Source organism: Pleurodeles waltl, chromosome 12 (assembly GCF_031143425.1).
Source record: "Pleurodeles waltl isolate 20211129_DDA chromosome 12, aPleWal1.hap1.20221129, whole genome shotgun sequence".
Taxonomy (NCBI): domain Eukaryota; kingdom Metazoa; phylum Chordata; class Amphibia; order Caudata; family Salamandridae; genus Pleurodeles; species Pleurodeles waltl.
In genome coordinates this window covers 32,117,001-32,241,230 of record NC_090451.1, presented here as the reverse complement: position 1 = coordinate 32,241,230, position 124,230 = coordinate 32,117,001, and the positions used below count along the sequence as shown (strand labels likewise).

The following is a 124,230-nucleotide window of genomic DNA, read 5'->3' as shown; positions in this document are numbered from 1 at the left end:
GGCACTCACATACATGCCAACATTTTCAAACTGCAAAGAGGGAGATGGAAACAAAATTGGAAGAATTTATTCCCTTCATTAACAGTAAAAAAAAAAAAAAAAAGCAATTTCATGCGGGAGACGGTAAAACTAAAACCGTTTGTGGCTTAAAATCGGGAGACTCCCGCCTGAATCGTGTCTGTTGGCATGCACGCACTCATTTATTTATTTATGCAGTTGTATATAGCAAGGACCTTATCAATAGGTGTCGGTGCGCTTTACAATAAAGCAAAGAACGTTACAAGAGAAATTGAGAGTAACACAGTAATAGAAAACAAAGAGCCATATTTAAGAGCCCCTAGCGCCGTTCCAACGCCACGTTAGCGTCATTTATTTACGCTAATGTGGCGTTAGAAGGCAAAGAACGCTGCAACATATTTATAAAGTGGCACAATGCATGCATTGCTCCACTTTTTAACCCTTTGCGCTACATTATGCCTGCACCAGGCCTTATGTATGGAAAGGTGGCGTTCACCCGTTAGGGGGGGGGGGGGGGGGCAAAAAATGGTGCAAGGAAATCTAAGAGATTTCCTTGAGTCATTTGTTTCAGCACCTTTAATGCCTGCTTAGAGCAGGCGTTAAAAGGAGGGTTCCATTGTTTATAATGGGCCTCTGGGTGCTTTGCAGGATTAGCGTCAGAATGTTTTACACTAATCCAACAAAGCGCCGGACTTGCGTACATTTTTTTGACGCTAGTCCCCTAACTACCGCCATGGTTCGCCATATTTTAAATATGGTGCACACATGGTGGCATTAGGGGGGCGCTAAGGAGCCCAAGAATAGTGGCGCTGCACTGTGTGCAGCGCCATTTTTCTTAAATATGCTCCACAATGTATAGCTTCTATGTGTTACTCATGACAAGTTACGTATTTACATCGTACCTATTAGTTACAGAGAACATATTTATAGAAATTGTAAAAGAGATACAAGGTTGTACAGAATAATACTACATACTTACATAATTAAATGCAGGATAACTTAAAACAGGACACTTAAATAATGGTGTTATAGCTCATGAGATAGTTAAGTAGCAGTTAGGGTTATGCAAATAAAGGTGGGGGTGAATGCCTAGTATGGATCTTGGCGAGTGGTTTAGGAGCGCTGCATCCCCTTCAATAATGGCACTCTAATATGCCTTTCAGAGACTCTGTCCATGCACAACAATTGGGTGGAAACATACACTCAACTGAACCTGTATAGCTGTACAGCTGCCTGGAATTCTATGGCACTGGTGTGAGACGAATGCCATTGTCTGACGCTACTGTTTACTAACAAGAGAGGGGAACCCACGGTTACTAAGGGACTAGGGTACGATATTTTAGGAATGAACAATGGTCCCACAAGTAGAGAATTTTTGGTCCGATAAAACATAAATGCACAATAGAGTCTGTGTTAAGTTTCGGAATGGAAGGTATGCTGCATTTATTAACCATAAAAAAACAATTAGTGGTAAAAACTAGGCAACAATTATAATGTAAGGATAACAACAGAATATAATCTATCATACAAAATTTGATTAACACTCAGGCATTCAACAAGTGACAAAAGCATATATATACAGTAATAATCACAATGGTTAAGTACCCATACTCATTAGGACTCAGAGAAAATAAGTCAGGGCACTACAGTCGACATTGTAATCCCTTAACACAATGTCAGGATCATCAACTGGACAATAAATGTGCCTAAGGAACGACGGCTACTGCCAAGGTAACCAAAGCCTTCCCTAGATAAGAGATGAAAAGAGAAGAAAGAACAAGAAAAAAGAAGAAAGAAGAGGGAAGAGAGAAGACAGAAGGGAAATAAGTCTTGCATTAGTAACCTGGTAATTGTGTAATCACAGATTAAAAAAACACAAAACAAGAGCTAGAATTCGTGACAAAATGAGAGAAGAGCTCAGGCAAAAAGGTATGTGATGGCCAACGAAGGTGCCCATAAGTGGTAAATTATTCCGCACTGAGCAAAAAACTGTGATCGAAGTGATGTACGCACGAGCCAAAATTGGCATGCAAGAAAAGATTCATCAAAATGCCCAAAGAACCAAAGTTAAAGTCACAACAAGTATCCAGGATCATGGATGTGAGGAATTAGACTGATAAACAATTAAAAGGGATTCAAGGTGGCTACTGTATACATGTCAAATAAAATTTAACATAGGCACCATTGTCTGAAGCTGCCACATTCAATGAATGTATTTGAAATCACAACACTGGAAACCCCAAGTCTAGAAAGGGACTAGGGGTATATATATTTTAAAAGGAAGAAAGGTACTTTAACAAGAACAAATGCAGCTACTAATTGTATATAGAGATACAATGAAATCTATAGAACTTTTCCAAATGGAATGACTTTTATTAATACAAAAAAGGCATTTTAAAAGGTGGCAAAATGAACAAACAGAAAGCCATAAGAAGGGTTGTCAAGCTCAGGCAGGTTGTGGTGACAAGAAAAAAAACAATTAGTTCCTTTTACAATTCAATGAATGTGGCACTGGACCCATACGCAGCCTGCCCATATATACTCTTCTCCCTGGCACCAGACCCAAGTGTGGCCTGCCAACAAGCTTCTGTACCTGGCACCAGATCCATGGGCAGTCTGCCAACACATGCTCTTATGCCTGGTCCTAGATGTGCTGCACGCTGAAACATGCTTCTCTGAGTGGCACCACACCAATGACTGCCTGCCAGCACACGCCTTTCTGCTTGGCACCAGTCTCATTTGCTGCTTGCCAACACATGCTTCTCTGCCTGACACTAAACTCACATGTGGCTTGCTAACACATGCTCTTCTGCCTGGCACCACACCCATGAGCTGCCTGGCAACACACACTCTTCTGCCCAGCACCAGATGTGCTGCAGGCCAGCACATGCTTCTCTGCTTAGCACCAGACCCATTTGTTGCCTGCCAGGACATGCTCTTCTGCCTGGCACCGGGCTCATTTACTGCCTGCCAACACATTCTTCTCTGCCTGGCACAAGACTATGTTGCATAGGCTCTCATTATTCTAATGAGGCTACTGGATTCGGGTGGCAGAATCACCTGAATTGTGGGGAACTGAGTCCAATCCCACACCATGTGACAACTGTCGGCCTAATCCGGGCTTTCCGGCTAACTAGCAACACCTCATCTCTGCCCAAGAGCAGGAATGATTGTGGCAACCGGGTGCATGACAGAATGACTCAGGGGAATTGTGGTTTATCAGATCGCATCCTTTTCTCTCAGTTACATTCGTCTCACCTATTCAAAGACAAACTGAGGCAGAGAATGGTTCAATAAGGTTTAGTCTCTCAGTTACATTAATCTCACGTATGCAAAGGCAGACAGAGGTAGAGAATGGTTCAATAAGGTTTACTGAATTAACTGCATTTTAGTTAAAATGTCATGTATTGCAATAACTAGGATGATAAAACACACTAGAAGCAAAATGATGACAAGGAGAGTGAAACACCAGAACAGTCCCACCATACTGTCACTATGCCTATTATATGTGGTTCCTACCTAAACTATGTTAGAGCATAGCGTTCAAAGCCCTAATCCGCCCTTCAGGTTCCTCCCCTGGGAAGACATCATCCCCCATACCTGAGCAACAAAGCCTGTTGTCTAGAAAGACACCATCCCCACGTGGGCTATGGATCCGGTAGTCTAAGCAAGCAGCTGTAGCGAAGGCAATCAGCAATAAGCATGCAGTCCGCTCATCTGGCTGGATTCTCCCTCTAACATGTGTGGGACAGAGAAGTGTTTTTGTAATAAAACAGCTGATGTTCTGTCCCCACGTAAGGATGAGTATGTTTCTGTGAATGTTGGAGACCCAGTGTACCACTTTGCCGGCAACTCTATCTGGCTGTAGCCCTGAGGAAAGCACAAAGTGAAAAGAATGTCTTGCTAGAAGCGCAATGCTTTCTTAGGTGGAAGAACAACTAGATAAAGAAAATAGAACAGCACCGCAAATGTGGCCTATGCAAGAAAAATAAAACTAAGCAGAATAAAATATAACTCGGCTAAATTGCACAATGGCAGGCCCGGTGGCTAAAATAACATGTCTAAAAACATGGCTAAAATAGCTATGCAATGCCCTCCCCTTGCCGGTTCATAGGCGTTAAAATCCTAAAATGGAAACATAAAAGCGACTAAAACCTATTAATAAAAGCATATACACATGAATGTCAATAATGACAAGTTAAAAGACACTTGAGCATGTGGAATATTGAAAGGGGCACTTGAAAACGTCAGTAGTGACGCAAATAGAACCACATTTAAAAGTCAATGTCATTTTCAAAATTGCCAATTATATCCGGGACAATTGAAGACAGGAAATCTTCCACTTTGGCAGGTGGTAAAATAGCCAAATCGTTGCCAAGGAAAACCTAGGAGCACTCGTTCCAAAGCCTGAGCTCCAGCTGAGGCAGCAGCAGTCCGTGTTGTGCCCAATGTGGAGTCAACAGCTGCACGATCCATGAAGAGCAACTCATAGACAGCTTCCCATAGCAAACGCACCCTCAACGCACATGTCTGCTAATGAGCCCTTGGCGAGAACATCAACAGATCCGCATCCAGTGAAAGTAAGCGCCGCGTAGAAAGACAAACTTTCAGTGCACATTCGAAAAGGCACCAAAGGCATCGAAACACGGGCTGCACACAATCCAAAACTGGTCTGAATGACAGAGACCAGTCGCACTCCAGTTATTCCAGGAGTAGTTCTCTGAAATTCTGCAACATCCGTTCACAACACAGTTGCGCTGGTGGAAGTGCTTTCAGTCCTCCTTGTTGTGAAGGGACAGCCATTGAGAAGGAAAATATCTACAGCAAGATACCACCGATTATAGCCAAAGTAATCAGAAATCCCCCAAATAATTGAGTGTATCTCAGAATGTATTAAGCCAAATGTAGAGGAATAGGTGTGATCAAAACCAGAACCAACAGCCTTAAAGGGACACGTAACCCAGTAGTACTGGATGCGTTAAATATTCGTTCCATGAGTTCACCAAAGTGTCTTGGAAAGTTTGTACCTAAAAGGGACAGATTTATGCAAATGACCTCACACCTGGAAGTGCATAGGTCTCGCACGCAGATGTAAGCGCCACATGTTTTTGAAACAATAAAGCCTTGAGTCTGCTCAACTTGTCAAAATTCACATTTGAAAAAGCAATGTTAGGCTGAATATCTGCTACTTTCCTGTTTTGTGTGGGGGGAAAAAGAACATTCCTGCAACAGGTGACAGTTTGGGAGACCGAAACGACATAATATATTCCGGCTCGCATTCCACAACATCAGTCACTGGTAAGGAGCACATAGCTCTCATTCGAATGCAGGTCTAATCAAGGGGACTGGAACTCCCTTTAGATAGCAAGCTGAGTTCACTGCTGAAGCGTTACACACCCCGTGCAAGGACAGCTGCTTACAAAGCATTGAATGGCTCACAGAAGTCTCGCATTCACTGCCGTTAAGAAAGATCTCATTCATGCCATTTAAACATTTGTATGAAAAAGGAAGCTCCCACACCTCATGGATGTAACTATCTTCTAGTCTTTCATAATCTGCCTACTGGAATGTGTTTCAAGCAGGATGTGAATTGAAGTGTTGAAATAGATTAATAACCCCATGTATCAACCATTCGTGCTGCCTGCTAACACCTGCTCTTCTGACTGGCACAAGACGTGCTGCCTGCCACACATACTTTTTTGCCAGATACCAGACCCATGTCCTGACGGCTAACACATGCTCTTCTGCCTGGCATTTTTCCCATTTCCTTTTTGCCAACACATGCTTCTGTGCGTGGGTGGCTCAAATGCATGTGAGGATTGCCAATACATGCTCTTCTATTTGGCATGAGACCCATATGCCATCCGCCAGCACACGCTTCCCTGCCTGCCACCAATCCTGTGTGCTTTCTCAACACATGGTCTTTCACCTGGCACAGACCCCTGCATGGTCTGAACCACATGTTCTTCTGCCCCATGTTGCATGCTCCACCAACCCTCTCAAATGTAACCTGTGTTCTGGCCCACATGAACAATTTATGAAGATGATAGGAGTGACAGATGATGCCATTAAAAGGTTAATTCTATGTCACTTTGTAGGGGTGAAGTGGATTGGGGAAAGGGAGAAGGGGAGAGCGCACACGATCTTTCTGATGTCACCAGATGCTCTGAAAGATGACTTTTTCATGATGGTACTTCCCTTAATGTACATTTCAGTCCTCAGGTAAGCACAAAGTAACAGCGTTTGTGCATCTCCTGGAGAGGATGATCACATGTGCAGTGGCTGATACTCCGCAGGAGTCACCCAAGCTCCTTCAGCTTATTCTGGGGTAACACTAAATCTCGCTGAAAATCACACTGGATCATGGCAGACCTAAGGACCATCAAAGGGTTTGCACGTGAAAGAGTCCTTCCCAATAACAGAGCAAAGGCAGAACCCTCAGACTAGGTATATTGAATAAAAGTAAGCAATAACTCATCACCATAGATCTCATTGGTAGCTCCAAAGGGACGAACGGCCTGCTCCAAAACCCTGATGTTCAGGGTGTAGGAAAATTAAACATTTTACTAAAGGCACATATCCACTTAAGAAAGGCAGCAACACAAAGGGTGGAAACTAACTGCAAAGTGGTCTAAAGATGAGACGAAGAAAGGGGATCCCTTGCAGCACGCCACTGACGAGTCACCTCCCTAGAGTCCAGCATTGCCCTCAAGAAACAAACACATCCGCAGTGAGGAGGATGCAATGAATGGAGGATGGAGGCTCCAGCCCTGTTGTCTACATAATGAGACACACAAACGAGTTCCTGAAGTACCGTTATAATATTATTGGTCATCGATCATACTAAAGAAGTTTAATTTTACTAATTTGCAGGCCAATCAAGGTACTTGTGTACAATTTTGCAAATTGAAACAGAGGAAAATGATGAACATGGCCTGAGCATCCAATGTACAATCTCATTCCAAGGCTTATATTAATATTGTCCATTAATAAATATTTTCATAAAATTCTGAATTACATAGTATCTTTCAAATATATGGGTGCAAATACTGGTTTGCACAGTGCACAGGGCTGAAAGATGCTTTCATTTGAATAGTTTAACGAGGATTAAAAAAATACAGGCCCTCATTGTAACATTGGTGGTATTTACCGCCTACCGCCTCAGCAACGGCTGCCAAAAGACTGTTGCAGAGGCTACCAGCTGACAGCCGGATTATGACCACAGCCGGATTTCCGCCAGAAGGATGGCGGAAATCCAGCTGTGGCCATGCCGGCGGATGGCGGTAAGGTGGCGCTGCTGCCAGCAGCAGCGCCACGTCAGTAGACCGCTGCAGACCGTATCATGACCCATGATACGGCCTGGCGGTATTCTGCTGGCAGGCACCGCTGCTGGCAGCAGCCCCACGTCCCGTCTCCTGCCGGAGGACCCCCTGACATCAGGTAAGTTGGGTGCTCCGACAGGGGCGAGGGGAAGGGGGTGTTGTGTGTGTGTGTGTGGGGGGTGCGTGTGTATGTCTGTGCATGCGTGCATGCGAGTGTGTGGTGCATGTTGTCTGTGTGTGCGTGTATGGATGTGTGAGTGCGTGTATGTTGTGTTGTGTGTATGCGTGTGTGCATGTATGTATGTCAGTGTGTGTGGATGTGTGTGAATAGATGTATGCATGTGTGGATGAATGTGGGAATGAGTGTGTGTTCGTTGGTGAGTGAAAGTGCGTGTATGTCGTGGGGGGTCTGGAGAGGGAGGGGAGGGTTGGGGGTGAAACCTGGGGAGGAATTCCCTGTCACTGATGGTGCCTACCGCCATGGTTTTCGTGGCGGTAAGGAAGCCACGAAAACCATGGCAGTAGGCGGGGTCATAATCCTGCGGGAGGGCTAGGGGCAGCCGACTGAAGTCTCCAGCCCGGCGGTCGTTACCGCCGTGGTGGACGGTGTGGTAAATTGGCGGTTTGGCTTGAGCCAAACCGCCAATGTCTTAATATGGGGAAAAGCACCGCCAGCCTGTTGGCAGTACTTTTCTCCATTTTACCGCCGTCCCCCGGGGTCATAATGACCCTCACAATATTTTATAGCTCAGTATATGGGGACTCCACAGTGTACTGTCAAAATCTTACTAATCGGTGCAATAGATTAGTCCTAGAGAAATGTGCAATGTTTTCAACCCAAGTAGAAAATTCATTGGGTCTCCATCAGCACAGGGACAAGGTAAGCACAGGTAGGCACCACATAACTTTAGAGTAAACCTGAGAGCCCAGCACCACTGGTCTCCTCCGTCACAGTCACTAAAAGGCCAAGCTCCCCAAGGAGAAAGTCAGATGCATGTCCACACGTCCACCCATTCATGCCATACAAGGATAGAGACTCCTGACTCCGAGCATCACTTGCATCGTGAGGAATGTGAAGGCAGCCCAGTGGGTCTCTTAGCTAGGCCTCAACGCTGGCTACCATGAGCTAGAGGAGCTAAGGTAGAAAACAACATTCATCGTGCACGTTGAACTCCTTTGATATGAATGGCTTATATTTGGAGTTTGTCGGCACAGAGGCTTTTGATAATGTAACGCACCAAATCTTGCTTGACCCCAGCCCCAAGACTGAAAGAGAAAATCATGTGCGACTCCGGGCCGTTCAGCAATGACTTCAAGAAAAAGGTGTTACCACAAACAGAGCTGAATATGAGCTCTTCAAACCAAGCCTGGAGGTTTTTGATTAATTCGTTTAAGTGACTGGCACCAGACTCCACGAAGTGCAGGAAATACATTTGGCACAAGATAACCAGAGAAACAAAAAAAGAGAGAGAAGGGAAGGAAATGAAATGAAAGAAAAGGAGACAGGAAGAGAAAGAGAGAAGGACATTAAGAGGGCTACAGTGTGAGAAAAAGAGACCGAGAGAGAGTAAATCAGTGAGAGAGGGACGGGTGGGAGAGGAAGACTGTGAGGGGTGCTTGTGAGAGAGCCAGACGATGGGAGAAAGTGGGAGAGGGAGAGAAAGCAAGAGAGGGTGAAAAGGTGAGCAGGAGGGGGATGCATCAGAGAAAGATAAAAAGAATAAGAAGTTCAGAGAGAACGGCAAAGTAAGAGAAAGGGAGTGCATAAGAGAGGAAGGAGATGTGTGAGAGAAAGAGAGAAAGAGTGACAGAGGGGGGGAAATGAGCAAGGCTGTGTATTAGACAGACATGTGACAGCAGAGAGTCAATGTGAAAGGGCGAGAGACAGGGAGAGCTTGACAGCTGGAGTGTGAGTGAATGGATGAGAGGAAGCACCTAAGAGGGTATTTGTGAGAGAGTAAGAGGATGGGAGACAGAGAGGGAGAGAAAACAGAAGAGAGACAAAGAGAGAGAGAAGTTCAGAGAGCCTGGGAGAGCATGAGAGGATGAGAGCATGAGGAGATAGGGGTGAGAGCAAGGAGAGAAAGAAAGAGTGTGAGGGCGTGAAAGACAGTAAAGAGGGCGATTGTTAGACCTGAAAGCCTTAGGGTGGTCTCCTCCCAGCTTTTCGCCTGCCTCCCTCCATTTTCTGATCTTGTTTTTGCTGGCTTTAGGAGTCTGCGCACTTTACCACTGCTGACCAGTGCTAAAGTGCTAGTGCTCTCTCCCCTAAGCGTGGTAACGTTGGCTCATACCCAACTGGCATATTTAACTTACCAATTAGTCTCTAGCAAAGTGCACTATATGAGCCCGTGGCCTGTAAATTAAATGCTACTAGTGGCCATGCAGCACTAATTGTGCCACCCACATAAGTAACACCTTTACCTTGTCCCAGGCCTGCCATTTCAAGGCCTTCGTGTGCAGTTATACTGCCACCTTGACTTGGCATTTAAAGCCTTTTGCCAAGCTTTATAGTCCCCTTTCATTACATATAAGTCACCCCTAAAGTAGGCCCTTAGTGGTCCACAGGGTAGGGTGCAGTGTACATAAAAGGCAGGACATGTACTTTTAAGTGAAATTCTCCCAAAGTAGTTTTTCACTATTGTGAAGCCTGCTTCTCTCATAGGTCAGCATTGGGAATTCTTTCATATACTTTTAAGCTGTGATTCCTGATCTGATGGGAGCAGCTACATCATGTTTCATATATTTAGAATGGTAATGACAAATCATCTTTATTGGTAAAGTCAGATTTAACATTACTATTTTAGAAATGCCACTTTTAGAAAGTAGGCATTTCTCTGCTTTACTGTGCTATATGCCTTACAGCCTGTCTCCGATCCCTGTCTGGCCTTTGCTGGTATCAGCTTCCTTGTGCATTCCATCCAGACAACCGTAAACACAGGACACTCAACTGCGCTGCATTCATCTGCAAACTTATGGTTCTTCCTGGGCAGGAAGGGTTGAGGGGCTCTCACTTATACTTCAAAGGGTAGAGGCCTGACCCCACACAATGGATTGATAATCCCCCGCAGATCTCCTGGCAGACTGGACTGGGCTGAAAGGGGAACTGGTGCACTTCTAAACCACTCTTTGAAGTCTCCCCCACTTCAAAGGCACATTTTGAGTATAAGTACTGGGTCTCTGGCACTATCAAATCAGTCACTTCTGGGCCTGGAACTGAATCTTTGTCAGAAGAATTGCTGTGCTGCACAAAGGACTCAACTGGGCTCCTTTTCCACTTGTTGCTTTGCTGCCTGCTGCTTTCTGACCCTGCTGGAAGGACTCTGTCTTCCCACCAGAGTGATCTCCAAGGGCTTGCTCCTGTTCTCCTGCGGTCTCAGGGACATCAAAGACTGCCCACAACTCTCCTGGTGCTGCTAAACTCTGCTCTCTGTAAGTCTCACCTTTGCCTGAGGTGCCCCCTCTAACCTCTGGGCCTCAGAAGTGGGGTTCGCAGCTGAATTGTGTCAATATCAATGCATCCCCGGAGCGCAGCAGAAAAATCGACGCATTGCCAGAGTGCAGCAGAAAAATCAACACGTTACCCCAAGTGTGACAGAGATAGTGGCACATTGTACCTCTGATGATGACACTGCAGCAGCCCGATGACCATGCATCGTGTTTACTTCACGGAGTCTGCCGATAACGCAGTGGCCTGACTGCGTGGAAAATATTGACGCATCGTGCCCTCAGCGTCGCTGCATTGCTCCACCAAAGTTACTGTTTCAGCAGGCCCTGCATGGGTTTTATAACTGGCCTACCGTCAATCGCAGTCCACCTGTATTTTGGATTTGTACTGGTCCCTCGCAACCTCAAGTAACCTTTTGACCGCTAGTGACTTCTAAGCCCTGTTTTCACATTTCATATTTATAAATTCATATCGCGACTTCCACTGGGTGGATTTTTGTTGCTTTGATCTTATTTTAATCAGATAAATATTCTCTATTTACCAAACCGGGGGGGAATGTTTTTGTGGTGTTTTCTACTGTGTTACTGTAGTAGGTATTGCACAAATACATTACACATTGTCTTCTCAGTTAAGCCTGCCTGCTCTGTGCCAAGCTACCCGAGGGTGAGCACAGGATAATTAAGGTTGTGTTGTGACTTACCCAATGCTTAATTTGTAAAGAAAAAAGTGCCGGTGCCCAAAGCCCTAATCTTAAACATGCGGCTGCTGCAATTAAATGTGTGAACACAGAATCCTGAGTGTGTAATCCTGAAGCCATCTCGGCCCTCTTCAATTTATGTAAAGCCACTCCCTGCCCCTTCAGCTCACTCTTGCAGCTTTCTCTCTTTGTGACGTTTTTTTCATTTTTCTCTTCCTCCGTCTTTCCCATATGTGTCTTTTGCTCGCAGCAAATGCTTGAGGCAGAAGAATAAGCCCCTGCCCTAAAAAATAAGTGCCGGTGCTCAGCACCGGAAACAACAAGCACAAATTAAGCACTGGACTTACCCTGACTAGGATTGGGGTCTCTACTTAGACAGCGTGCATACCTCTGCCAACTAGAGACCCAATTTCTAACAGTGATTAAGAAAGAAAACAGCAGAAAGAAACAAAGCTGATAGAGAGTGGGAAAGAGTGAGAGAGGCAGGGAGAGCATGGTAAGGAGATGGGGAGAAGAAAGAGTGACTGGAGAGAGAGGGAGGCTGGACCGCGCATCTCTAACACCACGAAGCGCTGCTCCTTGACACCCAGACGCCTCTGCGCTCTGAGAAGCCAGAGCTCCTTTGGGGGGGGGGGGGGAGGGGTAAGAGCCTGTAGTCCTCCCTGCGACAAACCGCTCTGCAGCTGTGGCCTAAGGCTCATACTTTACCACCCACGCCCCCCCCATCACGGGGAAAGAGGGGGGGGGGGGGGGGGGTGGTAAAGGATCAGAGCAGTTTGTGTTCTCAGACAGCGGGGACCGCCCAGAGATCTGGCATGACTGGTTCTGCTGGAGCAGGGCCAATAATGATTGACATACGAGTACTCCCTAAAGAGAAAGGGAACACAAAACACTGGACTGGAATGTGAGACAGCGTGACTACCAGCAGCTGAGATATGCGTGTATGTATACACATATATAACTCCAGCATTGCCACAGGAGCGAGGAGGAGCTCACAGGGTTAATCTCTCAAGTGCCCCCGGGCTCCTTCCCCCACCCTGGGCTGCCACTGAGCCTCTGCTCTGCACGCTGGATGTACCTTGACCTGTTACCACACTCCTCGGAACAGTGTGCCGCCTCCAGCTGCTGCTGGTCCTGTGGTTAGGGCCCCTGCTCCTGCTGGTCCTGTGGTGAGGGCCCCTGCTCCTCCTGTGCCTGTGAGGGGTCCTGCTGGTCCTGTGAGGGCTCCCCCTGTGCCTGTGGTGAGGGCCCCTGCTACTGCGGTGCCTGTGGTGAGGGCCCCTGCTCCTGCTGTGCCTGTTGTGAGGGCCCCTGCTCCTGCTGTGCCTGTTGTGAGGGCCCCTGCTCCTGCGGTGCCTGTGGTGAGGGCCCCTGCTGTGTCTGTGGTGAGGGCCCCTGCTTCTGCCGTGCCTGTGAGGGCTCCTGCTGGTCCTGTGGTGAGGGCCCCTGCTCCTGCTGGTCCTGTGGTGAGGGCCCCTGCTCCTGCTGTGCCTGTGAGGGCTCCTGCTGGTCCTGTGGTGAGGGCCCCTGCTCCTGCTGTGCCTGTGAGGGCTCCTGCTGGTCCTGTGGTGAGGGCCCCTGCTCCTGCTGTGCCTGTGACGGCTCCTGCAGTGCCTGTGGTGAGGGCCCCTACTCCTGCTGTGCCTGTGGTGAGGGCCCCTACTCCTGCTGTGCCTGTGGTGAGGGCCCCTACTCCGGCTGTGCCTCTGTTGAGGGCCTCTGCGTTGTCTGTGGCCCCTGGCTTGAGCATGAACCTGGCAGTAAAAGGGCTCTGCCTCGCTGCTGTGGGGGGCTTGCTTGCCTTTCTGAGCCGAGACACATTCGACCCAGGTAAGTCACGGTAAGGGGGAGGAGGGGGGTCTCAACAGTGTTATCATGTGCAGCACCAGATGTGCAGATGAGAATCACCAACATTGTTATAGTATGTGAAGATGAGAATCACCAACATTGTTATAGCATGTGCAGATGTGCAGCACTAACACGTTTAAAACGTGCAGATGAGCAGCACCAACATGCTTAGAAGATGCACAGCACCAATATGTTTAGATGTGTAGCACAAACACGTTTAGAAGATGGACAGTACCAACGTCTTTAAAAGATGGAGTTGGCTGCACACAGGTCTTGTGGACAGACTCCAGTTGTGCACCAGGCTGAGCCTGCACCCTGGAGGTGGCTGCACACAGGTCTTGTGGACAGACTCCAGCTGTGCACCAGGCTGAGCCTGCACCCTGGAGGTGGCTGCACATAGAGTCTTGTGCACAGACTCCACCTGTGCACCAGGCTGAGCCTGCACCCTGGAGGTGGCTGCACACGGGTCTTGTGGATAGACTCCAGCTGTGCACCAGGCTGAGCCTGCACCCTGGAGGTGGCTGCACACGGGTCTTGTGGACAGACTCCAGTTGTGCACCAGGCTGAGCCTGCACCCTGGAGGTGGCTGCACACGGGTCTTGTGGACAGACTCCAGTTGTGCACCAGGCTGAGCCTGCACCCTGGAGGTGGCTGCACAAAGGTCTTGTGAGCAGACTCCACCTGTGCACCAGGCTGAGCCTGCACCCTGGAGGTGGCTGCACAAAGGTCTTGTGGACGGACTCCACCTGTGCGCCAGGCTGAGACTACACCCTGAGGTGGCTGCACACGGGTCTTGTGGGCAGACTCCAGCTGTGCACCAGGCTGAGACTACACCCTGATGTGGCTGAACATAGAGTCTTGTGGACAGACTCCACCTGTGCACCAGGCTGAGCCTGCACCCTGAGGTGGTTGCACAAAGGTCTTGTGGACAGACTCCACCTGTGCACCAGGCTTAGCCTGCACACTGAGGTGGCTGCACACGGGTCTTGTGGACGGACTCCACCTGCGCACTGAGATGAGTCAGCACCCTGGAGGTGGCTGCTGTAGGAAAGTACCATCTTGCCTGACATGTTACCCCCATTTTTCACTGTATATATGTTGTTTTAGATGTATGTGTCACTGGGACCCTGCCAGCCAGGGCCCCAGTGCTCATAAGTGTGCCTGAATGTGTTACCTGTGTTATGACTAACTGTCTCACTGAGGCTCTGCTATCCAGAACCTCAGTGGTTATGCTCTCTCATTTCTTTCAAATTGTCACTAACAGGCTAGTGACCAATTTTACCAATTTACATTGGCTTACTGGAACACCCTTATAATTCCCTAGTATATGGTACTGAGGTACCCAGGGTATTGGGGTTCCAAGAGATCCCTATGGGCTGCAGCATTTCTTTAGCCACCCATAGGGAGCTCTGACAATTCTTACACAGGCCTGCCACTGCAGCCTGAGTGAAATAACGTCCACGTTATTTCACAGCCATTTACCACTGCACTTAAGTAACTTATAAGTCACCTATATGTCTAACCTTTACCTGGTAAAGGTTAGGTGCAAAGTTACTTAGTGTGAGGGCACCCTGGCACTAGCCAAGGTGCCCCCACATTGTTCAGGGCAAATTCCCCGGACTTTGTGAGTGCGGGGACACCATTACACACGTGCACTACATATAGGTCACTACCTATATGTAGCTTCACAATGGTAACTCCGAATATGGCCATGTAACTATCCTGGCATAGTTGGCACAATCCCATGATCCCAGTGGTCTGTAGCACAGACCCTGGTACTGCCAAACTGCCTTTTCAGGGGTTTCACTGCAGCTGCTGCCAACCCCTCAGACAGGTTTCTGCCCTCCTGGGGTCCAGCCAGGCTTGTCCCAGGATGGCAGAACAACGGACTTCCTCTGAGAGAGGGTGTTACACCCTCTCCCTTTGGAAAATGGTGTGAAGGCAGGGGAGGAGTAGCCTCCCCCAGCCTCTAGACATGCTTTCATGGGCACACATGGTGCCCATTTCTGCATAAGCCAGTCTACACCGGTTCAGGGACCCCTTAGCCCTGCTCTGGCGCGAAACTGGACAAAGGAAAGGGGAGTGACCACTCCCCTGACCTGCACCTCCCCTGGGAGGTGCCCAGAGCTCCTCCAGTGTGCTCCAGACCTCTGCCATCTTGGAAACAGAGGTGCTGCTGGCACACTGGACTGCTCTGAGTGGCCAATGCCACCAGGTGACGTCAGAGACTCCTTCTGATAGGCTCCTTCAGGTGTTGCTAGCCTATCCTCTCTCCTAGGTAGCCAAACCCTCTTTTCTGGCTATTTAGGGTCTCTGTCTCTGGGGATTCCTTAGATAACGAATGCAAGAGCTCATCCGAGTTCCTCTGCATCTCGCTCTTCACCTTCTGCCAAGGAATCGACTGCTGACCGCGCTGGAAGCCTGCAAAACTGCAACAAAGTAGCAAAGACGACTACTGCAACTCTGTAACGCTGATCCTGCCGCCTTCTCGACTGTTTTCCTGGTGGTGCATGCTGTGGGGGTAGTCTGCCTCCTCTCTGCACTAGAAGCTCCGAAGAAATTTCCCGTGGGTCGACGGATTCGTCCCCCTGCAACCGCAGGCACCAAAGAACTGCATCACCGGTACCTTGGGTCTCCTCTCAGCATGACAAGCGAGGTCCCTTGAATCCAGCAACTCTGTCCAAGTGACTCCCACAGTCCAGTGACTCTTCAGTCCAAGTTTGGTGGAGGTAAGTCCTTGCCTCCCCACGCCAGACTGCATTCTGGGAACCGCGACTTTTGCAGCTACTCCGGCCTCCGTGCACTTCCGGCGGAAATCCTTTGTGCACAGTCCAGCCAGGGTCCACGGCACTCTAACCTGCATTGCACGACTTCCTAAGTTGTCCTCCGGCGACGTGGGACTCCTTTGTGCGACTTCGGGTGAGCACCGTTTCACACATCTTTGTAGTGCCTGTTCCGGCACTTCTACGGCTGCTGCCTTACTGCTGAGAGGGCTCCTTGTCTTGCTCGACGCCCCCTCTGTCCCCAGACGCAATTGGCGACATCCTGGTCCCTCCTGGGCCACAGCAGCATCCAAAAACCCTTACAGCACGATTTGCAGCTAGCAAGGCATGTTGGTGGTCTTTCGGCGGGAAAACACTTCTGCACGACTCTCCACGGCGTGGGGGATCCATCCTCCAAAGGGGAAGTTTCTAGCCCTTGTCGTTCCTGCAGAATCCTCAGCTTCTACTGTCCAGTAGCAGCTTCTTTGCACCCACAGCTGTCATTTCCTGGGCATCTGCCCATCTCCGACTTGCTTGTGACTTTTGGACTTGGTCCCCTTGTTCCACAGGTACCCTCGACTGGAAATCCATCGTTGTTGCATTGCTGGTTTGTGTCTTTCCTGCAGAATTCCCTTATCACGACTTCTATGTCCTTTGGGGAACTTTAGTGCACTTTGCACTCACTTTTCAGGGTCTTGGGGTGGGCTATTTTTCTAACCCTTACTATTTTCTAATAGTCCCAGCGACCCTCTACAAGGTCACATAGGTTTGGGGTCCATTCGTGGTTCGCATTCAACTTTTGGAGTATATGGTTTGTGTTGCCCCTATCCCTATGTGTCCCCATTGCATCCTATTGTAACTATACATTGTTTGCACTGTTTTCTAATACTATTACTGCCTATTTTGGTATTGTGTACATATATCTTGTGTATATTTGCTATCCTCATACTGAGGGTACACTCTGAGATACTTTGGCATATTGTCATAAAAATAAAGTACCTTTATTTTTAGTATATCTTTGTATTGTGTTTTCTTATGATATTGTGCATATGACACTAAGTGGTACTGTAGGAGCTTCACTCGTCTCCTAGTTCAGCCTAAGCTGCTCTGCTAAGCTACCATTATCTATCAGCCTATGCTGCTAGACACCCTATACACTAATAAGGGATAACTGGGCCTGGTGCAAGGTGCAAGTACCCCTTGGTACTCACTACAAGCCAGTCCAGCCTCCTACATTGGTTGTGCAGCGGTGGGATAAGTGCTTTGAGACTACTTACCACTTTTGTCATTGTACTTTTCATAAGAGAAAAATATACAAAACAAGTTCAGTGTATGTACACCTAACCAAAAAGTTTTGCATTTCTTTTCTCACCTCTTTTCTAAAGTGCTGAAAAGTACCTCTAAACTTTCTAAAAGTTCTTAAAAGTTTAAAAAGTTTTTTTCTGTCTTTCTAAAAGTTCTGAAAAACTTTTTCTCTTTTTCTGGCACTTAAACTCTTTCTAAAAATGTCTGGCACAGGCCAAAATGTTGATCTGTCCAAACTTGCATATGATCACCTTAGCTGGAAAGGAGCAAGGAGTCTCTGCATAGAGAGAGGTTTGAGTGTAGGGAAGAATCCTTCCTTGGAATTATTGCTTAGCATGCTTAGAGAACAAGATAAGGCCAAAAGGGCCCCATCTGTTGAAAAAGTAGCTAATGGTTCCCAATCTGATCCAGGGACCCCCCTAGGAAAAGATTCAGGAAAGAAACTTCAGAGCCTGCCCATTACTAGACAGTCTAGCATAGTTGGTACTGAGGTTGAGTCACACCATACAGATAGTGTTGTTTCACATCATAGCAAGAGCATTCATTCTCACCACAGTAGAAGTGATGTTTCTGTTAACCAAGCTGTTAGGGTGCCTTCTGTAAGGGACAGGTCTCCTTCTGTCCATTCTCACCATACTTCTGTTTCAAGGCATGTCCCTCCCACCCACCCTGACGACAGATTGTTAGAAAGGGAGCTCAATAGATTGAGAGTGGAACAAACCAGACTGAAGCTCAAGAAGCAACAGCTGGATTTGGATAGACAGACCTTAGAAGTAGAGAAGGAGAGACAGAAGTTGGGTTTAGAAACCCATGGTGGCAGCAGCAGTATTCCCCATAGTCATCCTGCAAAAGAGCATGATTCCAGGAATCTGCACAAGATAGTTCCCCCTTATAAGGAGGGGGATGACATTAACAAGTGGTTTGCTGCACTTGAGAGGGCCTGTGCTGTACAGGATGTCCCTCAAAGGCAGTGGGCTGCTATCCTATGGCTATCATTTAGTGGAAAAGGTAGGGATAGGCTCGTTACTGTGAAAGAAAGTGAAGCCAATGATTACAAAGTTCTTAAGAATGCACTCCTGGATGGTTATGGCTTAACCACTGAACAATACAGGATAAAGTTCAGAGAGACCAAAAAGGAGTCTTCACAAGAATGGGTTGATTTCATTGACCATTCAGTGAAGGCCTTGGAGGGGTGGTTACATTGCAGTAAAGTTACTGATTATGACAGCCTGTATAACTTGATCCTGAGAGAGCATATTCTTAATAATTGTGTGTCTGATTTGTTGCACCAGTACTTGGTGGACTCTGATCTGACCTCTCCCCAAGAATTGGGAAAGAAGGCAGACAAATGGGTCAGAACAAGGGTGAACAGAAAAGTTCATACAGGGGGTGACAAAGATGGCAACAAGAAGAAGGATGGTAAGTCTTCTGACAAGGGTGGGGACAAATCTAAAAATGAGTCTTCATCAGGCCCACAAAAACACTCTGGTGGGGGTGGGGGGCCCAAATCCTCTTCTAATCAAAACAAAGGAAAAAAACCATGGTGCTATTTATGTAAAATAAAAGGCCATTGGACAACAGATCCCAGTTGTCCAAAGAAAAGCACCAAGCCTCCTACCACTACAACCCCTACTGCTACACCTAGTATCCCTACTAATAGCAGTGGTGGTGGGAGCAAACCTACTAATAGCCAATCCAAGGGAGTAGCTGGGCTCACTTTTGGTCATTTAGTTGGGGTTGGTCTTGTTAGGGAGACCACAGAGGCTGTGTTAGTCTCTGAGGGGGCTATTGATTTAGCCACCTTAGTTGCTTGTCCCCTTAACATGGATAAGTACAAGCAGCTACCCCTAATAAATGGTGTTGAGGTTCAGGCCTACAGGGACACAGGTGCCAGTGTCACAATGGTGATAGAGAAACTGGTCAACCCTGAACAACACCTACTTGGTCACCAGTACCAAGTAACCGATGCTCACAACAACACACTTAGCCACCCCATGGCTGTTGTAAATCTCAACTGGTGGGGGGTTACTGGTCCAAAGAAAGTTGTGGTAGCCTCAGATTTACCTGTAGACTGTCTACTAGGAAATGATTTGGAGACATCAGCTTGGTCAGATGTGGAGTTGGAGGCCCATGCAGCAATGCTGGGCATCCCAGGGCATATTTTTGCTTTAACAAGGGCTCAGGCCAAAAAGCAAAAAGGACAGGGAAGCTTGTATCCTGGAACAATGGACCAAGTGCTCCCTAAAGCTAGGGCTAGTAGAAGTAAAGCACTTCCTACTATCCCTCCCTCTACAGTGGATTCTAATTCTGAGGAAGAAGAATTTCCACCCTGTGCAGAACCTACACCAGAGGAGCTGGAAGCAGACACTGCTGAGCTTTTGGGTGAAGGGGGGCATGCCAGGGAGGAGCTGAGTGTGGCACAGCAAACCTGTCCCACACTAGAGGGTCTAAGACAGCAAGCTGTCAAACAAGCTAATGGGGATGTCAGTGACTCGCACAGAGTTTACTGGGAGGACAACCTCTTGTACACTGAAGCAAGGGATCCTAAACCTGGAACTGCCAGGAGGTTAATGATTCCTCAGGAGTACAGAAAGTTCCTCCTAACTCTAGCCCACGACATTCCCCTGGCTGGACATCTGGGACAAATGAAAACTTGGGACAGACTTGTTCCCTTGTTTCATTGGCCTAGAATGTCTGAGGACACAAAAGAGTTTTGTAAGTCCTGTGAAACCTGTCAAGCCAGTGTCAAGACAGGTGGCACTCCAAAGGCACCCCTTATTCCACTGCCTGTAGTTGGGGTTCCCTTTGAAAGGGTAGGGGTCGACATAGTTGGCCCCCTTGACCCTCCTACTGCTTCAGGCAATAGGTTTATCTTGGTGGCAGTGGACCATGCCACCAGATATCCTGAAGCAATTCCTCTTAGGACCACTACAGCACCTGCAGTGGCAAAGGCCCTCCTGGGAATATTTTCCAGAGTGGGCTTCCCAAAAGAGGTAGTATTAGACAGGGGAAGCAATTTCATGTCTGCCTACTTAAAGGCCATGTGGAAGGAGTTTGGTGTGACTTACAAGTTCACCACACCCTATCATCCACAAACAAATGGACTGGTGGAGAGATTTAACAAAACTCTCAAAGGCATGATTATGGGTCTCCCTGAAAAACTCCGCAGGAGATGGGATATCCTGTTACCATGCCTCCTTTTTGCCTACAGGGAGGTACCCCAGAAAGGAGTGGGCTTCAGCCCCTTTGAACTCCTCTTTGGACACCCTGTTAGGGGTCCACTAACACTTGTCAAGGAGGGTTGGGAATAACCTTTAAAAGCTACAAAGCAAGATATTGTGGATTATGGGCTTGGCCTCAGATCAAGGATGGCTGAGTACATGAAAAAGGCCAGTAAAAACCTCCAGGCCAGCCAAGGGCTCCAGAAGCAATGGCATGACCAGAAGGCTGTTTTGGTTCAGTACCAACCAGGGAAGAAAGTGTGGGTCTTGGAGCCTGTGGCCCCAAGAGCACTCCAAGATAAATGGAGTGGACCCCACACAATTGTTGAGAAAAAGGGTGAAGTCACCTACTTAGTTGACTTAGGCACTGCCAGAAGTCCCCTTAGGGTGCTCCATGTCAATCGCCTGAAACCCTACTATGACAGGGCTGATCTCACCCTGCTCATGGCAACTGATGAGGGACAGGAAGAAGACAGTGATCCTCTATCTGATCTCTTCTCTTCCACAGAACAAGATGCTCTAGTGGAAGGTGTAGTTTTGGCTGATTGTCTTACTGCTGAGCAGAAAGACCATTGCATAAATCTCCTGGGTCAGTTTTCTGAACTCTTCTCTATTGTGCTAGGTACCACTTCTTGGTGTGAGCACACTATAGATACTGGAGACAGCTTGCCTGTCAAAAGTAAGATCTATAGGCAGCCTGACCATGTTAGGGACTGCATAAAGCAAGAGGTGCAGAAAATGTTAGAACTGGGAGTGGTTGAGCACTCTGAAAGTCCATGGGCTTCTCCTGTGGTACTTGTACCAAAACCTCATTCCAAAGATGGAAAGAAGGAAATGCGGTTTTGTGTAGACTACAGAGGTCTCAACCAGGTAACCAAAACGGATGCTCACCCTATACCCAGGACAGATGTGCTCATAGATACACTGGCATCTGCCAAGTATCTAAGCACTTTTGATTTGACTGCAGGGTATTGGCAGATCAATTTATCAGAAGATGCTAAACCTAAAACTGCATTTTCAACCATTGGAGGCCATTACCAATTTACAGTAATGCCTTTTGGATTGAAAAATGCACCTGCCACTTTTCAGAGGTTGGTGAACACAGTCCTGCAAGGGCTGGAAGCTTTTAGTGCAGCATATTTGGACGATATAGCTGTCTTTAGCTCCAGCTGGGATGATCACCTGGTCCACCTATGGAAAGTTTTAGAGGCCCTGCAAAAGGCAGGCCTCACTATCAAGGCTTCGAAGTGCCAGATAGGGCAGGGTAAGGTGGTTTATCTGGGACACCTTGTTGGTGGGGAACAGATTGCACCACTACAGGGGAAAATCCAAACAATTATTGATTGGGTTCCCCCTACTACTCAGACTCAGGTGAGAGCCTTCCTAGGCCTCACTGGGTATTACAGGAGGTTCATTAAGAACTATGGCTCCATTGCAGCCCCTCTTAATGACCTCCCTTCCAAGAAAATGCCTAAAAAGGTATTATGGACAGCAAACTGTCAGAAAGCTTTTGAGGAGCTGAAGCAGGCCATGTGCTCTGCACCAGTCCTGAAAAGCCCTTGTTACTCTAAAAAATTCTATGTCCAAACTGATGCATCTGAATTAGGAGTAGGGGCAGTCCTATCACAACTTAATTCTGAGGGCCAGGATCAACCTGTTGCTTTTATTAGTAGGAGGTTGACCCCTAGAGAAAAGCGTTGGTCTGCCATTGAGAGGGAGGCCTTTGCTGTGGTCTGGGCACTGAAGAAGTTGAGGCCATACCTGTTTGGCACTCACTTCATTGTTCAGACAGACCACAAACCTCTACTTTGGCTAAAACAAATGGAAGGTGAAAATCCTAAATTGTTGAGGTGGTCCATATCCCTACAGGGAATGGACTATATAGTGGAACATAGACCTGGGAGTAGCCACTCCAATGCAGATGGACTCTCCAGATATTTCCACTTAGACAATGAAGACCCATCAGGGAATGACTAGTCTTATTCTCCTTCGTTTGGGGGGGGGGTTGTGCAGGAAAGTAGCATCTTGCCTGGCATGTTACCCCCATTTTTCACTGTATATATGTTGTTTTAGTTGTATGTGTCACTGGGACCCTGCCAGCCAGGGCCCCAGTGCTCATAAGTGTGCCTGAATGTGTTACCTGTGTAGTGACTAACTGTCTCACTGAGGCTCTGCTATCCAGAACCTCAGTGGTTATGCTCTCTCATTTCTTTCAAATTGTCACTAACAGGCTAGTGACCAATTTTACCAATTTACATTGACTTACTGGAACACCCCTATAATTCCCTAGTATATGGTACTGAGGTACCCAGGGTATTGGGGTTCCAGGAGATCCCTATGGGCTACAGCATTTCTTTAGCCACCCATAGGGAGCTCTGACAATTCTTACACAGGCCTGCCACTGCAGCCTGAGTGAAATAACGTCCACGTTATTTCACAGCCATTTACCACTGCACTTAAGGAACCTATAAGTCACCTATATGTCTAACCTTTACCTGGTAAAGGTTAGGTGCAAAGTTACTTAGTGTGAGGGCACCCTGGCACTAGCCAAGGTGCCCCCACATTGTTCAGGGAAAATTCCCCGGACTTTGTGAGTGCGGGGACACCATTACACGCGTGCACTACATATAGGTCACTACCTATATGTAGCTTCACAATGGTAACTCCGAATATGGCCATGTAACATGTCTATGATCATGGAATTGCCCCCTCTATGCCATCCTGGCATAGTTGGCACAATCCCATGATCCCAGTGGTCTGTAGCACAGACCCTGGTACTGCCAAACTGCCTTTCCTGGGGTTTCACTGCAGCTGCTGCTGCTGCCAACCCCTCAGACAGGTTTCTGCCCTCCTGGGGTCCAGCCAGGCTTGGCCCAGGATGGCAGAACAAAGGACTTCCTCTGAGAGAGGGTGTTACACCCTCTCCCTTTGGAAAATGTTGTGAAGGCAGGGGAGGAGTAGCCTCCCCCAGCCTCTGGAAATGCTTTCATGAGCACACATGGTGCCCATTTCTGCATAAGCCAGTCTACACCGGTTCAGGGAGCTCTTAGCCCTGCTCTGGCGCGAAACTGAGACAAAGGAAAGGGGAGTGACCACTCCCCTGACCTGCACCTCCCCTGGGAGGTGTCCAGAGCTCCTCCAGTGTGCTCCAGACCCCTGCCATCTTGGAAACAGAGGTGCTGCTGGCACACTGGACTGCTCTGAGTGGCCAGTGCCACCAGGTGATGTCAGAGACTCCTTCTGATAGGCTCCTTCAGGTGTTGCTAGCCTATCCTCTCTCCTAGGTAGCCAAACCCTCTTTTCTGGCTATTTAGGGTCTCTGTCTCTGGGGATTCCTTAGATAACGAATGCAAGAGCTCATCCGAGTTCCTCTGCATCTCTCTCTTCACCTTCTGCCAAGGAATCGACTGCTGACCGCGCTGGAAGCCTGCAAAACTGCAACAAAGTAGCGAAGACGACTACTGCAACTCTGTAACGCTGATCCTGCCGCCTTCTCGACTGTTTTCCTGGTAGTGCATGCTGTGGGGGTAGTCTGCCTCCTCTCTGCACTAGAAGCTCCGAAGAAATCTCCTGTGGGTCGACGGAATCGTCCCCCTGCAACCGCAGGCACCAAACAACTGCATCACCGGTCCCCTGGATCTCCTCTCAGCACGACGAGCGAGGTCCCTTGAATCCAGCAACTCTGTCCAAGTGACTCCCACAGTCCAGTGACTCTTCAGTCCAAGTTTGGTGGAGGTAAGTCCTTGCCTCCCTACGCCAGACTGCATTGCTGGGAACTGCGACTTTTGCAGCTACTCCGGCCTCCGTGCACTTCCGGCGGAAATCCTTTGTGCACAGTCCAGCCTGGGTCCACGGCACTCTAACCTGCATTGCACGACTTCCTAAGTTGTCCTCCGGCGACGTGGGACTCCTTTGTGCGACTTCAGATGAGCACCGTTTCACGCATCTTCGTAGTGCCTGTTTCGGGCACTTCTGCGGGTGCTGCCTGCTGCTGAGAGGGCTCCTTGTCTTGCTCGATGCCCCCTCTGTCCCCAGACGCAATTGGCGACATCCTGGTCCCTCCTGGGCCACAGCAGCATCCAAAAACCCTAACCGCACGATTTGCAGCTAGCAAGGCTTGTTGGCGGTCTTTCTTCAGGAAAACACTTCTGCACGACTCTCCACGGCGTGGGGGATCCATCCTCCAAAGGGGAAGTCTCTAGCCCCTGTCGTTCCTGCAGAACCTTCAGCTTCTACTGTCCAGTAGCAGCTTCTTTGCACCCACAGCTGGCATTTCCTGGGCATCCGCCCATCTCCGACTTGCTTGTGACTTTTCGACTTGGTCCCCTTGTTCCACAGGTACCCTCGACTGGAAATCCATTGTTGTTGCATTGCTGGTTTGTGTCTTTCCTGCAGAATTCCCCTATCACGACTTCTATGTCCTTTGGGGAACTTTAGTGCACTTTGCACTCACTTTTCAGGGTCTTGGGGTGGGCTATTTTTCTAACCCTTACTATTTTCTAATAGTCCCAGCGACCCTCTACAAGGTCACATAGGTTTGGGGTCCATTCGTGGTTCGCATTCCACTTTTGGAGTATATGGTTTGTGTTGCCCCTATCCCTACATGTCCCCATTGCATCCTATTGTAACTACACATTGTTTGCACTGTTTTCTAATACTATTACTGCATATTTTGGTATTGTGTACATATATCTTGTGTATATTTGCTATCCTCATACTGAGGGTACACTCTGAGATACTTTGGCATATTGTCATAAAAATAAAGTACCTTTATTTTTAGTATATCTGTGTATTGTGTTTTCTTATGATAATGTGCATATGACACTAAGTGGTACTGTAGGAGCTTCACTCGTCTCCTAGTTCAGCCTAAGCTGCTCTGCTAAGCTACCATTATCTATCAGCCTAAGCTGCTAGACACCCTATACACTAATAAGGGATAACTGGGCCTGGTGCAAGGTGTAAGTACCCCTTGGTACTCACTACAAGCCAGTCCAGCCTCCTACACACGCGTCTTGTGGACGGACTCCACCTGTGCACCAGGCTGAGCCTGCACCCTGAGGTGGTTGCACATAGAGTCTTGTGGATGGACTCCACCTGTGCACCAGGCTGAGCTTGCACCCTGAGGTGGTTGCACATAGAGTCTTGTGGATGGACTCCACCTGTGCATCAGGCTGAGCTTGCACCCTGAGGTGGTTGCACATAGAGTCTTGTGGACGGACTCCACCTGTGCACCAGGCTGAGCCTGTACCCTGAGGTGGCTGCACACGGGTCTTGTGGACGGACTCCAGCTGTGCACCAGGCTGAGCCTGCACCCTGAGGTGGCTGTACATGGGTCTTGTGGACGGACTCCAGCTGTGCACCAGACTGGGTTGCACCCTGGAGGTGGCTTCACATGGGTCTTGTGGATGGACTCCACCTGTGCACCAGGATTAGCCTGCACCCTGGAGGTGGCTGCACACGGGTCTTGTGGACGGACTCCACCTGTGCACCAGGCTGAGCCTGCACCCTGAGGTGGCTGCACATAGAGTCTTGTGGACGGACTCCACCTGTGCACCAGGCTGAGCATGCACCCTGAGGTGGTTGCACATAGAGTCTTGTGGATGGAGTCCACCTGTGCACCAGGCTGAGCCTGCACCCTGAGGTGGCTGCACACGGGTCTTGTGGACAGACTCCACCTGTGCACCAGGCTGAGCCTGCACCCTGAGGTGGCTGCACACGGGTCTTGTGGATCGACTCCACCTGTGCACCGGGCTGAGACTGCACCCTGAGGTGGCTGCACACGGGCCTTTTGGATGGACTCCACCTGTGCACCAGGCTGGCCTGCACCCTGAGGTGGTTGCACATAGAGTCTTCTGGGCAGATTTTTTTCTCACATGCACAAGAGGCTGAGGCTGTACTTTGAAGCTCATTGCACTCAGAGGTCATGGGTCAATGCTGATCCACTGAGTATCCATGACTTCGAAAAGTCTTTCGCTCACATCAATAAGAGATATGGAGTAGTGATATCGCCACAGGCAAAAGCTATATATGTATATTTTATGCAATTTAGCTGGCTTGAATGCAGGTCAGTGGCAGACTTGCACCAACTGAGAAGCCTCCCCATGGACTACTTGTAGGAGGCTGGACTGGCTTGTAGTGAGTACCAAGGGGTACTTACACCTTGCACCAGGCCCAGGTATCCCTTATTAGTGTATAGGGTGTCTAGCAGCTTAGGCTGATAGAAAAGGTAGCTTAGCAGAGCAGCTTAGGCTGAACTAGGAGACGAGTGAAGCTCCTACAGTACCACTAGTGTCATATGCACAATATCATAAGAAAACACAATACACAGATATACTAAAAATAAAGGTACTTTATTTTTATGACAATATGCCAAAGTATCTGAGGATAGCAAATATACACAAGATATATGTACACAATACCAAAAATATGCAGTATAGTCTTAGAAAACAGTGCAAACAATGTATAGTTACAATAGGATGCAATGGGGACACATAGGGATAGGGGCAACACAAACCATATACTCCAAAAGTGGAATGCGAACCACGAATGGACCCCAAACCTATGTGACCTTGTAGAGGGTCGCTGGGACTGTAAGAAAACAGTGAGGGTTAGAAAAATAGCCCACCCCAAGACCCTGAAAAGTGAGTGCAAAGTGCACGAAAGTTCCCCAAAGAGCACAGAAGTCGTCGATAGGGGAATTCTGCAGGAAAGACCAAAACCAGCAATGCAACAACAATGGATTTCCAGACGAGGATACCTGTGGAACAAGGGGACCAAGTCCAAAAGTCACGATCAAGTCGAGAGTGGACAGATGCCCAGGAAATGCCAGCTGTGGGTGCAAAGAACCTGCTACTGGACAGTAGAAGCTGAGGTTTCTGCAAGAACGACAAGGGCTAGAAACTTCCCCCTTGGAGGACGGATGTCACACGTCGTGAAGAGTCGTGCAGAAGTGTTTTCCTGCGGAAAGACCATAAACAAGCCTTGCTAGCTGCAAAGCTTGCGGTTAGGGTTTTTGGATGCTGCTGTGGCCCAGGAGGGACCAGGATGTCGCCAATTGCGTGAGGGAACAGAGGGGGCATCCAGCAAGACAAGGAGCCCGCTCAGAAGCAGGCAGCACCCGCAGAAGTGCCAGAACAGGCACTATGAAGTGGAGTGAAACTGTGCTCACCCGAAGTTGCACAAGAGAGTCCCACGCCGCCGGAGGACAACTCAGGAGTTCGTGCAATGCAGGTTAGAGTGCCGTGGACCCAGGCTTGGCTGTGCACAGAGGAAATCTTCGTGGAGTGCACAGGAGCCGGAGTAGCTGCAAAACACGCGGCTCCCAGCAATGCAGTCTGGCGTGGGAGGCAAGGACTTACCTCCACCAAACTTGGACTGAAGAGTCACTGGACTGTGGGAGTCACTTGGACAGAGTTGCTGAGTTCAAGGGACCTCGCTCGTCATGCTGAGAGGAGACCCAGAGGACCGGTGATGCAGTTCTTTGGTGCCTGCGGTTGCAGGGGGACGATACCGTCGACCCAGGGGAGATTTCTTCGGAGCTTCTAGTGCAGAAAGGAGGCAGACTACCCCCACAGCATGCACCACCAGGAAAACAGTCGAGAAGGCGGCTGGATCAGCGTTACAGTGTCGCAGGAGATGTGGTTGCTACTTTGTTGCAGTTTTGCAGGCTTCCAGCGCGGTCAGCAGTCGATTCCTTGGCAGAAGGTGAAGAGAGAGATGCAGAGGAACTCGGATGAGCTCTTGCATTCGTTATCTAAGGAATTCCCCAAAGCAGAGACCCTAAATAGCCAGAAAAGAGGGTTTGGCTACTTAGGAGAGAGGATAGGCTAGCAACACCTGAAGGAGCCTATCAGAAGGAATCTCTGACGTCACCTGCTGGCCCTGGCCACTCAGAGCAGTCCAGTGTGCCAGCAGCACCTCTGTTTCCAAGATGGCAGAGGTCTGGAGCCCACTGGAGGAGCTCTGGGCACCTCCCAGGGGAGGTGCAGGTCAGGGGATTGGTCACTCCCCTTTCCTTTGTCCAGTTTCGCGCCAGAGCAGGGCTGAGGGGTCCCTGAACCGGTGTAGACTGGCTTATGCAGAAATGGGCACCATCTGTGCCCATGAAAGCATTTCCAGAGGCTGGGGGAGGCTACTCCTCCCCAGCCCTGACACCTTTTTCCAAAGGGAGAGGGTGTAACACCCTCTCTCTGAGGAAGTCATTTGTTCTGCCTTCCTGGGCCAAGCCTGGCTGGACCCTAGGAGGGCAGAAACCTGTCTGAGGGGTTGGCAGCAGCAGCAGCTGCAGTGAAACCCCTGAAAAGGCAGTTTGGCAGTACCCGGGTCTGTGCTAGAGACCACTGGGATCATGGGATTGTGCCAACAATGCCAGGATGGCATTGAGGGGGCAATTCCATGATCATAGACATGTTACATGGCCATATTCGGAGTTACCATTGTGAAGCTACACATAGGTAGTGACCTATATGTAGTGCACGCGTGTAATGGTGTCCCCGCACTCACAAAGTCCGGGGAATTGGCCCTGAACAATGTGGGGGCACCTTGGCTAGTGCCAGGGTGCCCACACACTAAGTAACTTAGCACCCAACTATTACCAGGTAAAGGTTAGACATATAGGTGACTTATAAGTTACTTAAGTGCAGTGTAAAATGGCTGTGAAATAACGTGGACGTTATTTCACTCAGGCTGCAGTGGCAGGCCCGTGTAAGAATTGTCAGAGCTCCCTATGGGTGGAAAAAGAAATGCTGCAGCCCATAGGGATCTCCTGGAACCCCAATACCCTGGGTACCTCAGTACCATATACTAGGGAATTATAAGGGTGTTCCAGTATGCCAATGTAAATTGGAGAAATTGGTCACTAGCCTGTTAGTGACAATTTGGAAAGAAATGAGAGAGCATAACCACTGAGGTTCTGATTAGCAGAGCCTCAGTGAGACAGTTAGTCATAACACAGGTAACACATACAGGGCATACTTATGAGCACTGGGGCCCTGGCTGGCAGGGTCCCAGTGACACATACAACTAAAACAACATATGTACAGTGAAATATGGGGGTAACATGCAAGGCAAGATGGTACTTTCCTACACAACCCCCCCCCCAAACTAAGGACAATAAGACTAGCCATGACCTGATGAGTCTTCATTGTCTAAGTGGAAATATCTGGAGAGTCCATCTGCATTGGAGTGGGTACTCCCAGGTCTATGTTCCACTGTATAATCCATTCCCTGTAGGGATATGGACCACCTCAATAATTTAGGGTTTTCACCTTTCATTTGTTTTAGCCAAAGTAGAGGTTTGTGGTCTGTCTGAACAATGAAGTGAGTGCCAAACAGGTATGGCCTCAACTTCTTCAGTGCCCAGACCACAGCAAAGGCCTCCCTCTCTATGGCAGACCAACGCTTTTCTCTAGGGGTCAACCTCCTGCTGATAAAAGCAACAGGTTGATCCTGGCCCTCAGAATTAAGTTGTGATAAGACTGCCCCTGCCCCTAATTCAGATGCATCAGTTTGGACAATGAATTTTTTGGAGTAACAGGGGCTTTTCAGGACAGGTGCAGAGCACATGGCCTGCTTCAGCTCCTCAAAAGCTTTCTGACAGCTAGCTGTCCACAATACCTTTTTAGGCATTTTCTTAGTTGTGAGGTCATTAAGAGGGGCTGCAATGGAGCCATAGTTCTTTATGAACCTCCAGTAAAACCCAGTGAGGCCTAAGAAGGCTCTCACCTGGGTCTGAGTTGTAGGGGGAACACAATCTATAATAGTCTGGATTTTCCCCTGAAGTGGTGCGATCTGTTCTCCACCTACCACGTGTCCCAGATAAACCACTTTCCCCTGCCCTATCTGGCACTTTGAAGCCTTGATAGTGAGGCCGGCCTTTTGCAGGGCCTCCAAAACTTTCCATAGGTGGACCAGGTGATCATCCCAGCTGGAGCTAAAGACAGCTATATCATCTAGATATGCTGCACTAAAAGCTTCCAGCCCTTGCAGGACTGTATTCACCAACCTCTGAAAAGTGGCAGGTGCATTTTCCAATCCAAAAGGCATTACTGTGAATTGGTAATGGCCTCCAATGGTTGAAAATGCAGTTTTTGCTTTAGCATCTTCTGATAATTTGATCTGCCAATACCCTGCAGTCAAATCAAAAGTGCTTAGATACTTGGCAGATGCCAGTGTATCTATTAGCTCATCTGCCCTGGGTATAGGGTGAGCATCAGTTTTGGTTACCTGGTTGAGACCTCTGTAGTCGACACAAAACCGCATTTCCTTCTTTCCTTCCTTGGAATGAGGTTTTGGTACAAGTACCACAGGAGAGGCCCATGGACTTTCAGAGTGCTTAACCACTCCTAGTTCAAGCATTTTCTGCACCTCTTGCTTTATGCAGTCTCTGACATGGTCAGGCTGCCTATAGATCTTACTTTTGACAGGCAAGCCGTCTCCAGTATCTATAGTGTGCTCACACCAAGAAGTGGTACCCGGCACAGTAGAGAAGAGTTCAGAAAACTGACCTAGGAGATTTATGCAGTGGTCTTTCTGCTCAGCAGTAAGACAGTCTGCCAAAACTACACCTTCCACTAGAGCATCTTGTTCTGTGGAAGAGAAGAGATCAGGGAGAGGGTCACTCTCTTCTTCCTGTCCCTCATCTGTTGCCATGAGCAGGGTGAGATCAGCCCTGTCATAGTAGGGTTTCAGGCGATTGACATGGAGCACCCTAAGGGGACTCCTGGCAGTGCCTAAGTCAACTAAGTAGATGACTTCACCCTTCTTCTCAACAATTATGTGGGGTCCACTCCATTTATCTTGGAGTGCTCTTGGGGCCACAGGCTCCAAGACCCACACTTTCTGCCCTGGTTGGTACTGAACCAAAACAGCCTTCTGGTCATGCCATTGCTTTTGGAGCCCTTGGCTGGCCTGAAGGTTTTTACTGGCCTTTTTCATGTACTCAGCCATCCTAGATCTGAGGCCAAGTACATAGTCCACTATGTCTTGCTTTGGAGCTTTTAAAGGTTGTTCCCAACCCTCCTTAACTAGTGTTAGAGGACCTCTCAAAGGGTGTCCAAATAGGAGTTCAAAGGGGCTGAAGCCCACTCCTTTTTGGGGTACCTCCCTGTAAGCAAAAAGGAGGCAAGGTAACAGGATATCCCATCTCCTGCGGAGTTTTTCAGGGAGTCCCATAATCACGCCTTTGAGAGTTTTGTTAAATCTCTCCACTAGTCCCTTTGTTTGTGGATGATAGGGTGTGGTGAACTTGTATGTAACACCACACTCCTTCCACATGGGCTTTAAGTAAGCAGACATGAAATTGCTTCCCCTGTCTGATACCACCTATTTTGGGAAGCCCACCCTGGAAAAGATTCCCAGGAGGGCCTTTGCCACTGCAGAAGCTGTAGTGGTCCTTAGAGGAATTGCTTCAGAATATCTGGTGGCATGGTCCACTACCACCAAGATAAACCTATTGCCTGAAGCAGTAGGAGGGTCAAGAGGGCCAACTATGTCGACCCCTACCCTTTCAAAGGGAACCCCAACCACAGGCAGTGGGATAAGGGGTGCCTTTGGAGTGCCACCTGTCTTGCCACTGGCTTGACAGGTTTCACAGGACTTAAAAAATTATTTTGTGTCCTCTGACATTCTAGGCCAATGAAACAAGGGGACAAGCCTGTCCCAAGTTTTCATTTGCCCCAAATGTCCAGCTAAGGGAATGTCGTGGGCTAGAGTTAGGAGGAACTTTCTGTACTCCTGAGGAATCACCAATCTCCTGGCAGCTCCAGGTTTTGGATCCCTTGCTTCAGTGTAAAAAGGTTGTCCTCCCAGTAAACTCTGTGAGAGTCACTGACATCCCCATTTGCTTGTTTGACAGCTTGCTGCCTTAGACCCTCTAGTGTGGGACAGGTTTGCTGTGCCACACTCAGCTCCTCCCTGGCAGGCCCCCCTTCACCCAAAAGCTCAGCAGTGTCTGCTTCCAGCTCTTCTGGTGTAGGTTCTGCACAGGGTGGAAATTCTTCTTCCTCAGAAGTAGAATCCACTGTAGAGGGAGGGATAGTAGGTAGTGATTTACTTCTACTAGCCCTAGTTTTAGGGAGCACTTGGTCCATTCTTCCAGGATCCAAGTCACCCTGTCCTTTTTGCTTTTTGGCCTGAGCTCTGGTTAAAGCAAAAATATGCCCTGGAATGCTCAGCATTGCTCATGGGCCTCCAACTCCACATCTGACCAAGCTGATGTCTCTAAATCATTCCCTAGTAGACAGTCTACAGGTAAATCTGAGGCAACCACAACTTTCTTTGGACCAGTAACCCCCCCCCCAGTTGAGATTTACAACAGCCATGGGGTGGCTAAGTGTGTTGTTATGAGCATCGGTTACTTAGTACTGGTGACCAAGTAGGTGTTGTTCAGAGTGGACCAGTTTCTCTATTACCATTGTAACACTGGCACCTGTGTGCCTGTAGGCCTGAACCTCAACACCATTTATTAGGGGTAGTTGCTTGTACTTATCCATGTTAAGGGGACAAGCAACTAAGGTGGCTAAATCAATAGCCCCCTCAGAGACTAACACAGCCTCTGTGGTCTCCCTAACAAGACCAACCCCAACTAAGTTACCAAAAGTGAGCCCAGCTACTCCCTTGGATTGGCTATTAGTAGGTTTGCTCCCACCACCACTGCTATTACTAGGGGCACTAGGTGTAGCAGCAGGGGTTGTAGTGGTAGGAGGCTTGGTGCTTTTCTTTGGACAACTGGGATCTGTTGTCCAATGGCCTTTTACTTTACATAAATAGCACCATGGTTTCTTTTCTTTGTTTTGATTTGAAGAGGATTTGGGCCCACCACCCCCACCTGAGTGTTTTTGTTCGCCTGATGAAGACTCATTTTTAGATTTGTCCCCACCCTTGTCAGATGACTTACCATTCTTCTTCTTGCCATCTTTGTCACCCCCTGTATGAACTTTTCTGTTCACCCTTGTTCTGACCCATTTGTCTGCCTTCTTTCCAAATTCTTGGGGAGAGGTCAGATCAGAGTCCACCAAGTACTGGTGCAACAAATCAGACACACAATTATTAAGAATATGCTCTCTCAGGATTAAGTTATACAGGCTTTCATAATCAGTAACTTTACTGCCATGTAACCACCCCTCCAAGGCCTTCACTGAATGGTCAACAAAGTCTACCCAGTCTTGTGAAGACTCCTTTTTGGTTTCTCTGAACTTCATCCTGTACTGCTCAGTGGTTAAGCCATAACCATCTAGGAGTGCATTCTTAAGAACTTTGAAATCATTGGCATCACTTTCTTTTACAGTAAGGAGCCTATCCCTACCCTTTCCACTAAATGATAGCCATAGGATAGAAGCCCACTGCCTTTGAGGGACATCCTGTACAACACAGGCCCTCTCAAGTGCAGCAAACCACTTGTTAATGTCATCCCCCTCCTTATAAGGGGGAACTATCTTATGCAGATTCCTAGAATCATGCTCTCTTGCAGGATGACTATTGGGAATACTGCTGCTGCCACCATGGGTTTCTAACCCAATTTTCTGTCTTTCTCTTTCTATTTCTAAGGACTGCCTATCTAAATCCAGCTGTTGCTTCTTGAGCTTCAGTCTGGATTGTTCCACTCTCAATCTATTGAGCTCCCTTTCTAACACTCTGTCATCAGGGTGGGTGGGTGGGACATGCCTTGAAACAGAAGTATGGTGAGAATGAACAGAAGGAGACCTGTCCCTAACAGATGGCACTCTAACAACCTGGCTAACAGAAACAGCACTTCTACTATGATGAGAAGGAATACTCTTACTGTGATGTGAGGCAAGACTATTACTGTGATGTGACTCTACATCAGTACCAGCTATGCTAGGTGGTCTGCTAATGGGCAGGTTAGGAAGTTTCCCTTCTAAATCTTTTGCTAGGGGTGCCCCAGGGTCAGATTGGGAACCATCAGCTAATTTCTCAACAGAAGTGCCAACTCTGGTCTTATCTTGTTCAATGAGCATATTAACCAACAGTTCTCTACAGGGATTTTTCCCCACCCCTAAACCTCTTTCAATGCAGAGACTCCTTGCTCCTTTCCAGCTAAGGTGATCATAAGCAAGTTTGGACAGATCAACAGTTTGGCCTGTGCCAGACATTTTTAGAAAGTGTTTAGGGGATAGAAAAAGTGAGAAAAAGTTTTTCAGAACTTTTTGAAAGACAGAAAAAAACTTTTAAAACTTTTTAAGAACTTTTTAGAAAGTTTAGAGGTACTTTTCAGCACTTAGAAAAGAAGTGAAAGGAGAAAAGCAAAACTTTTTGGTTAGGTGTACATACACTGAACTTGTTTTGTATATTTTTCTCTTATGAAAAGTACAATGAAAAAAAGTGGTAAGTAGTTGCAAAGTACTTATCCCACCGCTGCACAACCAATGTAGGAGGCTGGACTGGCTTGTAGTGAGTACCAAGGGGTACTTACACCTTGCACCAGGCTCAGGTATCCCTTATTAGTGTATAGGGTGTCTAGCAGTTTAGGCTGATAGATAATGGTAGCTTAGCAGAGCAGCTTAGGCTGAACTAGGAGACGAGTGAAGCTCCTACAGTACCATTAATGTCATATGCACAATATCATAAGAAAACACAATACACAGATATACTAAAAATAAAGGTACTTTATTTTTATGACAATATGCCAAAGTATCTCAGTGAGTACCCTCAGTATGAGGATAGCAAATATACACAAGATATATGCACACAATACCACAAATATGCAGTATAGTAATAGAAAACAGTGCAAACAATGTATAGTTACAATAGGATGCAATGGGGACACATAGGGATAGGGGCAACACAAACCATATACTCCAAAAGTGGAATGCGAACCACGAATGGACCCCAAACCTATGTGACCTTGTAGAGGGTCGCTGGGACTGTAAGAAAACAGTGAGGGTTAGAAAAATAGCCCACCCCAAGACCCTGAAAAGTGAGTGCAAAATGCACTAAAGTTCCCCAAAGAGCACAGAAGTCGTGATAGGGGAATTCTGCAGGAAAGACCAAAACCAGCAATGCAACAACGATGGATTTCCAGACGAGGATACCTGTGGAACAAGGGGACCAAGTACAAAAGTCACGATCAAGTCGAGAGTGGGCAGATGCCCAGGAAATGCCAGCTGTGGGTGCAAAGAAGCTGCTACTGGACAGTAGAAGCTGAGGTTTCTGCAAGAACGACAAGGGCTAGAAACTTCCCCTTTAGAGGACGGATGTCCCACGTCGTGAAGAGTCATGAAGAAGTGTTTTTCTGCGGAAAGACCGTAAAGAAGCCTTGCTAGCTGCAAAGCTCACGGTTAGGGTTTTTGGATGCTGCTGTGGCCCAGGAGGGACCAGGATGTCGCCAATTGCGTGAGGGGACAGAGGGGGCATCCAGCAAGACATGGAGCCCTCTCAGAAGCAGGCAGCACCCGCAGAAGTGCCGGAACAGGCACTACGAAGTGGAGTGAAACGGTGCTCACCCGAAGTTGCACAAGAGAGTCCCACGCCGCCGGAGGACAACTCAGGAGGTCGTGCAATGCAGGTTAGAGTGCCGTGGTTTCAGGCTTGGCTGTGCATAAAGGAAATCTTCGTGGAGTGCACAGGAGCCGGAGTAGCTGCAAAACACGCGGTTCCCAGCAATGCAGTCTGGCGTGGGGAGGCAAGGACTTACCTCCACCAAACTTGGACTGAAGAGTCACTGGACTGTGGGAGTCACTTGGACAGAGTTGCTGAGTTCAAGGGACCTCGCTCGTCATGCTGAGAGGAGACCCAGAGGACCGGTGATGCAGTTCTTTGGTGCCTGCGGTTGCAGGGGGACGATACCGTCGACCCAGGGGAGATTTCTTCGGAGCTTCTAGTGCAGAGAGGAGGCAGACTACCCCCACAGCATGCACCACCAGGAAAACAGTCGAGAAGGCGGCTGGATCAGCGTTACAGTGTCGCAGGAGTTGTGGTTGCTACTTTGTTGCAGTTTTGCAGGCTTCCAGCGCGGTCAGCAGTCGATTCCTTGGCAGAAGGTGAAGAGAGAGATGCAGAGGAACTCGGATGAGCTCTTGCATTCGTTATCTAAGGAATTCCCCAAAGCAGAGACCCTAAATAGCCAGAAAAGAGGGTTTGGCTACTTAGGAGAGAGGATAGGCTAGCAACACCTGAAGGAGCCTATCAGAAGGAATCTCTGACGTCACCTGCTGGCCCTGGCCACTCAGAGCAGTCCAGTGTGCCAGCAGCACCTCTGTTTCCAAGATGGCAGAGGTCTGGAGCCCACTGGAGGAGCTCTGGGCACCTCCCAGGGGAGGTGCAGGTCAGGGGATTGGTCACTCCCCTTTCCTTTGTCCAGTTTCGCGCCAGAGCAGGGCTGAGGGGTCCCTGAACCGGTGTAGACTGGCTTATGCAGAAATGGGCACCATCTGTGCCCATGAAAGCATTTCCAGAGGCTGGGGGAGGCTACTCCTCCCCAGCCCTGACACCTTTTTCCAAAGGGAGAGGGTGTAACACCCTCTCTCTGAGGAAGTCATTTGTTCTGCCTTCCTGGGCCAAGCCTGGCTGGACCCCAGGAGGGCAGAAACCTGTCTGAGGGGTTGGCAGCAGCAGCAGCTGCAGTGAAACCCCTGAAAAGGCAGTTTGGCAGTACCCGGGTCTGTGCTAGAGACCACTGGGATCATGGGATTGTGCCAACAATGCCAGGATGGCATTGAGGGGGCAATTCCATGATCATAGACATGTTACATGGCCATATTCGGAGTTACCATTGTGAAGCTACACATAGGTAGTGACCTATATGTAGTGCACGCGTGTAATGGTGTCCCCGCACTCACAAAGTTCGGGGAATTGGCCCTGAACAATGTGGGGGCACCTTGGCTAGTGCCAGGGTGCCCACACACTAAGTAACTTAGCACCCAACTATTACCAGGTAAACGTTAGACATATAGGTGACTTATAAGTTACTTAAGTGCAGTGTAAAATGGCTGTGAAATAACGTGGCGTTATTTCACTCAGGCTGCAGTGGCAGGCCCGTGTAAGAATTGTCAGAGCTCCCTATGGGTGGAAAAAGAAATGCTGCAGCCCATAGGGATCTCCTGGAACCCCAATACCCTGGGTATCTCAGTACCATATACTAGGGAATTATAAGGGTGTTCCAGTATGCCAATGTAAATTGGAGAAATTGGTCACTAGCCTGTTAGTGACAATTTGGAAAGAAATGAGAGAGCATAACCACTGAGGTTCTGATTAGCAGAGCCTCAGTGAGACAGTTAGTCATAACACAGGTAACACATACAGGGCATACTTATGAGCACTGGGGCCCTGGCTGGCAGGGTCCCAGTGACACATACAAATAAAACAACATATATACAGTGAAATATGGGGGTAACATGCAAGGCAAGATGGTACTTTCCTACACAACCCCCCCCCAAACGAAGGACAATAAGACTAGCCATGACCTGATGAGTCTTCATTGTCTAAGTGGAAATATCTGGAGAGTCCATCTGCATTGGAGTGGGTACTCTCAGGTCTATGTTCCACTGTGTAATCCATTCCCTGTAGGGATATGGACCACCTCAATAATTTAGGGTTTTCACCTTTCATTTGTTTTAGCCAAAGTAGAGGTTTTTGGTCTGTCTGAACAATGAAGTGAGTGCCAAACAGGTATGGCCTCAACTTCTTCAGTGCCCAGACCACAGCAAAGGCCTCCCTCTCTATGGCAGACCAACGCTTTTCTCTAGGGGTCAACCTCCTGCTGATAAAAGCAACAGGTTGATCCTGGCCCTCAGAATTAAGTTGTGATAAGACTGCCCCTGCCCCTAATTCAGATGCATCAGTTTGGACAATGAATTTTTTGGAGTAACAGGGGCTTTTCAGGACAGGTGCAGAGCACATGGCCTGCTTCAGCTCCTCAAAAGCTTTCTGACAGCTAGCTGTCCACAATACCTTTTTAGGCATTTTCTTAGTTGTGAGGTCATTAAGAGGGGCTGCAATGGAGCCATAGTTCTTTATGAACCTCCAGTAAAACCCAGTGAGGCCTAAGAAGGCTCTCACCTGGGTCTGAGTTGTAGGGGGAACACAATCTATAATAGTCTGGATTTTCCCCTGAAGTGGTGCGATCTGTTCTCCACCTACCACGTGTCCCAGATAAACCACTTTCCCCTGCCCTATCTGGCACTTTGAAGCCTTGATAGTGAGGCCGGCCTTTTGCAGGGCCTCCAAAACTTTCCATAGGTGGACCAGGTGATCATCCCAGCTGGAGCTAAAGACAGCTATATCATCTAGATATGCTGCACTAAAAGCTTCCAGCCCTTGCAGGACTGTATTCACCAACCTCTGAAAAGTGGCAGGTGCATTTTCCAATCCAAAAGGCATTACTGTGAATTGGTAATGGCCTCCAATGGTTGAAAATGCAGTTTTTGCTTTAGCATCTTCTGATAATTTGATCTGCCAATACCCTGCAGTCAAATCAAAAGTGCTTAGATACTTGGCAGATGCCAGTGTATCTATTAGCTCATCTGCCCTGGGTATAGGGTGAGCATCAGTTTTGGTTACCTGGTTGAGACCTCTGTAGTCGACACAAAACCGCATTTCCTTCTTTCCTTCCTTGGAATGAGGTTTTGGTACAAGTACCACAGGAGAGGCCCATGGACTTTCAGAGTGCTTAACCACTCCTAGTTCAAGCATTTTCTGCACCTCTTGCTTTATGCAGTCTCTGACATGGTCAGGCTGCCTATAGATCTTACTTTTGACAGGCAAGCTGTCTCCAGTATCTATAGTGTGCTCACACCAAGAAGTGGTACCCGGCACAGTAGAGAAGAGTTCAGAAAACTGACCTAGGAGATTTATGCAGTGGTCTTTCTGCTCAGCAGTAAGACAGTCTGCCAAAACTACACCTTCCACTAGAGCATCTTGTTCTGTGGAAGAGAAGAGATCAGGGAGAGGGTCACTCTCTTCTTCCTGTCCCTCATCTGTTGCCATGAGCAGGGTGAGATCAGCCCTGTCATAGTAGCGTTTCAGGCGATTGACATGGAGCACCCTAAGGGGACTCCTGGCAGTGCCTAAGTCAACTAAGTAGATGACTTCACCCTTCTTCTCAACAATTATGTGGGGTCCACTCCATTTATCTTGGAGTGCTCTTGGGGCCACAGGCTCCAAGACCCACACTTTCTGCCCTGGTTGGTACTGAACCAAAACAGCCTTCTGGTCATGCCATTGCTTTTGGAGCCCTTGGCTGGCCTGAAGGTTTTTACTGGCCTTTTTCATGTACTCAGCCATCCTAGATCTGAGGCCAAGTACATAGTCCACTATGTCTTGCTTTGGAGCTTTTAAAGGTTGTTCCCAACCCTCCTTAACTAGTGTTAGAGGACCTCTCAAAGGGTGTCCAAATAGGAGTTCAAAGGGGCTGAAGCCCACTCCTTTTTGGGGTACCTCCCTGTAAGCAAAAAGGAGGCAAGGTAACAGGATATCCCATCTCCTGCGGAGTTTTTCAGGGAGTCCCATAATCACGCCTTTGAGAGTTTTGTTAAATCTCTCCACTAGTCCCTTTGTTTGTGGATGAAAGGGTGTGGTGAACTTGTATGTAACACCACACTCCTTCCACATGGCCTTTAAGTAAGCAGACATGAAATTGCTTCCCCTGTCTGATACCACCTATTTTGGGAAGCCCACCCTGGAAAAGATTCCCAGGAGGGCCTTTGCCACTGCAGAAGCTGTAGTGGTCCTTAGAGGAATTGCTTCAGAATATCTGGTGGCATGGTCCACTACCACCAAGATAAACCTATTGCCTGAAGCAGTAGGAGGGTCAAGAGGGCCAACTATGTCGACCCCTACCCTTTCAAAGGGAACCCCAACCACAGGCAGTGGGATAAGGGGTGCCTTTGGAGTGCCACCTGTCTTGCCACTGGCTTGACAGGTTTCACAGGACTTAAAAAATTATTTTGTGTCCTCTGACATTCTAGGCCAATGAAACAAGGGGACAAGCCTGTCCCAAGTTTTCATTTGCCCCAAATGTCCAGCTAAGGGAATGTCGTGGGCTAGAGTTAGGAGGAACTTTCTGTACTCCTGAGGAATCACCAATCTCCTGGCAGTTCCAGGTTTTGGATCCCTTGCTTCAGTGTACAAGAGGTTGTCCTCCCAGTAAACTCTGTGAGAGTCACTGACATCCCCATTTGCTTGTTTGACAGCTTGCTGCCTTAGACCCTCTAGTGTGGGACAGGTTTGCTGTGCCACACTCAGCTCCTCCCTGGCAGGCCCCCCTTCACCCAAAAGCTCAGCAGTGTCTGCTTCCAGCTCTTCTGGTGTAGGTTCTGCACAGGGTGGAAATTCTTCTTCCTCAGAAGTAGAATCCACTGTAGAGGGAGGGATAGTAGGTAGTGATTTACTTCTACTAGCCCTAGTTTTAGGGAGCACTTGGTCCATTCTTCCAGGATCCAAGTCACCCTGTCCTTTTTGCTTTTTGGCCTGAGCCCTGGTTAAAGCAAAAATATGCCCTGGAATGCCCAGCATTGCTCATGGGCCTCCAACTCCACATCTGACCAAGCTGATGTCTCTAAATCATTCCCTAGTAGACAGTCTACAGGTAAATCTGAGGCAACCACAACTTTCTTTGGACCAGTAACCCCCCCCCCAGTTGAGATTTACAACAGCCATGGGGTGGCTAAGTGTGTTGTTATGAGCATCGGTTACTTAGTACTGGTGACCAAGTAGGTGTTGTTCAGAGTGGACCAGTTTCTCTATTACCATTGTAACACTGGCACCTGTGTGCCTGTAGGCCTGAACCTCAACACCATTTATTAGGGGTAGTTGCTTGTACTTATCCATGTTAAGGGGACAAGCAACTAAGGTGGCTAAATCAATAGCCCCCTCAGAGACTAACACAGCCTCTGTGGTCTCCCTAACAAGACCAACCCCAACTAAGTTACCAAAAGTGAGCCCAGCTACTCCCTTGGATTGGCTATTAGTAGGTTTGCTCCCACCACCACTGCTATTACTAGGGGCACTAGGTGTAGCAGCAGGGGTTGTAGTGGTAGGAGGCTTGGTGCTTTTCTTTGGACAACTGGGATCTGTTGTCCAATGGCCTTTTACTTTACATAAATAGCACCATGGTTTCTTTTCTTTGTTTTGATTTGAAGAGGATTTGGGCCCACCACCCCCACCTGAGTGTTTTTGTTCGCCTGATGAAGACTCATTTTTAGATTTGTCCCCACCCTTGTCAGATGACTTACCATTCTTCTTCTTGCCATCTTTGTCACCCCCTGTATGAACTTTTCTGTTCACCCTTGTTCTGACCCATTTGTCTGCCTTCTTTCCAAATTCTTGGGGAGAGGTCAGATCAGAGTCCACCAAGTACTGGTGCAACAAATCAGACACACAATTATTAAGAATATGCTCTCTCAGGATTAAGTTATACAGACTTTCATAATCAGTAACTTTACTGCCATGTAACCACCCCTCCAAGGCCTTCACTGAATGGTCAACAAAGTCTACCCAGTCTTGTGAAGACTCCTTTTTGGTTTCTCTGAACTTCATCCTGTACTGCTCAGTGGTTAAGCCATAACCATCTAGGAGTGCATTCTTAAGAACTTTGAAATCATTGGCATCACTTTCTTTTACAGTAAGGAGCCTATCCCTACCCTTTCCACTAAATGATAGCCATAGGATAGCAGCCCACTGCCTTTGAGGGACATCCTGTACAACACAGGCCCTCTCAAGTGCAGCAAACCACTTGTTAATGTCATCCCCCTCCTTATAAGGGGGAACTATCTTATGCAGATTCCTAGAATCATGCTCTCTTGCAGGATGACTATTGGGAATACTGCTGCTGCCACCATGGGTTTCTAACCCAATTTTCTGTCTTTCTCTTTCTATTTCTAAGGACTGCCTATCTAAATCCAGCTGTTGCTTCTTGAGCTTCAGTCTGGATTGTTCCACTCTCAATCTATTGAGCTCCCTTTCTAACACTCTGTCATCAGGGTGGGTGGGTGGGACATGCCTTGAAACAGAAGTATGGTGAGAATGAACAGAAGGAGACCTGTCCCTAACAGATGGCACTCTAACAACCTGGCTAACAGAAACAGCACTTCTACTATGATGAGAAGGAATACTCTTACTGTGATGTGAGGCAAGACTATTACTGTGATGTGACTCTACATCAGTACCAGCTATGCTAGGTGGTCTGCTAATGGGCAGGTTAGGAAGTTTCCCTTCTAAATCTTTTGCTAGGGGTGCCCCAGGGTCAGATTGGGAACCATCAGCTAATTTCTCAACAGAAGTGCCAACTCTGGTCTTATCTTGTTCAATGAGCATATTAACCAACAGTTCTCTACAGGGATTTTTCCCCACCCCTAAACCTCTTTCAATGCAGAGACTCCTTGCTCCTTTCCAGCTAAGGTGATCATAAGCAAGTTTGGACAGATCAACAGTTTGGCCTGTGCCAGACATTTTTAGAAAGTGTTTAGGGGATAGAAAAAGTGAGAAAAAGTTTTTCAGAACTTTTTGAAAGACAGAAAAAAACTTTTAAAACTTTTTAAGAACTTTTTAGAAAGTTTAGAGGTACTTTTCAGCACTTAGAAAAGAAGTGAAAGGAGAAAAGCAAAACTTTTTGGTTAGGTGTACATACACTGAACTTGTTTTGTATATTTTTCTCTTATGAAAAGTACAATGAAAAAAAGTGGTAAGTAGTTGCAAAGTACTTATCCCACCGCTGCACAACCAATATAGGAGGCTGGACTGGCTTGTAGTGAGTACCAAGGGGTACTTACACCTTGCACCAGGCTCAGGTATCCCTTATTAGTGTATAGGGTGTCTAGCAGCTTAGGCTGATAGATAATGGTAGCTTAGCAGAGCAGCTTAGGCTGAACTAGGAGACGAGTGAAGCTCCTACAGTACCATTAATGTCATATGCACAATATCATAAGAAAACACAATACACAGATATACTAAAAATAAAGGTACTTTATTTTTATGACAATATGCCAAAGTATCTCAGTGAGTACCCTCAGTATGAGGATAGCAAATATACACAAGATATATGCACACAATACCACAAATATGCAGTATAGTAATAGAAAACAGTGCAAACAATGTATAGTTACAATAGGATGCGATGGGGACACATAGGGATAGGGGCAACACAAACCATATACTCCAAAAGTGGAATGCGAACCACGAATGGACCCCAAACCTATGTGACCTTGTAGAGGGTCGCTGGGACTGTAAGAAAACAGTGAGGGTTAGAAAAATAGCCCACCCCAAGACCCTGAAAAGTGAGTGCAAAATGCACTAAAGTTCCCCAAAGAGCACAGAAGTCGTGATAGGGGAATTCTGCAGGAAAGACCAAAACCAGCAATGCAACAACAATGGATTTCCAGACGAGGATACCTGTGGAACAAGGGGACCAAGTACAAAAGTCACGATCAAGTCGAGAGTGGGCAGATGCCCAGGAAATGCCAGCTGTGGGTGCAAAGAAGCTGCTACTGGACAGTAGAAGCTGAGGTTTCTGCAAGAACGACAAGGGCTAGAAACTTCCCCTTTAGAGGACGGATGTCCCACGTCGTGAAGAGTCATGAAGAAGTGTTTTTCTGCGGAAAGACCGTAAACAAGCCTTGCTAGCTGCAAAGCTCACGGTTAGGGTTTTTGGATGCTGCTGTGGCCCAGGAGGGACCAGGATGTCGCCAATTGCGTGAGGGGACAGAGGGGGCATCCAGCAAGACAAGGAGCCCTCTCAGAAGCAGGCAGCACCCGCAGAAGTGCCGGAACCGGCACTACGAAGTGGAGTGAAACGGTGCTCACCCGAAGTTGCACAAGAGAGTCCCACGCCGCCGGAGGACAACTCAGGAGGTCGTGCAATGCAGGTTAGAGTGCCGTGGACTCAGGCTTGGCTGTGCATAAAGGAAATCTTCGTGGAGTGCACAGGAGCCGGAGTAGCTGCAAAACACGCGGTTCCCAGCAATGCAGTCTGGCGTGGGGAGGCAAGGACTTACCTCCACCAAACTTGGACTGAAGAGTCACTGGACTGTGGGAGTCACTTGGACAGAGTTGCTGAGTTCAAGGGACCTCGCTCGTCATGCTGAGAGGAGACCCAGAGGACCGGTGATGCAGTTCTTTGGTGCCTGCGGTTGCAGGGGGACGATACCGTCGACCCAGGGGAGATTTCTTCGGAGCTTCTAGTGCAGAGAGGAGGCAGACTACCCCCACAGCATGCACCACCAGGAAAATAGTCGAGAAGGCGGCTGGATCAGCGTTACAGTGTCGCAGGAGTTGTGGTTGCTACTTTGTTGCAGTTTTGCAGGCTTCCAGCGCGGTCAGCAGTCGATTCCTTGGCAGAAGGTGAAGAGAGAGATGCAGAGGAACTCGGATGAGCTCTTGCATTCGTTATCTAAGGAATTCCCCAAAGCAGAGACCCTAAATAGCCAGAAAAGAGGGTTTGGCTACTTAGGAGAGAGGATAGGCTAGCAACACCTGAAGGAGCCTATCAGAAGGAATCTCTGACGTCACCTGCTGGCCCTGGCCACTCAGAGCAGTCCAGTGTGCCAGCAGCACCTCTGTTTCCAAGATGGCAGAGGTCTGGAGCCCACTGGAGGAGCTCTGGGCACCTCCCAGGGGAGGTGCAGGTCAGGGGATTGGTCACTCCCCTTTCCTTTGTCCAGTTTCGCGCCAGAGCAGGGCTGAGGGGTCCCTGAACCGGTGTAGACTGGCTTATGCAGAAATGGGCACCATCTGTGCCCATGAAAGCATTTCCAGAGGCTGGGGGAGGCTACTCCTCCCCAGCCCTGACACCTTTTTCCAAAGGGAGAGGGTGTAACACCCTCTCTCTGAGGAAGTCATTTGTTCTGCCTTCCTGGGCCAAGCCTGGCTGGACCCCAGGAGGGCAGAAACCTGTCTGAGGGGTTGGCAGCAGCAGCAGCTGAAGTGAAACCCCTGAAAAGGCAGTTTGGCAGTACCCGGGTCTGTGCTAGAGACCACTGGGATCATGGGATTGTGCCAACAATGCCAGGATGGCATTGAGGGGGCAATTCCATGATCATAGACATGTTACATGGCCATATTCGGAGTTACCATTGTGAAGCTACACATAGGTAGTGACCTATATGTAGTGCACGCGTGTAATGGTGTCCCCGCACTCACAAAGTCCGGGGAATTGGCCCTGAACAATGTGGGGGCACCTTGGCTAGTGCCAGGGTGCCCACACACTAAGTAACTTAGCACCCAACTATTACCAGGTAAAGGTTAGACATATAGGTGACTTATAAGTTACTTAAGTGCAGTGTAAAATGGCTGTGAAATAACGTGGACGTTATTTCACTCAGGCTGCAGTGGCAGGCCCGTGTAAGAATTGTCAGAGCTCCCTATGGGTGGAAAAAGAAATGCTGCAGCCCATAGGGATCTCCTGGAACCCCAATACCCTGGGTACCTCAGTACCATATACTAGGGAATTATAAGGGTGTTCCAGTATGCCAATGTAAATTGGAGAAATTGGTCACTAGCCTGTTAGTGACAATTTGGAAAGAAATGAGAGAGCATAACCACTGAGGTTCTGATTAGCAGAGCCTCAGTGAGACAGTTAGTCATAACACAGGTAACACATACAGGGCATACTTATGAGCACTGGGGCCCTGGCTGGCAGGGTCCCAGTGACACATACAACTAAAACAACATATATACAGTGAAATATGGGGGTAACATGCAAGGCAAGATGGTACTTTCCTTCACAACCCCCCCCCAAACGAAGGACAATAAGACTAGCCATGACCTGATGAGTCTTCATTGTCTAAGTGGAAATATCTGGAGAGTCCATCTGCATTGGAGTGGGTACTCCCAGGTCTATGTTCCACTGTATAATCCATTCCCTGTAGGGATATGGACCACCTCAATAATTTAGGGTTTTCACCTTTCATTTGTTTTAGCCAAAGTAGAGGTTTGTGGTCTGTCTGAACAATGAAGTGAGTGCCAAACAGGTATGGCCTCAACTTCTTCAGTGCCCAGACCACAGCAAAGGCCTCCCTCTCTATGGCAGACCAACGCTTTTCTCTAGGGGTCAACCTCCTGCTGATAAAAGCAACAGGTTGATCCTGGCCCTCAGAATTAAGTTGTGATAAGACTGCCCCTGCCCCTAATTCAGATGCATCAGTTTGGACAATGAATTTTTTGGAGTAACAGGGGCTTTTCAGGACAGGTGCAGAGCACATGGCCTGCTTCAGCTCCTCAAAAGCTTTCTGACAGCTAGCTGTCCACAATACCTTTTTAGGCATTTTCTTAGTTGTGAGGTCATTAAGAGGGGCTGCAATGGAGCCATAGTTCTTTATGAACCTCCAGTAAAACCCAGTGAGGCCTAAGAAGGCTCTCACCTGGGTCTGAGTTGTAGGGGGAACACAATCTATAATAGTCTGGATTTTCCCCTGAAGTGGTGCGATCTGTTCTCCACCTACCACGTGTCCCAGATAAACCACTTTCCCCTGCCCTATCTGGCACTTTGAAGCCTTGATAGTGAGGCCGGCCTTTTGCAGGGCCTCCAAAACTTTCCATAGGTGGACCAGGTGATCATCCCAGCTGGAGCTAAAGACAGCTATATCATCTAGATATGCTGCACTAAAAGCTTCCAGCCCTTGCAGGACTGTATTCACCAACCTCTGAAAAGTGGCAGGTGCATTTTCCAATCCAAAAGGCATTACTGTGAATTGGTAATGGCCTCCAATGGTTGAAAATGCAGTTTTTGCTTTAGCATCTTCTGATAATTTGATCTGCCAATACCCTGCAGTCAAATCAAAAGTGCTTAGATACTTGGCAGATGCCAGTGTATCTATTAGCTCATCTGCCCTGGGTATAGGGTGAGCATCAGTTTTGGTTACCTGGTTGAGACCTCTGTAGTCGACACAAAACCGCATTTCCTTCTTTCCTTCCTTGGAATGAGGTTTTGGTACAAGTACCACAGGAGAGGCCCATGGACTTTCAGAGTGCTTAACCACTCCTAGTTCAAGCATTTTCTGCACCTCTTGCTTTATGCAGTCTCCGACATGGTCAGGCTGCCTATAGATCTTACTTTTGACAGGCAAGCTGTCTCCAGTATCTATAGTGTGCTCACACCAAGAAGTGGTACCCGGCACAGTAGAGAAGAGTTCAGAAAACTGACCTAGGAGATTTATGCAGTGGTCTTTCTGCTCAGCAGTAAGACAGTCTGCCAAAACTACACCTTCCACTAGAGCATCTTGTTCTGTGGAAGAGAAGAGATCAGGGAGAGGGTCACTCTCTTCTTCCTGTCCCTCATCTGTTGCCATGAGCAGGGTGAGATCAGCCCTGTCATAGTAGGGTTTCAGGCGATTGACATGGAGCACCCTAAGGGGACTCCTGGCAGTGCCTAAGTCAACTAAGTAGATGACTTCACCCTTCTTCTCAACAATTATGTGGGGTCCACTCCATTTATCTTGGAGTGCTCTTGGGGCCACAGGCTCCAAGACCCACACTTTCTGCCCTGGTTGGTACTGAACCAAAACAGCCTTCTGGTCATGCCATTGCTTTTGGAGCCCTTGGCTGGCCTGAAGGTTTTTACTGGCCTTTTTCATGTACTCAGCCATCCTAGATCTGAGGCCAAGTACATAGTCCACTATGTCTTGCTTTGGAGCTTTTAAAGGTTGTTCCCAACCCTCCTTAACTAGTGTTAGAGGACCTCTCAAAGGGTGTCCAAATAGGAGTTCAAAGGGGCTGAAGCCCACTCCTTTTTGGGGTACCTCCCTGTAAGCAAAAAGGAGGCAAGGTAACAGGATATCCCATCTCCTGCGGAGTTTTTCAGGGAGTCCCATAATCACGCCTTTGAGAGTTTTGTTAAATCCCTCCACTAGTCCCTTTGTTTGTGGATGATAGGGTGTGGTGAACTTGTATGTAACACCACACTCCTTCCACATGGCCTTTAAGTAAGCAGACATGAAATTGCTTCCCCTGTCTGATACCACCTATTTTGGGAAGCCCACCCTGGAAAAGATTCCCAGGAGGGCCTTTGCCACTGCAGAAGCTGTAGTGGTCCTTAGAGGAATTGCTTCAGAATATCTGGTGGCATGGTCCACTACCACCAAGATAAACCTATTGCCTGAAGCAGTAGGAGGGTCAAGAGGGCCAACTATGTCGACCCCTACCCTTTCAAAGGGAACCCCAACCACAGGCAGTGGGATAAGGGGTGCCTTTGGAGTGCCACCTGTCTTGCCACTGGCTTGACAGGTTTCTTTTGTGTCCTCTGACATTCTAGGCCAATGAAACAAGGGGACAAGCCTGTCCCAAGTTTTCATTTGCCCCAAATGTCCAGCTAAGGGAATGTCGTGGGCTAGAGTTAGGAGGAACTTTCTGTACTCCTGAGGAATCACCAATCTCCTGGCAGTTCCAGGTTTTGGATCCCTTGCTTCAGTGTACAAGAGGTTGTCCTCCCAGTAAACTCTGTGAGAGTCACTGACATCCCCATTTGCTTGTTTGACAGCTTGCTGCCTTAGACCCTCTAGTGTGGGACAGGTTTGCTGTGCCACACTCAGCTCCTCCCTGGCAGGCCCCCCTTCACCCAAAAGCTCAGCAGTGTCTGCTTCCAGCTCTTCTGGTGTAGGTTCTGCACAGGGTGGAAATTCTTCTTCCTCAGAAGTAGAATCCACTGTAGAGGGAGGGATAGTAGGTAGTGATTTACTTCTACTAGCCCTAGTTTTAGGGAGCACTTGGTCCATTCTTCCAGGATCCAAGTCACCCTGTCCTTTTTGCTTTTTGGCCTGAGCCCTGGTTAAAGCAAAAATATGCCCTGGAATGCCCAGCATTGCTCATGGGCCTCCAACTCCACATCTGACCAAGCTGATGTCTCTAAATCATTCCCTAGTAGACAGTCTACAGGTAAATCTGAGGCAACCACAACTTTCTTTGGACCAGTAAACCCCCCCCCCAGTTGAGATTTACAACAGCCATGGGGTGGCTAAGTGTGTTGTTATGAGCATCGGTTACTTAGTACTGGTGACCAAGTAGGTGTTGTTCAGAGTGGACCAGTTTCTCTATTACCATTGTAACACTGGCACCTGTGTGCCTGTAGGCCTGAACCTCAACACCATTTATTAGGGGTAGTTGCTTGTACTTATCCATGTTAAGGGGACAAGCAACTAAGGTGGCTAAATCAATAGCCCCCTCAGAGACTAACACAGCCTCTGTGGTCTCCCTAACAAGACCAACCCCAACTAAGTTACCAAAAGTGAGCCCAGCTACTCCCTTGGATTGGCTATTAGTAGGTTTGCTCCCACCACCACTGCTATTACTAGGGGCACTAGGTGTAGCAGCAGGGGTTGTAGTGGTAGGAGGCTTGGTGCTTTTCTTTGGACAACTGGGATCTGTTGTCCAATGGCCTTTTACTTTACATAAATAGCACCATGGTTTCTTTTCTTTGTTTTGATTTGAAGAGGATTTGGGCCCACCACCCCCACCTGAGTGTTTTTGTTCGCCTGATGAAGACTCATTTTTAGATTTGTCCCCACCCTTGTCAGATGACTTACCATTCTTCTTCTTGCCATCTTTGTCACCCCCTGTATGAACTTTTCTGTTCACCCTTGTTCTGACCCATTTGTCTGCCTTCTTTCCAAATTCTTGGGGAGAGGTCAGATCAGAGTCCACCAAGTACTGGTGCAACAAATCAGACACACAATTATTAAGAATATGCTCTCTCAGGATTAAGTTATACAGGCTTTCATAATCAGTAACTTTACTGCCATGTAACCACCCCTCCAAGGCCTTCACTGAATGGTCAACAAAGTCTACCCAGTCTTGTGAAGACTCCTTTTTGGTTTCTCTGAACTTCATCCTGTACTGCTCAGTGGTTAAGCCATAACCATCTAGGAGTGCATTCTTAAGAACTTTGAAATCATTGGCATCACTTTCTTTTACAGTAAGGAGCCTATCCCTACCCTTTCCACTAAATGATAGCCATAGGATAGCAGCCCACTGCCTTTGAGGGACATCCTGTACAACACAGGCCCTCTCAAGTGCAGCAAACCACTTGTTAATGTCATCCCCCTCCTTATAAGGGGGAACTATCTTATGCAGATTCCTAGAATCATGCTCTCTTGCAGGATGACTATTGGGAATACTGCTGCTGCCACCATGGGTTTCTAACCCAATTTTCTGTCTTTCTCTTTCTATTTCTAAGGACTGCCTATCTAAATCCAGCTGTTGCTTCTTGAGCTTCAGTCTGGATTGTTCCACTCTCAATCTATTGAGCTCCCTTTCTAACACTCTGTCATCAGGGTGGGTGGGTGGGACATGCCTTGAAACAGAAGTATGGTGAGAATGAACAGAAGGAGACCTGTCCCTAACAGATGGCACTCTAACAACCTGGCTAACAGAAACAGCACTTCTACTATGATGAGAAGGAATACTCTTACTGTGATGTGAGGCAAGACTATTACTGTGATGTGACTCTACATCAGTACCAGCTATGCTAGGTGGTCTGCTAATGGGCAGGTTAGGAAGTTTCCCTTCTAAATCTTTTGCTAGGGGTGCCCCAGGGTCAGATTGGGAACCATCAGCTAATTTCTCAACAGAAGTGCCAACTCTGGTCTTATCTTGTTCAATGAGCATATTAACCAACAGTTCTCTACAGGGATTTTTCCCCACCCCTAAACCTCTTTCAATGCAGAGACTCCTTGCTCCTTTCCAGCTAAGGTGATCATAAGCAAGTTTGGACAGATCAACAGTTTGGCCTGTGCCAGACATTTTTAGAAAGTGTTTAGGGGATAGAAAAAGTGAGAAAACGTTTTTCAGAACTTTTTGAAAGACAGAAAAAAACTTTTAAAACTTTTTAAGAACTTTTTAGAAAGTTTAGAGGTACTTTTCAGCACTTAGAAAAGAAGTGAAAGGAGAAAAGCAAAACTTTTTGGTTAGGTGTACATACACTGAACTTGTTTTGTATATTTTTCTCTTATGAAAAGTACAATGAAAAAAAGTGGTAAGTAGTTGCAAAGTACTTATCCCACCGCTGCACAACCAATGTAGGAGGCTGGACTGGCTTGTAGTGAGTACCAAGGGGTACTTACACCTTGCACCAGGCTCAGGTATCCCTTATTAGTGTATAGGGTGTCTAGCAGCTTAGGCTGATAGATAATGGTAGCTTAGCAGAGCAGCTTAGGCTGAACTAGGAGACGAGTGAAGCTCCTACAGTACCATTAATGTCATATGCACAATATCATAAGAAAACACAATACACAGATATACTAAAAATAAAGGTACTTTATTTTTATGACAATATGCCAAAGTATCTCAGTGAGTACCCTCAGTATGAGGATAGCAAATATACACAAGATATATGCACACAATACCACAAATATGCAGTATAGTAATAGAAAACAGTGCAAACAATGTATAGTTACAATAGGATGCGATGGGCACACATAGGGATAGGGGCAACACAAACCATATACTCCAAAAGTGGAATGCGAACCACGAATGGACCCCAAACCTATGTGACCTTGTAGAGGGTCGCTGGGACTGTAAGAAAACAGTGAGGGTTAGAAAAATAGCCCACCCCAAGACCCTGAAAAGTGAGTGCAACATGCACTAAAGTTCCCCAAAGAGCACAGAAGTCGTGATAGGGGAATTCTGCAGGAAAGACCAAAACCAGCAATGCAACAACAATGGATTTCCAGACGAGGATACCTGTGGAACAAGGGGACCAAGTACAAAAGTCACGATCAAGTCGAGAGTGGGCAGATGCCCAGGAAATGCCAGCTGTGGGTGCAAAGAAGCTGCTACTGGACAGTAGAAGCTGAGGTTTCTGCAAGAACGACAAGGGCTAGAAACTTCCCCTTTAGAGGACGGATGTCCCACGTCGTGAAGAGTCATGAAGAAGTGTTTTTCTGCGGAAAGACCGTAAACAAGCCTTGCTAGCTGCAAAGCTCACATTTAGGGTTTTTGGATGCTGCTGTGGCCCAGGAGGGACCAGGATGTCGCCAATTGCGTGAGGGGACAGAGGGGGCATCCAGCAAGACAAGGAGCCCTCTCAGAAGCAGGCAGCACCCGCAGAAGTGCCGGAACAGGCACTACGAAGTGGTGTGAAACGGTGCTCACCCGAAGTTGCACAAGAGAGTCCCACGCCGCCGGAGGACAACTCAGGAGGTCGTGCAATGCAGGTTAGAGTGCCGTGGACTCAGGCTTGGCTGTGCATAAAGGAAATCTTCGTGGAGTGCACAGGAGCCGGAGTAGCTGCAAAACACGCGGTTCCCAGCAATGCAGTCTGGCGTGGGGAGGCAAGGACTTACCTCCACCAAACTTGGACTGAAGAGTCACTGGACTGTGGGAGTCACTTGGACAGAGTTGCTGAGTTGAAGGGACCTCGCTCGTCATGCTGAGAGGAGACCCAGAGGACCGGTGATGCAGTTCTTTGGTGCCTGCGGTTGCAGGGGGATGATTCCGTCGACCCACGGGAGATTTCTTCGGAGCTTCTAGTGCAGAGAGGAGGCAGACTACCCCCATAGCATGCACCACCAGGAAAACAGTCGAGAAGGCGGCTGGATCAGCGTTACAGTGTCGCAGTAGTCGTCGTTGCTACTTTGTTGCAGTTTTGCAGGCTTCCAGCACGGTCAGCAGTCGATTCCTTGGCAGAAGGTGAAGAGAGATATGCAGAGGAACTCGGGTGAGCTCTTGCCTTCGTTATCTAAGGAATTCCCCAAAGCAGAGACCCTAAATAGCCAGAAAAGAGGGTTTGGCTACTTAGGAGAGAGGATAGGCTAGCAACACCGGAAGGAGCCTATCAGAAGGAATCTCTGACATCACCTGCTGGCCCTGGCTACTCAGAGCAGTCCAGTGTGCCAGCAGCACCTCTGTTTCCAAGATGGCAGAGGTCTGGAGCACACTGGAGGAGCTCTGGGCACCTCCCAGGGGAGGTGCAGGTCAGGGGATTGGTCACTTGTGAGAAGGTAGCCCTTTCTAGCCTTGTTACCCCCACTTTTGGCCTGTTTGTGAGTGTATGTCAGGGTGTTTGTCACTGTTTTCACTGTCTCACTGGGATCCTGATAGCCAGGCCTCAGTGCTCATAGTGAAAACACTATGTTTTCAGTATGTTTGTTATGTGTCACTGGGATCCTGCTGGTCAGGACCCCAGTGCTCATAGGTTTGTGGCCTATATGTATGTGTCACTGGGACCCTGTCACACAGGGCCCCAGTGCTCATAGGTGTGCATGTATATGTTCCCTGTGTGGTGCCTAACTGTCTCACTGAGGCTCTGCTAACCAGAACCTCAGTGGTTATGCTCTCTCATTACTTTCAAATTGTCACTGACAGGCTAGTGACCATTTTTACCAATTTACATTGGCTTACTGGAACACCCTTATAATTCCCTAGTATATGGTACTGAGGTACCCAGGGTATTGGGGTTCCAGGAGATCCCTATGGGCTGCAGCATTTCTTTTGCCACCCATAGGGAGCTCTGAAAATTCTTACACAGGCCTGCCACTGCAGCCTGAGTGAAATAACGTCCACGTTATTTCACAGCCATTTTACACTGCACTTAAGTAACTTATAAGTCACCTATATGTCTAACCTTTACCTGGTAAAGGTTAGGTGCAAAGTTACTTAGTGTGAGGGCACCCTGGCACTAGCCAAGGTGCCCCCACATTGTTCAGAGCCAATTCACTGAACTTTGTGAGTGCGGGGACACCATTACACGCGTGCACTACATATAGGTCACTACCTATATGTAGCTTCACCATGGTAACTCCGAATATGGCCATGTAACATGTCTATGATCATGGAATTGCCCCCTCTATGCCATCCTGGCATTGTTGGTACAATTCCATGATCCCAGTGGTCTGTAGCACAGACCCTGGTACTACCAGACTGCCCTTCCTGGGGTTTCACTGCAGCTGCTGCTGCTGCCAACCCCTCAGACAGGCAGCTGCCCTCCTGGGGTCCAGCCAGGCCTGGCCCAGGATGGCAGAACAAAGAACTTCCTCTGAGAGAGGGTGTGACACCCTCTCCCTTTGGAAAATGGTGTGAAGGCAGGGGAGGAGTAGCCTCCCCCAGCCTCTGGAAATGCTTTGTTGGGCACAGATGTGCCCAATTCTGCATAAGCCAGTCTACACCGGTTCAGGGACCCCTTAGCCCCTGCTCTGGCGCGAAACTGGACAAAGGAAAGGGGAGTGACCACTCCCCTGACCTGCACCTCCCCTGGGAGGTGTCCAGAGCTCCTCCAGTGTGCTCCAGACCTCTGCCATCTTGGAAACAGAGGTGCTGCTGGCACACTGGACTGCTCTGAGTGGCCAGTGCCACCAGGTGACGTCAGAGACTCCTGCTGATAGGCTCCTTCAGGTGTTAGTAGCCTTTCCTCTCTCCTAGGTAGCCAAACCCTCTTTTCTGGCTATTTAGGGTCTCTGTCTCTGGGGAAACTTTAGATAACGAATGCATGAGCTCAGCCGAGTTCCTCTGCATCTCCCTCTTCACCTTCTGATAAGGAATCGACCGCTGACCGCGCTGGAAGCCTGCAAACCTGCAACATAGTAGCAAAGACGACTACTGCAACTCTGTAACGCTGATCCTGCCGCCTTCTCGACTGTTTTCCTGCTTGTGCATGCTGTGGGGGTAGCCTGCCTCCTCTCTGCACCAGAAGCTCCGAAGAAATCTCCCGTGGGTCGACGGAATCTTCCCCCTGCAACCGCAGGCACCAAAAAACTGCATTTCCGGTCCCTTGGGTCTCCTCTCAGCACGACGAGCGAGGTCCCTCGAATCCAGCGACACCGTCCTAGTGACCCCCACAGTCCAGTGACTATTCAGCCCAAGTTTGGTGGAGGTAAGTCCTTGCCTCACCTCGCTGGGCTGCATTGCTGGGAACCGCGACTTTGCAAGCTTCTCCGGCCCCTGTGCACTTCCGGCGGAAATCCTTTGTGCACAGCCAAGCCTGGGTCCACGGCACTCTAACCTGCATTGCACGACTTTCTAAGTTGGTCTCCGGCGACGTGGGACTCCTTTGTGCAACTTCGGCGAGCACCGTTTCACGCATCCCCGTAGTGCCTGTTTCTGGCACTTCTCCGGGTGCTACCTGCTTCAGTGAGGGCTCTTTGTCTTGCTCGACGTCCCTTCTCTCTCCAGGTCCAATTTGCGACCTCCTGGTCCCTCCTGGGCCCCAGCAGCGTCCAAAAACGCCAAACGCACGATTTGCGTGTAGCAAGGCTTGTTGGCGTCCATCCGGCGGGAAAACACTTCTGCACGACTCTCCAAGGCGTGGGGGATCCATCCTCCAAAGGGGAAGTCTCTAGCCCTTGTCGTTCCTGCAGTATTCACAGTTCTTCAGCCTAGTAAGAGCTTCTTTGCACCAACCGCTGGCATTTCTTGGGCATCTGCCCATCTCCGAGTTGCTTGTGACTTTTGGACTTGGTCCCCTTGTTCCACAGGTACCCTCAGTCAGGAATCCATCGTTGTTGCATTGCTGATTTGTGTTTTCCTTGCATTTTCCCTCTAACACGACTATTTTGTCCTTAGGGGAACTTTGGTGCACTTTGCACTCACTTTTCAGGGTCTTGGGGAGGGTTATTTTTCTAACTCTCACTATTTTCTAATAGTCCCAGCGACCCTCTACAAGGTCACATAGGTTTGGGGTCCATTCGTGGTTCACATTCCACTTTTGGAGTATATGGTTTGTGTTGCCCCTATCCCTATGTTTCCCCATTGCATCCTATTGTAACTATACATTGTTTGCACTGTTTTCTAAGACTATACTGCATATTTTTGCTATTGTGTATATATATCTTGTGTATATTTCCTATCCTCTCACTGAGGGTACACTCTAAGATACTTTGGCATATTGTCATAAAAATAAAGTACCTTTATTTTTAGTATAACTGTGTATTGTGTTTTCTTATGATATTGTGCATATGACACTAAGTGGTACTGTAGTAGCTTCACACGTCTCCTAGTTCAGCCTAAGCTGCTCTGCTAAGCTACCATTATCTATCAGCCTAAGCTGCTAGACACCCTATACACTAATAAGGGATAACTGGGCCTGGTGCAAGGTGCAAGTACCCCTTGGTACTCACTACAAGCCAGTCCAGCCTCCTACGTTGGTTGTGCAGTGGTGGGATAAGTGCTTTGAGACTACTTACCACTCTTGTCATTGTACTTTTCATAAGAGAAAAATATACAAAACAAGGTCAGTGTATATACACATAGCCAAAAAGTTTTGCATTTCCTCTTTTCACTCTTTTCTAAGTGCTGAAAAGTACTTCTAAACTTTCAAAAAGTTCTTAAAAGTTTAAAAAGTTTTTTTCTGTCTTTCCAAAAAGTTCTGAAAACTTTTTTCTCTTTTTCTATCACTTTAACTCTCTCTAAAAAATGTCTGGCACAGGAAAAAATGTTGAACTGTCCAAACTTGCATATGATCACCTTAGCTGGAAAGGGGCAAGGAGTCTCTGCATAGAGAGAGGTTTGAGTGTAGGGAAGAATCCTTCCTTAGAACTGTTAATTAATATGCTTAGAGTACAGGATAAGGCCATAAGTGCCCAATCTGTAGAAAAAGTAGCTAATGGTTCTCAATCTGATCCAGGGACTCCCCCAGGAAAAGGTTCAGGAAAGAAACTTCTCAGCCTGCCCATTACTAGACAGTCTAGCATAGTTGGTACAGAGGTTGAATCACATCATACTGATGATGTGCTCTCACATTATGCTGGTAGCCAAGCTGTTAGGGTGCCCCTTGTAAGGGACAGGTCTCCTTCTGTTCATTCCCATCATACCTCTGTATCTAGAAATGTCCCTCCCACCCACCCTGATGACAGATTGTTAGAAAGGGAGCTCAATAGATTGAGAGTGGAACAAACCAGACTGAAGCTCAAGAAGCAACAGCTGGATTTGGATAGACAGTCTTTAGAAATAGAGAGGGAAAGACAGAAGTTGGGTTTAGATACCCATGGTGGCAGCAGCAGTATTCCCCATAGTCATTCTGCAAAAGAGCATGATTCCAGGAATCTGCACAAGATAGTTCCCCCTTATAAGGAGGGGGATGACATTAACAAGTGGTTTGCTGCACTTGAGAGGGCCTGTGCTGTACAGGATGTCCCTCAAAAGCAGTGGGCTGCTATCCTATGGCTATCATTTACTGGAAAAGGTAGGGATAGGCTCCTTACTGTAAAAGAAAATGATGCCAATAATTTCCAAGTTCTTAAGAATGCACTCCTGGATGGTTATGGCTTAACCACTGAACAGTACAGGATAAAGTTCAGAGATACCAAAAAGGAGTCTTCACAAGACTGGGTTGATTTCATTGACCATTCAGTGAAGGCCTTGGAGGGGTGGTTACATGGCAGTAAAGTTACTGATTATGAAAGCCTGTATAACACAATCCTGAGAGAGCATATACTTAATAATTGTGTGTCTGATTTGTTGCACCAGTACCTGGTAGACTCTGATCTGACCTCTCCCCAAGAATTGGGAAAGAAGGCAGACAAATGGGTCAGAACAAGGGTGAACAGAAAAGTTCATACAGGGGGTGACAAAGATGGCAATAAGAAGAAAGATGGTGAAAAATCTCAAGATAAGCATGGGGATAAGGGTAAAACCAAAGATCCCACTTCAAATCTTAAACACTCTTCAGAGGGTGGGGATAAAACAAATTCTTCCTCTTCTTCCCAACCTGCACACATTAAAAAGCCTTGGTGCTTTGTGTGTAAAAATAGAGGCCATAGGCCAGGGGATAAGTCCTGTCCAGGTAAACCCCCTGAGCCTACCACCACTAATACATCAAGCTCTAGTGCCCCTAGCAGTAGTGGTACTAGTGGTGGGACTGCTGGCAACAGTCAAACAAAGGGTGTAGTTGGGTTCACTTATGGGTCCATAGTGGAAACTGATGTCATCAGTCCCAAGACAGTTTCTGTCACACCTAGTGGCATTGGCCTTGCCACACTGGCTGCTTGTCCCCTTACAATGGATAAGTACAGGCAGACAGTTTCAATAAATGGTGTTGAGGCCTTGGCCTACAGGGACACAGGTGCCAGTTTCACTTTGGTGACTGACAACCTAGTACACCCTGATCAACACATCATTGGACAACAGTATAAGATTATTGATGTCCATAACTCCACTAAGTTTCTTCCCTTAGCTATAATTCAGTTTAGTTGGGGTGGAGTTACTGGCCCTAAGCAGGTGGTGGTATCACCTAGCTTACCTGTAGACTGTCTCTTAGGTAATGACCTAGAGGCCTCAGGTTGGGCTGATGTAGAGTTTTATGGCCATGCAGCCATGCTGGGCATCCCTGAGGAATTGTTCCCTCTCATTTCAAGTGAAATGAAAAAGCAAAGGAGAGAAGGCCTGAAAACTCAGGATCCCTCTCCATCAACAGGTAAAAAGGGTATCACAGTATCCCCTAACCACCCTACCATTCAGGATACCATTCCTGTGGTGGGAGAAACCTCTCCTGGGGTGGCACCTGTTCCAAGGGAATCATCAGCTGGCAAAGCTGGACTCCCTGAGGTGGAAGTACCTCTCTGTGGGATAACTAACATTGGTGAGAAAAACAGCACCATTTTAGTTAACATGGAGCATCCCTCCAAACCTCCCAGAGAAACTTTAGTGCAGAAACCCTGCACTACCTCACAACACTTAGGACAGCATCCCTGCCCTAGTGTGGAGCTCATAGGACAGCATCCCTGCCCTGCTCCAACTCAAGAGAAACAGCATCCCTGTTCTCTCTTCCAGCCAAATGGACAAAGTTTTTGCCCAGCTATGGCTTTACTGAGACAGCATCCCTGTCTGGCATTTCCATCATTACAAATAGGTTCAGTGGATAATTCCCACTGCTCTAAACTAAAACTTACTGATAGAAACTCGGAAAATACATCTTCACATTGTTGGTTAGCTAAAAAACTTCAAACAGGGTGGTTTACATCCCCACAGGGAAGTAACCATATAGTGGATGATAAAGGGAGTAACCAGTCTATTGCAGAGCTACTCTCTACTTATCACCACTTAGACAATAAAGTCTCAACTGGCCAAGGTTAGCCTTATTGTCCTTCGTTTGGGGGGGGGTTGTGTGAGAAGGTAGCCCTTTCTAGCCTTGTTACCCCCACTTTTGGCCTGTTTGTGAGTGTATGTCAGGGTGTTTGTCACTGTTTTCACTGTCTCACTGGGATCCTGATAGCCAGGCCTCAGTGCTCATAGTGAAAACACTATGTTTTCAGTATGTTTGTTATGTGTCACTGGGATCCTGCTGGTCAGGACCCCAGTGCTCATAGGTTTGTGGCCTATATGTATGTGTCACTGGGACCCTGTCACACAGGGCCCCAGTGCTCATAGGTGTGCATGTATATGTTCCCTGTGTGGTGCCTAACTGTCTCACTGAGGCTCTGCTAACCAGAACCTCAGTGGTTATGCTCTCTCATTACTTTCAAATTGTCACTGACAGGCTAGTGACCATTTTTACCAATTTACATTGGCTTACTGGAACACCCTTATAATTCCCTAGTATATGGTACTGAGGTACCCAGGGTATTGGGGTTCCAGGAGATCCCTATGGGCTGCAGCATTTCTTTTGCCACCCATAGGGAGCTCTGACAATTCTTACACAGGCCTGCCACTGCAGCCTGAGTGAAATAACGTCCACGTTATTTCACAGCCATTTTACACTGCACTTAAGTAACTTATAAGTCACCTATATGTCTAACCTTTACCTGGTAAAGGTTAGGTGCAAAGTTACTTAGTGTGAGGGCACCCTGGCACTAGCCAAGGTGCCCCCACATTGTTCAGAGCCAATTCACTGAACTTTGTGAGTGCGGGGACACCATTACACGCGTGCACTACATATAGGTCACTACCTATATGTAGCTTCACCATGGTAACTCCGAATATGGCCATGTAACATGTCTATGATCATGGAATTGCCCCCTCTATGCCATCCTGGCATTGTTGGTACAATTCCATGATCCCAGTGGTCTGTAGCACAGACCCTGGTACTACCAGACTGCCCTTCCTGGGGTTTCACTGCAGCTGCTGCTGCTGCCAACCCCTCAGACAGGCAGCTGCCCTCCTGGGGTCCAGCCAGGCCTGGCCCAGGATGGCAGAACAAAGAACTTCCTCTGAGAGAGGGTGTGACACCCTCTCCCTTTGGAAAATGGTGTGAAGGCAGGGGAGGAGTAGCCTCCCCCAGCCTCTGGAAATGCTTTGTTGGGCACAGATGTGCCCAATTCTGCATAAGCCAGTCTACACCGGTTCAGGGACCCCTTAGCCCCTGCTCTGGCGCGAAACTGGACAAAGGAAAGGGGAGTGACCACTCCCCTGACCTGCACCTCCCCTGGGAGGTGTCCAGAGCTCCTCCAGTGTGCTCCAGACCTCTGCCATCTTGGAAACAGAGGTGCTGCTGGCACACTGGACTGCTCTGAGTGGCCAGTGCCACCAGGTGACGTCAGAGACTCCTGCTGATAGGCTCCTTCAGGTGTTAGTAGCCTTTCCTCTCTCCTAGGTAGCCAAACCCTCTTTTCTGGCTATTTAGGGTCTCTGTCTCTGGGGAAACTTTAGATAACGAATGCATGAGCTCAGCCGAGTTCCTCTGCATCTCCCTCTTCACCTTCTGATAAGGAATCGACCGCTGACCGCGCTGGAAGCCTGCAAACCTGCAACATAGTAGCAAAGACGACTACTGCAACTCTGTAACGCTGATCCTGCCGCCTTCTCGACTGTTTTCCTGCTTGTGCATGCTGTGGGGGTAGCCTGCCTCCTCTCTGCACCAGAAGCTCCGAAGAAATCTCCCGTGGGTCGACGGAATCTTCCCCCTGCAACCGCAGGCACCAAAAAACTGCATTTCCGGTCCCTTGGGTCTCCTCTCAGCACGACGAGCGAGGTCCCTCGAATCCAGCGACACCGTCCTAGTGACCCCCACAGTCCAGTGACTATTCAGCCCAAGTTTGGTGGAGGTAAGTCCTTGCCTCACCTCGCTGGGCTGCATTGCTGGGAACCGCGACTTTGCAAGCTTCTCCGGCCCCTGTGCACTTCCGGCGGAAATCCTTTGTGCACAGCCAAGCCTGGGTCCACGGCACTCTAACCTGCATTGCACGACTTTCTAAGTTGGTCTCCGGCGACGTGGGACTCCTTTGTGCAACTTCGGCAAGCACCGTTTCACGCATCCCCGTAGTGCCTGTTTCTGGCACTTCTCCGGGTGCTACCTGCTTCAGTGAGGGCTCTTTGTCTTGCTCGACGTCCCTTCTCTCTCCAGGTCCAATTTGCGACCTCCTGGTCCCTCCTGGGCCCCAGCAGCGTCCAAAAACGCCAAACGCACGATTTGCGTGTAGCAAGGCTTGTTGGCGTCCATCCGGCGGGAAAACACTTCTGCACGACTCTCCAAGGCGTGGGGGATCCATCCTCCAAAGGGGAAGTCTCTAGCCCTTGTCGTTCCTGCAGTATTCACAGTTCTTCAGCCTAGTAAGAGCTTCTTTGCACCAACCGCTGGCATTTCTTGGGCATCTGCCCATCTCCGAGTTGCTTGTGACTTTTGGACTTGGTCCCCTTGTTCCACAGGTACCCTCAGTCAGGAATCCATCGTTGTTGCATTGCTGATTTGTGTTTTCCTTGCATTTTCCCTCTAACACGACTATTTTGTCCTTAGGGGAACTTTGGTGCACTTTGCACTCACTTTTCAGGGTCTTGGGGAGGGTTATTTTTCTAACTCTCACTATTTTCTAATAGTCCCAGCGACCCTCTACAAGGTCACATAGGTTTGGGGTCCATTCGTGGTTCACATTCCACTTTTGGAGTATATGGTTTGTGTTGCCCCTATCCCTATGTTTCCCCATTGCATCCTATTGTAACTATACATTGTTTGCACTGTTTTCTAAGACTATACTGCATATTTTTGCTATTGTGTATATATATCTTGTGTATATTTCCTATCCTCTCACTGAGGGTACACTCTAAGATACTTTGGCATATTGTCATAAAAATAAAGTACCTTTATTTTTAGTATAACTGTGTATTGTGTTTTCTTATGATATTGTGCATATGACACTAAGTGGTACTGTAGTAGCTTCACACGTCTCCTAGTTCAGCCTAAGCTGCTCTGCTAAGCTACCATTATCTATCAGCCTAAGCTGCTAGACACCCTATACACTAATAAGGGATAACTGGGCCTGGTGCAAGGTGCAAGTACCCCTTGGTACTCACTACAAGCCAGTCCAGCCTCCTACATCACTCCCCTTTCCTTTGTCCAGTTTCGCGCCAGAGCAGGGCTGAGGGGTCCCTGAACCGGTGTAGACTGGCTTATGCAGAAATGGGCACCATCTGTGCCCATGAAAACATTTCCAGAGGCTGGAGGAAGCTACTCCTCCCCAGCCCTGACACCTTTTTCCAAAGGGAGAGGGTGTAACACCCTCTCTCTGAGGAAGTCATTTGTTCTGCCTTCCTGGGCCAAGCCTGGCTGGACCCCAGGAGGGCAGAAACCTGTCTGAGGGGTTGGCAGCAGCAGCAGCTGCAGTGAAACCCCTGAAAAGGCAGTTTGGCAGTACCCGGGTCTGTGCTAGAGACCCGTGGGATCATGGGATTGTGCCAACAATGCCAGGATGGCATTGAGGGGGCAATTCCATGATCATAGACATGTTACATGGCCATATTCGGAGTTACCATTGTGAAGCTACACATAGGTAGTGACCTATATGTAGTGCACGCGTGTAATGGTGTCCCCGCACTCACAAAGTCCGGGGAATTGGCCCTGAACAATGTGGGGGCACCTTGGCTAGTGCCAGGGTGCCCACACACTAAGTAACTTAGCACCCAACCTTTACCAGGTAAAGGTTAGACATATAGGTGACTTATAAGTTACTTAAGTGCAGTGTAAAATGGCTGTGAAATAACGTGGACGTTATTTCACTCAGGCTGCAGTGGCAGGCCCGTGTAAGAATTGTCAGAGCTCCCTATGGGTGGCAATAGAAATGCTGCACCCCACAGGGATCTCCTGGAACCCCAATACCCTGGGTACCTTAGTACCATATACTAGGGAATTATAAGGGTGTTCCAGTATGCCAATGTAAATTGGAGAAATTGGTCACTAGCCTGTTAGTGACAATTTGGAAAGAAATGAGAGAGCATAACCACTGAGGTTCTGATTAGCAGAGCCTCAGTGAGACAGTTAGTCATAACACAGGTAACACATACAGGGCACACTTATGAGCACTGGGGCCCTGGCTGGCAGGGTCCCAGTGACACATACAACTAAAAAAACATATATACAGTGAAATATGGAGGTAACATGCAAGGCAAGATGGTACTTTCCTACACAACCCCCCCCCAAACGAAGGACAATAAGACTAGCCATGACCTGATGAGTCTTCATTGTCTAAGTGGAAATATCTGGAGAGTCCATCTGCATTGGAGTGGGTACTCCCAGGTCTATGTTCCACTGTATAATCCATTCCCTGTAGGGATATGGACCACCTCAATAATTTAGGGTTTTCACCTTTCATTTGTTTTAGCCAAAGTAGAGGTTTGTGGTCTGTCTGAACAATGAAGTGAGTGCCAAACAGGTATGGCCTCAACTTCTTCAGTGCCGAGACCACAGCAAAGGCCTCCCTCTCTATGGCAGACCAACGCTTTTCTCTAGGGGTCAACCTCCTGCTGATAAAAGCAACAGGTTGATCCTGGCCCTCAGAATTAAGTTGTGATAAGACTGCCCCTACCCCTAATTCAGATGCATCAGTTTGGACAATGAATTTTTTGGAGTAACAGGGGCTTTTTAGGACAGGTGCAGAGCACATGGCCTGCTTCAGCTCCTCAAAAGCTTTCTGACAGCTAGCTGTCCACAATACCTTTTTAGGCATTTTCTTAGATGTGAGGTCATTAAGAGGGGCTGCAATGGAGCCATAGTTCTTTATGAACCTCCAGTAAAACCCAGTGAGGCCTAAGAAGGCTCTCACCTGGGTCTGAGTTGTAGGGGGAACACAATCTATAATAGTCTGGATTTTCCCCTGAAGTGGTGCGATCTGTTCTCCACCTACCACGTGTCCCAGATAAACCACTTTCCCCTGCCCTATCTGGCACTTTGAAGCCTTGATAGTGAGGCCGGCCTTTTGCAGGGCCTCCAAAACTTTCCATAGGTGGACCAGGTGATTATCCCAGCTGGAGCTAAAGACAGCTATATCATCTAGATATGCTGCACTAAAAGCTTCCAGCCCTTGCAGGACTGTATTCACCAACCTCTGAAAAGTGGCAGGTGCATTTTCCAATCCAAAAGGCATTACTGTGAATTGGTAATGGCCTCCAATGGTTGAAAATGCAGTTTTTGCTTTAGCATCTTCTGATAATTTGATCTGCCAATACCCTGCAGTCAAATCAAAAGTGCTTAGATACTTGGCAGATGCCAGTGTATCTATTAGCTCATCTGCCCTGGGTATAGGGTGAGCATCAGTTTTGGTTACCTGGTTGAGACCTCTGTAGTCGACACAAAACCGCATTTCCTTCTTTCCTTCCTTGGAATGAGGTTTTGGTACAAGTACCACAGGAGAGGCCCATGGACTTTCAGAGTGCTTAACCACTCCTAGTTCAAGCATTTTCTGCACCTCTTGCTTTATGCAGTCTCTGACATGGTCAGGCTGCCTATAGATCTTACTTTTGACAGGCAAGCTGTCTCCAGTATCTATAGTGTGCTCACACCAAGAAGTGGTACCCGGCACAGTAGAGAAGAGTTCAGAAAACTGACCTAGGAGATTTATGCAGTGGTCTTTCTGCTCAGCAGTAAGACAGTCTGCCAAAACTACACCTTCCACTAGAGCATCTTGTTCTGTGGAAGAGAAGAGATCAGGGAGAGGGTCACTCTCTTCTTCCTGTCCCTCATCTGTTGCCATGAGCAGGGTGAGATCAGCCCTGTCATAGTAGGGTTTCAGGCGATTGACATGGAGCACCCTAAGGGGACTCCTGGCAGTGCCTAAGTCAACTAAGTAGATGACTTCACCCTTCTTCTCAACAATTATGTGGGGTCCACTCCATTTATCTTGGAGTGCTCTTGGGGCCACAGGCTCCAAGATCCACACTTTCTGCCCTGGTTGGTACTGAACCAAAACAGCCTTCTGGTCATGCCATTGCTTTTGGAGCCCTTGGCTGGCCTGAAGGTTTTTACTGGCCTTTTTCATGTACTCAGCCATCCTAGATCTGAGGCCAAGTACATAGTCCACTATGTCTTGCTTTGGAGCTTTTAAAGGTTGTTCCCAACCCTCCTTAACTAGTGTTAGAGGACCTCTCAAAGGGTGTCCAAATAGGAGTTCAAAGGGGCTGAAGCCCACTCCTTTTTGGGGTACCTCCCTGTAAGCAAAAAGGAGGCAAGGTAACAGGATATCCCATCTCCTGCGGAGTTTTTCAGGGAGTCCCATAATCACGCCTTTGAGAGTTTTGTTAAATCTCTCCACTAGTCCCTTTGTTTGTGGATGATAGGGTGTGGTGAACTTGTATGTAACACCACACTCCTTCCACATGGCCTTTAGGTAAGCAGACATGAAATTGCTTCCCCTGTCTGATACCACCTATTTTGGGAAGCCCACCCTGGAAAAGATTCCCAGGAGGGCCTTTGCCACTGCAGAAGCTGTAGTGGTCCTTAGAGGAATTGCTTCAGAATATCTGGTGGCATGGTCCACTACCACCAAGATAAACCTATTGCCTGAAGCAGTAGGAGGGTCAAGAGGGCCAACTATGTCGACCCCTACCCTTTCAAAGGGAACCCCAACCACAGGCAGTGGGATAAGGGGTGCCTTTGGAGTGCCACCTGTCTTGCCACTGGCTTGACAGGTTTCACAGGACTTAAAAAATGATTTTGTGTCCTCTGACATTCTAGGCCAATGAAACAAGGGGACAAGCCTGTCCCAAGTTTTCATTTGCCCCAAATGTCCAGCTAAGGGAATGTCGTGGGCTAGAGTTAGGAGGAACTTTCTGTACTCCTGAGGAATCACCAATCTCCTGGCAGTTCCAGGTTTTGGATCCCTTGCTTCAGTGTACAAGAGGTTGTCCTCCCAGTAAACTCTGTGAGAGTCACTGACATCCCCATTTGCTTGTTTGACAGCTTGCTGCCTTACACCCTCTAGTGTGGGACAGGTTTGCTGTGCCACACTCAGCTCCTCCCTGGCAGGCCCCCCTTCACCCAAAAGCTCAGCAGTGTCTGCTTCCAGCTCTTCTGGTGTAGGTTCTGCACAGGGTGGAAATTCTTCTTCCTCAGAAGTAGAATCCACTGTAGAGGGAGGGATAGTAGGTAGTGATTTACTTCTACTAGCCCTAGTTTTAGGGAGCACTTGGTCCATTCTTCCAGGATCCAAGTCACCCTGTCCTTTTTGCTTTTTGGCCTGAGCCCTGGTTAAAGCAAAAATATGCCCTGGAATGCCCAGCATTGCTCATGGGCCTCCAACTCCACATCTGACCAAGCTGATGTCTCTAAATCATTCCCTAGTAGACAGTCTACAGGTAAATCTGAGGCAACCACAACTTTCTTTGGACCAGTAACCCCCCCCCAGTTGAGATTTACAACAGCCATGGGGTGGCTAAGTGTGTTGTTATGAGCATCGGTTACTTAGTACTGGTGACCAAGTAGGTGTTGTTCAGAGTGGACCAGTTTCTCTATTACCATTGTAACACTTTCACCTGTGTGCCTGTAGGCCTGAACCTCAACACCATTTATTAGGGGTAGTTGCTTGTACTTATCCATGTTAAGGGGACAAGCAACTAAGGTGGCTAAATCAATAGCCCCCTCAGAGACTAACACAGCCTCTGTGGTCTCCCTAACAAGACCAACCCCAACTAAGTTACTAAAAGTGAGCCCAGCTACTCCCTTGGATTGGCTATTAGTAGGTTTGCTCCCACCACCACTGCTATTACTAGGGGCACTAGGTGTAGCAGCAGGGGTTGTAGTGGTAGGAGGCTTGGTGCTTTTCTTTGGACAACTGGGATCTGTTGTCCAATGGCCTTTTACTTTACATAAATAGCACCATGGTTTCTTTTCTTTGTTTTGATTTGAAGAGGATTTGGGCCCACCACCCCCACCTGAGTGTTTTTGTGGGCCTGATGAAGACTCATTTTTAGATTTGTCCCCACCCTTGTCAGATGACTTACCATTCTTCTTCTTGCCATCTTTGTCACCCCCTGTATGAACTTTTCTGTTCACCCTTGTTCTGACCCATTTGTCTGCCTTCTTTCCAAATTCTTGGGGAGAGGTCAGATCAGAGTCCACCAAGTACTGGTGCAACAAATCAGACACACAATTATTAAGAATATGCTCTCTCAGGATTAAGTTATACAGACTTTCATAATCAGTAACTTTACTGCCATGTAACCACCCCTCCAAGGCCTTCACTGAATGGTCAACAAAGTCTACCCAGTCTTGTGGAGACTCCTTTTTGGTTTCTCTGAACTTCATCCTGTACTGCTCAGTGGTTAAGCCATAACCATCTAGGAGTGCATTCTTAAGAACTTTGAAATCATTGGCATCACTTTCTTTTACAGTAAGGAGCCTATCCCTACCCTTTCCACTAAATGATAGCCATAGGATAGCAGCCCACTGCCTTTGAGGGACATCCTGTACAACACAGGCCCTCTCAAGTGCAGCAAACCACTTGTTAATGTCATCCCCCTCCTTATAAGGGGGAACTATCTTATGCAGATTCCTAGAATCATGCTCTCTTGCAGGATGACTATTGGGAATACTGCTGCTGCCACCATGGGTTTCTAACCCAATTTTCTGTCTTTCTCTTTCTATTTCTAAGGACTGCCTATCTAAATCCAGCTGTTGCTTCTTGAGCTTCAGTCTGGATTGTTCCACTCTCAATCTATTGAGCTCCCTTTCTAACACTCTGTCATCAGGGTGGGTGGGTGGGACATGCCTTGAAACAGAAGTATGGTGAGAATGAACAGAAGGAGACCTGTCCCTAACAGATGGCACTCTAACAACCTGGCTAACAGAAACAGCACTTCTACTATGATGAGAAGGAATACTCTTACTGTGATGTGAGGCAAGACTATTACTGTGATGTGACTCTACATCAGTACCAGCTATGCTAGGTGGTCTGCTAATGGGCAGGTTAGGAAGTTTCCCTTCTAAATCTTTTGCTAGGGGTGCCCCAGGGTCAGATTGGGAACCATCAGCTAATTTCTCAACAGAAGTGCCAACTCTGGTCTTATCTTGTTCAATGAGCATATTAACCAACAGTTCTCTACAGGGATTTTTCCCCACCCCTAAACCTCTTTCAATGCAGAGACTCCTTGCTCCTTTCCAGCTAAGGTGATCATAAGCAAGTTTGGACAGATCAACAGTTTGGCCTGTGCCAGACATTTTTAGAAAGTGTTTAGGGGATAGAAAAAGTGAGAAAAAGTTTTTCAGAACTTTTTGAAAGACAGAAAAAAACTTTTAAAACTTTTTAAGAACTTTTTAGAAAGTTTAGAGGTACTTTTCAGCACTTAGAAAAGAAGTGAAAGGAGAAAAGCAAAACTTTTTGGTTAGGTGTACATACACTGAACTTGTTTTGTATATTTTTCTCTTATGAAAAGTACAATGAAAAAAAGTGGTAAGTAGTTGCAAAGTACTTATCCCACCGCTGCACAACCAATGTAGGAGGCTGGACCGGCTTGTAGTGAGTACCAAGGGGTACTTACACCTTGCACCAGGCTCAGGTATCCCTTATTAGTGTATAGGGGTGTCTAGCAGCTTAGGCTGATAGAAAATGTAGCTTAGCAGAGCAGCTTAAGCTGAACTAGGAGACGAGTGAAGCTCCTACAGTACCATTAATGTCATATGCACAATATCATAAGAAAACACAATACACAGATATACTAAAAACACACAGTAACTTAATGAAAACACTACAAAATGACACAACACCAGTTTAGAAAAATAGGAAATATTTATCTAGACAAAACAAGACCAAAACGACAAAAATCCAACATACACAAGTCAAGTTATGATTTTTAAAAGGTTTAAAATAAAAAGAGTCTTTAGGTAGTTGTAACAACACACTAGCGCTGCTAGCGTGTAAATGTACCTGGTTTGCGTCAAAAATAACCCCGCACGGGCTGTGCGCGTCGAAAATAACCCTGCACGGTTATATGCGTCGAAAACAACTCGGCACGGCGATGCGCGTCGAAACAGCCAGCCACGCGACGGTCCGAAAGTCCCGCGGCGCAGGTTGCGATCTCTCAGCCTTCGTCAGCGATGCTGCGCGTCGTTTCTCCTGCTCCGGGCGTCGATTCTTCGGTCGCGTTTCCTGCGGCGTCGTTTCTCAGCTGCGGAACCGGCGTCGCGTCGTTTTCTCAGCCGCGATCGGATTCGCGTCGATCTTTTCTCCGCACGGCGCTCGGTGCGTGTATTTTTGTCCTTAGGCTGCCAGCCTCTCCTTTCAGGGTCCCAGGAACTGGAAGGGCACCACAGAGCAGAGTAGGGGTCTCTCCAGAGACTCCAGGTGCTGGCAGGAAGAAGTCTTTGCTATCCCTGAGACTTCAACAACAGGAGGCAAGCTCTACATCAAGCCCTTGGAGATTTCTTCTTCAAGATGGAAGGCACACAAAGTCCAGTCTTTGCCCTCTTACTCTGGCAGAAGCAGCACTGCAGGAAAGCTCCACAAAGCACAGTCACAGGCAGGGCAGCACTTGTTCCTCAGCGATCAGCTCTTCTCCAGGCAGAGGTTCCTCTTGATTCCAGAAGTGTTTCTAAAGTTTGTAAGTTTGGGTGCCCTTCTTATACCCATTTTAGTCTTTGAAGTCACCTTTCTTCAAAGGGGACTCACACCTTCTTGTGAAATCCTGCCTTGCCCAGGCAAGGCCTCAGACACACACCAGGGGGCTGGAGACAGCATTGTCAGAGGCAGGCACAGTCCTTTCAGATGAGAGTGACCACTCCACCCCTCCCTCCTAGCAGAGATGGCTAATCAGGAATGCAGATCACACCCCAGCTCCCTTTGTGTCACTGTCTGGTGTGAGGTGAAAAACAACCCAACTGTCAACTGACCCAGACAGGGAATCCACAAACAAGGCAGAGTCACAGAATGGTTTAAGCAAGAAAATGCTCACTTTCTAAAAGTGGCATTTCCAAACTCACAATCTCAAAATCAACTTTACTAAAAGATGCATTTTTAAATTGTGAGTTCAGGGATCCCAAACTCCACCTGTCCATCTCTTCTCTAGGGGAATCTACACTTTAATCATATTTAAAGGTAGCCCCCATATTATCCTATGAGAGAGACAGACCTTGCAACAGTGAAAACGAAATTGGCAGTATTTCACTGTCAGGACATATAAACCACATTACTATATGTCCTACCTTATCCATACACTGCACCCTGCCCTTGGGGCTACCTAGGGCATACCTTAGGGGTGCCTTACATGTAAGGAAAGGGAAGGTTTAGGCCTGGCAAGTGGGTACACTTGCCAAGTCGAATTTACAGTGTAAGAATACACACACAGACACTGCAGTGGCAGGTCTGAGACATGATTACAGAGCTACTTATGTGGGTGGCACAACCAGTGCTGCAGGCCCACTAGTAGCATTTGATTTACAGGCCCTGGCACCTCTAGTGCACCTTACTAGGGACTTACTAGTAAATCAAATATGCCAATCATGGATAAACCACTTACATACAATTTAAACAGGAGAGCATATGCACTTTAGCACTGGTTAGCAGTGGTAAAGTGCTCAGAGTTGAAAAGCCAACAGCAACATGTCAGAAAAATATAGGAGGCAGGAGGCAAAAAGTCTGGGGATGACCCTGCAAAAGCAAAAGTCCAACACGACCCCCTACCAGCCTAAAGCCAGGGGAGAACAATCAATACCTTGATGTACTTCCCTGATTGGGGCGATAGAACAGGGACCCAGGCCCACAACAGCAGGGGCATGTTCCAGTTCTACGCCTTCCTGACTCCAGTTGGATCCCTCTGTCCATACTCTCAGGGCCCACTAAGCTAACCCATGGGGAACCCTTCTCCACATCTACAGACACCATCTGTGCAACACCTAACTTTACTTTGCTCACAGATGTATTGCAATGGGCAGATAGTACCACCAGGGCCAACACAGTGGTGTTGCCCACTCCACCCCCGGGGTGTGACTCTCGTCCTCCCCCCCCCCAGGGGCAACTCTGTCCACCAGGACAGCAAGCCACAGTGGCCCCAGACAACTGTCAGGGATGAGAGCCCGACCTCAGGCCTCTCTAACCACTGTGACTGTGGAGAGTGGGGGGTGGTAGCCCCAGGTGCCTGGCACCCTTTGACCACTCTCTCTTCCACCAGGTCAGGGATGACAACCTGACCCTGGTCCTCCCCTCTGGGGCTCTGTAACCTCCCTACAGAAGCGGCACCCCCAGAGTCAAAAACTGTCAGGGTGCTTGTAGAAGCAGTCCTGCACAATTCTTCCATCAGTGCAGGGATGTTAACCTGCAACTGATCCTCCAACCTGGGGTCTGTACCTTCAGGTTGGACCAGGGCCAGGGGTGAGGCTTCCCTCCCCCTGCCCTCTCCTCTGGGGTCCTGAACCACCCAACTAGGAGTGGCCCCCCCAGAAGACAACATGGTAGGGGCACTGTTAGCAGTAGCCCCTTCCTCCAGGTCAGGGGGGACACCCTTAACCTGGCCTCCCAATCCAGGGTCTGTACCCACAGACTGGATCACTGCCTGGCAAACCAGGACTTCCTGGGGGGCATACCTACCCCCTACCAGGTCAGAGTTTACCCTCTGAACCTGGTCATCCAACCCAGGGTCACCACCCTGCGGTTGAACCACTGCCTGGCACACCAGGACTTCCTTGGGAGCACACTTACCCCCCATCAGGTCAGAGTTTACCCCCTGAACCTGATCATTCAACCCAGAGTCACCACCCTGCGGTTGAACCATTGCCTGGCACACCAGGACTTCCAGGGGGGCACACTTACCCCCCTCAAGGGACACACTGTCCCGAAGGGCCACACAAGAGTCTGGCTGGCGCAGGTCTCCTGACCTCTGCCCATGTGACAGAGTCTGGATTCCCCCCAGCCCAGAAATGGTCTCACCAAGGTCATTCATGGGGGGCTCTGCTCTCAGAGCTGACCCCTGACCCTCCAGGTTCTCCACTGGGGTCCGCAACCCCCTCTCAACCCTCTGTCTGGACTTCTGCACCCCCTCACTAGGAGTGGTACTGCCAGACACCAGAACTGGTGGGACGCTGGCTACAGCCGCCCCCCCAAGTTCTCCTGACACTGTGGGGTCTCCCTCAACAGATGGCCCTATGGTACAGGCTAGGCTCCCCTCCTGGTGTTCCCGCAGGGAACCCTCCAGGACCTGGGACCGGATCTCGGGCACCTTGGGCCTCAACCCATCCCCATTCCCTCTCCTCTGAGACTGGACATGGGGTCCCTCACCCATCCCACTACACTGGGACCTACCTGGGACACTACAATCCTTCCCTACCTCACCTGGTTGGGAACTACCTAGACCACTCCTCTCAGGAGCACCCCCAAATGCCTCTTCAGACTCTCTGGTACTCACCCAGAAGTCTGCCTCCATTGTAAGCTCCCTGGGGTCAGAGAACTCACACTCCACCTGGTGTTGGCATAGCTCTGGAAAATAAGGACTAGACATATGCTCTCCAGCAATTACATCACTCAGCCCCTCACATGAATTAACCAAAGTACCCTTCACCCAACCATCCAGTGACTCTGCTTTGAAAAAGCACCCCACATCACCCTCCTGAGACTGGTGAGACAGTACCTGACTGTCCCTGACACTCAACCCACACTCTTCTGGGAGGTCTTCACACTCCATAACCAGGACTTCTACCTGGGGGGAACCCCTCTCCCTGTCACTCTCAACTAGAGTCAGTAGAGTGTCCCTCCCACCAGTAGGAATATGACTCCCCATGCCAGTTCCCCAATCCACCTCAGGGACCCTGTGCATCACTGGAGCTACCTCATACCCCTGAACCTCCTGGCGTGTGTTAACTCCCTCCTTCAAGTAGGGCACCACCTCTCTGGGCATGTGTACTTCTGCAGCATCACTGGATATACAATTGTTGCTGCCACCATTCCAGCTGGACTCAGCCCTCATGACTTCCAGCTCTTTCAATTTAAGCTCGTAAGCATAAATCATTTTTTTAATCTCTAAGTCCCTCCTCTTTTCTGCCAGGACTAAGGCTCTCTTCTCCTCGGCCCTCTTAAGCTCTTCCAGATTCCGGATTCGAGCTAGGAGCCTATCATCTCTTTCTGTTCCCTCCTCAGGGCCACTGCCCTCCTCTTTGGAGTAGTCCTCCTCCTCAGAGTAGTTATCCTCCTCAGACTCATTTGGTGGTGTTGCCTGACAACGTTTCAATTCATCCTGAAACAGGGCTGACTCAAGATCCTCCCTTCTGGATTCCTTGTTCACAGCCAGTCCCCTTTCCATGCAGAATGCTTTAAGCTGCCACTTTTTATACATAGATAGGTGCCAGAAATTGACTTCCATTTCTGCAAAGGCTTCACAACCAAAAAACAAAGTCCAAAAATATCATCAATACTTCCAGGAGGACATCAGAGAACAAAAAGCAGAATCACAAGACAAGTAGTATGTGGTCACGTAGTGGTCTGAGATCAAAACAGTAGTGTACACTTATTTACTGTATGTCAAGTACAAATACAAGTCCAAATCCCGTCGCTGCTTCCAATGTTAGAAATGGGGTCTTTGGTTGACAGTCAGGTTACCCCCTGTTCAAGCAAGGACCCTCACTCTAGTTAGGATAAAAGAGAATCACCCTCAGCTAACCCCTGCTTACCCCCTTGGTAGCTTGGCAGAGCAGTAGGCTTAACCTCAGAGTGCTGGGCGTAAAGTATTTGTACCAACACACACAGTAACTTAATGAAAACACTACAAAATGACACAACACCAGTTTAGAAAAATAGGAAATATTTATCTAGACAAAACAAGACCAAAACGACAAAAATCCAACATACACAAGTCAAGTTATGATTTTTAAAAGGTTTAAAATAAAAAGAGTCTTTAGGTAGTTGTAACAACACACTAGCGCTGCTAGCGTGTAAATGTACCTGGTTTGCGTCAAAAATAACCCCGCACGGGCTGTGCGCGTCGAAAATAACCCTGCACGGTTATATGCGTCGAAAACAACTCGGCACGGCGATGCGCGTCGAAACAGCCAGCCACGCGACGGTCCGAAAGTCCCGCGGCGCAGGTTGCGATCTCTCAGCCTTCGTCAGCGATGCTGCGCGTCGTTTCTCCTGCTCCGGGCGTCGATTCTTCGGTCGCGTTTCCTGCGGCGTCGTTTCTCAGCTGCGGAACCGGCGTCGCGTCGTTTTCTCAGCCGCGATCGGATTCGCGTCGATCTTTTCTCCGCACGGCGCTCGGTGCGTGTATTTTTGTCCTTAGGCTGCCAGCCTCTCCTTTCAGGGTCCCAGGAACTGGAAGGGCACCACAGAGCAGAGTAGGGGTCTCTCCAGAGACTCCAGGTGCTGGCAGGAAGAAGTCTTTGCTATCCCTGAGACTTCAACAACAGGAGGCAAGCTCTACATCAAGCCCTTGGAGATTTCTTCTTCAAGATGGAAGGCACACAAAGTCCAGTCTTTGCCCTCTTACTCTGGCAGAAGCAGCACTGCAGGAAAGCTCCACAAAGCACAGTCACAGGCAGGGCAGCACTTGTTCCTCAGCGATCAGCTCTTCTCCAGGCAGAGGTTCCTCTTGATTCCAGAAGTGTTTCTAAAGTTTGTAAGTTTGGGTGCCCTTCTTATACCCATTTTAGTCTTTGAAGTCACCTTTCTTCAAAGGGGACTCACACCTTCTTGTGAAATCCTGCCTTGCCCAGGCAAGGCCTCAGACACACACCAGGGGGCCGGAGACAGCATTGTCAGAGGCAGGCACAGTCCTTTCAGATGAGAGTGACCACTCCACCCCTCCCTCCTAGCAGAGATGGCTAATCAGGAATGCAGATCACACCCCAGCTCCCTTTGTGTCACTGTCTGGTGTGAGGTGAAAAACAACCCAACTGTCAACTGACCCAGACAGGGAATCCACAAACAAGGCAGAGTCACAGAATGGTTTAAGCAAGAAAATGCTCACTTTCTAAAAGTGGCATTTCCAAACTCACAATCTCAAAATCAACTTTACTAAAAGATGCATTTTTAAATTGTGAGTTCAGGGATCCCAAACTCCACCTGTCCATCTCTTCTCTAGGGGAATCTACACTTTAATCATATTTAAAGGTAGCCCCCATATTATCCTATGAGAGAGACAGACCTTGCAACAGTGAAAACGAAATTGGCAGTATTTCACTGTCAGGACATATAAACCACATTACTATATGTCCTACCTTATCCATACACTGCACCCTGCCCTTGGGGCTACCTAGGGCATACCTTAGGGGTGCCTTACATGTAAGGAAAGGGAAGGTTTAGGCCTGGCAAGTGGGTACACTTGCCAAGTCGAATTTACAGTGTAAGAATACACACACAGACACTGCAGTGGCAGGTCTGAGACATGATTACAGAGCTACTTATGTGGGTGGCACAACCAGTGCTGCAGGCCCACTAGTAGCATTTGATTTACAGGCCCTGGCACCTCTAGTGCACCTTACTAGGGACTTACTAGTAAATCAAATATGCCAATCATGGATAAACCACTTACATACAATTTAAACAGGAGAGCATATGCACTTTAGCACTGGTTAGCAGTGGTAAAGTGCTCAGAGTTGAAAAGCCAACAGCAACATGTCAGAAAAATATAGGAGGCAGGAGGCAAAAAGTCTGGGGATGACCCTGCAAAAGCAAAAGTCCAACAGTGATCATAAGCAAGTTTGGACAGATCAACAGTTTGGCCTGTGCCAGACATTTTTAGAAAGTGTTTAGGGGATAGAAAAAGTGAGAAAAAGTTTTTCAGAACTTTTTGAAAGACAGAAAAAAACTTTTAAAACTTTTTAAGAACTTTTTAGAAAGTTTAGAGGTACTTTTCAGCACTTAGAAAAGAAGTGAAAGGAGAAAAGCAAAACTTTTTGGTTAGGTGTACATACACTGAACTTGTTTTGTATATTTTTCTCTTATGAAAAGTACAATGAAAAAAAGTGGTAAGTAGTTGCAAAGTACTTATCCCACCGCTGCACAACCAATGTAGGAGGCTGGACCGGCTTGTAGTGAGTACCAAGGGGTACTTACACCTTGCACCAGGCTCAGGTATCCCTTATTAGTGTATAGGGGTGTCTAGCAGCTTAGGCTGATAGAAAATGTAGCTTAGCAGAGCAGCTTAAGCTGAACTAGGAGACGAGTGAAGCTCCTACAGTACCATTAATGTCATATGCACAATATCATAAGAAAACACAATACACAGATATACTAAAAATAAAGGTACTTTATTTTTATGACAATATGCCAAAGTATCTCAGTGAGTACCCTCAGTATGAGGATAGCAAATATACACAAGATATATGCACACAATACCACAAATATGCAGTATAGTAATAGAAAACAGTGCAAACAATGTATAGTTACAATAGGATGCGATGGGGACACATAGGGATAGGGGCAACACAAACCATATACTCCAAAAGTGGAATGCGAACCACGAATGGACCCCAAACCTATGTGACCTTGTAGAGGGTCGCTGGGACTGTAAGAAAACAGTGAGGGTTAGAAAAATAGCCCACCCCAAGACCCTGAAAAGTGAGTGCAAAATGCACTAAAGTTCCCCAAAGAGCACAGAAGTCGTGATAGGGGAATTCTGCAGGAAAGACCAAAACCAGCAATGCAACAACGATGGATTTCCAGACGAGGATACCTGTGGAACAAGGGGACCAAGTACAAAAGTCACAATCAAGTCGAGAGTGGGCAGATGCCCAGGAAATGCCAGCTGTGGGTGCAAAGAAGCTGCTACTGGACAGTAGAAGCTGAGGTTTCTGCAAGAACGACAAGGGCTAGAAACTTCCCCTTTAGAGGACGGATGTCCCACATCGTGAAGAGTCATGAAGAAGTGTTTTTCTGCGGAAAGACCGTAAACAAGCCTTGCTAGCTGCAAAGCTCACGGTTAGGGTTTTTGGATGCTGCTGTGGCCCAGGAGGGACCAGGATGTCGCCAATTGCGTGAGGGGACAGAGGGGGCATCCAGCAAGACAAGGAGCCCTCTCAGAAGCAGGCAGCACCCGCAGAAGTGCCGGAACAGGCACTATGAAGTGGAGTGAAACGGTGCTCACCTGAAGTTGCACAAGAGAGTCCCACGCCGCCGGAGGACAACTCAGGTGGTCGTGCAATGCAGGTTAGAGTGCCGTGGACTCAGGCTTGGCTGTGCATAAAGGAAATCTTCGTGGAGTGCACAGGAGCTGGAGTAGCTGCAAAACACGCGGTTCCCAGCAATGCAGTCTGGCGTGGGGAGGCAAGGACTTACCTCCACCAAACTTGGACTGAAGAGTCACTGGACTGTGGGAGTCACTTGGACAGAGTTGCTGAGTTCAAGGGACCTCGCTCGTCATGCTGAGAGGAGACCCAGAGGACCGGTGATGCAGTTCTTTGGTGCCTGCGGTTGCAGGGGGATGATTCCGTCGACCCACGGGAGATTTCTTCGGAGCTTCTAGTGCAGAGAGGAGGCAGACTACCCCCACAGCATGCACCACCAGGAAAACAGTCGAGAAGGCGGCTGGATCAGCGTTACAGTGTCGCAGTAGTCGTCGTTGCTACTTTGTTGCAGTTTTGCAGGCTTCCAGCACGGTCAGCAGTCGATTCCTTGGCAGAAGGTGAAGAGAGATATGCAGAGGAACTCGGATGAGCTCTTGCATTCGTTATCTAAGGAATTCCCCAAAGCAGAGACCCTAAATAGCCAGAAAAGAGGGTTTGGCTACTTAGGAGAGAGGATAGGCTAGCAACACCGGAAGGAGCCTATCAGAAGGAATCTCTGACGTCACCTGCCGGCCCTGGCTACTCAGAGCAGTCCAGTGTGCCAGCAGCACCTCTGTTTCCAAGATGGCAGAGGTCTGGAGCACACTGGAGGAGCTCTGGGCACCTCCCAGGGGAGGTGCAGGTCAGGGGATTGGTCACTCCCCTTTCCTTTGTCCAGTTTCGCGCCAGAGCAGGGCTGAGGGGTCCCTGAACAGGTGTAGACTGGCTTATGCAGAAATGGGCACCATCTGTGCCCATGAAAGCATTTCCAGATGCTGGAGGAGGCTACTCCTCCCCAGCCTGACACCTTTTTCCAAAGTGAGAGGGTGTAACACCCTCTCTCTGAGGAAGTCATTTGTTCTGCCTTCCTGGGCCAAGCCTGGCTGGACCCCAGGAGGGCAGAAACCTGTCTGAGGGGTTGGCAGCAGCAGCAGCTGCAGTGAAACCCCTGAAAAGGCAGTTTGGCAGTGCCCGGGTCTGTGCTAGAGACCCGTGGGATCATGGGATTGTGCCAACAATGCCAGGATGGCATTGAGGGGGCAATTCCATGATCATAGACATGTTACATGGCCATATTCGGAGTTACCATTGTGAAGCTACACATAGGTAGTGACCTATATGTAGTGCACGCGTGTAATGGTGTCCCCGCACTCACAAAGTCCGGGGAATTGGCCCTGAACAATGTGGGGGCACCTTGGCTAGTGCCAGGGTGCCCACACACTAAGCAACTTAGCACCCAACCTTTACCAGGTAAAGGTTAGACATATAGGTGACTTATAAGTTACTTAAGTGCAGTGTAAAATGGCTGTGAAATAACGTGGACGTTATTTCACTCAGGCTGCAGTGGCAGACCCGTGTAAGAATTGTCAGAGCTCCCTATGGGTGGCAATAGAAATGCTGCACCCCATAGGGATCTCCTGGAACCCCAATACCCTGGGTACCTTAGTACCATATACTAGGGAATTATAAGGGTGTTCCAGTATGCCAATGTAAATTGGAGAAATTGGTCACTAGCCTGTTAGTGACAATTTGGAAAGAAATGAGAGAGCATAACCACTGAGGTTCTGATTAGCAGAGCCTCAGTGAGACAGTTAGTCATAACACAGGTAACACATACAGGGCACACTTATGAGCACTGGGGCCCTGGCTGGCAGGGTCCCAGTGACACATACAACTAAAAAAACATATATACAGTGAAATATGGAGGTAACATGCAAGGCAAGATGGTACTTTCCTACACAACCCCCCCCAAACGAAGGACAATAAGACTAGCCATGACCTGATGAGTCTTCATTGTCTAAGTGGAAATATCTGGAGAGTCCATCTGCATTGGAGTGGGTACTCCCAGGTCTATGTTCCACTGAATAATCCATTCCCTGTAGGGATATGGACCACCTCAATAATTTAGGGTTTTCACCTTTCATTTGTTTTAGCCAAAGTAGAGGTTTGTGGTCTGTCTGAACAATGAAGTGAGTGCCAAACAGGTATGGCCTCAACTTCTTCAGTGCCGAGACCACAGCAAAGGCCTCCCTCTCTATGGCAGACCAACGCTTTTCTCTAGGGGTCAACCTCCTGCTGATAAAAGCAACAGGTTGATCCTGGCCCTCAGAATTAAGTTGTGATAAGACTGCCCCTACCCCTAATTCAGATGCATCAGTTTGGACAATGAATTTTTTGGAGTAACAGGGGCTTTTTAGGACAGGTGCAGAGCACATGGCCTGCTTCAGCTCCTCAAAAGCTTTCTGACAGCTAGCTGTCCACAATACCTTTTTAGGCATTTTCTTAGATGTGAGGTCATTAAGAGGGGCTGCAATGGAGCCATAGTTCTTTATGAACCTCCAGTAAAACCCAGTGAGGCCTAAGAAGGCTCTCACCTGGGTCTGAGTTGTAGGGGGAACACAATCTATAATAGTCTGGATTTTCCCCTGAAGTGGTGCGATCTGTTCTCCACCTACCACGTGTCCCAGATAAACCACTTTCCCCTGCCCTATCTGGCACTTTGAAGCCTTGATAGTGAGGCCGGCCTTTTGCAGGGCCTCCAAAACTTTCCATAGGTGGTCCAGGTGATCATCCCAGCTGGAGCTAAAGACAGCTATATCATCTAGATATGCTGCACTAAAAGCTTCCAGCCCTTGCAGGACTGTATTCCCCAACCTCTGAAAAGTGGCAGGTGCATTTTTCAATCCAAAAGGCATTACTGTGAATTGGTAATGGCCTCCAATGGTTGAAAATGCAGTTTTTGCTTTAGCATCTTCTGATAATTTGATCTGCCAATACCCTGCAGTCAAATCAAAAGTGCTTAGATACTTGGCAGATGCCAGTGTATCTATTAGCTCATCTGCCCTGGGTATAGGGTGAGCATCAGTTTTGGTTACCTGGTTGAGACCTCTGTAGTCGACACAAAACCGCATTTCCTTCTTTCCTTCCTTGGAATGAGGTTTTGGTACAAGTACCACAGGAGAGGCCCATGGACTTTCAGAGTGCTTAACCACTCCTAGTTCAAGCATTTTCTGCACCTCTTGCTTTATGCAGTCTCTGACATGGTCAGGCTGCCTATAGATCTTACTTTTGACAGGCAAGCTGTCTCCAGTATCTATAGTGTGCTCACACCAAGAAGTGGTACCCGGCACAGTAGAGAAGAGTTCAGAAAACTGACCTAGGAGATTTATGCAGTGGTCTTTCTGCTCAGCAGTAAGACAGTCTGCCAAAACTACACCTTCCACTAGAGCATCTTGTTCTGTGGAAGAGAAGAGATCAGGGAGAGGGTCACTCTCTTCTTCCTGTCCCTCATCTGTTGCCATGAGCAGGGTGAGATCAGCCCTGTCATAGTAGGGTTTCAGGCGATTGACATGGAGCACCCTAAGGGGACTCCTGGCAGTGCCTAAGTCAACTAAGTAGGTGACTTCACCCTTCTTCTCAACAATTATGTGGGGTCCACTCCATTTATCTTGGAGTGCTCTTGGGGCCACAGGCTCCAAGACCCACACTTTCTGCCCTGGTTGGTACTGAACCAAAACAGCCTTCTGGTCATGCCATTGCTTTTGGAGCCCTTGGCTGGCCTGAAGGTTTTTACTGGCCTTTTTCATGTACTCAGCCATCCTACATCTGAGGCCAAGTACATAGTCCACTATGTCTTGCTTTGGAGCTTTTAAAGGTTGTTCCCAACCCTCCTTAACTAGTGTTAGAGGACCTCTCAAAGGGTGTCCAAATAGGAGTTCAAAGGGGCTGAAGCCCACTCCTTTTTGGGGTACCTCCCTGTAAGCAAAAAGGAGGCAAGGTAACAGGATATCCCATCTCCTGCGGAGTTTTTCAGGGAGTCCCATAATCACGCCTTTGAGAGTTTTGTTAAATCTCTCCACTAGTCCCTTTGTTTGTGGATGATAGGGTGTGGTGAACTTGTATGTAACACCACACTCCTTCCACATGGGCTTTAAGTAAGCAGACATGAAATTGCTTCCCCTGTCTGATACCACCTATTTTGGGAAGCCCACCCTGGAAAAGATTCCCAGGAGGGCCTTTGCCACTGCAGAAGCTGTAGTGGTCCTTAGAGGAATTGCTTCAGGATATCTAGTGGCATGGTCCACTACCACCAAGATAAACATATTGCCTGAAGCAGTAGGAGGGTCAAGAGGGCCAACTATGTCAACCCCTACCCTTTCAAAGGGAACCCCAACCACAGGCAGTGGGATAAGGGGTGCCTTTGGAGTGCCACCTGTCTTGCCACTGGCTTGACAGGTTTCACAGGACTTAAAAAATTATTTTGTGTCCTCTGACATTCTAGGCCAATGAAACAAGGGGACAAGCCTGTCCCAAGTTTTCATTTGCCCCAAATGTCCAGCTAAGGGAATGTCGTGGGCTAGAGTTAGGAGGAACTTTCTGTACTCCTGAGGAATCACCAATCTCCTGGCAGTTCCAGGTTTTGGATCCCTTGCTTCAGTGTACAAGAGGTTGTCCTCCCAGTAAACTCTGTGAGAGTCACTGACATCCCCATTTGCTTGTTTGACAGCTTGCTGCCTTAGACCCTCTAGTGTGGGACAGGTTTGCTGTGCCACACTCAGCTCCTCCCTGGCAGGCCCCCCTTCACCCAAAAGCTCAGCAGTGTCTGCTTCCAGCTCTTCTGGTGTAGGTTCTGCACAGGGTGGAAATTTTTCTTCCTCAGAAGTAGAATCCACTGTAGAGGGAGGGATAGTAGGTAGTGATTTACTTCTACTAGCCCTAGTTTTAGGGAGCACTTGGTCCATTCTTCCAGGATCCAAGTCACCCTGTCCTTTTTGCTTTTTGGCCTGAGCCCTGGTTAAAGCAAAAATATGCCCTGGAATGCCCAGCATTGCTTATGGGCCTCCAACTCCACATCTGACCAAGCTGATGTCTCTAAATCATTCCCTAGTAGACAGTCTACAGGTAAATCTGAGGCAACCACAACTTTCTTTGGACCAGTAACCCCCCCCCCCCAGTTGAGATTTACAACAGCCATGGGGTGGCTAAGTGTGTTGTTATGAGCATCGGTTACTTAGTACTGGTGACCAAGTAGGTGTTGTTCAGGGTGGACCAGTTTCTCTATTACCATTGTAACACTGGCACCTGTGTGCCTGTAGGCCTGAACCTCAACACCATTTATTAGGGGTAGTTGCTTGTACTTATCCATGTTAAGGGGACAAGCAACTAAGGTGGCTAAATCAATAGCCCCCTCAGAGACTAACACAGCCTCTGTGGTCTCCCTAACAAGACCAACCCCAACTAAGTTACCAATAGTGAGCCCAGCTACTCCCTTGGATTGGCTATTAGTAGGTTTGCTCCCACCACCACTGCTATTAGTAGGGACACTAGGGGTAGCAGTAGGGGTTGTAGTGGTAGGAGGGTTGGTGCTTTTCTTTGGACAACTGGGATCTGTTGTCCAATGGCCTTTTATTTTACATAAATAGCACCATGGTTTCTTTTCTTTGTTTTGATTTGAAGAGGATTTGGGCCCACCACCCCCACCTGAGTGTTTTTGTGGGCCTGATGAAGACTCATTTTTAGATTTGTCCCCACCCTTGTCAGATGACTTACCATTCTTCTTCTTGCCATCTTTGCCACCCCCTGTATGAACTTTTCTGTTCACCCTTGTTCTGACCCATTTGTCTGCCTTCTTTCCAAATTCTTGGGGAGAGGTCAGATCAGAGTCCACCAGGTACTGGTGCAACAAATCAGACACACAATTATTAAGAATATGCTCTCTCAGGATTAAGTTATACAGGCTTTCATAATCAGTAACTTTACTGCCATGTAACCACCCCTCCAAGGCCTTCACTGAATGGTCAACAAAGTCTACCCAGTCTTGTGAAGACTCCTTTTTGGTTTCTCTGAACTTCATCCTGTACTGCTCAGTGGTTAAGCCATAACCATCTAGGAGTGCATTCTTAAGAACTTTGAAATCATTGGCATCACTTTCTTTTACAGTAAGGAGCCTATCCCTACCCTTTCCACTAAATGATAGCCATAGGATAGCAGCCCACTGCCTTTGAGGGACATCCTGTACAACACAGGCCCTCTCAAGTGCAGCAAACCACTTGTTAATGTCATACCCATCCTTATAAGGGGGAACTATCTTATGCAGATTCCTAGAATCATGCTCTCTTGCAGGATGATTATTGGGAATACTGCTGCTGCCACCATGGGTTTCTAACCCAATTTTCTGTCTTTCTCTTTCTATTTCTAAGGACTGCCTATCTAAATCCAGCTGTTGCTTCTTGAGCTTCAGTCTGGATTGTTCCACTCTCAATCTATTGAGCTCCCTTTCTAACACTCTGTCATCAGGGTGGGTGGGTGGGACATGCCTTGAAACAGAAGTATGGTGAGAATGAACAGAAGGAGAGCTGTCCCTAACAGATGGCACTCTAACAACCTGGCTAACAGAAACAGCACTTCTACTATGATGAGAAGGAATACTCTTACTGTGATGTGAGGCAAGACTATTACTGTGATGTGACTCTACATCAGTACCAGCTATGCTAGGTGGTCTGCTAATGGGCAGGCTAGGAAGTTTCCCTTCTAAATCTTTTGCTAGGGGTGCCCCAGTGTCAGATTGGGAACCATCAGCTAATTTCTCAACAGAAGTGCCAACTCTGGTCTTATCTTGTTCAATGAGCATATTAACCAACAGTTCTCTACAGGGATTTTTCCCCACCCCTAAACCTCTTTCAATGCAGAGACTCCTTGCTCCTTTCCAGCTAAGGTGATCATAAGCAAGTTTGGACAGATCAACAGTTTGGCCTGTGCCAGACATTTTTAGAAGGTGTTTAGGGGATAGAAAAAGTGAGAAAAAGGTTTTCAGAACTTTTGGAAAGACAGAAAAAAACTTTAAAAACTTTTAAAGAACTTTTTAGAAAGTTTAGAGGTACTTTTCAGCACTTAGAAAAGAAGTGAAAGGAGAAAAGCAAAACTTTTTGGTTAGGTGTACATACACTGAACTTGTTTTGTATATTTTTCTCTTATGAAAAGTACAATGAAAAAAAGTGGTAAGTAGTTGCAAAGTACTTATCCCACCGCTGCACAACCAATGTAGGAGGCTGGACTGGCTTGTAGTGAGTACCAAGGGGTACTTACACCTTGCACCAGGCTCAGGTATCCCTTATTAGTGTATAGGGGTGTCAAGCAGCTTAGGCTGATAGAAAATGTAGCTTAGCAGAGCAGCTTAAGCTGAACTAGGAGACGAGTGAAGCTCCTACAGTACCATTAATGTCATATGTACAATATCATAAGAAAACACAATACACAGATATACTAAAAATAAAGGTACTTTTTTTTTATGACAATATGCCAAAGTATCTCAGTGAGTACCCTCAGTATGAGGATAGCAAATATACACAAGATATATGCACACAATACCACAAATATGCAGTATAGTAATAGAAAACAGTGCAAACAATGTATAGTTACAATAGGATGCGATGGGGACACATAGGGATAGGGGCAACACAAACCATATACTCCAAAAGTGGAATGCGAACCACGAATGAACCCCAAACCTATGTGACCTTGTAGAGGGTCGCTGGGACTGTAAGAAAACAGTGAGGGTTAGAAAAATAGCCCACCCCAAGACCCTGAAAAGTGAGTGCAAAGTGCACTAAAGTTCCCCAAAGAGCACAGAAGTCGTGATAGGGGAATTCTGCAGGAAAGACCAAAACTAGCAATGCAACAACGATGGATTTCCAGACGAGGATACCTGTGGAACAAGGGGACCAAGTACAAAAGTCACGATCAAGTCGAGAGTGGGCAAATGCCCAGGAAATGCCAGCTGTGGGTGCAAAGAAGCTGCTACTGGACAGTAGAAGCTGAGGTTTCTGCAAGAACGACAAGGGCTAGAAACTTCCCCTTTAGAGGACGGATGTCCCACGTCGTGAAGAGTCATGAAGAAGTGTTTTTCTGCGGAAAGACCGTAAACAAGCCTTGCTAGCTGCAAAGCTCGCGGTTAGGGTTTTTGGATGCTGCTGTGGCTCAGGAGGGACCAGGATGTCGCCAATTGCGTGAGGGGACAGAGGGGGCGTCCAGCAAGACAAGGAGCCCTCTCTGAAGCACGCAGCACCCGCAGAAGTGCCGGAACAGGCACTACGAAGTGGAGTGAAACAGTGCTCACCCGAAGTTGCACAAGAGAGTCCCACGCCGCCGGAGGACAACTCAGGAGGTCGTGCAATGCAGGTTAGAGTGCCATGGACTCGGGCTTGGCTGTGCATAAAGGAAATCTTCGTGGAGTGCACAGGAGCAGGAGTAGCTGCAAAAAACGCGGTTCCCAGCAATGCAGTCTGGTGTGGAAAGGCAAGGACTTACCTCCACCAAACTTGGACTGAAGAGTCACTGGACTGTGGGAGTCACTTGGACAGAGTTGCTGAGTTCAAGGGACCTCGCTCGTCGTGCTGAGAGGAGACCCAGAGGACCGGTGATGCAGTTCTTTGGTGCCTGCGGTTGCAGGGGGACGATTCCGTCGACCCACGGGAGATTTCTTCGGAGCTTCTAGTGCAGAGAGGAGGCAGACTACCCCCACAGCATGCACCACCAGGAAAACAGTCGAGAAGGCGGCTGGATCAGCATTACAGTGTCGCAGTAGTCGTCGTTGCTACTTTGTTGCAGTTTTGCAGGCTTCCAGCACGGTCAGCAGTCGATTCCTTGGCAGAAGGTGAAGAGAGAGATGCAGAGGAACTCGGATGAGCTCTTGCATTCGTTATCTAAGGAATTTCCCAAAGCAGAGACCCTAAATAGCCAGAAAAGAGGGTTTGGCTACTTAGGAGAGAGGATAGGCTAGCAACACCTGAAGGAGCCTATCAGAAGGAGTCTCTGATGTCACCTGCTGGCCCTGGCCACTCAGAGCAGTCCAGTGTGCCAGCAGCACCTCTGTTTCCAAGATGGCAGAGGTCTGGAGCACACTGGAGGAGCTCTGGGCACCTCCCAGGGGAGGTGCAGGTCAGGGGAGTGGTCACCCCCCCTTCCTTTGTCCAGTTTCGCACCAGAGCAGGGCTGAGGGGTCCCTGAACCGGTGTAGACTGGCTTATGCAGAAATGGGCACCATCTGTGCCCATGAAAGCATTTCCAGAGGCTGGGGGAGGCTACTCCTCCCCAGCCCTGACACCTTTTTCCAAAGGGAGAGGGTGTAACACCCTCTCTCTAGGGAAGTCATTTGTTCTGCCTTCCTGGGCCAAGCCTGGCTGGACCCCAGGAGGGCAGAAACCTGTCTGAGGGGTTGGCAGCAGCAGCAGCTGCAGTGAAACCCCTGAAAAGGCAGTTTGGCAGTACCCGGGTCTGTGCTAGAGACCCGTGGGATCATGGGATTGTGCCAACAATGCCAGGATGGCGTTGAGGGGGCAATTCCATGATCATAGACATGTTACATGGCCATATTTGGAGTCACCATTGTGAAGCTACACATAGGTAGTGACCTATATGTAGTGCACGCGTGTAATGGTGTCCCCGCACTCACAAAGTCTGGGGAATTGGCCCTGAACAATGTGGGGGCACCTTGGCTAGTGCCAGGGTGCCCACACACTAAGTAACTTAGCACCCAACCTTTACCAGGTAAAGGTTAGACATATAGGTGACTTATAAGTTATTTAAGTGCAGTGTAAAATGGCTGTGAAATAACGTGGACGTTATTTCACTCAGGCTGCAGTGGCAGGCCCGTGTAAGAATTGTCAGAGCTCCCTATGGGTGGCAAAAGAAATGCTGCAGCCCATAGGGATCTCCTGGAAACCCAATACCCTGGGTACCTCAGTACCATATACTAGGGAATTATAAGGGTGTTCCAGTATGCCAATGTAAATTGGAGAAATTGGTCACTAGCCTGTTAGTTACAATTTGGAAAGAAATGAGAGAGCATAACCACTGAGGTTCTGATTAGCAGAGCCTCAGTGAGACAGTTAGTCATAACACAGGTAACACATACAGGGCACACTTATGAGCACTGGGGCCCTGGCTGGCAGGGTCCCAGTGACACATACAACTAAAACAACATATATACGGTGAAATATGGGGGTAACATGCCAGGCAAGATGGTACTTTCCTACACTACTTGATTATAAGATCTACCTGAAGGAGTTTTACAATAAAACATGTTTGCAACACTCCTTTCGTCAGTGGTTTAGATTTCACACTGAGACCAGAGTGCAAGGACAGGCCCTCTGAGAGTGCAAACAGAATCTAGTGCAACAGAGATGCCAGGTGTTCCGTGACAGTGCTTTACTGTTCCACGTTTTGTTGGGAGGAAAGAGACGGCAGTGCTGCAGTGAGACATTGTGCTCTGTCACAGTACTGCGTTCCCCAGTGTTCTAGTGGGAGCAGACCATCAGTTATTGCAATCATTCACTGACAGTGACACATTGCCTGAGGTTTAGTGGAAGCAGACGGTGTTTGGTGCTGCAGTGACACATTGGCCCTGATTACGGGTTTTGCGCCCGCCAAACTCGTACCACCATTAGGCCACCTGTGCGGCCAGAAGACCGCCGGCCCTGTTAGGAGTTCACTGCAGGGCCGGCGGGTGGAAACAGCGTTTCTGCCGGCCGACCCTGCGGTGAACAGGGCCTTAACATTGACACCGACTCGTAATCGAGCTGGCGCCAATGTGAGGGTGCGTCGAGTGCAGCAGCACCTGTTGCGCTTTCCATTGCCCATAATTTGGGCAGTGGAAACACAACGGGGCTGTCCATGGGGGCATCTACACTACCCCTGCGTAGTTTGAGGGCCCCCGCTTTCCGCCAGCCTTTGCATGGCGGGGCTACCACCATGCAAAGGCTGGTGGAAAGGGGACTCGTAAACCCCAGGGTAACCCTGCAAGCAGCGCTGCCCTGGCGGATTGAGACTGCCGAGACCTCCAGGCTCTCGCCTGGCTGCAACCTGGCAGTGTCAGCGGTCTGACCGTGGCAACTCTGCCACTGTCAAAATGTCGCAGTCGGACCGTCACTTTGGCAGCGGTCTGACTGCGACTGTGTCCATGGTGGTCTGGTGACCGCCAGGGTCATAATGAGGCCCATAGTGTTCGGTCACAGTATTGCCTTGGCCAGGGCTGTAGCGGAAGCAGACAGATTGCGGTGCAGCAGTGACACCTTGTGTTCTCACACAGTATTGCATGGGCAGGGATTCTAGAGGAGGGGGATGACACTGGTGCTGCAGTGACATCTTGTGTTCAATCACAGTATTACATTGGCTGGGGTTGTAGCAGGAGCAGACAGATTGTGGTGCAGCAGTGCCATCTTGTGTTCAGTCACAGTATTGCATGGGCAGGGATTCTAGAGTGGGGAGATGACACTGGTGTAAACCTTGGGTTCACTCACGGTATTGCATGGGCAGGGATTCTATAGGGAGGAGATGACTGGTGCAGCAGTGACATCTTGTGTTCACTCACAGTATTGCATTGGCTGGGGTTGTATAAGGAGCAGACAGATTGTGGTGCAGCAGTGATACTTTGTGTGCACAAACGGATTGTAGAGGGAGGAGATGACTCTGGTGCAGCAGTAACACCTTGGGTTCACTCACAGTATTGCCTGGGCAGGGTTCTAGAGGGAGAAGATGACTCAGGTGCAGCAGTGACACCTTATGTTCACTCATGGTGTTGCATGGGCAGGGATTCTAGAGAGAGGAGATGACTCAGGTGCAGCAGTGACACCTTGTGTGGAGTCACAGTATTGCATTCCCCATTTTCTAGGTGAAGCAGACTGAATCTAAAAAATAATTGATACTAAACATGCATTGACAGTGCACAATGCCTAACATTTAGTGGAAGTTGATGGTGTTTGGTACTGTAATGACACCTTGGGCCTCATTATGAACCTGGCGGTGTCACGGTCGCAGTCGGACCGCTTCCAAAGTGGCTGTCCGACTGCAAATTTATGACAGTGGCGGAGCCACCACTGTCGGACTGCTGACAGTGTCAGGTTGCCACAAGGCGACAGCCTGGCAGTCTTGGTTGTCTCAGACCTCCAGGGCAGCTCTGCTTGCAGCGCTGCCCTGGCAATTACGAGTCCCCTTTCTTCCAGCCTTTGCATGGTGGTAGCCCCGCCATGCAAAGGCTGGCAGAAAGGGGGTGCCGGGGGCCCCATGGGGGCCCCTGCTCTGCCCATGCACTTGGCAAGGGCAGTGCAGGGACCCCCATGGACAGACCTGGTGCGCTTTCCACTGCCTGAATTACGGGCAGTGGAAAGCATGACAGGTGCTGTTCCACACTGTTACATTGGCGCTGGCTCGATTACAAGCCGGCATCAATGTTAAGGCCTTGTTCATCGCAGGGCCGGCGGTGTTCTGGCCACACAGGCGGCCTGATGGCAGAATGAGTTTGGCGGGCGGCCTCCGCCACCGCCAAACTCGTAATGAAGGTCCTTCTGTTCAGTCACAGTGATGCAGAAGGAGAGGTTGTGGGGGAGCAGACAGATTCTGGTGCAACAGTGACATCTTGTATTTAATCACGGTATTGCAATTCCTAGATTCAAGTTATATTAGGGTTTGGTGAAAAGAAAACAAGGAACTCACAGAGTTGGAATCAGACAAAAGAAGCAAGCCTTATTTTAACTTGCTGCACATCCGTTTCCACTGTCATACTTTTTTCTACTTATATTTTTCCCTAACTCAGGCAGCCTGGCAGGAGCTAAAGTTCTTTTGACTGGAGCCAGCAAGGGCATCGGGGAGCAGATGGCTTACCACTACGCAAAGTTTGGCGCAGAGATAGCTTTGACGGCAAGAAGAGAAGCAGCTCTCCAGAAGGTACAGGTGGTGCTTTGTGAGCTCGCCTGGTTTAACGTGAAGAATGTATGCGTGGCTAACGACACAGGAGCTGGTGTGGCTTACGACACCGGAGAATGCATGGGTAAAGACATAGACACAGGCATGGCTACATACGTTGGATTCGGTTTGCAAAACACGTGGGTGGAAAGTGTGCCCAAAGGAGTGATAAGCGGTTGAGTACAAAGGGTAAGCAGTTGTTAAACAAGAAAGCAAAGGCATTGCTAAATACATTAGAGTACGTATGCCCACATGCAGAAGACAGGCATGCCCACACGCAGTAGAGAGGCATGCCCACATGCAGAAGACAGGCATGCCCACATGCAGTAGAGAGGCATGCCCACAAGCAGTAGACAGGCATGCCCACACACTGTAGATAGGCATGCCCACACATAGTAGACAGGCATGCCCACACACTGTAGATAGGCATGCCCACAAGCAGTAGACAGGCATGCCCACACACTGTAGATAGGCATGCCCAACCGTAGTAGACAGGCATGCCCACACACTGTAGACAGGCATGCCCACACGCAGTAGAGAGGCATGCCCACATGCAGAAGACAGGCATGCCCACACGCAGTAGAGAGGCATGCCCACAAGCAGTAGACAGGCATGCCCACACACTGTAGACAGGCATGCCCACACACTGTAGATAGGCATGCCCACACGTAGTAGACAGGCATGCCCACAAACTGTAGATAGGCATGCCCACAAGCAGTAGAAAGGCATGCCTACACACTGTAGATAGGCATGCCCAACCGTAGTAGACAGGCATGCCCACACACTGTAGACAGGCATGCCCACACACAATAGGCAGGCATGCACACACAGTAGACAGGTATGCCCACACACTGTAGACAGGCATTGCTACACACAGTAGACAGGCAAGCCTACACGCAGTAGATAGGCATGCCCACAAGCAATAGACAGACATGCCCACACACTGTAGATAGGCATGCCCACACGCAGTAGACAGGCATGCCCACAAGCAGTAGGCAGGCATGCACACACAGTAGACAGGCATGCCCACAAGCAGTAGACAGGCATTGCTACATGCAGTAGACAGGCATTGCTACACACAGGAGAGAGGCGTCACCTCAGAAATGAGAGAGGTGTGGCTAAAGTCAGGAGACAGGCGTCATTACACACAGGAGACAGACGTGGCTACACACGCGAGACAGGCATGGTACATGCCAGGTAGACGTACAGGAAGGAGTTATTACACACAGGCAAATGTGTAGCCGCAGAAGTTGTGGCCTGCACACAGAGAAGGCAATGCTGCACACAGGAAAGGGCATAGCTGCACATTTCAGCAGGTGTGGCCACCCACTGACGAGGAGAAAGCGTGGCCACCCACTGACGAGGAGAAAGCGTGGCCACCCACTGACAGAGGAGAAAGCGTGGCCACCCACACACGAGGGGGCGTGGCTGACCAAACAGGAGAAGGTATGGCTAGCCAGCTCTAGAACCTGTCAAAACTTTTTAAGTTCTAAAACATATATAGGTAAAGTGAAAGTATTTTCATACCTAAGCTCAAAGTATTTGCAAAATTAAAAACAAAACTACAAAATATAATTAGTATAAAGTAAAAATACTGCAAAGAGAAGAAAAACCCAACAGTGAAATGGTGCAGTAGTGTATATTCTCAACATTCTGAACTCTTGTTTTTTAACAACGCAGGGAAGAAAAAACAATCGAAAAAAGATCAAAATAAACCTCTAAAGAACCTAGGGCCAGATGTAGCAAAATAACATTTTGCGACTTGCAAATAGCGAGTCATTGCGACTCGCTGTTTGCAAGTCGCAAAATGTTATGCAGAACGGTGTCTCAGACACCGTCTGCAAGTCGGTATGGGGTCGCAATGACCCACTTCATGAATATTCATGAGGTGGGTCGCAAATTGCGGCCCCATACCAACTATGGGCACTCGCAAACATGGAGGCCTGCTGTAGTCAGCAGACCTCCGTGTTCGTGACTGCTTTAAATAAAGCAGTTTTTTTTTTTTAAGTGTAGCCTGTTTTCCTTAAAGGAAAACGATCTGTACTTAAAAAAAACCGAAACCTTTAGTTTCGGTATTTTTTCAGGGCAGGGAGTGGTCGCTTGGACCACTCCCTGCCCTGAAAAAATGTTTCTGGGTCCAATCACAAACTGGAAGGGGTCCCATGGGGACCCCTTCCAATTTGCGAGTGGGTTACCATCCACTTGAAGTGGATGGTAACTGCAACACCATTTGCGACCGCATATGCGGTCGCAAATGGTGTTGCATACCATTAGGAATCGCAAATAGGAAGGGAACACCCCTTCCTATTTGCGATTCTGAAATGCATTTTGCGAGTCGGTCCGACTCGCAGAATGCATTTCTGCATAGGAAAATGTGATTTGCAACTCGCAAACGGCAGTTTTTGCCGTTTGCGAGTTGCAATTCCTTTCCTACATCTGGCCCCTAGAATCTTCTCTGCGCGCCTGCTGCGGGCCTTCTCACACCAGGCTGCGATCCAAGAACATTTTCACTGAAACTAATGTATTTGATGTTTGGCTAAAGATGATCTATTCTGAAAGCACAACTTGGGGCAAGTTTACTAGTAGTGACACAACTTTGTGCAGTAACCAAAGTTGCTGCGGTGTGTTGCGTTAAGGGCGCGAGCAGAGTAGTACAATGTGGTCCATTCCCCTGCCACTGGTGCACTATGGGTAGAGATGCACCGCGCGCACACGCGTGTGTGTGAGGTCAAGCACAGCTCTGCTGCAGGGCGGGGCCCTCTCCAGTACACACCAGTCCTAGACATCATTTAAGGGTCTCTTCCGTTGTATGCATCCGGTACCTTACAGCACACAGGAAACCGAGAATAGTTTTGAGAACGAAAATCTTTCTCAGACGTTGCCCTGCTTCAGCTATGGGTTGATGTAATCCCTGCCCACTTTGTTAGTAAATGGGGTTTGAGTCTAAAAACATTAGTGGTTGCATGGGAATGCCTAAGTGCCACCAACTGGATGTAAATTACTGCACAGTAGGTATTTCAAGCTCCTTTTCTGTGCACAAGTTTAGTGCTGGAAGGTAAATACAAAAACATCATTTTGCGCAGGTCGCAGGTTTGCATCAGTTTTGTGGAGCAAATCCGGTGTAAACTGTTAGAAAATCTGTTCGTTGCTGCCCAGCTCTTTTCCTGAAGGGGACACACAGCCATGAGCGATGCAGCAAAAGCTGGAGGGGAAGAGAATCTACCAGCTTTGTGTTTAAAGGCCACTGCAGAAAAGTAGGGACCATAGGAAGCATTTCTTCTACGCTTCATAGTCTCACACTGAAGTACCATCATGATACTAATGCACTTCCAAGAGAAGAAACGCCCAAGCATTCCACATGATGTCGGATATGGGAAATAGGGGCAGAACGTGAATGGACTTGCTCAGGATCAGACAATATTGCTAGGTGCGTGAGCCAGGATTGAAACCCAGGTTCACTGAGGCCATAAGCACATCCTTGGTCTCTTAAGCATAACTCTTCCCAAGCAGGCTTGTACTGGTCCTTTGCAAGGTTTGTAAATATGATATGAGGCGTTGGGTCTGCCCTCTTCAACCACTGGTCTGTTGGCTTGTCATTCACATTTTGATTCCACCCTCTGTCCGCCCACGTCAGCTATTGGCTGTCTTGCACTGTGAGTCACACATTTTTAGGTCTGGTGTTAGCCAATACCTTTTGATTTGACTAAAATGATATGTATATCTGGGGCTTTCAGGCAGCCCTCTTTGCCCATTTCTTTTCATAAAGTGCAGTACCAGTTGGACGGCTGTTTTGTAATAGAGAGATATGGTTCTAAACCGGAGCCCATTTCATAGCCGCAGAATGAACCCAAACTGGAGAGCGGTTCTACAATGCACCCCGGGTGCACAGAATAGAAGGGGACGCCGTTTACTGCACGGAATCTGCACACGTGTGCCTTGTATTTTGCTGACCATGGTCTTACACAAACTCTGCTCCTCTGGGTGTCCCAAGGGATTGTATCCATAAAATGATGTTCCTGTGCTTCCATGTAAGATGAAATCCTTATATGTTGATGATTAACACTTTCAGTATCAATTGTTGAGTGCAGATACTTTTATTTTTTAAGACACCTTTGTGTATTGCACAGCACTAGGATCTCTTTTGTATCAATGTTTGTTGAAATGACAAGGAAGTGATGTAATTGTGTCCCATAATGCTGCACAGTGTAACTTTATTTGCTGCATAATTTAGTCACCTCTGCTGCATAATGCAACCCTCTCCTGCTAAGTGATCCAAGCAGCTTACGACTGGAGTCTGTGCGTCCTGCAGGCCTTGTTCACGGTGGTTGCCTCCTCCGTGTGATATGTCGCACTCCTGCAGGCGACGGCTGCAGCGGTCGTCTCCTCGTCCCATTCTACTGCTCGCCAGGGTTCGATTGCTTCTCCCATCGCAGGACAATTTGTTTCCACTACTTTGAGGGATGGAGTGATTGTCTACTTTGGGTTCACTGCTCTGTATTCTCTTGTGTTGCGTTATGCGTGTTGTGTTGCTGGCAGGTATGTTGCACCCAATTTGCCATTATTTTGACTCTGAGGTTTGCATCACAGAGAGGTCGCAGGACTTTTCTTTGAAGGAGAATTGTGAGTATTGTGTTCTGGTGTGTCTCTGTGTCACTGTGGCACAACTTAGTGACGTGAGGTCTTCAGTTGAAAAGGGGTAATTTGTGGTCAGTCTCACACACTGAGCTGCTGGAGAGGTGTGCCCTGAGACCTGGGTTGATGGCTTATGCATGCCTTAGGTCTGTTATATGCCTTGTGGTTAGAGACAGCAGGAGTGTGCTTTCGCAGTACACAAAGACTGTCAGAGCTGTGATGTGTCAGGTTCTGACCAATGTCTTCCTTGTGTTTGAGATGGGACTGTCTCTTTAGTGGTTAGTGCTGTTGACCTGCCTGCGATGGAGCTAGGATGGTGAGTGTTAGACCCAGTTTCCTGGGCACCAGGGCACTCACGGGCTACCCAGCTCCAATCGCATCAACTAGAGTGACCCCCACTGGTGTCCTGCGGCCTCAGTACTAGTGGATCCAAAACTGGATAACCAGGTACTCCTCTCCAGCCCTTGACTCTCTCAGGTTAGTGAGACAGAGCAGCCCAAGGCTTACTCAAGGAGGTGAGGTGGGTCTAGACATTCGGAAAGCAGGGTACACTGTACTACCAGCTAAAAAGATCAATGTCCAGTCAGTGCTTTACTTTTAAAAAAGAAAAATACTTTAATACACATAAGAGAAATATATTACACATAAAACTAGGATAAATACTGAAAACCAGACATCTCTACAAGCCTCTGGGCCAGAGTTCTGACCCCAAACAGTATTATAGTGCCTAGACACTCAGCACTGTACAAACAGCATGTAGGCACACCATTACCATTGCATATTACAGACCATGTTGCACAGGGTTGCTCTCATTTGCTGGAGCCATGATACCAGTCCTTGTATGGCAATGGTGTAGTTCCAGCATGTGATGTGAAGTCAAACGTTCCGGATCAGCCCCAGAATCCACCACCCAAAGAACAGAATTGCTCTCCTGTCCTTAGCAAGGACACCGCTCTGATCACAGGTGCCTGATGTCTTGGCACATGTTACTGAAGTCCCACTAGACTAGTAGCCACTGGCTAGCTGCAGGAGGGTATTGATGCCCAGAGTCCCAGTACACCCTGGTGCCCCCATGTGTCACATAGAGAAACGTAGGAGGCCTGTACCACAAGATATTCTTTCCCAGCTACAGATTGTAACTGTGAGTATCCCAGGCTCCAACAGCACAGGGGAGGGGTCTGGGCAGAAGTGACCTCACTGTCAAAGGCTTGGTGGAATTAAGCTTCCCCGTCTCCCTCTGTTGATGTGCTTCAAGCTTCCTTACCTTGAGCAGCTGCTTGCAATTGCCTTGTCTTCCAAGATGATGTGACAAGGCCCACAAACAGCTGGTCCTCTGCATCTGCATTCAGGTTGTTGAGTGATCTTTTTGCTCTTTCACAGCTGGCAAATCCCTTCACAGCAGAATCCATCCAGCACAGAGAAACTCTCAAGTTCAGACGCGGTGAGCAAGCTTCCCTGCCTTTACACCACAGGCCCACAGCTGGCTTCTGTAGATACTTGTTAGAACCGAAGACCAGTCTTGAACCACCACTGACCACTCAGGCCAGACTTTTTATCACTTCTGATTGATAGTTTAATCGAATCAGAGGGTCTGCTACTTTTGAATCCTGGGTGCCCCTCCAGTCATGAGAACTATCTGTGTCATGCTCACTGCGTGTAAAAGGCATGTACAGGATGGGTTACTGTGCTTCAGGACGGGCTCTTGATATCAGGCCGGCCAGGACGCACTGACCATCATCCCTCCTAGCAGAGTTAGGACAGCTAAACACAGATAAGAACCAGTGTCTACCCCCAGCCCACCAAGCTTCTCCAAGGAATAGGGAGGGGCCCAGGAAGCTGGAATGGGAAGCAGAACAGCTCAGCTCACATTAAACACAATGGCTCACCTCACCATTCTCCCCTAGGGAACCTACTGGTGCTCAAACACACACCCCAGGTAGACAAAGGCAACAGGAAGACGGCACAGACTTGATCAGGAGGGTGGCTAGTAGCCTGCTCCCCTGACCAAGGGTACAAGGATACAGGTATACCCAACTATAGATTTACTGCTGCCACCACTGTCAGTCTACCTCTGCCTTGGTAGAGAGGGCAGTCGCCACTCTCTGTGAAATAGGCATGCACTATGCATGCCCCCCTCAACCTCAGAGCTAAGCTCTAGGGTCGCAGTCCATGCAAACAGGGAGATCCTCAGTGGACATACATGTTTGTCATGTTCACTGAGGTAGGGATCCAGAAACCGTACAGTAACTTTTAAGCGACTTGCCTGTAGATCACCATAAGGCAGGGGAAGCGCGCTCTCCAGAGACATGCAGAAGAATTACTGTCCCAACAGTGAGAGCTGAAGTGATTGCCCCCTCTGAACACAAGGCTTTCTTTTCACAGCCCTTCCTTGTCCTCAAGTGGCAGACTCCTTTGGGTATTAGGCCTTTCTACAGTGAGTGAGAGTGAGTGACTGTTTCTTTTCCTAGATTTGAGGGCTGGAGTGGATTTTCCCTCTGGGTAACATGTAATTTTCCCTTGGCAAGGAATGGAGTGGTTGTCGTCTCTTGGTACCTGGACCTTCTTCTGAAGTGAAGGCCAAGGTAGTTGTGCCCACTCATGGGAAATGAGCCCTTGTGAGACCCTTGACTCGCCAGTGTTACACTGCTCCTGCAGAGTCCCTTGTAATAATCATAATTCCATTTACCGATGCACTAGATCAATGTGGTATGTCAGCCCCTGGCTCACCATGTCCTCTGTTTGTGGTTCCAGGTCATGAAGAAATGTTTAGAGCTGGGAGCCAGAAAAGTCTTCTACGTTCCTGCTGACATGGAGTTGCACTCAGATCCTGAAAGAGTGGTGAAGTTTGCACTGGAAAAACTGGGTAAATTATAACAAGAAGAGGCCTTGGACAAGATGGAACCTTTGTATCAGGAAGCAGGTTCAAGGACTGAAATCAGACAGCACACTTGCATTAAAGAGCATATTCACGAGTAGTAACCAAGAAGAACCCTCAAGATCACAGAGAAACCCACAGTCCAGAGAACACCCTTGCAATAATATACATTCATAAAGGCAGAATTAGAGAGCAGTAACTGGAATAGAGAGGAGCCACTTACCAGGAAATCTCAACTGAATCAGAGATCCTCCTTTGGGCCAGAGAGTAGTCCCTGGGTCAAAGAGTCACACCTGGATTAGGGAGCCTTACTTGGATTAGACAACCAATTGCAAAGCAGCAGGTGGCCCCTACGTTAGGCAATGTTTCTAAGTAAAAAAGCAGCTCATTACCCTAGAACAGAGATGGAGGCATGCCATCAAAGCTCACAGCACACACACTCAGACACATGCAGAAATACACACATTCACACACGCACACGCAGACATCTCCATATTGTGGGTACATGCACACAGCCACACACACAATCTCTCTTTCTCAGTAGCTCTCTCTATCTCACACATACAAATGCACACTGGCAGGTACATGACCCGGAATGCTCTTGCCAACATACAACCAAGGAAGCTGGACAATCTGCCTGTCAATTCAATTAAATAACATCAAAGGCATGATTCTTGACTCTTCAAAATCCTTGCTTTCAAAAATAGAAATATCCCCTGATAGGAATTCAGAAGGAATCTCTGCTTCTAGGTAGAATAGACTGCTCTTTACCACCTACGTCTACACCAGCTGGCACACAGACATCTTTCCTTGTAATGCGCTCCATTTGTTTCCAAACAGTGCTGTTAACCCTATTAAATAGGCCATCAATAACTTTAGCAGACATTTTGTTAGCTAAATATGTGAGTCACGCTGGATCTAAATTTGTAACTGCTGTTCATCTCTATATTTTGAGCAGAATGTTATTCATTGTAGTCTGAGGAGTGGTACACAACATCACTGCAAGGGAATCCTTTACAGTCTTTTTATGCCGGACTGCTCACCAAATGCAATTCTTACGAGTTCTGTTTGCACATTCTACTGATCTACTGGCTCGTGAATGGTATCATGTGGCTCTCTAATCTTTATACTACACTATGTGAAAAGTTCATAGATCACCTTGTTGTGAATTACACTCTCGGGGCCAATTTACAAACAGCATTTTGTGGTATGCCTAATAGTGCTACTAAAGTGTTGCAAAATTATATTCACAAACCTATGAGTGTAAATCTCCAGCTCGTCTATTTTCTATAGGAAGATCCTCACACATTAAGGGGGTTATTACAACTTGGGAGGAGGTGTTAATCCGTCCCAAAAGTGACGGATATACCACCAGCCGTATTATGAGTTCCATAGGATATAATTGACTCGTAATATGGCTGGTGGTATATCCGTCACTTTACCGTCACTTTTGGGATGGATTAACACCTCCTCCAAAGTTGTAATAACCCCCTAAGTTATCTACTTAGTAGTAAATGTTGAAGCATTGGAGGAGTGGCTGGGCAAAGAGGCATACTTACTACTGAATGGAAGGTGTCTAACCCGCGGTATGAAGAGGTTTAGTGACAAGCACCCACCCACAAAAGAGTAACCCCATTGCTATTCACAAACTGTACTTCTAAAATTACCACAGACAAAAAGGGACCCAGAACAGTTGTAAGTTGTAAGCTTGGAGATGGAGTAAGTTCAGCACCACACATGACCAACTGCTGATACTGCAACCCTCCTCCAATGAAAATAATGGAGGTAGAGAATAAAATGAGATCCTTATGACATCATGTAAAATTTAGTTATTTAAAATAGTAAAAATAAATATCATTTAATGTTAAAAAACTACAAATAAATCGTAGTCATTATAAAATATTTTAACAACCCTTTTGAATGTAAACATTAATGTAACATTCATTTAATTACAATATAGTTACCCTACTTGTAACTAATTCTTTACACCACTTTTAATAATTATTACTGCATAATAGAACAATGTAATTTTTACAGTAGGTGGGAGTTTAATTTTTTTAAAATGTTAAGACAATTATTTTTAATTAATTTAATATATTTAAATTAAAGATTTAATTCAAAATTAAGGTAATGATGTATCATTTTATTTTTAAAATGGTGTTCTACATTTCAAATAAATATATAAAATTAACTCACACTTATGTAAAATATTTATTCTATTTTTTTTAAGTAAAATATTTTGTTCTACTTTTGCCTATGCTTTACTGTAGGGCGACTCCATAATCAGGTGATGATGTTCCTATGGTAAAATATTGGGGAAAAGTAAAAAAGTGTTTTTAATTCAAACAAAATGGATGAGTCCCTTTTCTAATATTTGGGTCTTTCTAGGCTTTTTAATCATATGACTTATGCCTGTTTCTCTAGGTGGTCTGGATTACCTGGTTTTGAATCACATTGGTGAAAGTCCATACGAAGCATGGTCCGGGGACGTGGAACACACCCGCTGGCTTATGCAGGTCAGGTGCCAATTTGTTTATTTATGCCAGTTGTAGACTCTTTGACTCTATAACCTTGTTTTAGTTATTTTTATATTATATTTTGCAGTTTTATTCATGTGAACTTGGTCCAAGGGCATTACAGCACTTTATGGGAGAACAAGGCATTGCCTGCAAGCCAGACATTAACTTTTTTTAAAGCACACAGAGATTACGTGATTTGCAAGGAATCACAGGGTGTTCAGACGAGGCTACGATTTGAACCTAGTTCTCCAGTTCCAAAGGCAGAGTCTCTGGCAAATAGGCCACATCTCCATCCCAGAGATCGACCCAAATTCTCCTTGGTTGACAAAGACTTTGTTTTCCTTGTTTCATTGAAAAATATACCATAGCAAGAAGCAATGCATCACCCAGGTAGGAGGTTGTCTGTGTCCTGTTCAATAAAATCCTAGGAGTGAGAGCAGGCATTTTGGTCACAGAGTCCCAACTTCTACAAAGTCTTCCAGAACTAGTGATCTTGACTGAACCTTTTGGTCATTACTGCACAAGATATATCACCTGGCAATAATATTGTATTGCCTAAATCAACCTACTTCTACTATATGAGGTAAATGTAATTACTTTTCTTAATTCTACTCATATATACCGCCCACGTTAGGTGTAGGTGGAGTTACGAATAGCAAACATACATACAATATCATCACATGTGGACACTGTCGACCTTGAAAAAGTAATATAGAACTTCATAATGTGCTTGTGGGATGTGTTTGTAGGCGAGGTTTTCCATCGGGGTTGTGGTGGTAAGTGAAGTCCTTTACCCATCGAGGTCTGTATGGGGTGAGGCTTAGGGCCCATGGGGCTGCCCATGGAGTAGGTAGATGGGAGAATTCATTTTTCTTATGGCCCTAGAGGGTTTAGAGCTCTTTTTATGACTGCGCTGATAGTGTGAGATTATCTTCCCACACTCCGCGAGTCTCCATCTGGTGGCACAGCGGACAACTTTGGCTTTGTACTGCATTCCAGAAGTTGTGTGGCATTGCCTGTGAGTAAACACGGACACTTTGTCGCTTTTATGCTGCTCTGATGCTACTTAAGGTGGACAGAAGGTACCTGTTCAAGGGATCCTCTGGGCATTCCAACGTCTAAAACACACATATAGAAAAGCTATGTCCTCCCCATACAATCTCCTATCCGTTCCATCTCATCCCCTATATGATGGATGTTTGCATTTGTATCGCTTGTACTACAACCCTACCAACTCCTGGTGTGGGCGACTTAGCCGCTTTCTTTGACCTTCGACAATTAGGCAATACTTGTCTTGCAGGTGAACTTTGTCAGCTATGTTCAGCTCGCTTCGTCTGCGCTGTCCGCGCTGGCGGAGAGTAAGGGGTCCATCGTGGTGGTGTCCTCCATAAACGGTGAGTGGATCAGCACAAAATCCTCTAAAATAAGCTAGAAAAAACAAGATTTGATTGAAACTCAGAAAGGGGGTGCGAGAGGTGGTGCAGAAGGGCAGTATAAACCATCACATCTCTGAGGATTGTATCTGACAGACTTAGAAAGGGTCAACTTTGTAATCCCAAGGAAAGTTGAGGTAGTGAGATGTGATGGTGACCTCCCAGTTCCTTCTGGGTTGGACACCGCATTGAGGTGCAGAGCTTGTCAGAAGTCAACCCCTGAATTAGGACAGGGGAACTGGAAGTGTTGGGACAGCCACATAAATGAGAAGTTGTGAATCTTTCATTTTGTCAAGTCATGCCATTTTAAACTGTTAGTATTTGTACAACGCACATTCTACCATTACTATGACCTACAAATCAGCACTCTTGGCGGGCTGGCCAGGCTGTACACAGTGAGGGCCAGTGAGATGGAAGGGCCTGTAGGGAGGTGGAGTCTGTAAGGAACAAGAAGCTAAGTAGGGGAGCTGTGGCTGGTGAGTTGGAGTCTGGAAAAGCATGGCTCTGTTGGCTTGTGGAATCAATAAGTAAGTGTGGGGCTTACTACCACATCCTACGGTGCCCACGGGGCGTCGCGCACTAAACAAATCTTTATAATATTAAGAACGTCCAGGCAGCATCTGGAGGAGGTGTGCTCAGTGTAAACATAAGACCTATGGAGATGTGCTCAGTGTAAACATAGGACCTATGGAGAAGTATGCCGTGGGTGGACATAGGACCTATGGAGAGGTGTTCTATGTGTGGACATAGGATCTATGGAGAGGTGTGCCGGTGGGCCGTGTGTTGACATAGGACCTATGGAGATGTGCTCAGTGTGGACATAAGACTTATGGAGATGTGCTCAGTGTGGACATTGGACCTATGGAGAGGTGTGCTGTGTGTGGACACTCGACATTGGAGAGGTGTGCTGTGTGTGGACATAGGACCTATGGAGAAGTGTGCCGTGTGTGGATATAGGACCTATGGGGAGGTGGGCCGTGTGTGTTGGATAGATCTATGGAGTGGTGTGCCATGTGTGGACATAGGAGCTATGGAGATGTGCTCAGTGTGGACATAGGACCTATGGAGATGTGCTTAGTGTGGACATTGGACCTATGGAGAGGTGTGCCGTGTGCGGACATAAGACATTGGAGAAGTGTGCCGTGTGTGGACATAGGACCTATGGAGATGTGTGCCGTGTGTGGACATAGGACCTATGGAGAGGTGTGCGTGCGTGGACATAGGACCTATGGAGAGGTGGGCCGTGTGTGAACATAGGACCTATGGAGATGTGCTCAGTGTGGACATAGGACCTATGGTGAAGTGTGCCGTGTGTGGACATAGGAACTATGGAGAGGTGTGCCGTGTGTGGACATGGAAACTATGGAGATGTGCTCAGTGTGGACATAGGACCTATGGAGAGGTGTGCCGTGTGTGGACATAGGACCTATTGAGATGTGCTCAGTGTGGACATAGGACCTATGGAGATGTGCTCAGTGTGGACAAAGGACCTATGGAGAGGTGTGCCATGTGTGGACATAGGACCTATGGAGAGGTGTGCCGCGTGTGGACGTAGGACCTATGGAGGAGTGTGCCGTGTGTGGACATAGGACCTATGGAGAGGTGGGCCGTGTGTGTTGGATAGATCTATGGAGTGGTGTGCCATGTGTGGACATAGGAGCTATGGAGATGTGCTCAGTGTGGACATAGGACCTATGGAGATGTGCTCAGTGTGGACATAGAACATTGGAGAAGTGTGCCGTGTGTGGACATAGGACCTATGGACATGTGCTCAGTGTGGACATAGGACCTATGGAGAGGTGTGCCGTGTGTGGACATAGGACCTAAGGAGAGGTGTGCTGTGTGTGGACATAGGAGTTATGGAGATGTGCTCAGTGTGGACATAGGACCTATGGAGAGGTGTGCCATGTGTGTACATGGGACCTATGGAGGTGTGCTCAGTGTGGACATAGGACCTATGGAGAGGTGTGCCGTGTGTGGACATAGGACCTATGGAGATGTGCTCAGTGTGGACATAGGATGTATGGAGAGGTGGGCCGTGTTTGGATATAGAACCTATGGAGATGTGCTCAGTGTGGACATAAGACCTATGGAGATGTGCTCAGTGTGGACATAGGACCTATGGAGAGGTGTGCCGTGCGTGGACATAGGACCCATGGAGAGGTGGGCCGTGTGTGGACATAGGAGTTATGGAGATGTTCTCAGTATGGACATAGGACCCATTGAGAGGTGTGCCGTGTGTGGACATAGGAGTTATGGAGATGTGCTCAGTGTGGACATAGTACATTGGAGAAGTGTGCCGTGCGTGGACATAGGACCCATGGAGAGGTGTGCCGTGTGTGTTGGATAGATCTATGGGGTGGCGCGCACAGTGCGTGAGCTGGATTCATGCAGAGGTGAGCTGTGTGCATGAGGTGGTCTGTGTGGGTTTGCACCCTGTGGAGCAGAGGTCTGTGCACATGTCTGCGGGGTGGAGCAGGGCTTGTGTGAAGGCGCTCAGTAGAGGCGCATTCAGAGACATAGTTCATGTCGCTGGAGTCATGCTGTCTTGAAGGTGATGTTGTGATGACTTATGTTTATGCTGGGAACCGAGCTCAGAACATTTTTGTGCCTGACAGCCCCATCACGATGCCTTTCTTTCTTCAGGTAAAGTTGCCACCCCATACACCACTTCCTACTCGGCTACCAAATTTGCCCTGGACGGGTTCTTCAGTTCCTTGCGGCAGGAGCTGGCCATGCAGGGCACGGACATCGCCATCACCCTCTGCATCCTGGGCCTGATCGACACCGACTATGCGATGTCGAGGATAAGGTGGGTGTGCGCGTACCCCTCGGATGAGCTCTGTGCGCCCCGGGCCAGGGTCTTCACTGCAGGGAGAGTCAAGACAGTTGTGGGGGGTCCTGGGGTAGGCTTGTTGCAGCGGGTGTAGTGACCCATTTTTCTCTTCAAGAGATGGCGATACGAGACAGAAGTAAGGTGGTCCCTGCTGGAGAGAGTGTGTGTTTTGCCCCAACCCCAGTCCTCCATGTGCACCCCTCATATGAAACTCTGAGCGCCTGATTCACAAAGGGCCTCCGCAGTCTTGGTGGGATCTCTGTACTGCAGTTTCTCGTTACGGAGGTCCTCCCAGGAGTGCGGGACCCCTGCCACGAGTGTGGGCCTCTGCCACGAGTGTGGGACCCCCGCCACAAGTGTGGGGCCTCTGCCACGAGTGCGGGACCACCGCCACGAGGGCGGGGCCTCTGCCACGAGTGGGGTACTCCCCCAATGAGTGCAGGGCCTCTGCCACGAGTGCGGGACCCCCACCATGAGTGCTGGGCCTCTGCCACGAGAGGGATACCCCCCCCACGAGTGCGGGACCCCTGCCACGAGTGCAGGGCCGCCGGGTGGGGTACACCCCACGAGTGCGGGACCCCTGCCACGAGTGCGGGACCCCTGCCACGAGTGCGGGGCCTCTGCCATGAGTGCGGGACCCCTGCCATGAGGGTGGGGCCTCTGCCACAAGTGCGGGACCGCCGCCACGAGTGCGGGACCTCTGCCATGAGTGTGGGGCCTATGCCACAAGTGCGGGTCTCTGCCATGAGTGCGGGACCCCCGCCATGAGTGTGGGGCCTCTGCCACAAGTGCGGGACCCCCACCAGCAGTGCTGGGCCTCTGCCACGAGTGCGGGGCCTCTGCCACGAGTGCTGAGGTCCTTTGTGAATCAGGCCCTGAGGGGACATCCCCGGGGATACAGCTTTGAGCCAGTGGGTCGTGCCCTGCAGGGCAGAGATTGAAATGCAGGCTGGGTGAGCTCAGCCTTTCATCCTTCTGTGATGCATAGAATGAATATGATTGAGTTGGGATAGTTGCACCAACTCCTACTAGGTCTTGCTTCCTTTTGTGTCTATAGTGGGATCTACAGAGCATTGAACGGAATCTGACAGCCTTAGAAAGAGCGGAAAAGCTCCCCCAGGTCAAGCTCTAAGGCTGCTCCCATGTAAAGCTCACAATATACAATTTAGGCAAAGGGGCACGTGTTCCTCAGAGGCCTTCCCCTACGGCGCGCAGGGTGTGGCCGAACAGTTGTGCACAGAACCCCAGAGGATTCTTGGCCATTTGCTCCCCATGGACTGAGCTTATCTCAGTGACAATCCAACACCCCCGGGGGCCAGGGACTGGGAGGCGGGTATATGGACAACAAGCTTAGAGCCCTAACTTCTAAACCAGCAGATACATCAGCAAGCGAGGTCTGATTAGATGGGGACTCAGCCAGATGCAGGCAGAAGCGGCAGACCCACCAGGTGAAATCTGATGACTGCACCACACCCTTCAGCAGCTGCAGTCTTAGAGTCTCCTTAGCTGACCTGGTGTCAGTCATGGCAGACACCCTATCAGGTGACCCCTTGATCTCTCCTGATAAGCCTACTCTTCTTCCCAGCAGTCAAAGTAGGTTCCTTCCTGGCCAAAAAGATGGAGCCTGGTCCTTTCCCCAAGTCCTAGAGTCTACAATATGCTGCTATTGGGTCTTCCCACAACAGAGGGTTTCCAGCCCTGTCCGGGGAGGTGGTGCCCAGTAAACTCTTAATACTGTCAGATATTACCCTCCTCTCTCAGTAGGTGACACTGTGACCTCTCTCCGGCAGCCAGAGACTGCTACTCTCCTATCAGGTGTGACTGCTTCTCTCTGAGTAAAGGGAGCTTGGCCTCTCTGTGCAGGAGGCTAGTAGACTACTGGGAAGGGCTGGTGTAACCTACCCTTCTCAATAGGTGGCACCATGACCACCCTCCAGCAGGCGGAACCTGGCCCTCTCTTCCTCTCAGCTGTGTCTGGCCCTCTCTTCCTCTCAGGTGTGTCTGGCCCTCTCTTCCTCTCAGGTGTGTCTGGCCCGCTCTTCCTCTCAGGTGTGTCTGGCCCTCTCTTCCTCTCAGGTGTGTCTGGCCCGCTCTTCCTCTCAGCTGTGTCTGGCCCTCTCTTCCTCTCAGGTGTGTCTGGCCCGCTCTTCCTCTCAGGTGTGTCTGTCCCTCTCTTCCTCTCAGGTGAGTCAGGGCTCTCTTCCTCTCAGGTGTGTCTGGCCCTCTAGTGTCTGGCCCTCTCTTCCTCTCAGGTGTGTCTGGCCCTCTCAGGTGTGTCTGGCCCTCTCTTCCTCTCAGGTGTGTCTGGCCCTCTCTTCCTCTCAGCTGTGTCTGGCCCTCTCTTCCGCTCAGGTGTGTCAGGCCTCTCTTCCTCTCAGGTGTGTCTGGCCCTCTCTTCCTCTCAGCTGTGTCTGGCCCTCTCTTCCGCTCAGGTGTGTCAGGCCTCTCTTCCTCTCAGGTGTGTCTGGCCCTCTCTTCCGCTCAGGTGTGTCTGGTCCTCTCTTCCTCTCAGGTGTGTCTGGCCCTCTCTTCCTCTCAGGAGTGTCTGGAACTCTCTTCCTCTCAGGTGTGTCTGGCCCCCTCTTCCTTTCAGGTGTGTCTGGCCTCTCTTCCTCTCAGGTGTGTCTGGCCCTCTCTTCCGCTCAGGTGTGTCTGGCCCTCTCTTCCTCTCAGGTGTGTCTGGCCCTCTCTTCCTCTCAGCTGTGTCTGGCCCTCTCTTCCTCTCAGGTGTGTCAGGGCTCTCTGGGCAGGTGGAGGAGGCCAGTAACCTATTAGAAGGAGGTGGCAGGACATATCTTTGCTGGTAAGTGGCACCATGACCACCCTCCGGCAGGCGGGACCTGGCCCTCTCTTCTTCTCAGCTGTGTCAGGCCCTCTCTTCCTCTAAGGTGTGTCTGGACCTCTCTTCCTCTCAGCTGTGTCTGGCCCTCTCTTCCTCTCAGGTGAGTCTGGCCCTCTCTTCCTCTCAGCTGTGTCTGGCCCGCTCTTCCTCTCAGTTGTGTCAGGCCCTCTCTTCCTCTCAGCTGTGTCTGGCCCTCTCTTCCTCTCAGGTGAGTCTGGCCCTCTCTCAGCTGTGTCTGGCCCTCTCTTCCTCTCAGGTGAGTCTGGCCCTCTCTTTCTCTCAGCTGTGTCTGGCCCTCTCTTCCTCTCAGGTGTGTCTGGCCCTCTCTTCTTCTCAGCTGTGTCAGGGCTCTCTTCCTCTCAGGTGTGTCTGGCCCTCTAGTGTCTGGCCCTCTCTTCCTCTCAGGTGTGTCTGGCCCTCTCAGGTGTGTCTGGCCCTCTCTTCCTCTCAGGTGTGTCAGGCCCTCTCTTCCTCTCAGGTGTGTCAGGGCTCTCTGGGCAGGTGGAGGAGGCCAGTAACCTATTAGAAGGAGGTGGCAGGACATATCTTTGCTGGTAAATGGCACCATGACCACCCTCCGGCAGGCGGGACCTGGCCCTTTCTTCTTCTCAGCTGTGTCAGGCCCTCTCTTCCTCTCAGGTGTGTCTGGCCCTCTCTTCCTCTCAGCTGTGTCTGGCCCTCTCTTCCTCTCAGTTGTGTCAGGCCCTCTCTTCCTCTCAGGTGTGTCTGGCCCTCTCTTCCTCTCAGGTGTGTCTGGCCCCCTCATCCTCTCAGGTGTGTCTGGCCCTCTCTTCCCTCTCTTCCTCTCAGGTGTGTCTGGCCCGCTCTTCCTCTCAGGTGTGTCTGTCCCTCTCTTCCTCTCAGGTGTGTCAGGGCTCTCTTCCTCTCAGGTGTGTCTGGCCCTCTAGTGTCTGGCCCTCTCTTCCTCTCAGGTGTGTCTGGCCCGCTCTTCCTCTCAGGTGTGTCTGGCCCGCTCTTCCTCTCAGGTGTGTCTGGCCCTCTCAGGTGTGTCTGGCCCTCTCTTCCTCTCAGGTGTGTCAGGCCTCTCTGGGCAGGTGGAGGAGGCCAGTAACCCAGTGGTTCCCAAACTGTGCGCCACGGCTCCCTGGTGCGCTGTCAAAACTAGCCAGGGGCGCCGCACACAGTCCACAGAAACCACTCGGAGGTGCTTTGAATCGGTAGCTTTTCATCGTGGTATTGGAAACAAAACCCCCTGCATTAATTATTGTGACCAGCGGAGGGCGCCAAAGTACCATTAATAATATCCCTATGACAAAAGAACAAAAATAGTTTCCAATAAATGGTTTTCAGGAACCTGAACGAGAGAATAAAGAAGACAAACTGTAAATAGTGTAGGTACAGGTACAGGCTGGGATTATGTTCCCCCACCCGCCAAAAAAAAGTAACATAATGGGGAGCCGTGGCCAACAGGGCCAATAGGTCAAAGGAGCCGGGGATTGAAAAAGTTTGGGAACCACTGCAGTAACCTATTACAAGGAGGTGGTAGGACATATCTTTGCTGGTAGGTGGTACCATGTTCTCTTTGCAGGTCCTCGGCTTTGCAGTTGGAATGTGGTGCTTTCTGATGAGGGGGTCACCTGATCCGTTCTGCGTGGCATGTCAGGCCTGGTCCTCTCCCGCCAGCTGGAAGCTGGCCATCTCTATGCCATAGGAGCTTTTATCTTGGCGTTACGCATAGTCCTTTTCAATGATGATGGAGTGTGTTAACTGCCACAATTAATGGTACGCCTGCGCGATGTGGTCAGACCATAGGTGTAGCTACAGCGTGACTACTCTGTCAGTGAAACCTCTCTGAGGGCCCGACAGAGTAAGGATAGTTAAAGGAATGGCTATATGTCTGTCCACCCAAGTAGGATGGGTGGGCATATAGCTTTTTGTTACTGACTGTCACCACCAGACAAACCCTGGTGGTAAGGGGCACTAAAAAAATGTATATTGCCCTCTACCCATGAGCTATGACTCCGATGGCGAGCGAGGCATTTTTTTTATTTTAAAAAAGAAAATCCCATTTCATGATTTTCTTTTTGAAAATAAAAAAGGGAAGTGTTTGGTGCAGGGCTCCGTCGCGTTGCCGGAGCCCTGCGCTAAGCGGTGCGGGTCTTGGCGATGCTTTATCGAGGACCACCGGTTTGGAGGTGATTAGTAAGTTGAGTGGATGGTCCCACCAGCAGCAGGATGGAGGCATCTGCTCTGACCCCTGGCGGAACCACAGGTCATGTGACGAGATGTAAAGTGGGCCCTTGTCTGCGATTCCACACCAGACCCCTGTCCGTCCTGCGCTGAAGGCGGCTAGGCCTCGTCCTGCGGGTGAAGCATCTTCGAGCTTGACACGTTGGGTAATCGCTTGTTTTCGTTCTCTTCTTTCAGGGGGAAGGTACTGATGACCCCCTACCCAGCCTCCGAGGCCGCCCTCGCCATCGTCAAAGGTGGCACCAGCAGAGATCGGGAGATTCACTATCCCTGGCAGGCGATATTCATAAGCCACGCGCGGGACTGGTACCCCGAGTTTCGGGACTGGATCATACGAGGCTTCTACAATACCACAAGCACCGGAGGCGCGCACCCCTGAAGAGAGAGGAGAGGGGCTCTTGTTTGCGGGGGGCTGCTCTCCGTCCAAGGGTCCGCGGTTCCATCGCTCTCCTCCAGAGGTCTGGCCTGATGGGACATCCCCCTGCATGAAGCTCTCACCTAGAAACTCTCCGAGGGCGACCCCTCTCTCTGCGGCCTTATCCCCAGTGGAGCTCGGATCCCCCCCGAGATCGCTCCCCACACCTAACTGTGTGCCTTGATACCCGCAGGTTAAGCGCCTTACACATCTCACTTCATTTAAGTGCCATCCCACACTATGGCCGCCTCCTTAAAGAGCATACTGGAGTAGGCGAGACCCCCCAGAACCCCCCAAACCAGTTCTCAGAAGAATGATGTCCACCCAGGTGAAATTGAAATCTGTCTGATTTTCAGGATATAATCAGTCGGCGGCCTTTCCTCCGCTGTTTCAAAGCCCCCTCTCCATCTGATGTGACACCTGGTGGTGTGGGTTCAGGGTACTGGTGTGACGTACTCATGGGAATCATGAATATTGTTACTCTGGGGAGGGGTTGGGTGTGGTATTTCTGTTCATCATACATAGATTGGACGGCAGAGACTGGAACTGACGGGAGCAGGCGGCTGATCTGATGCAGCAGTGCTTAACTTGTAAAGCATAAATGCCGGGGCCTTCCTCGGGAGCCCACCGCAGCTGGCACCAGCCATTGCCACTGCCAGCGCTGCCATTACAGCGCCTAGTTAAGAACTAACCATCACTCCCCTACCAGGCGCACAATTCAGTCTATTTTTGTGGCCCCTAAAGCTAATAGACTGGCTTGGGCAGCAGGAACTATTTGTTTTTAATGTATATTGAATTAATAAAACCACTGATTTTCTGCTTATCTTTAAGTTACACCAGCAACGACCGCCTCAAATTAAGCACTGTTGCAGACACTGAAAGAATGTGGAGCGAGCTGTCAGTCAAACCTCCTTACCTGCTGTTTAAAAACATGTAATGATGTCGTGAAAGCTAGTTTCGCTTTTGTCTGTAATCAGAATATACTAAATGTTTATGCCTTTTTAACCTTATATTCTGTTTTTATACAGCAAATACTTGACTTAACAATATCTCCAGCACATTATTTGTACCCAATGCCCTACAATAAATGGCGAATGTGAACTGCTTTGGAAGCTTCCACGAGGGGGCAGTGTTTTCTCATTTCTTGCATTCGTTTCCTATTCCTTGTAGGACATTCACAACAAACCTTCATGAGAAAGAGTAGCGCATGTGACTGCTTGCACATTCTTGCTTACTGAGGACTCCTCTGGGCAGTACTGGATTCCCCCTCGTAGCTTGTGTGTCAGTGCAGAAGAGACCCAACCACAGCCGAAACAGGGCTGGCAAAACTCTGAAACTAAGGGTCATATTTATACCTTTTTAGTGCCGCATTTGTGTCATTTTTTGATGCAAAATCGGCGCAAACTTACAAAATACAGTTGTATTTTGTAAGTTTGCGCTGTTTTCTGCGTCAATAAATGACGCAAATGTGCTGCTAAAAGGTATAAATATAGGCCTGTATACCTTTTTAGCGCCGCATTTGCGTCATTTTTTTACACAAAATTGGCACAAACTTTCAGAATACAATTAGGCCCATATTTATACTTTTTAGCGCAGCAATTGCGCCATTTGTTTTGACGCAAAAGTGGAGCAAACTTACTAAAAAAGTATAAATGTGGGCCTTAGATTTTGTAAGTTTGCGCCACTTTTGCGTCATGAAATGACGCAAATGTGGCACTAAAAAAGTGTAAATCAGGGCCAAAGCATTCAGCTTGAACAGTTCAGCCAGGGGTCCAATTTAAGAGTGTGGTGGGCGGAACAAAGGCAGTCCGGATAGCTGAGAACTTTCAATCCACAACCCTGCCTTTCCGCCCGCCATATTTAGAGTTCCTCAAGCTATCGGTGTGTATGAGATGCCATCACAGATGCTCGTACAGCGCAATCAGAAGTTTTTGTGCGCATCCGGCCCTGGTGACAGACCTTATAGCAAACACTGAAAAGTTTTTACCTTCAAAGAATAAACTCCAAAAGTGGGAGTTTGTTTCTAGAAAAGTGGAACCTAATGGACCCCATACAATGGACTTAATCCTATGGTGTGGGGTAATTTATTTATTTTTATTTTTACTGTCCCTCGGTGTCTGGATATCCCTGTCGGTGATGGGGAGTAAGAAAAAACAAGCATTTGCAATACAGTGGGTCTCGCGTTTGCTCGAGTTAGAGTTATTAGCGATGTGAACTCCTAACCGGACTTTTCTTGCCACATAAATTGAAAATGAAAAGTAAAACAGTTTCACATAACTAACTGGACTTTTCTTGCCATATAAACTGAAAGTAAAAGTTTCACATAAGTGAGCTGACGGCCGCCATCAGTGCAAAGCAGACACACAAAGGGAAATAAAAGTTCACTTGCAGTGAAACCTATCGGCAAAATGCAATTATCCATGTAACCGGCAAAAGTGCAATCATCTATGTTACAGGGTCGATGTTATGCAAAGCACTGGACTTCTGCCCAGCGAGATCGCGCTGCAAAATAAAGACAAAAATTAGTCCAGAAACTGGATGGAAAACATGGAGCCTCGTATGTTTTCAGTACTTGGTCACTGCACTTGAGGAGGGCAAAACACCAGAAAAGACATCACTTATGCATGCCTTCTACTAATGAAAGCAAGCAGATTTTAAAAGGCAAGCCCACGAACCAACATGGGCGTGCTTAGAAGCTCAAAGAGAGATTACAACACGGGACGGAGCGCTTTGCGTACGCCCCTAGAAAACCTCTAACCACCCATTCTAAATTAGGCAACCAATGGGATGGCTTACCTCCAGCAGCCTGTACTGCCCACCCTCAGAGGAAGGTCTACGCTGACGGAGTACATTTTATTCCGCAGCATAAACCTTGTAGTCCATCTGACCCAAACTGGATGGGCCGACCAATAATTGGCAGGCACGGTACTCCATTGCCATTGTGGCAAAGTAACCTGTCCGCCAAACCCCAAATCAGGCCCGAGGTCCTCCTGCAAGCACACACCCAGATTTGATGCCGCAGTTTTGGGTCCAATGAGTAGTTGGGTCCCAACGCAGTCAGCCTACAAGACCCACCGTTGCACATACGTTTTATATGTTATTCACTTTACTTGTTAATATAGGAGGTTAGGATTTTGGGGCTTAGCATTCCATCCCATCAGGTTTGGGTATTGACTGCACAGTCGTAAGCAATGCCTATTGTTACCAAGTCTCGAAAATATACATAGAGTGGGCTCTGACTCCTCTCAGAAGAAATATCCTCCTTCACTTTGTGTTATTGGTTGTTTGGTGTGTCATTCCACAGACTGTTGAGGGCTTAAATTGCACGAGGGACTATTTTACAACTCAGAAGAGCACTGAATTATCACACATTAAATGCGTATGAATTTAATGCATTGTATGCAGAAAGCAATAGGTTGCCACTGCAGCAGGCTTTTTTCAATGTTTCTGTCAAAACCTAAAATGCAAGCCAGACATATTGACTTTGTTAATGTTTAATTAGGCCTGGCTTGAAGGTGCAGCTGTGCACCGACCTATTGGGTTCAGTGCTTTAAAACCTATGTAGAGTTGTATTTTGCTCCACCTAGAGGACTATTATCTCTCTCAGCTCATGGCATTAGCTGTTTGATGTATCACAACCTTCTACTGAGGGCTCGCATTGCAGTACACGAGGCAGTATTATACACCTCCAAAGAGCACTGAAACGTATACATTCAGGTATCTACTTCATAGGTCCAATCTATACAGGGAGCTATGTTTTTTTTTACTCCTGTTGGCTGTCAGTGGTTTAATCATTGTTCCAATGCAAGCCAGACCTTGTGGCTTTGCCAATGCTTGTTTCCCTCCCTTGGTGTCAGTGCTTAGTTTGTAAATAAAAACACGGCTCCTTAAACACGCGGCTGCTGCAATTATATGTGCGAGCAGGGAATTTTGAGGCAGTGTTATCCTGACCCCATCTCGGGCTTCCATTTACAGCCACTCCCTGCCCCTTCGTCTCACTCTTGCAGCTTTCTGCTTTTCCCCTTTGTGACGCTTTTTCGTGTTCCTCTTCCTCCGTCTTTCCCTTATGTGACTTTTGCTCGCAGTAAATGCTTGAGGTGGAAAAATAAGTGCCGGGCCTCAAAAATAAGCGCCGGTGCTCCGCACCGGAAAGAACAAGCACAAATTAAGCACTGCTTGGTGTGCAGTTTCAGACAGAAATCAAACATATGCCGATGAATCGTGGGCTGGCCCTGAAAGGGAGAGTCCGATCCAGTATGTTAGGCCCCATGGTAGTGTCAGTACGGAGAGCCTCGAGGGACACTTCTGGCACACTTGGGACACTTCCAGTGATTCACAGATTAAAACAGAAATTGATGGAGGGACAGGCTTTAATCAGTCCTAATCACTGGTAATTGCACTGGGTTGGAATGTGCCCGGAGTAATTATTAGTAGTTAAGGTCGACTCAAGCATTTCCATCCATCACGTGTTTGCTTTCAAAATAAAGTTCGGTCCCAGAGATGGCTTCAAAATGTTAAAGGACATGGACGAGGGGCCCTTCCTTCCAAGGCCCCACCCGTGAGGCTCCCTTGAAGTAGAGCCATTGTGGTTTCATGGGGAGTGGGCACCCTTCGCCCCCAAGAAAGGGGGTGATATCCGTGGCCCCGTTTTATGACAGAGTCAGAACAAAGGGCTCAGGTCGAAGTAAGGGGCCCTTGTCGACATAAAGGCCTCTGGCTAAGACGCCCCCTTTCAGCTGGAGAGCCCTGCGCTGACACTAGACCTGGTGTTCACACAAGGGCGTGCCCTGGCCTGGAGTGCACGAGTCGGCTGGCATAGGGCACAGGTCAGTGGTACGTTTCTGTGCTGCGCTTGGGGTGGGCTGAGGGCCGGGTTTAAACCCGAGGCCTTCTGGTAGAAGTGACCTCGCGATACTGGAGTGTTTAGAAAGGGCCACGATGCCAGTACACCCCCTCCATCCAGAGAATTCTCACACCCGCATGCACATTAACTGGTGGGTTCATGGGTGGCATCGTGTTACTGCGGGGCTCTGGGGCCTACCTTGAGTGCACGTGTGGTCTGGTGTTGGAGCAGGGCTCTGGGGCCTACCTTGAGTGCACGTGTGGTCTGGTGTTGGAGCAGGGCTCTGGGGCCTACCTTGAGTGCACGTGTGGTCTGGTGTTGGAGCCGGGCTCTGGGGCCCAGCTTGAGTGCACGTGTGGTCTATTGGTGCAGGACTCTGGGGCCCACCTTAAGTGTAGTTGCGTGGTCTGGTGTTAGTACAAGGCTCTGGGGCCCAGCTTGAGTGCACCTGTCGTCTGGTGTTGGCGCAGGGCTCTGGGGCCCAGCTTGAGAGCACCTGTGGTCTTGTGATGGTTGAGGGCTCTGGGGCCCAGCTTGAGTGCACCTGTGGCCTGGTGTTGGAGCAAGGCTCTGGGGCCCAGCTTGAGTGCACCTGTGGTCTTGTGATGGTTGAGGGCTCTGGGGCCCAGCTTGAGTGCACCTGTGGCCTGGTGTTGGAGCAGGGCTCTGGGGCCCAGCTTGAGTGCACGTGTGGTCTGGTGTTGGAGCAGGGCTCTGGGGCCTACCTTGAGTGCACGTGTGGTCTGGTGTTGGTGCCGGGCTCTGGGGCCCAGCTTGAGTGCACGTGTGGTCTATTGGTGCAGGACTCTGGGGCCCACCTTAAGTGTAGTTGCGTGGTCTGGTGTTAGTACAAGGCTCTGGGGCCCAGCTTGAGTGCACCTGTCGTCTGGTGTTGGCGCAGGGCTCTGGGGCCCAGCTTGAGAGCACCTGTGGTCTTGTGATGGTTGAGGGCTCTGGGGCCCAGCTTGAGTGCACCTGTGGCCTGGTGTTGGAGCAGGGCTCTGGGGCCCAGCTTGAGTGCACCTGTGGTCTTGTGATGGTTGAGGGCTCTGGGGCCCAGCTTGAGTGCACCTGTGGCCTGGTGTTGGAGCAGGGCTCTGGGGCCCAGCTTGAGTGCACCTGTGGTCTGGTGCTGGAGCAGGGCTCTGGGGCCCAGCTTGAGTGCACCTGTGGCCTGGTGTTGGAGCAGGGCTCTGAGGCCCAGCTTGAGTGCACATGTGGTCTGGTGTTGGTGCCGGGCTCTGGGGCCCAGCTTGAGTGCACCTGTGGTCTTGTGATGGTTGAGGGCTCTGGGGCCCAGCTTGAGTGCACCTGTGGTCTTGTGATGGTTGAGGGCTCTGGGCCCAGCTTGAGTGCACCTGTGGTCTTGTGATGGTTGAGGGCTCTGGGGCCCAGCTTGAGTGCACCTGTGGTCTGGTGTTGGCGCAGGGCTCTGGGGCCCAGCTTGAGTGCACGTGTGGTCTTGTGATGCTTGAGGGCTCTGGGGCCCAGCTTGAGTGCACCTGTGGTCTGGTGTTGGAACAGGGCTCTGGGGCCTAGCTTGAGTGCACATGTGGTCTGGTGTTGGAGCAGGGCTCTGGGGCCTAGCTTGAGTGCACCTGTGGTCTGGTGTTGGTGCCGGGCTCTGGGGTCCAGCTTGAGTGCACCTGTGGCCTGGTGTTGGAGCAGGGCTCTGGGGCCCAGCTTGAGTGCACCTGTGGTCTGGTGTTGGAGCAGGGCTCTGGGGCCCAGCTTGAGTGCACGTATGGTCTCGTGTTACCGCAGGGCTCTTGAGCCCAGCTTGAGTGTACATGTGGTCTGGTGTTGGTGAATGCCTCTGGTGCCCGGGTTCAGTGCATGTGTGGTATGGGTGCAGGGCTGTGCTCCTGTGTGGTATGGGTGCCAGGGCTATGTTAATGTGTGGTACAGGTGCCAGGGCTGTGTGTATGTGTGGTAGAGGTGCCAGGACTTTGTTCATGCGTGGCATGGCTGCCAGTGCGGTGTTCATGTGTGGTATGACTGCCAGGGCTTTGTTTATGTGTGGCATGAGTGCCATTACTGTGTCGATGTGTGGCATGGGTGCCAGGGCTGTGTCCATGTATGGTATGAGTGCCAGGGCTGTGATAGTGTGTGGCATGGGTGCCAGCGCTGTGTTCATGTGTGGCATGGGTGCCAGGGCTGTGTCTATATGTGGCAACGGTGCAGGGCTGTGTCCATGTGTGTTATCAGTGCCAGGGCTGTGTTCATGTGTGTCATCGGTGCCAGGGTTGTGCCCATGTGTAGTATGAGTGCCAGCCAGGGCTGTGTTCATGTGTGAAACAGGGTGCCAGCGCTGTGTCCATGTGTGGTATGAGTGCCAGGGCTGTGTTTTTGTGTGGCATGGGTGCCAGGGCTGTGTTCATGTGTGGTATGAGTGCCAGGGCTGTGCCCATGGGTGGCATGGGTGCCAGGGCTGTGTCCAGATGTGGTATGAGAGCCAGGGCTGTGTCCATGTGTGGCATGGGTGCCAGGGTTGTGTCCATGTGTGGCATGGGTGCCAGGGCTGTGTCCATGTGTGGTATGAGTGCCAGGGCTGTGTTCATGTGTGGCATGGGTGCCAGCGCTGTGTCCATGTGTGGTATGAGTGCCAGGGCTGTGTCCATGTGTGGCATGGGTGCCAGGGCTGTGTTCATGTGTGGTATGAGTGCCTGGGCTGTGCCCATGGGTGGCATGGGTGCCAGGGCTGTGTCCATGTGTGGTATGAGTGCCAGGGCTGTGTCCATGTGTGGTATGAGTGCCAGGGCTGTGTCCATGTGTGGTATGAGTGCCAGCGCTGTGTCCATGTGTGGTATGAGTGCCAGGGCTGTGCCATGTGTGGCATGGGTGCCAGGGCTGTGTCCCTGTGTGGTATGAGTGCCAGGGCTGGGTCCATGTGTGGCATGGGTGCCAGCGCTGTGCCCATGTGTGGTATGAGTGCCAGGGCTGTGTCCATGTATGGCATGGGTGCCAGGGCTGTGTCCCTGTGTGGTATGAGTGCCAGCGCTGTGTCCATGTGTGGTATGAGTGCCAGGGCTGTGTCCATGTGTGGCATGGGTGCCAGGGCTGTGTTCATGTGTGGTATGAGTGCCTGGGCTGTGCCCATGGGTGGCATGGGTGCCAGGGCTGTGTCCATGTGTGGTATGAGTGCCAGGGCTGTGTCCATGTGTGGTATGAGTGCCAGCGCTGTGTCCATGTGTGGTATGAGTGCCAGGGCTGTGTTTTTGTGTGGCATGGGTGCCAGGGCTGTGTTCATGTGTGGTATGAGTGCCAGGGCTGTGCCCATGGGTGGCATGGGTGCCAGGGCTGTGTCCATGTGTGGTATGAGAGCCAGGGCTGTGTCCATGTGTGGCATGGGTGCCAGGGTTGTGTCCATGTGTGGCATGGGTGCCAGGGTTGTGTCCATGTGTGGCATGAGTGCCAGGGCTGTGTTCATGTGTGGCATGGGTGCCAGCGCTGTGTCCATGTGTGGTATGAGTGCCAGGGCTGTGTCCATGTGTGGCATGGGTGCCAGGGCTGTGTTCATGTGTGGTATGAGTGCCTGGGCTGTGCCCATGTGTGGTATGAGTGCCAGCGCTGTGTCCATGTGTGGTATGAGTGCCAGGGCTGTGTCCATGTGTGGTATGAGTGCCAGCGCTGTGTCCATGTGTGGTATGAGTGCCAGGGCTGGGTCCATGTGTGGCATGGGTGCCAGGGCTGTGTCCCTGTGTGGTATGAGTGCCAGGGCTGGGTCCATGTGTGGCATGGGTGCCAGCGCTGTGCCCATGTGTGGTATGAGTGCCAGGGCTGTGTCCATGTGTGGCATGGGTGCCAGGGCTGTGTTCATGTGTGGTATGAGTGCCAGGGCTGTGTCCATGTGTGGCAGGGGTGCCAGCGCTGTGCCCATGTGTGGTATGAGTGCCAGGGCTGTGTCCATGTGTGGCATGGGTGCCAGGGCTGTGTCCCTGTGTGGTATGAGTGCCAGCGCTGTGCCCATGTGTGGTATGAGTGCCAGGGCTGTGTCCATGGGTGGCATGGGTGCCAGGGCTGTGTCCATGTGTGGTATGAGTGCCAGGGCTGTGTCCATGTGTGGTATGAGTGCCAGGGCTGTGTCCATGTGTGGCATGAGTGCCAGCGCTGTGTCCATGTGTGGCATGGGTGCCAGGGCTGTGCCCATGTGTGGCATGGATGCCAGGGCTGTGTCCATGTGTGGTATGAGTGCCAGGGCTGTGTCCATGTGTGGCATGAGTGCCAGGGCTGTGCCCATGTGTGGCATGGATGCCAGGGCTGTGTCCATGTGTGGTATGGGTGCCAGGGCTGTGTCCATGTGTGGCATGAGTGCCAGGGCTGTGTCCATGTGTGGCATGGATGCCAGGGCTGTGTCCATGTGTGGCATGGGTGCCAGCGCTGTGTCCATGTGTGGTATGAGTGCCAGCGCTGTGTCCATGTGTGGCATGGATGCCAGGGTTGTGTCCATGTGTGGTATGAGTGCCAGGGCTGTGTCCATGTGTGGTATGAGTGCCAGCGCTGTGTCCATGTGTGGTATGAGTGCCAGCGCTGGGTCCATGTGTGGCATGGGTGCCAGCGCTGTGCCCATGTGTGGCATGGGTGCCAGGGCTGTGTCCATGTGTGGTATGAGTGCCAGCGCTGTGTCCATGTGTGGTATGAGTGCCAGGGCTGTGCCCATGTGTGGCATGGGTGCCAGGGCTGTGTCCCTGTGTGGTATGAGTGCCAGGGCTGTGTCCATGTGTGGTATGAGTGCCAGCGCTGTGTCCATGTGTGGCATGAGTGCCAGGGCTGTGTCCATGTGTGGTATGAGTGCCAGCGCTGTGTCCATGTGTGGTATGGGTGCCAGGGCTGTGTCCATGTGTGGCATGGGTGCCAGGGCTGTGTCCCTGTGTGGTATGGGTGCCAGGGCTGTGTCCATGTGTGGCATGGGTGCCAGCGCTGTGCCCATGTGTGGTATGGGTGCCAGGGCTGGGTCCATGTGTGGTATGAGTGCCAGGGCTGTGTCCATGTGTGGCATGGGTGCCAGGGCTGGGTCCATGTGTGGCATGGGTGCCAGGGCTGTGTCCCTGTGTGGTATGAGTGCCAGGGCTGTGTCCATGTGTGGTATGGGTGCCAGGGCTGTGTCCATGTGTGGCATGGGTGCCAGCGCTGTGCCCATGTGTGGTATGAGTGCCAGGGCTGTGTCCATGTGTGGTATGAGTGCCAGGGCTGTGTCCATGTGTGGCATGGGTGCCAGGGCTGGGTCCATGTGTGGCATGGGTGCCAGGGCTGTGTCCCTGTGTGGTATGAGTGCCAGGGCTGTGTCCATGTGTGGCATGGGTGCCAGCGCTGTGCCCATGTGTGGCATGGATGCCAGGGCTGTGTCCAAGTGTGGTATGAGTGCCAGCGCTGTGTCCATGTGTGGTATGGGTGCCAGGGCTGTGTCCATGTGTGGCATGGATGCCAGGGCTGTGTCCATGTGTGGTATGGGTGTCAGGGCTGTGTCCCTGTGTGGTATGAGTGCCAGGGCTGGGTCCATGTGTGGTATGAGTGCCAGCGCTGTGTCCATGTGTGGTATGAGTGCCAGCGCTGTGTCCATGTGTGGTATGAGTGCCAGAGCTGTGTCCATGTGTGGCATGGATGCCAGGGCTGTGTCCATGTGTGGTATGAGTGCCAGCGCTGTGTCCATGTGTGGTATGAGTGCCAGTGTTGTGTCCATGTGTGGCATGGATGCCAGGGCTGTGTCCATGTGTGGTATGAGTGCCAGCGCTGTGTCCATGTGTGGCATGGGTGCCAGGGCTGTGTCCATGTGTGGCATGGGTGCCAGGGCTGTGTCCATGTGTGGTATGAGTGCCAGGGCTGTGTCCATGTGTGGCATGGGTGCCAGGGCTGGGTCCATGTGTGGCATGGGTGCCAGGGCTGTGTCCCTGTGTGGTTTGAGTGCCAGGGCTGGGTCCATGTGTGGCATGGGTGCCAGCGCTGTGCCCATGTGTGGTATGAGTGCCAGGGCTGTGTCCATGTGTGGTATGGGTGCCAGGGCTGTGTCCATGTGTGGCATGGGTGCCAGCGCTGTGCCCATGTGTGGTATGAGTGCCAGGGTTGTGTCCATGTGTGGTATGAGTGCCAGGGCTGTGTCCATGTGTGGCATGGGTGCCAGGGCTGGGTCCATGTGTGGCATGGGTGCCAGGGCTGTGTCCCTGTGTGGTATGAGTGCCAGGGCTGGGTCCATGTGTGGCATGGGTGCCAGCGCTGTGCCCATGTGTGGCATGGATGCCAGGGCTGTGTCCATGTGTGGTATGAGTGCCAGCGCTGTGTCCATGTGTGGTATGGGTGCCAGGGCTGTGTCCATGTGTGGCATGGATGCCAGGGCTGTGTCCATGTGTGGTATGGGTGCCAGGGCTGTGTCCCTGTGTGGTATGAGTGCCAGGGCTGGGTCCATGTGTGGTATGAGTGCCAGCGCTGTGTCCATGTGTGGTATGAGTGCCAGCGCTGTGTCCATGTGTGGTATGAGTGCCAGAGCTGTGTCCATGTGTGGCATGGATGCCAGGGCTGTGTCCATGTGTGGTATGAGTGCCAGCGCTGTGTCCATGTGTGGTATGAGTGCCAGTGTTGTGTCCATGTGTGGCATGGATGCCAGGGCTGTGTCCATGTGTGGTATGAGTGCCAGCGCTGTGTCCATGTGTGGCATGGGTGCCAGGGCTGTGTCCATGTGTGGCATGGGTGCCAGGGCTGTGTCCCTGTGTGGCATGGGTGCCAGGGCTGTGTCCCTGTGTGGTATGAGTGCCAGCGCTGTGTCCATGTGTGGCATGGGTACCAGGGCTGTGTCCATGTGTGGTATGAGTGCCAGCGCTGTGTCCATGTGTGGTATGAGTGCCAGGGCTGTGTCCATGTGTGGCATGGGTGCCAGGGCTGTGTCCCTGTGTGGCATGGGTGCCAGGGCTGTGTCCATGTGTGGTATGAGTGCCAGCGCTGTGTCCATGTGTGGTATGAGTGCCAGGGCTGTGTCCATGTGTGGCATGGATGCCAGGGCCGTGTCCCTGTGTGGTATGAGTGCCAGGGCTGTGTCCATGTGTGGCATGGTTGTCTGGACTGCCCTGGGGCCCGCACGTCTCACAGAAGGGGCTGTAAAGAAAGAGCTGCCTGTGCCCACCGGAGGTGGCCGTCGGTGCCACAGCACAGAGGGGGCCTTGTTCTGAGCAGGGCGGCGGCGACAGCTGCTCTCTGCCCATCGCGGGACCCCTCTTACTCATACCTGCCAACCACCAGGAGCCTGGGAGGAGCCTCGCATGTGTAGCGTTTGCTCACATGTTATGGTTTTGACATTTTCCACCGGTTTACATAAGACGTCAGAGAAGTCTACTAAGAAGCAGGGCTGGGGCCCTGTCAGTCGTGTCAGAGGACCCGCTAGTCAGGGGAGGTGTCTCTGAGAAGCCGGCAGGGCAGGGAGGTGCCACTCACGCACGTGAGACAGGCCGGTGCCTGGGAAAGGCTGGTAGGTTTGGGGAGGAGTCAGTCGTGGAGGAGTGATGGCAGGCCCATCGTTCTGAAATGCGGTAAGAAGTGGGGCAGTGCCAGTCATGTCAGCGTCACAGGCCCGTGCCCCAGAAGGCCGGTAGAGCCGGGGCAGGGTCACTTGTGTGAGGGTGACAGGCTAGGATGTCCAAGGCAGGGACAGTCACGTCAGGGCGACGATGGAGGTGTTAGTCGCCCCCTTTGGAAGTGAAACGTGCTCTGCAGGTCGCACACTAGTGTCTGCAGTCGGCACTGAACCTTCTGAGCTACACGGGGACACGTCATTACAATCCTTGCACTATGTGCACGAGCTTGTGGTCTGCCAACTCTCTCCACCCAGGATCCTAACCTCCCAGCAGCAGGCGCCTTAACCCACTCAGCTATCTCACCGACTCGATGCTGCAACCCTCTATTGCTAGTGCAGAGGGGCAGTGGGGCCTGTTGGCGAGTTAAGGGGGCTTCCGCCTGCAGCATCCCCCTCTGCCCCCCCACCCCCGACACCCAACCTACCTGTTTCCATGGAGACTGCACATCTGGCTACCATTACCCTCCTTCCTCCTGCAGTGACTTTGGGTCTGGGGCGGGTCCGGCCAGCATCTGCACCCCCCACCCCCGCTCCAGGGATAGGGCTCCTCAAAGGGAGGCGCATTCCAGTTGGCCGGTTCTCACGGGTGCAGTGGCTGTCTAGTACTGGGGCCCGTGGACCGAGGGTCAAACGGGTTTACACCCAGAGCTGACGTCCCAGACTCCAAATACAGTCAGGTCTTGTTGTTATCCTATGACCTCTTCCATAGCGCAGCGTGGACCCACTACTGGGTCTTGTGGGCTATGCGCAGACTGTGGGGGTTATTATAACTTTGGAGGAGGTGTTAATCCGTCCCAAAAGTGACGGTAAAGTGACAGATATACCACCAGCCGTATTACGAGTCCATTATATCCTATGGAACTCGTAATACGGCTGGTGGTATATCCGTCACATTTGGGACGGATTAAGCCCTCCTCCAAAGTTGTAATAACCCCCTGTGTGTCCTTATAGTTGAATGGGATCTGTTTGCGGGTCGGGAGCGGTCGGGTGGCGCAGTCGGGCCTGTTCCCTTGGGGGGTAAGGTCCCATGAGACCCACCCTTCAGTGTGGTGTCTCATCCCGAGAGTGCAGCTGTCTCCCGCCAAGAGCCAAGTAGACAGTTGAAAAGAGTCGAATTATTAATGTAAACCTTCAAAAGTCCGACGGAGAAACCGAATGTGCCACAGTGTATAGCGCCTGCTTCAGGTGGCCACCATCACCTATTGTTTGTACACTTACAGCACCCTCAGGGGGCGTGCCGTCTCAAAGACCCCTCATCATTGCAATCAAACAACCCTGCGTGAGAGCTGCCCCCGCACTGACTACCCTCTCCTCTCCCCAGCCCTCTGCAGGCCTGACTGCCTCTGAGTGTACCCTGCTTGTGGCATGAGTGTACCCTACTCCTGGCACGAGTGTACCCTCCTCCTGGCATGAGTGTACCCTGCTTGTGGCATGAGTGTACCCTACTCCTGGCACGA

At 49.2% G+C, this 124,230-nt stretch overlaps 1 protein-coding gene across 2 annotated transcripts; it reads left to right on the top strand.

Annotated features, from left to right (window-relative positions):
* Positions 1-12,547: 12,547 nt before the first annotated feature.
* Positions 12,548-111,477, top strand: HSD11B1L (hydroxysteroid 11-beta dehydrogenase 1 like). 2 transcript variants are annotated; one of them, XM_069217041.1, is made up of 7 exons: positions 12,548-13,315; positions 90,461-90,591; positions 97,993-98,104; positions 100,541-100,632; positions 101,936-102,029; positions 104,715-104,880; positions 110,135-111,477. In XM_069217041.1, the coding sequence occupies exons 1-7, from the start codon at positions 13,234-13,236 to the stop codon at positions 110,334-110,336; spliced, it is 879 nt and encodes a 292-aa protein (XP_069073142.1). In that variant the 5' UTR covers positions 12,548-13,233; the 3' UTR covers positions 110,337-111,477. The 2 variants fall into 2 exon arrangements, with proteins under 2 accessions (XP_069073142.1, XP_069073143.1); XM_069217042.1 differs by lacking the exons at positions 12,548-13,315; positions 90,461-90,591 and adding an exon at positions 94,501-94,637 and having other exon boundaries at positions 110,135-110,471.
* The last annotated feature ends 12,753 nt before the right edge of the window (positions 111,478-124,230 follow it).

Excerpts from the sequence above, each read along its gene's own strand:
- HSD11B1L (XM_069217041.1), top strand. The coding sequence starts at position 13,234 with ATGAACCTGGCAGTAAAAGGGCTCTGCCTCGCTGCTGTGGGGGGCTTG. Across the intron at positions 90,592-97,992 it reads GAGAAGCAGCTCTCCAGAAG|GTCATGAAGAAATGTTTAGA; the intron begins GTACAGGTGGTG and ends TTGTGGTTCCAG. Across the intron at positions 100,633-101,935 it reads ACACCCGCTGGCTTATGCAG|GTGAACTTTGTCAGCTATGT; the intron begins GTCAGGTGCCAA and ends CTTGTCTTGCAG.